This window comes from Mobula birostris, chromosome 7, assembly GCF_030028105.1.
Source record: "Mobula birostris isolate sMobBir1 chromosome 7, sMobBir1.hap1, whole genome shotgun sequence".
Lineage (NCBI taxonomy): Eukaryota > Metazoa > Chordata > Chondrichthyes > Myliobatiformes > Myliobatidae > Mobula > Mobula birostris.
In genome coordinates, this window is record NC_092376.1 from 133,014,421 (window position 1) to 133,126,500 (window position 112,080).

The 112,080-nt window shown below is 41.4% G+C and overlaps 1 protein-coding gene across 5 annotated transcripts; it reads left to right on the top strand.

Annotated features, from left to right (window-relative positions):
- Positions 1 to 26,078: 26,078 nt before the first annotated feature.
- On the top strand, positions 26,079 to 87,371 carry simc1 (SUMO interacting motifs containing 1). Of its 5 annotated transcripts, XM_072263762.1 has the most exons (12): positions 26,079 to 26,140; positions 36,865 to 36,941; positions 41,921 to 42,005; positions 66,730 to 67,737; positions 76,065 to 76,330; positions 78,671 to 78,740; positions 79,602 to 79,762; positions 81,177 to 81,296; positions 81,998 to 82,126; positions 82,247 to 82,403; positions 82,826 to 82,913; positions 84,212 to 87,371. In XM_072263762.1, the coding sequence occupies exons 3-12, from the start codon at positions 41,958 to 41,960 to the stop codon at positions 84,433 to 84,435; spliced, it is 2,271 nt and encodes a 756-aa protein (XP_072119863.1). In that variant the 5' UTR covers positions 26,079 to 26,140; positions 36,865 to 36,941; positions 41,921 to 41,957; the 3' UTR covers positions 84,436 to 87,371. The 5 variants fall into 5 exon arrangements, with proteins under 5 accessions (XP_072119863.1, XP_072119864.1, XP_072119861.1 ...); XM_072263763.1 differs by lacking the exons at positions 26,079 to 26,140; positions 36,865 to 36,941; positions 41,921 to 42,005 and adding an exon at positions 48,786 to 49,925; XM_072263760.1 differs by lacking the exons at positions 26,079 to 26,140; positions 36,865 to 36,941; positions 41,921 to 42,005 and adding an exon at positions 52,600 to 52,964 and having other exon boundaries at positions 84,272 to 87,371.
- The last annotated feature ends 24,709 nt before the right edge of the window (positions 87,372 to 112,080 follow it).

The following is a 112,080-nucleotide window of genomic DNA, read 5'->3' on the forward strand; positions in this document are numbered from 1 at the left end:
CTGTTGCATTCACCAGCAACTTTTATGTGTGTTGCTAGATTATACACAACATTGATATAGAGTATTCCAAACAGTACCGATACAGTTTTGCCATTTCAGGTAGGTCATGTACCTGTGATATCAGCTACATAAAAACAAGAGATACTGCCATTGCTAGAAATCCAAGGTTACACATAAAATGATGGAGAAATTTGGCAGGTCAGGCAACATCTTTGGAAAGGAATAAAGAGCCAAAGTTTGGGGCCGAGATCTTTCATCAGGACTGGAAAGGAAGGGAGAATAGCCAGAATAAGAAGGTGGGAGATTGGAAGGAGTACAAGTGAGTGACTGATGAAACAGGGTGAGCGGGAAGGTAGGTGGATGGGATATGAAATGAGAAGTTGGGGGTGATAGGTAGAAGGGGTGAAGAAGATGAAATCTATATTCCTCTCCATAAACTTGCTGTGTTCCTCCAGCATACTGTGTGTGTAATATCAAGCAACTTTTCCCTGTCCTCCAGCAAATCCTGACCTGGTGACTATTCCCTGCATTTCATTAGTTTTATGCTGTATTTTGTTTATTTTTCTCTTTCTTTCTCTAATTAACCACCTCAACTGGATGATCTCATCTCCAGCTTCTCTCCATGGTACCCTGGCCTCACCATTCCAGAGATGCTCCATTTGCAAATTCATATATTACCCCCCTCTCCCCCCCACCCCCCGTTACTTTGAGTATTTCCATTTTTTTCTGTTTTAGTTACTTCGGTGAGGCACCTGTTTGAGCAGAAGCCATCAACTAATTAACTTCTGCTTTAGCTTCACTCACTTTATCTAACTCAAATGTGTAACTGGCTTCTCGCTTTGGCAGTCTGAGGTACCCACCTGCTTCAAGCAGGCTTCAGTTATACAGGTGCCTAGGAAGAACATGGTAACCGGCTTCAATGACTGCCACCTGCCACAGTGATGAGAAGTTTGTAATAAAACATCTCCGCCTGACAACTGACTTGGATCCGCTCCAATTTCCCTACCAGCACAACAGGTCCACGGCAAATGTCATTTTATTGACTCTTCACTGAAGCCTGGAACAGCAAAGGTGCATACATTAGAATGCTCGTCATTCAATACTACCATCCCCTCAAAACTAATTTCTAGGCTTTGTAGGTCAGGTGGGTTTTTCCCTTTTTTCTTTTCTTATTTTTTATCCCCATTATGGAATTCCAGAGCGTAAGCAAATTATTATTTTTATTGTTGTTTATCTCCGCCATTCTCAACTAACTTATCCTGACATGCGTCTAACTACTTTCTTTAGATATAAAGTTTCATGATGATATTTAAACAGTTAAATGTTTTAAGTTGGAACGTCCGTGGTTGGAATCATCTTATTAAGCATCAGAAAACATTCAAAACTATTAACCGATTCCAACCTGATATAATTTTTGCACAAGAGCCGCATATGTGATAAGAATTGATTTTTTTAATTTTGGAAGGATCCTCAGTTTCATGAAAATTCTCAAAGTAAAATTGGAGGTGTTTCCATTTTTATTGATTCCAATGTTCCTTTTAACCAGGAGGATATTATATCTGATATCAATGGTAGATTTTTGATAGTTAAAGGAACAATTTACAACAGGAAAATGGTTTTGGTTAATATATATGGACCAAATGCTGATGATCCCTCATTCTGTAAAGATGTTTTTGCTCTATTACCTGATCTAAATAATTATATGTTATTAATGGGTGGTGATTTTAATACTTGTTTAAATCCTTTAATAGATAAGTCATCATCCAAACATCAACTCCCTAATCGCTCTGCATCACTTATTAATTCCTTTTTAATTGATTATGGCTTAATTGAAGTTTGGAGACACCCTAGTGATAGAGAATATTCCTTTTTTTCACGTGTTCATAATAAATATTCGAGAATCGACTATTTTATAGTCGACCCTCGACTTCTAACTAATGTTCAGAAATGTGAATGTGATGCAATTGTTATTTCTGATCACTCTCCCTTAAAGAAACAGACAAGAATGGAATTACATAAAATTTCTAAACACACTGAAGATTTAGATAACATCAATGCAACCTCTCCAAATGTTGATTTGTTTAAAAGAAGAGTGGAATTACAATCACAATATAATTTATTATTAACTTATCCTATTGAAGGATATTTGCTTAAATTGAAAAGTCAGTTTTATATTTTTGGGGATAAAAATAATAGGATCTTAGCTTCCCAATTAAGGGCAGCTAGAGCTAAAAGACAAATTTTAAAGATTCGTAAAGATAATGGAGATATAGTAAGTAATCATGAAGACATTAATAATATTTTTCAGGATTTTTATTCAGATCTTTATACATCTCAGTTTCCTGCAGATTCCTCCAAAATGAAGGCTTTTTTACATAAGATTAAATTTCCTCAAATTACTGTTGAAGATCAACTGATCCTTGATGCTCCAATTACTGAGCATGAAATTCAGAAAGCTATGTTGTCAATGCAATCAGGTGAAACTCCTGGACTTGATGGTTATTCGGTAGGATTTTACAAAAAATTTGAAAAGTTACTTTCTCCATATCCTTTGGAAATATTTCATGAATCCTTTGAGAAGGATAATTTACCTCCTTTTCATGAAGCTTCTGTTTCCTTAATCCTTAAGAAATAAAGATCCTACTGAATGTTCATCATATAGACCTATTTTGTTATTGATTGTGCACACGAAAATTCTTTCTAAGATAATGGCTAACGGTTTGGAAAATATTTTAACTAAAATCATCTCTATGGATCAAACAGGCTTTATTAAGGCCGTTACTCTTTTCCCAATATTCGGAGATTGATGAACATTATATACTCATCACTATCCAAGATATACCCCAATGTGTTATTTCTCTTTACGCAGAAAAGGCATTCGATAGAGTTGAATGGACATATCTGTTTAATGTATTAGAAAAATTTGGCTTTGATAATAATTTTAATAAGTGGATTCAAATGATCTATAAGAATCCTATTGCTACTGTTATTATTAATAATTTCAGGTCCCCTTTTTTCTCACTCTCACGAGGTACTAGATATTAAGTCCATTAAGTCCTTTATTATTTAATCTTGTACTGGAGCCTTTAGCTATAATACTCCGTGAAGCTAAAAACATTCATGGTATCTCTATAAATGGGACCATACATAAGATTTCTTGTTACGCAGATGATATTTTGGTTTATATCTCGAACCCTGAAGAATCTATTCCTAACCTTTTGGAAATATTAAATGATTTTGGAAAATTTTCAGGATATAAACTTAACTTAAATAAAAGGGAATTGTTCTTATTAAATGCTCCTGTTTTTATATATAACGATATTCCATTTAGAATTGTGAATTCTTTGAAATATTTAGGTATTATCATTACTAGAAAATATAAAGATCTTTATAAAGCTAATGTAGTTCCTTTAATGGACTCTGTGAAACAATTATTTTCTAGATGGAACCTACATACACTTTCTTTAGTAGGTCGTATTCATGCTGTGAAAATGATTTTACCTAGATTTTTATATATTTTTCAAAATATACCTATCTTTTTAACTAAAAATTTTTTTGATCAAATTGATTCTATTATTTCGTCCTTTATTTGGAATAATAAAAAACCAAGAATTGATAAATATCATTTACAAAAATCTAAAAAAGATGGTGGACTTGCACTACCTAATTTAAGATTGTATTATTGGGTTGTTAATATTCGGCAATTATGTTTTTGGCTATATTGGCTCGACAAAAGCCAAAAACCAGCTTGGATTGATTTGGAATTAAAAGCTATCAAACAATTTCATTTAACCTCATTATGAGGAGCTCCATTACCTTTACAACTTGCTAAAATTCCAAATTTAAATCTCTACCCTGTTATTAAACAGTCCTTACGGATTTGGTTTCAGTTTTGCAACTCTTTTAATTTTAAGAAATTTAAATTGTCTAGCTCTTTATATCGAATTTTTCTATTTAAACCTTCAATAACCAATCCCATTTTTCTCTTATGGAGAAATAAGGGGATCTGTTTTTTTGCAGATTTATTTTGTGATGGTCGATTGATGACTTTTGAAGAGTTAATTAGCAAATATACTCTCCCTCATACACAGTTCCTGCAATATCTTCAGGTTAGACATTTTTTACAAAAATACTTATCTAAGTTTCCGTATATGCAAGAATCTGATTTGTTGGATACAATTTTGAATATGAATCCTTTAGTGAGAGGTTCCATTGGTAGAATTTATAATTTATTTTTACTACAAAAAGATAACCCCTCACTCTTCTCTCCTATCAGATTCCTCCTTCTGCAGCCCTTTACCTCTTCTATATATCACCCACCAGCTTCTCACCACCTCCCCCCCACTCCCCCCACCCATGCGGACTTCCTCCAGGTGCTCCAGCTTTCTCCCATTTTCCAAAGACGTACAGGTTAGGATTGGTAAGTTGTGAGCAGGCTCAGAGGGTCATGAGAATGTGGAACGATCTGCCAGCACAAGTGGTGCATGCAAGCTCGATTCCAACATTTAATCAAAGTTTGGATAGGTACATGGATGGGAGTGATATGGAGGACTACGGCCCCGACGCAGGTCCATGAGACTAGCCAGTTTAAATGGTTCGGCATGGACTAGATGGGCTGAATAGCCTGTTTCTGCGCTGTAATTTTCTATGACTCTATGATTCTATAAAGATTAAACAAGATTGGGAGAGAGAACTTAATATGACCTTTGTTAATGAAGATTGGTTGCGAGTTCTGAAAATGGTCAATTCTTCTTCGATATGTGCCAATCACTGTTTAATTCAATTTAAAATTGTTTACCGTTATTATTTAACAAAGGAGAGACTATCCAAAATATTTCCTAACATAGATAACTATTATGATAGGTGTGGCCACTTTGTCACATACATTCTGGTCATGTTCTTCATTAAAACCTTTTTGGAAATCTTTATTTTCTACAATTTCTAAAGCTCTGAAAATTAATTTACAACCTAATACATTGACTGTTCTATTTGGAATAGTTCCACATCATATTCAGGGTATTTCATTTTCAGACCAACACGTAACTGCATTTGTTACATTGTTGGCAAGAAGGGCTATTTTATTGAAATGAAAAGATACCTCTGTCCCTACATTAATTCAATGGTTTTCCCAAGTAATGTTATGTCTTAGTTTGGAAAAAATTAGAAGTAGAACTTTTGATCCTCGATTTGATTTTGAGAGAAAATGGGGCTCTTTTGCGAAATATTATCATTTAATTGGAATTAATTTATATGGTTTCCTTCCAATCTTATTTTATATAATGTGAATTGGCAGTTGATGATTTTAGTCCTTTATATATATAGATGATTGTAAGACATAAAGCTCCGGGAGTTGGTTCCTAATGCTTTTTTCCTTTCTTTTTTCCTTTTTTCTTCTTTTTCTTTCTTTTGTAGTGTTTTTTTTTCTTTTAGTTAGTTGTTTTTTTTCCTTTTCTTTATAAATTTTTTTTTCATTATCATATATTCTTTTTTCTTCAGCTTTATTAACTATATATATATATATCAATTTGTTGAAGTCTTGTATCATTTTATAGCTGTAGAAGATTATGTATCAATAAAAAGATTTTTAAAATGAAAATGAAATTCATATATTACCCCTCTCCCCTCCCCCCCACCCCGGTTACTTTTAAGTATTTCCATCTCTTTCTGTTTTAGTTATTTCGGTGAGGCACCTGTTTGGGCAGAAGCCATCAACTAATTAACTTCTGCCTTAGCTTCACTCACTTTCTCTAACTCAAAAGTGTAACTCGCTTCTCACTTTGGCAGTCTGAGGTACCCACCTGCTTCAAGCAGGCTTCAGTTATACAGGTGCCTAGGAAGAACATGGTAACCGGCTTCAATGACTGCCACCTGCCACAGTGATGAGGGGTTTGTGATAAAACATCTCCGCCTGAAAAGTGACTTGGATCCGCTCCAATTTCCCTACCAGCACAACAGGTCCACGGCAAATGTCATTTTATTGACTCTTCACTCAACCCTGGAACAGCAAAGATGCATACGTTAGAATGCTCGTTATCAACTACAGCTCGTCATTCAATACTACCATCCCCTCAAAACTAATCAATAAGCTTCAAGATCTTGACCCTAATACCTCCTTGTGCAACTGGACCCTCAATTTCCTCACTTGCAGACCCCAGTCAGTTTGGACTGGCAACAACATCTCTTTCACAAACTCCATCAGCACAGGTGCAGCAAAGTTGTGTGCTTAGCCATTGCTCCACTCACTTTACAGCTATGACTGCGGCTAAGCATAGCTCCAATTCCACATTTAAGTTTACTGATGTTGCATGCTGAATCACAGGTAGTGGCAAATTAGTACATAGGAGGGAAATTGAAAATCTGGCTGAGTGGTGCCACAACAATAACCTCTTACTCAATATCAGCAAGGAACTGATTATTGACTTCAGGAGGAGGAAACCAGAGGTCCCTGAGCCAGTCCTCATCAGGAATCAGAGCTGGAGAGAGTAACAACTTTAAATTCCTTGGATGTTTCATTTCAGAGGATCTGTCCTGGGCCCAGCACCTAAGTGCAATTATGAAGAAAGCACAGCAGCGCCTCTGCTTACTTAGGAGTTTGTGAAAATTTGGCATGACATCTATTACTCTGACTAACTTCTATAGATGTGTAGTGGAGAGTATATTGAATTTGAATTTATTTAAATCTTACATCCGTCCCACAACACAAAGGTGTAAAAATCTTTTGTGTTATGACTCTGTTGCAATGTACAGATATTTGAATTTATAAGTCTAATGACTTGCAGAAAGAAACTGTCCCATAGCCTGTTGGTCCTGGCTTTAGCGCTGCGATCCCATTTGCCAGACGGAAGCAGCTGAAACAGTTCATGGTTGGGTTGGCTGGTGTCCCCAATGATCTTCCAGGTCTTCTTTGCATACCTGCTGCTGTAAATAATCTCCTCAATGGAGGGAAGTTCACATCCACAGATGTGCTGTGCTGTCTGTACCACTCTCTATGCCCAGCGAGTTCCCATACCAGGCAGTGATACAGCCAGTCAGGATGCTCTCAGTAGTGGCCCTGCAGAAGGTCTTGATGATTTGGGGGCTCATGCTGAACTTCTTCAGTCGGCTAAGGCGGAAGAGACACTGTTGTGCTTCTTCTGTGCCCCACAGCCGGCGTGTACAGTCCAGGTGAGATCTTCAGTGACATGTATTCCAAGGGACTTGAAACTACTCGCACTCTCAACTGCAGTCCCATTGACGTTGATCGGAGCGAGCCTGTCTCCATTCCTCCTGTAATCCACGATCAGCTCTTTGACTGGCTGCATCTTGGCCTGATACAGATATAGAAACACCAATGCTCTTCAATGGAAAATCCTGCAAAGTGTAGCGGATACAGCCCAGTTCATCATGGGTAAAGCCCTCCCCTCCATCGAGCATGTCTACAAAGAGCGCTGTCATAGGAAAGCAGCATCCATCATCCAGGACCCCCACCACCATCTCGGTGGAATGAGTCTCTGGCTGAATGTACTCCTGTGCCCACCCAGTACATTATGTAGTGGATGGGAGACATTGACCAAGATGGCATGCAATAAAATAAAATAATGCATGATCTATTTCCCAGCCATTGTGTAAAACTTCAGCTTGCAAAAATGTGTATGATTAAAAACATAAAATGCAGGTCAGTCTACATCTATGGAAGAGAAACATGAAGTGTCTTCAAAGGAGTTTTAGATTTCCAGCATTTGCATTTTAAAATATATATACAATATTGGTAAGGCTTAGGCCACTTATTATCTGCAATTTAATTTATTTGAATCTCTGATGGACTTTTAACAGGAAATTATTGCCCTTAATTATCTCAGAATAATGCCATTTACAGGGATCTGTAACCTTCGTGAACAAGGCAACAGCTGTTCAACTCATTTATCCTTCAATGAATAATTTGCCAACAGGAAGTGTCAGTGGGAATAGTGAATTCAGTGTCAAAATTTATTTCAGAGAGCATAATAAGAGACACGAAAAGACAAACTGAATTAAGTAAGGAATAAAATACAGGGAAAACGTAAAAAGCAATCTCATTTTTTAAACTGAAAATTATAATGATCCAAAAGAAATACATTCCACGGTCTAGAAATTAATTAATTTCTTTAAAAAAGTGTGTTAAACCAACATGTTGCTAAGGATTTATACCATTTATTACATTTCCCCATTTTCAAATCCCACCACAAATCTACAGCAGTATTCTTGCCAGGAAATTCATCGGCTGTGTTCTTGCAGTGTCAGATAACCCATCTGATGCACCTGCGTTAAATGGATACCTTTGAAAATGGTTAGACATGAGATGATTATCTTTGTGTTGCAAATGCATGTGTCTTTTCATTGCCAGAGAAATTTCCGTCTATAAGAAGCAGGAAGTACTTGCTCTTTGAATTTCAGCTGTTGACAATTAGCCTCACAGCAATTACGGCAGAGTTTCAACATTTAAAGTGAAACACTGTGGATGCTCAGTAACACTCAGAAGCCAACCCATCACTTCAAATACCATAAGTGTATTCAAATATTAAAAAATGCATTTTAAAAAACTTCTCCTTTCGTACTGCTTTTTTTTTACAGATTATTTTCTATTATATTTCCTTTTAAATCAGCTGGGTTTCAGTGTTCCTGCATCTGAGAGCTTTGAATTAATGTGTTCAAATTCTAAAAAGCAAATTGTAATCATAATCACGAGATTTGGATTGCAGTGAAGAATCTTCCTTGCGTTAATTGCGACCTATTGCTACTGCGGAAGCAAACAAAGCACCCGGACATCTGTACCATCGTGTGTCACAGAGCTTTGCAGGCAAAGATGCCTTTTGTATCTAGAAACATAGAAACATAGAAAATAGATGCAGGAGTAGGCCATTCAGCCCTTCGAGTCTGCACCGCCATTCAGTACGATCATGGCTGATCATCCAACTCAGAACCCTGTACTTGCTTTCTCTCCATGTCCCCTGATCGCTTTAGCCACAAGGGCCATATCTAAATCCCTCTTAAATATAGCCAATGGACTGATCTCAACTGTTTCCTGTGGCAGAGAATTCCACAGATTCACCACTCTCTGCATGAAGAAGTTTTTCCTCATCTCGGTCCTAAAAGGCTTCCCCTTTATCTTCAAACTGTGACCCCCCATTCTGGACTTCTCCAACATCAGGAACAATCTTCCTGCATCTAGCCTGTCCAATCCCTTTAGAATTTTATACGTTTCAATCAGATCCCCCCTCAATCTTCTAAATTCCAGAGAGTATAAGCCTAGTCAATCCAGTCTTTCAACATATGAAAGTCCTGCCATCCCAGGAATCAATCTGGTGAACCTTCTTTGTACTCCCTCTATGGCAAGAATGTCTTTCCTCAGATTAGGGGACCAAAACTGCACACAGTACTCCAGGTGTGGTCTCACCAAGGCCTTGTACAACTGCAGTAGTACCTCCCTGCTCCTGTACTCAAATCTCCTTGCTATAAATGCCAGCATACCATCCGCCTTTTTCACCGCCTGCTGTACCTGCATGCCCACTTTCAATGACTGGTGTATAATGACACCCAGGTCTCCTTGCACCTCCCCTTTTCCTAATCGGCCACCATTCAGATAATAATCTGTTTTCCTGTTTTTGCCACCAAAGTGGATAAGCTCACATTTATCCACATTAAATTGCATCTGCCATGAATTTGCCCACTCACCTAACCTATCCAAGTCACCCTGCATCCTCTTAGCATTCCTCCTCACAGCTAACACTGCCGCCCAGCTTCGTGTCATCCGCAAACTTGGAGATGCTGCATTTAATTCCCTCATCTAAGTCATTAATATATATCGTAAACAACTGGGGTCCCAGCACTGAGCCTTGCGGTACCCCACTAGTCACTGCCTGCCATTCTGAAAAGGTCCCGTTTATTCCCACTCTTTTCTTCCTGTCTGTCAACCAATTCTCTGTCCACATCAATGCCATACCCCCAATACCACGTGCTTTAAGTTTGCACACTAATCTCCTGTGTGGGACCTTGTCAAAAGTCTTTTGAAAATCCAAATACTGTATACCACATCCGCTGGTTCTCCCCTATCCACTCTACTAGTTACATCCTCAAAAAATTCTATGAGATTCGTCAGACATGATTTTCCTTTCACAAACCCTTGCTGACTTTGTCCGATGATTTCACCGCTTTCCAAATGTGCTGTTATCACATCCTTGATAACTGACTCTAGCATTTTCCCCACCACTGATGTCAGGCTTACCTGTCTATAATTCCCCCGTTTCTCTCTTCCTCCTTTTTTAAAAAGCGGGGTTACATTAGCCACCCTCCAATCCTCCAAGAATCTAAAGAGTTTTGAAAAATTATCACTAATGCATCCACTATTTCTTGGGCTACTTCCTTAAGCACGCTGGGATGCAGACCATCTGGCCCTGGGGATTTATCTGCCTTCAATCCCTTCAATTTACCTAACACCTATCTACTTATTCATGTATGCAGGCAAATTTTAATCATGGGCCAGAAGTTGCTGCCAGTTGAGTGTGGACTGAGCAGTTGGCAGTTGTCTGATTTTCAGTTAAGTATCTTCCTAATCCCAAATTTAAAACAAACTAGTTATTTTTAAATGATATTAGTGTTATCAGTTTCAAAAAGCACATAGCTCCTTTTGAGAGCCTTCTGAATTCTATGTTCATCAGTAAGCATTCAAACAGTTCATCATTCTCAATACAAAACTCTCAAAATAGTCAAGAATTAAGAGCGCAAACACGAGGAATTCTGCAGATGCTGGAAATTCAAGCAACACACATCAAAGTTGCTGGTGAACGCAGCAGGCCAGGCAGCATCTCTAGGAAGAGCTACAGCCGACGTTTCGGGTTGAAGGGTCTCAGCCCGAAACGTTGACTGTGCCTCTTCCTAGAGATGCTGCCTGGCCTGCTGCGTTCACCAGCAACTTTGATGTGTGTTGCAAGAATTAAGAGCATGGGATTTTACTTACTGCTGTCACAGCGGTATTCAATGATTTGTACAACTGATCACTTGTTTTTTTTTGCACCAAGGTGCCTGAATTACACAGTGATTGGTAAATATTTCTTTTTTCAATAAAGTAATAACCCCACGGTGGCATCATCTCATTAGAGGTGCCCCATGTGTTGCACAAGCAAGAATGTTGGTGAGCAGAATGTCCTTCTCTTTAAAAAAATGCTCAACAATCTGAAATATTAACTCCCCCTTTGTATCTGTTTCTAGTCCCCTTACAAATAACAACTCCTGACCCATGCTTCTATCTTTTTATGAAGTGAACATAACCAAAAAGCAAAGATTGGACACCAGGCAAAGTTGACTCATTCAACTTCAGAGCAAATTCTGTTGTCCTAATTATGTTACACATTGTGTTTTCCACATTTTCAGACATTTCATCTATTTGTATTTGAACAGAGTTGCTTTAATTATTTGGTTTGGTGACTTATGCAAAACTGTACTCAGAACCTCAGTTCATCTCCAAATATGGACCTTTTCAGATTTAGCAATGAGCAATGAAATGTATGAAGCACACAAACCATCACTGTTTTGTTGTGAAGTGCTGCCAGACATGTTTTTAAATGTTTTCTGTTTCTGAAAGTTTTCAGTGAAGTGACTGAAAATAATCCAAGTTCTTGTTTGCTTTATCATAAAACTTACACACAAAAGCAACAACTAGTTGCTTGCTACTGGAATAAATCCATATTTCAGATACTCCACATCATACTGTCTACACTTTTTCATTTGATCTGCTTCTGCCACTTTCATTATAGATTAATGGCACAGTCAATCACATAGTTTTAAGTCCAACCTCAAGCGGTGAGATCAAAAATGGGGAAAGTTATGATGTCATCATAGCTCAGGCTAAACCCGACTGCCTGAAGGTGCACTACATAAAGTGAGGCAGTGATATCTTGGTCAGGCTGTGGGCTAGAGAAATGTGGTCAAGACCATTTGAAAGGGCGGGTTCTGAACTTTATGGTGTTCAATGGGGTACTCTAATTTACAGGAATTACCTCACTGTGATTCAAATTTGGTAATCGTACCAGCTATCACTGTACTACTGTAGTGAAGGGCATTAATGTGTGGGCAGGATCCAGAAATAACTTTCAGTCCAGATTTCTCATGGTATACCAAGTGTCACTTTGTTTTTCAACAACTATCATGCACTTTGAGCAAAGTATAGGAGAACAATGGGTTAGGAAGAGATGAGGTGATTGCATGATCATTGTCATCAGTTATGAGGCACTGAGGATCAAATGCTAATAAGTAATTCATTTCTTAAATTAAGCCTGTAATCCCTCAACTGCCCTCCCTTACTACCCAACATCCACCACAACCTTCATCTTTATTGCCCTCTTAGAAACTCCCACTGTCACTCAAGTGGGATGACATCACCCAAACTGGAAACCACTGCCTACAAGATGAACGCCAGCATTTATTCTAACCCTAAATTTTGACTGTATCTACCCATGAGACAGTCAAGGGCAGCAAACATGGATAGATCCTACCACCTCCAAGTTTCACATTCTAGGATCAGCATCCTAGAATGTCCAGCCAAATGGAACTGTAGACGTAGCTTCATCATAAGGATTAGCAGTTCAGGGATCCAATTTACACCTTCTCGGGAAGAAATAGGGATAGGCACAAAGTACTGATTTTGGTCTGCACCCCACTGTTGAATGAAAAAATAAAATGCTTGCTAACAGACAAATCAAGAAAATATGAAAACCATAACCAGATGTTCTATGAAGCTACAGTGAAGTTTTTATGCCATTAATTCAGCTTCATAATTACTTAAATGAAGTGCATAAATCCATCTGCTATCTCCAATGTTAACTTCCATATCTTATTCACCAAGTTTCAAACAGACTTCAGTGAATTAAAGTAAATTTATTATCAAAGGACATATGTCACCATATTACCACTATGAGATTCATTTTCTTGTGGGTATTCACAGTACCAAGAAACACAACAGTGTCAATGGAAAACTATACAAAGACAACATATTGTACATATACAAAAAAAGAACAAAATAATAAATAAATAAGTATTGAGAACATGGGTTTTAGAGACATTGGAAGTCAGTCCATATGTTGTGGAATCAGTTGTCCACTCTAGTTCAGAAGACTGATAGTTGAGGGATAATAGCTGTTACTCAACCTGGTGGTGTAGGACCCAAGGCTCCTGTATCTCCTTCCTGATGACAGAAGCCAGAAGAAAGCATTGCCAGAATGGTGGGGGTCCTTGGTCATGGATCACACATAAAAGTTGCTGGTGAATGCAGCAGGCCAGGCAGCATCTATAGGAAGAGCTACAGTCATGAATGCTGCTTTCCTGTGACTGCGCTCCTAGTAGATATGCTCAACTGTGGAGAGGATATTACTCATTATTGACTGTATCCACTACTCTTTGCGGTCTTTTCTGTCCAAGGACAATGGTACTTCCATACAAGGCCCTGATAGCTTTTCCATTCAAGGACATTGGTATTTCCATACCAGACTGCGATGCAATCAGTATGTATATTCTCCACCATGCATCTTTAGAAGTTTGTCGAAGATTTATATGGCATGCAGAGAGACATCATTGCAGGGCAGGATACAGTTGAAAAGAACAAGTCTCTTCAGGAGTGAGTTTTATTTGAGCCAATAAGAAGATGGGAGGTGTACGCAGAGCAGCCATTGTTGGAGTGAGCCAGTGTTAGAGTGGGAGGCTGTGGCTCAACAGGCTTGACAAGCACAGGCAGACATTCTAAGTAAGTTTGCTTTCTCTCTCCTTTGTCTACAGGTACATAACGAGTGTGCTGAGAGTGGGTCCAGAGTTAGTGTTATGTTCTTTGTGTGAGCAGTGGGAACTCTGGGAGCCTCCAGTCTCCCTGATAACTACATCTGCATGAAGTGCATCAAACTGCAGCTGCTTAGAGACCATGTTAAGGAACAGGAGCTGCACCTCAATTTTTGGCTCATACAGGAGAATGAGAGAGGTGATAGACAGGAGCTATTGGGATACTAATGATTAAGTCACAAATCAGCATGGTTTCTGTAAAGGGAAATCTTACTTGACAAATCTGTCAGAGTTCTTCAATGAAGTAACAAGCAGGGTGGACAAAGGAGAGTCAATGGATGTCATTTACTTGGATTTTCAGAAGGCATTTGATAGGGTGCCACACATGAAGCTGCTTAACAAGATAAAATCCTATGGTGTTACAGGAAAGATACTGGAATGGATAGAGGAATGGATGACAGACAAGAGGCAGCAAGTGGGAATAAAGGGGGCCTTTTCTGGTTGGTTCCCAGTGACTAGTGGTGTTCTGAGGGTCAGTACTGGGACTGCTACTTTTCCCATTGTTTGTCAATGATTTAGATACTGGAATTGATGGTTTTATGATGAAGTTTGCAGATGCTACAAAGATGGGTGGAGGGGTAGCTGATGCTGAGGAATCAATGATATCACAGCAGGACTTAGACAAATTGGAAGAATGGACAAAAATGTGGCAGATGGAATAGAGTGTTTGGAAATGCATTCTGGTAAAAGGAACAATAGTGCGCACTATTGTTCCTGATGAGACGGTTCAAATAGAGGCGCAAAGGGACTGGAGTCCTCATGCAAGACTCCCAGAAGGTTAATTTACAGGTCAAGTCTGTGGTAAAGACAAATGCAGTGTCGGCATTTATTTCAAGGGGAATAGAATATAAAGGCAAGGAGATAATGCTGAGGCTTTATAAGACACTAGTCAAGATGCATTTAGAGTATTGTCAGCAGCTTTGAGCCCCATATCTCAGAAAAGATGTGTTGTCATTGGAGAGAGTCTAGAGGAGGTTCACAAGGACAATTCTGGGAATGAGGAGGTTAACATATGAGGAGAGTTTGGCAGTTTTGGGCCTGTACTCACTAAATTTAGGAAAATTTAGGGGTGGAGGGGGGTATCTCATTGAAACCTACTGAATATTGAAAGGACTAGACAAGGTGTATGCGGAGAGGATGCTTCCTATTGTGGGGGTATCCAGAACACAGCCTCAAAATTGAAGGGACAACCTTTAAGAACAGAGGTAAGGAGGAATTCTTTTAGCCAGAGAGTAGTGAATCTGTGGAAAGCTCTACCACAGACTGCATTGGTGGCCAAGTCCATTGGTGTATTTAAAGTGGAAATTGATAGTTTCCTGATTGGTCAGGACATTAAAGGATGTGGCAAAAAGACGGGTGTATGGGGTTGAGTGGGATCCAGGATCAGACATGATAGAATGGCAAAGCAGACTCCATAGGCTGAATAGCCTAATTCTGCTTCTATGTCTTATGGTCTTACAGGGAGGTAGACACCCCTAATTTACAGGAGGCAACTACTTGGGTGACTACCAGGAGAAGTAAAAGGAATAGGCAGCCAGTGCAGAGTACCCCCATGGTCGTTCTCCTTAATAATAAGTATACCGCTTTGGATACCATGGAGGAGGGGGGAACTACCTACTGGGGGAAGCCACAGCAACTGTGTCTCTGGAAAGGGGAAGAAGAAGAGAGCAGTAGTGACAGGGGATTCCATAGTCAGAGGAGCAGACAGGAGATTCTGTGAATGTGAAAGTCACCCAGGTGGTATGTTGACTTCCAGGTGCCAGAATCAAAAATGTCTCAGATTGGGTCCACAGCATTCTAAATGGGGAGGGCAAGTAGCCAGAAGTTGTGCATACTGATACCAACGACATAGGAAGGAAAAGGGAGGCGGTCCTGAAGAAAGAATATATGGTGTAGGCAGAAAGCTGAAAAGCAGGACCCACAGGGTAGTAATCTCCAGATTGCTGCCTGTTCCACTCACTGGTCAGAGTAAGAATAGGATAATTTGGCAGATAAATGTGTGGCTGAGGAGTTGGAATAGGGACAGGGTTTCTGATTTCTGGATCTTCGGGATCTCTTCTAGGAAAGGTATGACCTGTACAAAAAGGACAGGTTACACCTGATCCCAATGGGTAACAGTATCCTTGCGGGCAGGTTTGCTAGAGCTGTGGGGAGGAGGGGTGGAATTAATTTGTCGGGATGAGGGTGCTAGGCCTGAGGATGAGGCGTTGTGTAGTGAGGCCAAGGAAGGCAGACAGATGAAGGGGCAAAATTGCAGATGGAGGGAAGGGTTGAACTGTAACATGGGGACAAAATCTAAAAGGGTGATGAATACAGGACTGAGGGTATTATATTTGAATGCATACAGTATACAGAATAAGCTAGGTGGAAGCATAACTTGGGAACAGATGTTCTCAGGGAAATGTATAGCAGAAATGTGGCAAATGTTCAGGGGATATTTGCGTGGTGTCCTGCATAGGTACGTTCCAATGAGATAGGGTACAGGAACCGTGGTGTACAAAGGCTGTTGAAAATCTAGTCAAGAAGAAATGCTTGCAAAAGGTTCAAAAAAACTTGGTAATGATAGAGATCTAGAAGATTATAAGGCTAGCAGGAAGGAGCTTAAGAATGAAATTAGAGAGCCAGAAGTGGCCATGAAAAGGCCTTGGCAGACAGGTTTAAGGAAAATCCCAAGGCGGTCTACAAGTATGTGAAGAGCAAGAGGACAAGTCGTGAGAGAATAGGACCAATCAAGTGTGACAGTGGAAAAGTGTGTATGGAACCAGAGGAGATAGCGGAGGTACTTCACAAATACTTTGCTTCAGTATTCACTGTGGAAAAGGACCTTGGCGATTGTAGGGATGACTTACAGCAGATTGAAAAGCTTGAGTATATAGACATTAAGAAAGAGGATGTGCTGGAGCTATCGGAAAGCATCAAGCTGGGTAAGTCTCTAGGATCGGATGAGATATACCCCAGGCTACTGTGGGAGGTGAGGGAGGAAATTGCTGAGCCTCATCTTTGCATCATCAATGGGGACGGGGGAGATTCCGGAGGATTGGAGGGTTGCAGATGTTGTTCCCTTATTCAAGAAAGGGAGTAGAGATAGCCCAGGAAATTATAGACCAGTGAGTTCGTAAGTTGATGGAAAAGATCCTGAGAGGCTGGATTTATGAACATTTGGAGAGGTATAAAATGATTAGGAATAGTCCTGACGAAGGGTCTCGGCCTGAAACGTCGACTGCACCTCTTCCTAGAGATGCTGCCTGGCCTGCTGCGATCACCAGCAACTTTTATGTGTGTTGCTAGGAATAGTCAGCATGGCTTTGTCAAAGGTTGATTGTGCCTTTCGAGCCTGATTGAATTTTTTGAGGATGTGAGTAAACACATTGATGAAGGTAGAGCAGTAGACGTAGTGTATATGGATTTTAGCAAGACATTTGATAAGGTACCCCATGCACGGCTTATTGACAAAGTAAGGAGGCATGGAATCCAAGGGGACATTGCTTTGTGGATCCAGAATTGGCTTGCCCACAGAAGGCAAAGAGTGGTTGTAGACGGGTTATATTCTGCATGGAGGTTGGTCAACAGCAGTGTGCCTCAGGGATCTGTTCTGGAACTCCTTCTCTTTGTGATTTTTATAAAGGACCTGGATGAGGAAGTGGTGGGATGGGTTAGTAAATTTGCTGCTGACACAAAGGTTGGGGGTGTTGTGGATAGTGTGAAGGGTTGTCAGAGGTTACTGCAGGACATTGATAGGATGCGAAACTGGGCTGAGAAGTGGCAGATGGAGTTCAACCCAGATAAATGTGAGGTGGTTCATTTTGGTAGGTCAAATATGATGGCAGAATATAGTATTAATGGTAAGCCTGTTGGCAGTGTGGAGGATCAGAGGGATCTTAGGGTCCGAGTCCATAGGACACTCAAAGCTGCGGCACAGGTGACTGTGTTTAAGAAGGCATACGGTGCATTGGCCTTCATCAACCATGGGATTGAGTATAAGAGCCGAGAGGTAATGTTACAGTTCTATAGCACCCTGGTCAGACCCCACTTGGAGTACTGTGCTCAGTTCTGGTCACCTCACTATAGGAAGGATGTGGAAACTATAGAAAGGGTACATAGGAGATTTACAAGGATGTTGCCTGGATTGGGAAGCATGCCTTACGAGAATAGGTTGAGTGAACTTGGCCTTTTCTCCTTGGAGCGATGGAGGATGAGAGGTGTCCTAATAGAGGTGTATAAGATGATGACAGGCATTGATTGTGTGGATAGTCAGAGGCTTTTTCCCAGGGCCGAAATGGCTATCATAAGAGTGCACACTTTTAAGGTGCTTGGAAGTAGGTACAGGGGAGATGTCAGGGGTAAGTTTTTTTATAATATACACACACACACACACACATACTGTATACATATACGCAGAGAGTGGTGAGTGCGTGGAATGGGTTGCCGGCGACTGTGGTGGAGGTGGATACGATAGGGTCTTTTAAGAGTCTCTTGACTAGGTATATGGAGCATAGAAAAATAGAGGGCTATGGGTAACCCTAGGTAATTTCTAAAGTACATGTTTGGCACAGCATTATGGGCCGAAGGGCCTGTATAGTCCTGTAGGTTTTCTATGTTTCTATGATCTTCTAGCACAGTTAAAGATTGGCAAGTGCGGCATTGTGGACATCTCTGAGTCATGGCTGAAAGAAGATCATAGTTAGGAGCTTAACATCCAAGGATACACATTGTATTGGAAGGAGAGGCATGTAAGCAAAGGGGGTAGCATGACACTGTTGGTTAAAAAAATGAAATGAAATCCTTAGAAAGGTGACATAGGATCAGAAGATGTAGAATCCTGGGTAGAGTTAAGAAACTGCAAGGATAAAAGAGGCCCTGATAGGAGCTCTATCCAAGCCTACAAACAGTAGCCATGATATAGATCACAAATTACAATGTGAGATAGTAAGGGCATGTAAAAAAGGCAGTGTTAAGATAGTCACAGGAGATTTCATTATTCAGGTGGGTTGGTAAAAATCAGAGTGGTGCTGGATCCCAAGAGAGGTTTGTAAAAATAATTGGAAGACAGATATCAGTATGTACATATGATCAACTCAGATTCAAAGCTTTTGAGGGTAACTTGTGGGGTTCCACAAGGTTCAGTGCTTGGTCCATTGCTGTTCATTTTGTATATAAACGATATATGTATGGTCTCTCAGACATTGAAATGTATATTATTTGCTGATTATACAACTATATTGTGTAGTGGGGAACATCTGAAACAACTTTTGGATACAGTGGAGAAAGAACTAAAAGTTATAAAATAGTTTGATACTAACAAATTATCACTGAATCTAAGTGAAACTAAATTCATAATATTTGGAAATCGTGCACCACACTCATATGATAAGGTATTTGAAACAAAATTTTTAGGAGTGGTGATAGATAATAAAATAAGTTGGAAACTACATATAAATTATGTCAAAGCAAAAATATCAAAATCTATTGCAATAATGTACAAAGCGCAAGATTTCTTAAATCAGGAATTGTTGTATACATTACACTGTTCACTTACAGTCCCATACATGACTTATTGTGTAGAGGTGTGGGGAAACACATACAAAACAAATACAAACTCAATGTTTCTACTCCAAAAGAAAGTCATACAAATTGTAAATGAAACAAGTTATTATGAGCCAACCAATCCACTATATATTCAACTAAACACTTTAGAATTCAGAGATTTTGTAGATTTTAAAATAATACAGATCATGTATAAAGTAAAAAATGGACAGCTACCACAAAGTATCCAAAGGTTGTTTAAAATGAGATAAAGTCAACATGATTTGAGAGGAACATGTATATTCTAAAAACAAAGGATAAGAACAAATGTAAAAAAAATCATTGTATTTCAGTCAGAGGGGTGAATCTATGGAACAGTTGTAGTGAGAATTTTAAAACATGCACCACACTTAACAAGTTTAAAAACTTACTTAAAATAATTTAATCAACAAATATAAAATACATAATTTAAAATGAATGGGACTAATTTAAATAAATGATACTTGGAATTGGATTTTCTATTAAAAGATTATGAATTTTTTTGTTTTGATGTGATGATTGATGCCAAATATGTTGTTGTATAAGTAAGAGGGGTAGGCACAATAAGCTGTAGCTTCAGCCGACACCCTTTCGGTCTGTTTTAAAGAATATCTATTTTTTTTGTTGTAATTTTGTCCTATGAAATCATCGTTGAAAATGATGCTTTTTGTTATGTTTGTACTGACCGAAATAAATTTCATTCATTCATTCATTCAGATGTAAAACTTTACAGTGGCATGCAAAAATTTGGGCACCCCTGGTCAAAATTTCTGTTACTGTGAATTACTAAGCGAGTAAAAGATGAACTGATTTCCAAAAGGCATAAAGTTAAAGATGAACATTTCTTTAATATCTTAAGCAAGAAAACTTTTTATTTCCATCTTTTACAGTTTCAAAATAACAAAAAAGGAAAAGGGCCCGAAGCAAAAGCGGTACTTATTAACACCCCCTTTGGCAAGTATCACAGCTTGTAAGCGCTTTTTGTAGCCAGCTAAGAGTCTTTCAATTCTTGTTTGGGGGATTTTTGCCCATTCTTCCTTGCAAAAGGCGTCTAGTTCTGTAAGATTCTTGGGCTGTCTTGCATGCACTTTTGAGGTCAACTCTTTACCCTCATCCACCATGATGGCAAAATATCCAGCCTCCTTGATTTCTGCACTTATTTGACGTCTGACCATATCTGCCACAATACCCATAATTTCATTTTGGATATCGTGATGGGTGTTTTTTGCATTTCCAGGATTGTCCTCTATTTTTTTAGCTACAGTCTTATCAAACTTTCCAATTACACTGAGCAGCTCAACAAAGTTTCCCCTATAGCTAGATCCATCATCCTCCCGGTGTCCTCGCTGGGCAATGCCTTGGCACGCAGTATAGCGTAGAGACTCAACCACTGCTCTCACATACTCACGATTTTCTTGGACAATCTTTGCGTGTCCTTTATCAAGCATATTTCCCAATCTTGAACCGTCTTGTTTTCTCAATCTGAATTCAGCCCACGCCTCCATCGCAAACTTATGCGCTGCACTTACATGGTGGGTTTTGAAAGCTGCTGTAGCTTTCCACCAGTTGCGGTAACCGGTGACAGTGAAGGTAGACTCAGAATGGAACCCATGTTCTCCACACAGGAAATGCCTGCATGTGAAGCAGAATATAGCATTTGATTGAATATTCCAGCCAGTCAAACCAGCCACAAATAAAACTCCTTTGCTGATTGCCAAACTGTTGCGAAGGGTACTTTTTCAATGCTGGCTGACGGGGTCCTTCCTCAGGCTGCTGGCTAACATCACTAACAGTATTCCCACTAGCAAGAGCAGCTTCATCCACGTTCTCTTCTGAATCCCGCTCCATTTCTTGTTCCTCTACTTCGCCCTCCCACTCCTTCGATGAACTGCTGTCGTCCTCATCCCCACTTACTCCTTTCTGCATGTCACTTTCAATTAAGACAGGCTCAGGCTGAGACACCACTGATTCCTCTGGATGAGGTCATTTTCTGACTAAAAATCGATCCATTTTTCACGCCCGCCAAAATAATGCACGTGCCAGGCCCACGCTCGCTCGTAAAAGCAGAATGTGCGCGTGTGGCATCCGTTAGTCTTGCGAGACCACAGATCTGCACCTGGATGTGTACTATCAATCTCTCACGTGAGTGAGAGTGGGTGACGTCACCACCTTAAGTGATCTTAGATCAGCTTAACAGATCTGAGGACAGCAACAACAAGACATTGACAACAAACGAATAAGCAGAAGTGTAGGGTGGATCTGACAGAGTTTATAACTTTATTGCTGCGTGGGTGCTATGGTAATTGGGGGCGCTGTTTCACTAGATCAACTGGAGAAACAAGCTGTATTCAAAACTATACTGAGAAAGCAAAGCAGCTGCAGTTAATTTCTTGGTGGTGCTATGGTGGGGCTATTGCAATTTCTGCTGGCTATAGCCCCAGCTAGCACCACCTTAGCGCCGCCCCGATTTACTGGTAGAGGAAAGAATGAATTCAATTAAACACCAGCAAATTCTGGAAGCAAACATCACACCGTCTGTTAAAAAAAGCCAAAGATGAAAAGAGGATGGCTTCTACAACAGGATAATGAACTTAAACACACCTCAAAATCCAACAATAGACTACCTCAAGAGGTGCAAGCTGAAGGTTTTGCCATGGCCCTCACAGTCCCCTTACCTAAGCATCATCGAGAATCTGTGGATAGACCTCAAAAGAGCAGTGCATGCAAGACGGCCCAAGAATCTCACAGAACTAGAAGCCTTTTGCAAGGAAGAATGGGCGAAAATCCCTGAAACAAGAATTGAAAGACTCTTAGCTGGCTACAAAAAGTGTTTACAAGCTGTGATACTTGCCAAAGGGGGTGTTGCTAACTACTGCCATGCAGGGTGCCCAAACTTTTGCTTCGGGCCGTTTTCCATTTTTGTTATTTTGAAACTGTAAAAGATGGAAATAAAAAAGTTTTCTTGCTTAAAATATTAAAGAAAAGTGTCATCTTTAACTTTATGCCTTTTGGAAATCAGCTCATCTTTTACTCGCTTAGCTATTCACAGTAACAAAAATTTTGACCCAGGCTGCCCAAATGTTTGCATGCCACTGTATAATCATTGGTGGGGAGGGCTTTGCCTGTGATGGACTAGGTAGTATCCTCACTTTCTGTAGCCATTTCCATTCCTGGGCATTAATGTTTCTATATCAGGTCATGATTCGACTAATTAGGATACTTTCCGATGTGCATCTATAGAAGTTTAAACATTTGGTGACATGCCAAATCTACACAAGCTTCTAAGAAAGTAGAGGCACTACCTGCCGTAACTTTATGGTACAATACTTATGTGCTGGTCCCAGGGCAAATCCTCTAATCTTTTAACAACAATAAAAAAATAAATCCATTGACCCTCTCCGCTTCTGTTTCCTAAAGAGGACTGGAACAAGAACTTCTGGCTTCTTCCTCCTCCAGTTCAATGGCTTTGGCTTTGCTGACATTGAGTGAGAAGTTGTTTTTGGTGTTAAGTATTTGCTTGTCTATCTTGTCAAGGACTCGCTAAACAGAAATTATCCACGTAGTTTGTTGGGAAAGATTAAAATGCATTGCTTAAGATTTACTTATTTGGGAGTTAAAATTGCTAAGAGACATAAGGACTTATTCAAGCCCAATCTTTTACCGTTAATTAGTCAGGTTAAACAACTGATTACTAATTGGTCCCCATCGTCTCTATCACTGATTGGCTGAATTAATGCTATTAAAATGATTGTTCTACCTAAATTTTTATATCTACTCCAAGTGATACCAATTTTTATTCCTAAATCTTTTTTTGATACTATTGATTCTAAAATTTCCTCCTATATATGGCAGAATAAAATTCCCAGGTTAAGTAAAAAATATTTATAGAAGTCGAAGAAAGGTGGTGGTTTAGCATTGCCGAATCTAAGATTCTATTATTGGGCAATTAATATTCGATATTTAATATTTTGGACACAAGATTGGAATATAATTCCAAGTCCACAATGGGTAAACCTCGAAGGTTACTCTGTACAAGGGTTCTCTTTGGCTTCCATTTTAGGAACTTCACTTCCTTTTGTATTATCTACAAACGTTTCTAAATTGAATAAACAAATGGTTAATCCAATAATTAAACATACATTATGAATGTGGTTTCAATTTCGTAAATTTTTTGGTTTGAACAAATTTATATTATCAAGCCCTATTATATCTAATTTTTTTTCAGCCCTCAGTTGTGGATCAAAGCTTTTTGATATGGAAAATGAAAGGTATAACATGTTTCCGTGACTTATTTCTGAATAATTGTTTCATGCCTTTTGAACAGTTATCTAATAAATTTAATTTGCCCAGATCCCATTTTTTTAGATATCTACAAATAAGAAACTTTTTAAATACCACGCTGCCTACCTTCCCGATTTCACACCCTACTGATATCATCGATAAAATTTTAGATTTAAATCCCTTTCAGAAGGGATTAATAGCAACTATTTATGATATAATTATGAAATTACAGCCAGGTATATCTGATAAAATTAAAAATGAATGGGAAAGGAAACTTCAACTTTGCCTACCTATAGAGAAATGGGATAAATTTTTTCAATTAGTTAGTTCTTCCTCTATATGTGCCAAACATTCACTAATACAATTTAAAGTAGTGCATAGGGCCCATATGTCTAAAGATAAACTAGCTTGTTTTTATTCTCATATAAACCCTATCTGTGACAGATGTCACTCTGAGGTGGCTTCCTTGACATGTGTTTTGATCCTGCCCTCTCTTGGAAAAATTCTGGAAAGATATTTTTGATATTATTTCAACAGTTTTGCGTTTTGACTTACAAACCCATCCTATTATGGCAATTTTTGGTTTACTAATGATGGAACATAGATTTTTATCCTCTTCAGCCTGTCGTATGATCGCATTTGTTACTTTAATGGCCAGAAGATCCATTTTATTGAACTGGAAGGAGACCAACTCTCCTACCACATTTCAATGGTTTTCCCCAAACTATATCATGTTTAAATTTAGAAAAAATTAGAAGTGGTATTTTTGATCCTTCAGTTAAATTTGAAGAGACTTGGAAACCATTTCTTCAACATTTTCATATGATGTAATTTGACCTTTTCCAAATCCTTCTTATTAACTTAAAATATATGAATAGGGGAGCGGAGTTGATGACATTATCGAATGTATTCGATTTAAGATATTGGTCTAGCCTTGTTTTGTTCTGTTTGCTTTCTTTTTGGGTTTAGTATTTAGTTTTATTTTTGGAGGGGTTTTCTGGGTTTTTCTTTGCATTATTTTTTTTTCTTTTTATTTCTTTTTTCTCTATGATTAACTATATTAAGAGTTTGGAAGTCTATTACACCTGTATTATTTGAAGTCTTTTTTGTACATGTTTATCAACAATAAGATTATTCCAATCTCTTTTGTATCAATATTGTTATTCTGTTTATAATTTTGGAAAATTAATAAAAGGATTTAAAAAGAAAGAAAGAAAGATACTGGAGAAACTACAGTTCTGAAATCTCTAATGATGCAGATATTTAAAAACTATCAATCTGCCATGAAGCAAGTATCAAATAATTGCAGGTAAGTATTTCTAGCTTGAAATACCTGGCTATTGACACAAGGGCTTTGAGGACAAGTTTGGCTGCTTTGCTTCTCCCCAGGCATTATTTAGTAATGTTAGTGATAGAAACATCCAGTTAATTCTCAAACCAATTTTCTTTCTGTATCTGTTACAGAAACTGCCAGAAATATTACTGTGGAAAAATATTTAAGAAAAATCAGTTTTGTAGTATAATTAATGAAAAGCATTAGCTCACCAGCAAAATTATATGTTGTATATGGTAAGATCAGACAATGCAGAAATCACAAGCAGAATCCAAACTGAAGTGCTCATAATTTTAGTGGCAATGATAAAATGTAAAACTCATCTTTAAGAAGGATATTTTTCTCTTAAAAAACAGAATGAAACTTTTTTTAAAAATGAGTAGCTGGGCCTTTGGCAGGGTTAGATATAGAGTTCATGTTTCCCCTGGCTGGTAGTATGGAAAAAGTTTTTTCACCCAGTAGGTGATGAGATGCTACTCACATCTCAAAGGAGCTGTTGAGGAACAGCTTCTAAGTATATTCAAAACACAGATCAATAGTTTTGTTGATCAGTAGATAATGGAATTGGAGGAAGTGGAACTGAGATGATTGTGTTGTAGGTTTATTCCTGCTTTGAGTTGATATGTTTAGAGGAATTAGAAAGTGAAAATAAATATCTAGCGCTTTAATTGCATCATTTATAGCTGGTAAATCTGTATTCACAATTTTGATAAATTTGTGATTGCATGAAGTTAGCAATCACAAAGCATACCAACAGTGAATGATTCACTTGGTCTGTTCAATAAGACATATTGTCTGTGCCAAATCGACAGGTTCAATATTATTTTAATTTGAAGAAAAAATTCAATTACTTTGCTTGAGACTTAAGGAAAACAAATAATACATTTTTGAAAAGAAATTTCTGCATCATTGAAGTTCATTAAAGTAGGGGAAAAACAAAAATCCAAATGTTGTCAGTCATATGACATCATTACTTGTAGTGCTAAAGGAAAGAAATGATGTGTTTGTTACAGGAAGTGGTTGTGGTAGAGATCTCTGTAGTATTTCATGTAGCTGCAGATCAACATTGTGCTCGACCTGAAAGTCCTACCAGTGTAGTGTCAAGACCCATTTTACAGCATTAAGGTAATATATTATTTTGTTTATAAGTTTAAAATGACCAAGATTTCCTCAGTTTATTAAGAAACTGCTGCCTTGTTAACACATTGGATTGAGATTCCTGTAGAGGAGGCATTACTATGCTTTACTGAGTTGCATGTTTCAAGGACTGCGAGTATGTGTGAAATGTAAGTACTTATTAACATGATATTTGGAATCCAGTTCATCTGTTATAAGATCGTCAAAACAGATTAAGAAAACATTACTCACTTCTGCTCTCCTACTATCATTCAGCTTTGTTTAATTTTCATTAGATATTAGTTAGTCTAAATTATAGCCTCTACTTCCTGCATTAATTTATTTAAATTTATGGTTTAGCAATTTTATATTGGGTGGTAGAAAATTTCAAATGTGAATCTCACAAATAAATTGTACTGCAACAGTTTTAGTTATTGGGTAAACAATGATCACATTTCTTATTTGTTCAAACATATTAACTTAGTATAAAACTGAGAGATTAACAAGCTGGTTTGCAATCTGTCCTCATGTATTACAGCTGGGCCCCATTACAAGAACACAGTCCAATCAACAGTTGGCAGTAATGGAACTGTACAATTGTTTTTCTTAATAAATAGTTCCCTAATTTCCTCAATTTTACTTTGTATCATCTCTAAACTGAAATCAAATGCAAGAATAAAAGTTGCAAGAGAATTTTAGATACATCATGAAAATCAAGTTGATTTTCAATCAGATTGAATTTTTGATTCTTAAAGGGGTCACAGCTTATACTATTTAACTGGAAGAAGTAGGAACATTGCTGACAACAGGAATTCTGCAGATGCTGGAAATTCAAGCAACACACATCAAAGTTGCTGGTGAACGCAGCAGGCCAGGCAGCATCTGTAGGAAGAGGTGCAGTCGACGTTTCAGGCCGAGACCCTTCATCAGGAATATTGCTGATATGTGAATATTAATGGTATTAATATTACTATTAACAAATATTAATAGTAATATTAATCCCAATATTCAGATACAACAGCTTATTTTCTAGAGCGTAAATCAATTCACTAGTGTAATAGCCACAAAGTAACATGGTGAATGGTTTGGTGAATAGCATAATTAGTGGCTCAGAAATTCTATTTTTTCCACTAGCCTTACTTTGCCTCATGCAGATATACTGAAATAATGCATACTACACCAGCAAACAAAACTCACAAAGCATATTCAGATGACACAAATTCTTCTTCATAGGAGCTTCCCCTACAAAATTCTATCATATCTATTTAATTCTTTCATATTCCTTTCAAATACAAAAGGGGCATTCAATTTGTTGATGTACAATATGTTATTTCTTGAAGCAATCCTACCAATCCATTCTGCGTTGATTCCCCGTGACTGGATCTTTCATACATAGGAATCAATTCCTTGCTGATCAACCTGTCGACCTATAACCAAAGATAATTTACATTAGCTAATTAACCTGCTAATAGCACCTATTTGAGATGCTGTCAGGTCATGGTTAGGATCTGTTTGGTCCTAGTGTTTAATCATCATTTTCCTTGCAGTTCAACAATTAATTATCTGCTTGTATTTTATACAATCACTTATATACAGTACAAGTAACTGATTACTAGGATTCCAAGTGGCTATGGTGTACAAAATGGTTTAATATGCCTCCAATAGCTAAAGAAATTAACTCTGGAAGCTTTTTTGTTCTACATTGTGTTTTCGCATTGGTTAATTTTTACTGCAGTATAGACTAAGTGCTTTCTGACTGGTTATTTTGTTATCTATAGATTAGAATGGCATTTTTCTTATCTTTGAGTATAAAATAACTAAACACAGAGCAGCACCATCTTGAATCTTTTACCCCTGTTACTGTCTGGTAAGATTTCTTCTGGTCTGACAATTCTTCATAAACTGATTGTGAAGCAACAGCTTTTGTGCCTCCCTGCTGACTTCTAAAAGAACCTTGGATTAAATCACCAAAATCCATAAAATCGAATTATATCACTGAAGCTGTGTGAGAACAATTTCTGTACTGTGGCTGCTGACTGAGGACAAGCTGATAGATGGGCAGTGATGAAAACATTGATATATTTTGTGCACACCATCAATCTGAATGATTTCCACTTCTCCACTGCTTAATAGCAGAGTAACCCATCGTAGCCAGTGTTTATTTCACTAGATTAGTCAGCCTCTGGAACCGGAGGGTCCACATCAGTTGCATTCTTTACTTGTCTATCGTGAGCTACTTTCTCCAGTTGTAGAGAAGGGTGTGCTCTATTTTGCGTGCAGAAGGCTGGATGTTGAACTATGTGAGTGTGTATGCACACACACACACGTGCATACCTCTGTGCGTGTGTCTGGATGTGTGAGAGAGAGCTATGAGATGTGTGAGACCAGTTTACAAAAGCAACTGTGAAGGTTTCACTGTACCTTGTAAGTGACTCCACATTAACCCTGCTCAGACAAGTAAAATCATTATTTTTTTTTTGCTTTGCAACCAGGTACACGGAGAATCACTTCTAGTGGGGGTACTGTTCTCACGTCCTCCCATTGGCATGTTATCAATACATACACAAGTCTCCATGACGTGAAAATTCTCAACCTCTTCCATTAGTTCTCCACCTGTAAACCTGGAAATCCAGAATAAATATTCCCACTTCTCCCCTGAACTTTTCCTATTTATTCTGATGTAATTTATGTCTTCGCAGTTCCAATGGGAAGTAATAATTAGAGGAAGTAGATCATAGATTTTGAAAGAAGTCATGATTTTTTTTTAATCCAAAAGAACCATTTGGGGGAATTGAAATTTCAATTTCCTGCTGAAGTCTTTTTGTCCCTCGTGTTTGAAGTATCTATAAAGATGCATTTCTACATGTGCTCTATAGGGCAGAGGTAAACCCTACAGGAACCAGGCATGCAGCATTTCAGAACACTCATCATCATTTATTTCCTGAAAAGAAAAGTCCTGATGTTCTTTCTTCAGCAAATATTTCTTTAAAAACAAACAATTTGAAAGTCGATTAAGCTGCGAGGGATAGTTTTTACTGCTGGATGAGGATGTGTTTGGGAGGCAACAACTAAAGGAGACAGCCCATCATGAGCTCAAGACCAACTACAATGACTTCCACATTTAACCCAACTTCAGCAAGGTAGACAATTATATTTAAGAGTTAAAATTAATATTAATAGGATTTAGGGGATTTAACTTAATGTGCACAAGAGGGAATCACCACAGAGGTGCAATTCACAGGAAGCCATGTCTCCAAAAGAAAATGCAGACCTGGAGGTCCTTGAATACACAGCAGTTGGGTCTCCAGACTGGATTCATGTTGTGCTTCACACAAAATTGTAAGTGCTGATGCACATTCAGGGACAGAATACTGCCTTTAAAATGAGGAAGAGGGAAAAATAAAATTACTCTAGGCACACAATATAACAGGCATACATTACAGACTGGAATTCTCAGCATGTTCTCATTAATGCAAGATTTTATAGACAAAATTAGTTCACCCATCCAGAATCTAATTTCCAAACTGCTTTCCTTCTCACCTATCCTCACTCCACTTCCTCCAAAGTAAACCTGTGCACACTCCTCCATTGTTTGGCATCAGTTCACCTCTCATTAGTCCATGCAAGTTCAACAACTGCCAGACATAACAAAATGTCAAGATGAAAAGGTAGAGTCAGCATTCAATTTTTAAGGGAGTCCAAAGAACTGCTACTTAAATCTTTAAATATTGTGTGAATCTTTCATAAGCACATAACCAGAAAATTTACTCTTTTTGACGGGCTACGTTATGTTGGCTCAGTGGCATCGGCAGATCTGTACAGGTACTTAGACACACAAGATCCCTTTGGCTTCAGTCCTCCGTGACTTGGAGTCCTTTTGAGCCTTGCCATGGACTACACCACTTCCTTTCCAACAGGACACAGGTCATCATGTGGAGTTCTGACTGAGACAAAGATAGGAGTTGAGAAGAGGAAGTGCTTTGATAAACCAGGGTGCGATTAGGATGCCTGCCAGTACAACATAGATTTGATGCTGCTTCTCTGGCAGTTTCCTGCTCACAAAAGTTTGCAAGGTGCAGCATTTGTATCCAGCTGAGCAAAATTTGGATTGCCCTGAGATTCCGTTGTGGACTTTTCACTGCCCTGTCTCTGCTCTCTTATAATGTGTGAAACACCTAATTATTGGCTATTATTGCCTTTCAAACTACCAAAATTAGACAGGGCAATATTGACTGTAAAACATAGGAGCTGAATTAGGCTACTTGGACCTAATGGCTGATTTTCCCCTGTCAACTACGTTCTCCTGCCTTCTCCCTGTAATTTTTGATGGCCCTTATTAATCAAAAACTTATTAACCTCTGCCTCCACAACTGTCTGTGGAGTTGAATACCACAGATTCACACTCTGGCTAAAGAAATTCCTCCTCATCTGATGTAAAGGGAAGTCTTATATTCTGAAGCTATGCCTTCTGGTTCTGGACGCTCCCAAAATTGGAAACATCCTCTCCATATTCATTGTATATAGCTCTTTCAATGAAGTGTTACCCCCCCTCCCCCCCATTATTCTAAACTCCAGCAGGTACAGGAACAGAGCCATGAAACACTTCTGATAAATTAACCCTTTTTTCCAGGATCATGCTCATACAGTAAACTTCCTCTGAGTCCTCTCCAATACCAGCACATCCTTTCTTAGCTATGGGTCCCAAAACTGACCACAATATTCCGAATATCGATCTGACCAATACCTTATAAAGCTTCAGAATTACATATTTGCTTTGATATTCTAGTCCTCCCAAAATAAACAATAACATTGCATTTGCCTTCCTTAGTACTGACTCAACCTGCAAGTTTACCTTTAGGGATTCCCACACGGGGATGCTCAAGTCCCTTTGCACCTCCAATTTTCTGAATTTGCTCCCTGTTTACAAAACAGTCTCTTCATTCCTCTACCATATACACACTTCCCTACACTGTATTCCATTTGCTACTTCTTTGCCCCTTCTCTTAATATATTCATGCCCTTCTGCAGACTCCCTCATTCTTGAACTTTACTTCTTTCTCCGCCTATCTTTGTATCATCCACAAACTTGGCCACAAAGCCATCAATTCCACCACCCAGATCACTAACAGATAACTATTATACCGTATCGCCCCACTTCACTTATTTACGTAAATGTCTCTGATGCTACTTTTAGTCAAAAATACTGACAATGCATTTTGTCCAGATAATAAAGCTGTTTTTCTTTGATCCCTGGCAACACCCTGTCCATATGACCTGACTGAAAGCTTCCTGCCCCTTTAGTAGTACTGCATCAGTAATTAACTTCTAGGACATGGGCTCTGAAAAGTAGGATTTTTAGATGAAAATGTCAAAACATTATTTGTTCTTCTACCTGAACGCATTGACGTCTATACCACATGTTTTTATTTGTGTCATTGAATAAAACTTGAAAATTGGTCAAATAAGTCACTTATTATTTTTCACTTCTGAAGCCTGTAACTACTGAACCGAAGCTTGTGCAATCACTAAAGTAAAATGTTTACTTGAGCAGTGCAAAATTCAGTTGAACATGTGAGGACAGGAACACAAATAAATATGGGGGTGTCTCAGGAGGGAAAATGATCTGTTTATAAGAAATTTTTGGCTTGAAACCATTAGTGTAGAAACTGGATTGCTTTCAGCAAAAGTTAATCTAACAAAGTAGAACACTCCTGGGTGAAATTGTGTAACAGGACCAAGCACTTCTGCAAACAATCCACTTTTGCCTAAATTTTTCCAATATTAAGCATGCATCTAATGGACAGTCAACATCACAACTATGCCTCCAGTAAAGTGTACTGCCAGTATTTTCACGACTGATTTGCCTGCAGTCCATTTTTATCTACAAGGACATAAATAGGAGCAGGCAACTACTTTGCAGCCATGGTGAAAGAGTCTAGAAAAACTGGGAACTTACTGTAGTGCATTGCATTGTTGCATTGAACTGCTGCTGCTGCTAAGATAACAAATTTCACGTCACATGCCGGTGATAATAAACCTGATTCTGATAGTGGTTTGTTGCCTGAAGTTATTTTATAACTGTTCTGCTTATTAGTAGATTTAACAAAGCAACTGAAGAATCCATGGAAAACTGCTTATCCATCTTCCAAAATATACAGAATGTGCTAAAAACAAGTGTTTTCCCTGCTCCACTTAAGCATTTATTGCAGAGATAGCTTATTTGTGAAAATATGTTATTGGAGGCATAGATACAGACATTCAGTATGGGTTAGGAACCTCAGAATAGGAGACAGACATATCAATCATCAGAGTGATCTACTAGAAAAGAGCCCTTCAGAGGCAACTACTTTCCAATAAGCAACGTATCTTCAGGGTTAGGAAGTATCAGGAACATTAGAGTACATGTCCACAGATCCTTGAAGGTGGTATCACAGGAAATAATATGTTTAGGAAGGCAAGTGGAATACTGGACTTCATTGGTCAGGGTATCAGATACAGAATTTCAGAGTGTATGCTCCAATTTTATAAAACCTTGGTCAGACCTCACCTGGAGTAGAATTATCATCATGGAGTTGTACAAAATGGAATGTCCTTCAGCCCAACTCATCCAGAATGACCAGCAGGCACCATTCTATGATTAATCCCATCTCCTAGCACCCGATCCATAGTCTTCTGTGGGGGACACTGAACCATACTGTGACAATGTGGCAAGTGCACATGCAGCCCATTGATCGATCAGTGAATTGATTGGACCTCCTACATGCGGGCAGCACTCTTATTGCCCAGGCTTTCAAGTGTGCATGTTTTCTGTCATGGCAAGCTCAATTTGTCACTCCTGCACTGAAAGTTGCAGAGCATGTAACGTGGCTGACATGACAGTAAAAAAATTTTTAATCCTACAACTCAGTTGTTGTTCTTACTGTGTAACAGTTGACAATGAGCATGGGATTAGGCAGCTAACAATGGCTCCTCATCACACCGCATCAATTAGCCTGGCAGATTGAGCAGTGCAAATGGTGAAATGAGGCCTTTCCAAGTAAACCAAGGTGACGATTATGAAATTAATAATTTCCTTTTCCATTACCAGGTTAACCCAAACGAATTTCCAAGTGCATTGCCCATTGAATTAATGTTTAAACACACTTTACACAGCAGATTAGATCCCGTACAGCTGGCCATCCAGGACTGAATTTATGGCAGGCAAGAGGCCACGGAACACAAATACAATATGCACACAAGGCCGCGAATGTTTGATGCCAGAGGAAGTCTACAAGCACACCTCACAGGAAGAAAACTAGCTGCCGACTGTTAGACTATAAGACATAGGAGCAGATTTAGGTCATTCAGCCCATCGAGTCTGCTCCACCATTCCATCATGGCTGATCCCAGATCCCACTCAACCCCATACATCTTGCTTCTCACCATATCCTTTCATGCCCTGACCAATCAGGAAACAATCAACTTCCACCTTCAATATACCCATGGACTTGGCCTCCACTGCAGTCCGGGGCACAACATTCCACAGATTTACCACTCCCTGGCGAAAAGAGAGCCTGCATTGTCACAGTCAAGTAGCAGAACTTGAACTGACAGACAAATTGTCAGGCAATATTTTGATAATGCACACCAGCAAAATGATGGGATCCCAGGGAAGTTACAGAAGCATCCTTTGCTAATGAAACCAGTGTCCTAGCAGATAACCCAATGGAAGGTTGTTCAAGAGAAGGGGAGTTTCACAGCCCATGGCCCTCAGTCATCTAACCAGGAAGGCACAGAGAGAGAAACTGTCCCCTGCTGCTGCCCACGAGGGACTGCCGGCCAGTTGACCAGAAGCAAGCAGGATAGACATTTCTTAATTATACTCAGTTGACCTCACTGATTGCTCTATTTCCAGAGAACGGGAATTGCTTTTTAATCGTTGGTGAGATCACTCTGCTACATAGAAGGATATTTTCTGCATTTTGGATGTGGACTTTTTTTTCTCCAATCTTTTTTTGTATTCTGTGTTTTTCACCTGATCTTTCTGTGTGGGGGAGGAGTATTTGGAGATGGTGTGCCTGTTCCGTTTTTGTTCATTTTTGTGTGGAGAGGAGGGATTTTAGGGTTGATGATCATGGTGCCATTCTTTTCTTTCTTAGTTTTGTGGCTCTCTGGAGAAGAAGAATTTCAGAGTTGTATACATTGACATTAATGAACCTCTGAACTTACTGCTTTCCTTTGTGGTTCCTGTCTACAGAGAGGGGGTATGAACTGTATCAGACCGATTGCGAAAATGTGGCAAGCACGCATGCGACCTATTGATGACACGGTGAATCAATTGGGCCTCCTACACACTGGAGGCACTTTTTGTGCGCGCTCGGAGGTGCGCGTGTTTTCTGTCTCGGCGGTCCAGGTACAATGCTTTCAGTACATTGCCCAGTGTGTACCATGGCTAACACACAGTATGACCAAATAAAAACGTTTCATCTTACTACCCTGTTGTCATTCTTGCCCCATGGATACATAACAGACAATCTGGAATTTATGCTAAACTCAACTTCTTTTAATTAAACAAAAACAGGCACTTTTCTGGTGAGTCAATGCGTAGGTACAATTCTTTAATAAAATAACCAAAATAATTAAATTTAAGCTAACAGTTGATAATAATTATTAAATAATTTGGCATATTAAACAGTTAGTTTACTTCAAGTAACTGCTGTCATAGAGTTGATTTTCCAAGAGATATTTGCTGGTTAAAAAGAGACGACATCAGGTGCTTATTGGTTATCATTATAAGCTGCAAGGATTTGACTTGTTGTAACACTGAAACCAGATGCTAGTGACAGATGTAAACCTCTGGGGTGTACTTTGGTGTAGTTTTTAGTGAAAAGGCAGGCAAACAGTGTGGTAAACTGAAATAATGACATCTACTGCAGAATGTTCTCTCAGCCTCATTGGCTAATGCTACTGCCATTTGCAGGAGTATTTGTTCAGGCTGATACCTTGGCCTTCTCAACATTCTGGCTGCAGCTCCTATGGAGGTCAGTGGCATATTTACCACTGCACTCAAGGCTGAGTGTTTCAAGTTATGGTGGAAATTTCAGTTAGAATTTATGCTAACTGAATGACAAGTTAGCTTACGATACCACTTCCTCTTAAATCTAAAACTCTGAACAAGGTTAGAATTTAAGAATAGCAACCTTTAACACATCAAATAATGTATTTTCTACTCTTCATGGCATGCTCTATTTTTATATATCCTGAATATAACTATAAAGTTCATTTTCTACTGAATCATTTTAAAATAATTTCTATAATTTGAAAGAGTAATTAATTGTTATAAAAATACTCATCATAATCTCTTGTCATTAGTTTGTTCAACAGTTGCCAATAATATCAAAAGTATTTTGTTCATTTAAGGAGTTTGCATTCTGGCTGATTTGTTTTTATTTCTAAGAACTATCTAGAGGGAATAATGTCAGTCAAAGGTGCAATGCAAATTTAAGCCACCTCTTCATTACCATCAACCTTTCCTAGCGTAATTGACTTGTCCTGTACATGAAGAAATTCAGGCTCAAGTCTTATACAGTAGACAATGCAAAATGTTATCCTGCAAGCAAAAACCAAACCAACAAGTTATAGTATTTGACATTGGGTTCAACCCAAATTCTCTCAAATACATGCATTTCTAGAAAGCACTTCTTTCAGTTTTTTTTTTAGAAATATAACAAACTGGAATTGGGCTACTTTATCCTTCCATTCAATAAGATCACTGCTGATCTGTGACCTGCATACAGTAACTCCATGTACACATCTTTTCCCATACTTTTGTTTATCAATAATATACCACTTCTAGAATTTTAACCTGACTTGGTCATTCATGAAAGCCCTGGCTCTAAGTTCTTAGATTAATTTCACTATTCCAGAACTCATTGATTAGCAAAAATAGTTTTTCTCCATGTGCTGTTTTCACTCAGTTACCTTAATCTTAAAAACTTCAATCAAATTACACAATCGTCGAAATTTAAGGGAATATAATCCTAATCTATGTAATGTTTCCTTAGAAGTTATTCTTCAAATTCCAAATATCATTCTAACAAGTCAATACTGAATTCTTTCAGAACCAATATACTGTGTGTTTTAATAAGATGTCAGTCACAGTATTCTCTGTGTTTTAATTAGGACTTTACATACATGGACCACAATTTCCAATGAGAAACAAATTGCAGTTGATCATCTGAAGGAGGTGCATGAGAGAAATAAATCAGTGCTAGGGTAGCGCTGCTGGAAACCTGAAATAAAAACAGAAAATACTTGAAATACTCAGCAATTTAGGGAGCATCTATGGTGAGTGAATGTCTCAGCTGATTCAGACACAAACCGGGAGGATTGGTTGTCAGAAAATGATAAATTCAGTATTGAATGTTAGTTGTTATCTGCTTAGTCAGAAGATCAGCTGCTGAACGTTAAGTTTATGTTGGGCATAAAACAGTGCAAGTCAGAGAAATTAGAGTGAAAGTGGAATGTGGATTAAAGTGACAGCCCAGGTCACCTTATAGACTCTGAATCAAGATGTTCTGGAAAGCAGACTTCCAAGCTGCATTCATTTCTCCAACATTGCAAACACACTGAACACCGTATTTAGTGCTCTACATTGGCGGAAGTCCAAGTGAATGGCAGCTTTGCCGAAGAAAATTTGTATCCATTAAGGTGCAAAGGGAAGTAGTAAAAGGCCAACTGTTTTCATTCCCTAGGCAGGGGTTGCGTGAGCCGAAGTGTCAAGAATGGGAGTGCATACTGATGGAGATGACAGAGTGAACCAAGAAGTCAGGTAGGGAATGGTTCCTTTGGAATGCTGAAAAAAAAAGTTGTGTCTATTGGTAGCATCAAATAGAAGTAGGCAAGAAATAGAGGATGACATATTGGATGTAGAGGCTAATGGAGTGGAAGATGAAGAAAAAGGAAACTCTATTCTTGCTCAAGGTGGAAGGGTAGTTGGTGAGGATGAGAAGCCGAACAGAAGTGACTGAGAGTCATGTCAAGTATGGAAGAGGGGAAGCCACCATGAGAGTAAAAGACAACATAGGAATTCTGCTGTGGAAAATGTCATCAGAACACATACAAAGGCACAGTAACAGAGAGTGGGGTTCTTGCAGGAAGCAGAATGGGAGGAATTATAGTTAAGGTAGCTGAAAGAGTTCAAGGTCTGTCTGTGGATATTTGGCAGTGAACGGGAATTCAAGAGGGAGAGGGATAGAACTCACCATGGAAATTGGGAGCAAAGGTGATGAAATTTTACACATTCTGTACAGAGCAGGTAGTCATACTAATACAAATCAATGTACCAGAAAAAAAAGACAGTGGGAAGGGCCCAAGGTGGGAAGAGACAGTGGGAAGGATGGGAGCTGGTTCAATTTCATGTTCATTAACATTCAACCATGCACATGTATACAGCTAAATGAAACATTGGATCTCTGGAGCACAGTATAAAACTCAGTACACTGTATATAATCATATACACCATATATAATTACAATCCAGCACATAGAGTCAAAATACAAAATTAACACATGCTTGAGTGGCATGCCCTAAAGATTGACAGGTTGACGTAAAGTGCAAGGTTCATGTCTGTGAAAGACAATAGAATGTTAATGGCACTATTAGACCATAAGACAAGACAAAGGAGCAGAAGTCAGCCATTCGGCCCATCGAGTCTGCTCCGCCATTTTATCATGAGCTTTATTATAATAGAACAAGTCATAAATATGTGAAACAGGAGTAATTAAAGCTGGAAAGTGACCAGTACAGGATGAGAGTGTCTGTGAGTTGGGGAGTGGGTGGCCATTCAGACAGGGTGTAAGTGTGTGCTGGATGACAGCAGAGTTGGGCCCCTGCTTAAAAAGGAAATAAAATCTCCTGATAATCCGAATGGGAACAGGGGTGTGGAGGGACTGAGCATTAAAATCCCCACACCATGTGTGGTAACTTCTATTTTGAAAAAGGCACACTCGACAACTTCATGCCCAAAGAAACAACTTTATTTCGAATGTCAAACCCGTACGGCATGGCAGGAACACTATATACAAAGCACCCCGGAAGTAAAAAGAACAGAACTAACCCCCCCCACCATTATCCTAATTAGTATTACCTTACTTTTAATAATGCTCACATTACAACACTCCTCCCCCTTTAAAATCCAACATCCTCCAAATGTAAAAAACTAGCAAGTAAAAACAGTGGTGTTATTAACTTGCATACCCTGAAAACTTATACTAGTATCTCAGCAACAGTTTACCAATACAAAACATCTGGAAAACATGACAGATTCAACATTCAATCTAACAACAACAGAAAAAAACAACTGTCCCGTCAAAGATTCAGTCTGTCAGGAGGTTTACGAGTGCGCTGTGATCTGAGCACTGCTGGTGAGGGTGTTTTGGGTGGGTCTGGTGTTGGGGGCATGAGAGGGGTCTGTGAGAATGTCCATCCTCTACAGGAGACCCTGACCCCTCTGCCAGCATCTCTCCCTCTGGCAAAGTCACTGGTGGACATGCTCCCACTGTAGTCTGTCTCACAAATGGAAACTCCATGGAACTGTCTGCCTCTGAGCCGGTATCATGACACAGGTGCACATAGACCTGAGTTTCAGCTTTGACGGTCTAATGGGAGGCAGGTTGGACCCCCATGTCCTCCTGGAGGTCTCCTCACTAATGACTGATGCAGTAGCCCCTGAATCAATCTCAAACTTAATGTCCTTTCCCCTGACAGTGACTGTGGCATAATATGGTTCAAGTGGTTCCTCATTTGTTTCCACTCCAAACAGGTTGTAGGCACACGCTGCCTCTTCTTCTGGATGGTGTGTGGCTGCCTGAGCCTGTTGAGCTTTCCCCTGCCCAGGCTTAATCTTACCCTTTGAACTTCTGCACTTTTTAGCTAAGTGTCCCTTTTTACTACAAGCATGGCAGACAGAGTCTTTGAATTTGCAATCATTTGCATAGAGCGTCCCTCCACACTGAAAATATTCCACCTGCTTTGCCTGTTTACCAGTCTCCCTCCTGACTTGGTGCACTGCTGCTGACTGCGACCGCCCCCCCCATGTCTTTTCTAGATATCCTTGACATTATTAGCAGCCATCTCCATGCCTTGGGCAACCCCTAAGGATTTCTTGAAAGTCAACAGCAGGGTTTCCCCAAACAGGCGGCGTTGTGTGCCATCATTATTAATGCTGCATACCAATCTATCACGGAGCATGTCATTCAACACCGCTCCAAAATCACAATGCTCCGATAGCTGCCGAAGCTCGGCCACGAAATTGGCCGCAGACTGACCTGGCTTCCTGAAACGGCTGTGAAACTTACACCGTTGGACTATCACAGAAGGTTTCGGATTGTAGTGGTTCCCCATGAGCTTGACCAGTTCGTCATATGGATTGTCCCCTGGTTTCCGCAGTGAGGCTAAATTCCTTATTAGCTTGTAAGTCTTTGCCCCACACACACTCAGGAAAATAGAGTGCTTCTTAGCCTCCTCAGTAATTCCATTAGCACAGAAAAAGTGTCCCAACCTTTCCTCATACTTCGGCCAGTCCTCCGTTAACTCCACAAATTCACCGATAGTCCCAAACGTAGCCATCCAAACGCGAGTCTCCTTATCGGCGCAGCTGCTCCCATTTGAAACGTGCCGATACGTCCACAAAACCAGTTCACCTCGTCACCAAAAATATGTGGTCACTTTTACTTTGAAAAAGGCACACTCGACAACTTCATGCCCAAAGAGGCAACTTTATCTCAAACGTCAAAACCGTTATGTATATACAGAGGCTTTCACAACTCATACGGCATGGCAGGAACACTATATACAAAGCACACCGGAAGTAAAAAGAACGGAAGTCAACCCCCCCGCCCCCCCATTATCCTTATTAATATTAACTTACTTTTCGTAATGCTCACATTACAACACCATGTAACCTTATTTTTCCTCATTTCCACCCACGCTTTCCAATAGATAAGGAAATACCCTTTCACAGGGGTTATAAAATGTATTATCTGTAATTTACTATCCTTTCCCCAAATTCAACCATAATTGCCAAATGTCTATGTGTGACCACTCTTCCTCGTACCCATTTTCCGGCCACATCATATCAACATAACCTTGCATTAAAAACTTGGACAAGGTTTCAACTAGGTTTCCTGTACACATATAACATCAGGTTTACTTGGTAAATTCTTGACCATTAGCTAACAATTCTCAAGCATTCCATTGGAAGATCAGAAAAATCATTAATAACCCTCCTTTGAAGTCTGAATAATATTTGCTGCTCCATGTAAAGCATCATTAATAACTTCCAGACTTACAGACTTATCTCTAGGTGTTTTTCTGCTGCTTCTAATATTATTTTTTTTGTCCTACTTTTAGGTTGTGCTGTACAAGTTACTACCTCTATCATGAAAGTAACAGATTTTAGTTTATTGACAATCAACAAAAACAGACATGTACAATCAACAGATCAGGCACTTTACACACTAACCTTAATCTACCCATTTTCTGGATATTAATAGGTCCAATTAACACAGTATTCTGTACTTTCTGAAAAGCCTCTGCACATGATATGCCATTTTCCACCCAAAAACATTGCACTTCCCGAGTTCTCTTATGTACAGGACACCCTGCATAAGCAGAGATATATTTTGGCCTAATGCCTTCTCCACAATTACTATAGTCATGTTTTCCACCATATCTATCACACTGCTTTTTACCCCTACACACAGCTGCTACATGACTTAACTTCTGGCACTGAAAGCCTCTTAGAGGGGGCACATGGACTCAAACCATATAAATCATAACCTAAATTAACCCTGTCCAATAAATTCTTCCCATCAAATTTAATCAACACCAGTAAACTATCTGTTCTTTTCAGAAAACCCTATTAAATGATTAGTGTAAACAACTTCCCCAACTATTTCTTAACTTTGTCTATGAATACATCTAGAAACTCTCCTATGATTATTCCCCAAAGCCACTGCCATTCAATACAATTCCTTGGTGTTACTTCCTTCATCTCATAGCTTTCAACCCCACATTTTCACAAAACACTAAGAGCGCCCCATCTTTTGAACATCTTGCACCCACAATATAGCCTAATGTTTTTTTTCAAACCCTTAGTTAATCTAATCAGACTGGTATCAGAAACAAGCCCACACTCAAAACTCAGTAGTACCTTAAACTCTTCCTTCCTTCTTTTATTTATATATTGTGTCCTGCTATCTTCACTGGATGATAAATAACGACAATCCTCAAATCACCACCTTTTACTGTTTTCCAGAAGCCTGTCATTCACCTTCCTCCATACGTCCCCTATACTCAACACGATCTCCCATTCACAACTTTCATCTCTTTCATCACTTTCTCCCCCCTTTCCTACCCCAGCTCTGGCGCACCAACTCATGCTGCTCAACAATTGTTTTGCATGTCTCCCCTCACTACACATGAATGAATTGAACTTCTTGACCATGTCTGCATGCTTTTATGCTTTGAGTTGCTACCACATGATTGGCCGATTTGATATTTGCATTAACAATTGGATGATTGGCCGATTTGATATTTGCATTAACGAGCAGATGTACAATTGTTTCTAATAAAGTGGCCTCTGAGTGTACATGTGCCATTTTCAGTCTGATAGAGGGGTATTAGAAAATGAGTTTGCTTAAACTTTTCTTTAAGAGTTTTATTTGTCTCTTCTAAGTGAAGCACAATTTTCATTTTTGATTTAAATGCTTAGATAATACAGTTAACCTTGGTATGCTTTCTGTGCAGCTGCTGACAAGCTCACTTACTACAAAATAACCTGCAGATGCTGGGGTCAAAGCAACACTCACAACACGCTGGAGGAACTCAGCAGGTTAGGCAGCATCCGTGGAAAAGATCGGTCGACGTTTCGAGCCAGAACCCTTCGTCAGGACTGTAGGGAGAAGGGGCAGAGGCCCTATAAAGAAGGTGGAGGGAGGGTGGGAAGGAGCAGGCTGGTAGGTTCCAGGTGAAAAACCAGTAAGGGGAAAGATAAAGGGGTGGGGGAGGGGAGGCAGGGAGGTGATAGGCAGGAAAGGTGAAGAAAGAATACAGGAAAACACAATGGGTAGCAGAAGGAGGCAGAACCATGAGGGAGGTGGTAGGCAGCTGGGAGAGGGGGCAGAGTGACATAGGGATAGGGGAAGGGAGGGGGAGGGAATTACCGGAAGTTGGAGAATTCTATTTTCATACCAAGGGGCTGAAGACTACCTAGACGGTATATGAGGTGTTGCTGCTCCAACCTGAGTTTAGCCTCATCATGGCAGTAGAGGAGGCCATGTATGGACATATCTGAATGGGAGTGGGAAGCAGAGTTGATGTGGGTGGCTACAGGGAGATCCTGTCTGTTTTGGCGGACGGAGCAGAGGTGCTCGATGAAGCGGTCCCCCAATCTGCGTCAGGTTTCACCGATGTAGAGGAGGCTGCACCGGGAGCACTGGATGCAATAGATGACCCCAACAGACTCACAAGTGAAGTGTTGCCACACTTGGAAGTGCTGTTTGGGGCCCTGTTCTACACCTGTCCCTACACCTCCTCTCTTGCCACCATTCAGGGTAATCTTCCTGAGGTGCGGACTGATGGAGAACTTCTGTCTTCAAGCTGACTTCCAGTCTGAAGAGTTCAGCAGCCTCTGCGAAGCAGGATGTTGTACGCTGCAGGACTGTCTCTGTATGGGCAACAAGGGCAGCATCGTCTGCGAAGAGTAGCTCTCCAATGAGTTGCTTCAGTGTCTTGGTGTGAGATTGTGATCACCTCAGGTTGAACAGGCTGCCATCGGTGCGGTATCGGATGTAGACACCGTCCTCGTCATCAAGGTCTTCTGTGGCCCTTTCGAGCATCATGCTGAGGAAGATGATGAAGAGAGTCGGCTTGAGGACACAGCCTTGCTTTACTCCGTTGCCGATTGGGAAGGGTTCTGAGAGGTCGTTGTTGTGTCTGACTTGGCCACACTGATCTTCATGTAGCTGGATGACCATGCTGAGGAACTTTGGGGGACATCCCAGTCGTTCCATGATTTGCCACAGACCTTCCCTGCTCACGGTGTCGAACGCTTTGGTAAGGTTGACAAACGTCACGTATAATCCCTTGTTCTGTGCCCTACATTTCTCTTGGAGCTGTCTGAGAACAAATACCATGTCGGTGGTGTTCCTGTTGGCTCTGAAGCCACACTGGCTCTCTGGGAGGTGTTCTCCTGCAATGATGGGCACCAATCTGTTCAGGAGTACTCTTGCAAGGACCAGAGTTACCCCCCGGTAGCTGGAGCAGCCGGACTTTTCCCCCTTATTCTTATACAGGGCGATGATGACTGCATCATGGAGGTCCTGTGGTAGTTTACCTTGTTCCCAGCAGCAGACAAAGAACTCATGGAGTTTGGTGTGTAATGCTGGGCCCCCATGCTTCCAAATCTCAGGTGGGATTGCATCAACTCCCATTGCCTTGCCACTTTTCAGCTGCTCTATGGCCTTGACTGTCTCTTCTAGGGTTGGAATCTTGTCCAGTTCTGTTTTCTCTGGCTGTTATGGGATGCGATGAATTGTTGAGTCTTGGACCATACGGTTGGCACTGAAGAGATTCTGGAAATGTTCTGACCACCAGTTCAGGATGGATGCCTTGTCTGTGAAGAGCGCCTGACAGTCTGCACTGCGCAAGGGACTCTGGAGCTGGTGTGAAGGGCCACACACTGCTCTCAGGGCTTCACAAAACCCTCTATAGTCACCGGTGTATACGCAAAGCTGAGTTCTCTTTGCAAGGTTGGTCCACCACACGTTCTGAATCTCTCGAAACTCGTGCTGGAGGTTGCTGCATACAAGGAGGTAGGCTGCTTTCTTATCAGGACAAGACGGCTGAGCAAGGTGCACCTGGTGGGCGGATCTCTTCTTCGCCTGCAATTCTTGGATCTCCTGGTTATTTTCATCGAACCAGTCCTCCTTCTTCTTTGTGGAAAACCCTAGGACTTCTTCAGAGATTTGCAGGATGGTGGTTTTTAGGTAATTTCAAAGCACTTCTGGAGAGGAGACTGTGGGAAAACTGGGATCTGAGCCTGACGTCCTGCTCACCCAGGGAAAGTGTACGCGCAATACATCGCCTCTCCTTTCCCAGTGTAGTGATCGCCGCATGGTCACTGTCTGGCCTGCTAGGCAGGAGGCCACTGCAAATAGCCTCTCCTACATTACCGTGTCCGTAGCAACACCTTCTCGTCGGTGCCCCCCGTTTCCACCGAGCTTGATACGTCATGGCATGACCGAGTGTCCGGCGGTATAACTGGATGGGTAGGCTGGGCTCATTAGCCATGGTTGGCAGCCAGCCTAAGAGAAGGACAACTCTGAATCCAAACTCGGGCAGGTGGGGCTCATTGGCTTTGTCAGGCCTTCCATCTAGGAGAAGGTCACTCCGACATAAATCCTACGACCCAAGGACCTCGCTTGTCACCATCCCAGCTTGCTGGGCTATGGCAGATGAACCCCGTGTGTAAAGGGTGGGGTCAGTACCGCGCACACTGCACTCCACCTAAAATATCATTGCACAGGCTGAAGGACACGCCCACATCTACGACCGTCCTCCCCGACCATTCATCAAGCCCTGCAGCGATGGGAAAAGGGCGAAAACAGCAGGTGGAAGATGGCACTGGAAGCCGCAGTTCCGATCCTGCATGCAGGCGGTTCAGGTGTATGGGTCGTCTGATGTTGACCCCAGCGACAATGGTGTCATTCGGCAGCACCCTGAACGACCAAGCAGCCTTCTCTAGGGACAGCACTGCTTGCTCCACACGGAGAGGGGCTAGAAAAGGTGGCCTAACCAAAGCTCGTTTCCATTTCCCCCAGTTGGCTAGCCGCGGTCAACGGGGCATCCTCAAATGCGGTCAAACAACAACAAAAAAGAAAAGGTACACACCTGCCTCACAAGGAGTGCAAGGACTAAAGCTCGCATGCTGGAGCATCAAAACCATGCTCGATACAGCGGACAGTGGTCGCCCAGAACGACGATCCGCTCCCGTTACACATGAACTTTCAAGACTGAATGTCAACATCGCTGCTCCCAGTGAAGTCCGCTTCCCAGAGGAAGGCAACCTTCAAGAACATGGTGCCGGCTACCTCCTCTACTGGTCGGGCAAGCCAGAGACTGAGAGACGCCTTTCTGGCGTTGGCTTTATGGTCAGGAACTCCATTGCCTCCAAACTTGAAAAATTGCCAATGGGTCACTCCAACCGCATCATCTCCATGCGCCTCCCACTTCGAACCAAGCAGCAAGTCACACTCTTCAGTGTGTACGCCCCCACTCTTTAAGCGGATCCTGCAGAAAAGGACACGTTTTACACTGATCTGCGCAACCTCGTATGGTACGCCCCTGCAGACGACAAGGTCTTCATCCTTGGCGACTTCAATGCCAGAGTAAGTCAAGATTCAGAAGCCTGGAAAGGAGTACTTGGCAAACATGGTGTTGGAAACTGCAACGACAACGGGCGCCTTCTGTTAGAGTTTTGCGCGGAGCAGCAACTCGCCATCACTAACACCATTTTCCAGCAGAAAGACAGTCTGAAGACAACCTGGATGCATCCTCGGTCCAAGCATTGGCGCCTCATAGACTACATCTTGGTGTGCCAGAGAGACCTTCGGGATGTCTTACTCACCCGAGTGATGCTCAGAGCAGAGTGTCATATGGACCATCGTCTTGTCTGCTGCAAACTCAGCCTCCATTTCAAACCCAAGCCAAAGAGAGGAGGAGCTCCAGGGAAGAAGTTTCAGGTTGGCAACCTCCAGTCAGCTGAAGTGAAAGCTGACTTTCAGATGAATTTGTAACAAGGCATTTCCTGAAAGCTGTGAATACCAGAATCCCAGTCCATTTGTAATAATGCATTTCCTAAAAGCTGTGACTACCAGCCCAGACGCTGCTGGCACCAGTGGGATGGATGTAATCAGAAGATTTGAAGATTGTATGTAGCCTCAAAAGAAAGCATTGTCTATACTTTGTAAATATGCATTGTCCTTTTGTGTTTAGCAAATAAATATTGAGCCCCACACTGGGCCAGCAGACCTTTCCATCGAAAGTGTCTCGGTATGATGATGCCTGCTGTACCTTGTTTTGTTGAATAAAAAAGCTGCTTTTTATCTACCAGTAACTCTCTCTCCAGTGATTTCATTCACACAACAACATTTGGTGTCAGGAGTGGGATACCTTCGTGACCCATCATGTGGCCAGCGATCTCAACAGTCTAAGTTGGTGAGTATTTTCTAAAATAGCACTCACACTTGGATCTGTTCGGGTCGGTGGTACACGGGGACTCGAGGTATTGCGAATGCGGAGAGCGGAACTGGTAGATATAAAAGTAGTGTGTTTATGTAAGTGAGGAAACTGCGTGTTAACTTGGTGAGATGGAGCCACCAGTTGCGAAGGGTGGTTACTGATGGTTCGGGCCGCCAGAATGGGGCGTGAATACTCATTCGGGGAGCCGTATTTTAGTGTATACGTTTTGCAAGTGTGATGCAAAGGAATACAGCAGTTACTCATGACTTCAGGTGCTCAAAAGTGGCAGATTGTGGAGTATATATTTTGCAATTTAAAGTATGTGCTGTTTAACTGCTACCCGTCTTTTATATTCTGCGTAGTGTGGGAATTAGTGTGGAGATATCTCGAAGACAGGTTTTACCCAGATACATCTGCCAGGATAGCACCTATTGAGATCAGGCAATGTCAGATTGAGAACTCTGATGATCCAAGCCAGCCCTTGACAATGATTACAACCATTCATAAACCCTTCAGACCTGGGGAGAAATAGAGCATTTTGTCAGAGTTGCCCTCACTTAAAGTCACCTGTGGGAATTCAGAATTCTGGCGTAAGCTTGAGGAAATGGTTGAAATTCACCAGGGGCACCGTAAAGATATACACGTGTTGGTAAAAGTGAAATGCCCTAGGGATATGTGGGTCAGGATGGCCAAAGGGGTGCAGGATGGTACATGGGCAACTATCAGGAACGCCAGTAATGAAGAAAAATATCGCTTTTTTAAAGGGGAAGTGAGGCAGCGACTGGGGGGAGGTGAGAGCAACTGGGGAACAATAACGGCAGTGATTCAAAAAGCTGATGAGACAGCCATGAATTATGCAGAACGTAAATACCGAGCATATAAGGAATATTCAGGGTTGGATAATCCAGGGAGGGATGACATAGTCTTCCTGAAAATGCTGAAGGAAGGCCTGAGCTCAGCCCACCAGGAAGTTTTAGATTTAGGCATAACGGTGGGGTCAACCTGCTCTGCGATAGTCTTGTGGGCCAATAAGATAGACCAAAGAAAGTGCAAGAGAGAACGTAAAGTGGCTATAGTGGATGCAGCTGCTGTGATGTCCCAGAGGGTTTGTTTTGCTTGCCGGCAGCCAGGGCACGAAGCAAGGAATTGCTGGAATAGATGTGGGAGGGTAAAGCAGTTGATATGTTACAGGTGCGGCCAATTGGGACATGGTTGGAGGCAGTGTCCAAAACAGAGGAAAGAAAAACAGGTGAACGTCACAGTAGACACGCAATCTCTCACCCACCGGTGCCCAGTCTGACTGTCGATCAGATCATAGAGTGAGTAAAGACGGCTCCTAGGTCAGGAAAAGATGTGGCGGCAGGCCCCACTGTCAGTGCTGGTGACCCGCGGTTGTACACAACAGCAATGTTAGGGGGATGGCAATGCAGTATGTTGGTGGACACAGGGACATCGGTATCAATAACAGACCTATCCTTGCCAACAACAGAACAGGCCAGTTATATCAGGGGTGTAGAAGGGAAAACAATGAAAACAGAAAGCAGCGAGTCTCAAATACTAGAAATCGGGGGAGTGCAGCTTCCAGTGTATTTCTGGGTCTGTCCAAATATTGAGGGCACTATCCTTGGAATAGACATCCTAAGGGAAGCAGGAGCTGTTGTAGATTCGGGAAAGGGAGAAATAATATGGACAAGTCAGGGGCAGCGAACGCGCACAACCAACAGAATACACAACCTGGCTAGTATAGTCGCAGCTGCCCCGATCACCAGAGACTGGAACCAGGATAGTGTCTGTGGGTTACTTTGTCAGCAGTTCCCAGCAGTGTGGGCTACACACAAGCAAGATTGTGGTAGGGTAAAGATAAACTCAGTTAAAATAGAAGAGGGTCTGTATAAACCCCACAAGCAGTACTCTATAAAAACTGACGCACTGACCACTGTTCAGGGTATAGCGAAGGAACAAAAACACCAGGGGATAATCAGAGAGACTGTGGCCATTCCAGAACATAAAGTTTGTCCAGTCCCTCCGAGGGCAGACATTACTGTGAATAAGGCAGCAGAGGAACAAGAGGCAATTGAAATTGCAAGTGTGCAGGAGGAAACGACAGAAGCCAGCTTAGTAAAATTATATGAAGAGGTCGAGGCAGAAGAGAAGGAAAAATGGAGGAGAAAAGGAGCAAAGGAGGGACCAGATAGGTGCTGGACACATGGGGAGGAAAGAGTCACGGTGGCCCCACCCTGTATTAGACCGATATTACTAAAGTTATAGCAAGGGGCGATGCATCAGGGAAGGCAGAGCATGATCACAACCCTCCAGCAGGACTGGTGTGGCCAGGGATGGGTGGGGATGTTGAGAAATTCTGCCGCCGTTGTACCATTTGTGCCCAGCATAACCCTGGTAAGGGCAGAAAGCTACAGCTGGCAAATCAGCCTCGGCCGAGGGGACGCTGGGAAAACATCCAGATAGACTTCACAGGGCCCCTGCTAAAAAGCAGGGGAGAAAGCTACTGTTTAGTAATTATGGATCACTTCACCCAGTGGGTGGAGGCTTTCCCAACAAGGGACTGCACCGCCCCCACCGCTGCATGGATCCTAGTTCAGGAAATCCTCCCAAGGTGGGGAACCCCAGTTCAGGTGGATTCAGATCAGGGAGCACATTTCACGGGAAAAGTGATGAAGGAAATATGTCGACTGCGAGGGATTTGACAACGGTTCCACATACCCTACCACCCCCAGAGTTCAGGGATGATAGAAAGGATGAACCGAACAATCAAGAATGCGTTAGCCAAAGCTATAGCTGAGACAGGAAAGACATGGGTTGATGTATTACCAGGAATCCTGATGAGATTGCGCACAACCCCGAACCGCACGTTGGGTCTCAGCCCCTATGAATTATTGATGGGGCGAGCAATGCGACTCCCCTATGGGGTAATTAGGGGTTGCAGGGAGCCTGGGGCTTACAGGGATAGAATGACCCAATATGTGAAAGACCTTTGTAACCAACTTAAAGTGCTAAAGGACCAAGCGAAACAGCAGCAGCGAATCGCTGATCAGAGAGACCAGAGGGAAAGGGGATAGTTCTTCCACAGCCCGGCGACCAAGTCAGGGTGACGGTGCTGCCGGAAAGGCCGGGGTTTGCCCCCAGGTGGATAGGACCACAGACGGTACTCTTAACCAATGATACGTGTGTCTGTGTGCAGGCTCGGCAAGGCAGCCAGTGGAAACACTGGACTCAGGTTAAAGCATACAATTCACCCTCTTGTTGCTCCCACAGACAGAGTGGGGGAACCACGTGTACCCAGTAACCATGTAATTACAGAGAACCTAAGAGAGGAACACCAACCAGCCATGCCAGACCTGACCACAGCTGACGAAAACATACCCGGAGGAAACACAAAGGCAAAAAACGCTGAAAGCGTGGCAGAAGACACTGCGAGCGTGTTGGAAAACCATGAATAGCCTGCTAAAGTGTGATGATGATGGTACTCTGTAAAGAAGGCTGGTTGCTGAAGGTAGATGATTAGTTTAAATGCATAGAATAGAAAAATATTGGAAAAAAGATGGGAAGGATTTTTAAGTTAAAGCAGAGGCAGCAAGTTCCACCACTTCGATGGCATTTCAGACAGCACACGGCATCTGAAAGCAGTCACCCCCAGTCTGAGGAGCTGGGCCCTTTCAGTATTTGGGCCAGGGGTCGACCGGACAGTTCGGAAGGGGGTGCCCCCGGGGAGAGGTCCTTGCAGACATTTACGTAGAGGCCACCCCAACCCCTTCCTGTACATCGACGAGAGAGCCTGTGGGTGCTCCTGGGAAGAGTTTCAGCGACCAGAGAATGAAGGGCTGAAGACTAAGGAATGTGATTAAGCTGCAATCAGCCTGCAGGGAAACGCAGGGACAGGCACACGAAAGGAGCTGCATTTCTAAAGACTTGTTCAAATTTCTGGAACAGCCTCTCTGCTTAACATTTGGTAGGTCGAGGTTAGGGAATGCTAGGGTAGATATCGAGGCACACTATACGCAGCACTCGTAACAATAAAGACAAAAATCCCAATGTTTCCGTTACCACCTTTTCCAGTTGCATAGCCACATTCAGTGAACTATGGTCCTGGATCCCAAGATCCCTCTGTACATTAATACCATTAAGGGGTCTACCATTAATGCATAATTTCACCTTTCACCTCCCAAAGTGCAACACCTCACATTTGTCTGGATTAAACTCCATCTCCCACCTCTCTGCCCGTATCCGTAACTATCTACATCTTACAGTCCTTTATACTGTCTATAACTCCACCAGTCTTGGTGTTATCTACAAACCTGCTAATCCACCCTTCTCCATTTTCATAAAGTCATTGATACATATCACAAATGACAGAAACCCCAGAATCAATGCTCGCGGAACACTACTGATCGTAGACCTGCAGCCAGAATAACAACTTCCCACCCCTACGCCTTCTCTTCAATGGGCGCTTGCAATTCCAAATCCAAACTTGCAATTTACCATGGATTTATTCATTGAGATATAGCGTGGAGTCGACCCAGCAATCCCCCAATTTAATCCTAGCCTAATCAAGGGACAATTTGCAATGATTAATTAGCCTTTCCAACATCTTTAGACTGTGGGAGGTAATTAGAGCACCCGGAGGAAACCTATGTAGTCACAGGGAGAACATACAACTGCTTACAGGCAGCAGGGGGAATTGAACCAGGGTTACTGGTACTGTAAAGCATTCTGCTAACCACTACGTTACTATGCCTCCCTTATTTCATGCATCATTGTCTTCTGAATCAACTTACCATGAGGAACCTTATCAAATGCCTTACTAAGGTTCATGTAGACAATGTCCACTGTCTTACCCTCATTAAGCACCTTTACCACCTTCTCAAAAATCTGTCAAGTTTTTTAAGACATATTGCTGCCGTAGCAGATTCCAGCTTGCAGATCAACGCATTGGTCCCCTAATTTGCTTTCTTCCCTTATCCCACACACACATGTATAAACACATGCACACAGAAGGGAGCTGTACAATGAAAGATGCCTGTAGAATGATGTGTTATGTTAAAAATAAAGCAAGCCTACAGTTAGTAAGAAGGGGTTGGAACAGTGGATGGAAAGGTAAAGGAGAGGCTTTAAAATAATGAGGTGATTAAATTATCTTTGAAAGTGCAAGATACTTTGCTGAGGAAGAGGTAGAGTTAATGATAAAAACTTTAGTTTTTTTTACTCTGGATATTTTGGACTTTCAGGTTTCAGAATTTTTAAATACCAACGATTACTTAAATTAGCTTTTATTAAATTTGTCATTAAATTATATGTCACCAGGAAACAATTGTTAAGTCTGTAGATAGTTTCCTATACTGTGTCTTAATGAAACCATTATTTGTTAGTGACAAGATAAAATTACATAAACTTGGCCTTTGGTTTTAATTGATAAATCTTTTTTGGAAACAGCGGGAGCAAAGTCCCCGACTCCCCTTTACGTCAGGATTAAATCAACAAAAGCTAGAATGTTGAGCTGCCTGTCCTATCCCTGGTGCAAGCGGGTCTTTGTAATGGCAAATCAGGTGGACCTGAATTATATAATTGCTTGTGTAGTACTTCTTCAGAATTATGTCCAGGAAATTGGGTCATGTTGCCTTGAAGATACATCCCTGTACTTTGTGAATAACTGAAGCCAGAAACAAACATATGAGAGTTTGTGAACACATTTAAATTGTCAAGAAAGGTATAGAAAAAATAACCAATTCTAACGCGACACTATGCAGCAGACTGGAGTACAGGAGAGGAGAAAAAAATGTATAAAACTCTGGTTGGACCATATCTGGAGTATTATGAGCAGCTCCAGCTCAGGAATTAAATATTGGCCTTGCAGGGAGTGAATTTACCAGAATGATGCCTGAACTCCAAAAGATGAAATTCTGAGCAAAGATTACATAAACTACTTGGTAACTGTGGGCGCCAATTTAATATCCTATCTGAAAGATGATACTTCTGGTATTGCAGCAAGGTTCGGATTGTAGATTTTCCTGTCTAAAACTTGTGCACTTAATTCCCCAGAGTGGGGGTTGAACACGAGATGTTTCGGCTCCGAAGAGAACCAAGATTGAGAACACTGGGCTGTGTCCTTCCATTCAATAGTACCGTGCACAGGGTGGGGCACAGGCGCAGCACTGGGCTTGGCTGCAGGGGACGCTAGCGAGTAGGTGGTGACAGCTCTGCCAGTTTCAAGCATGGCGGCAGGCTTCTTGGTAGTCTACGGCCGAGTCACCGTTTCTCGTCCATTTCACAAGTATCTCTCGCTATCGGGGAAAAACCGCGCAGCCAAAGCTCCAACGGAACCTTGCCGACGGCACTTTTGAAGTGGCAGAACGGCGGAGTCATGGAGGACGTGATTGAGATCACCTCAGACTCGGACTCGGACGTGGAAATAGTCGGGGTGACAACCCCGGCCCAGGACTTGAAGACCGAAAGCTGCGAATTATGCCGCTCCCAGCATGACTGCTCGGAGGGAAGCCGCTATCAGGGGCTCCAGCAGCCAGGCTGCTCCTTCGAGGTGAGTGCGAGCCGGGTTTGGTGACTGATCCAGGGATTAAAAACAAAGCGGAAGTGGCTGTTTGTGTTTAGTAGCTGTGATGGGGAGTTTGACGCGATGTTGGATGCTGGCAACAGTTGTGCTGCGCTTGTGACGTCACAAAGTAGTACCCACCCGGCGAGGAAGCGGGGAAGAAGGTCAGACAATGGAGACCGGGCTTTGGAGGATTCCTAGCATTCCCCAGTTGTGGTATACAGTCACTGGTTTGTTTTGTGTTGCACTTATTAGTACAGAATTGCTCATATCTTTCTAACCCTTTGTTCTTAAATCTTTGAGACCCATCGCCAATCCTTTAGTTCAAAAAGTTGCGGACACCGGGAATCTTGAAATAAAAAGAAAAAATGCTGGAAACACAGCAGGTCAGGCAGAGTTCAAAGTAAATTTATTATCAAAGTGTCACCATATTCAATCCTGAGATTCATTTTCTTGTGGGTGTATTTTATAAATCCATTGAATGATAACCATAACGGAATTGAAAGACCACACCAAGTTGGATGTTCAACCAGTGTGGAAAAGACAAAAAACTGTGCAAATACAAAAATAGAGTAATAGTAACAAATAAGTAAGCAATAAGTATCAAGAACACGAGATGAATGTCCTGGATCATGGTCCCGAAAAACGTCTCATTTTTTATTGTGCGCTATACCAGCAGTTATGGTCGAAGTGACAATAAAAAAGTGACTTGACTTGAATGTCTTTGAAAGTGAGTCCATAGGTTGTGAGAACATTTCAATGATGAGGCTAATGAAGTAATCTCCTTTTGGCTCAAAAGCCTGGTAGTTGAGGGGTAATAACTGTTCCTGGACCTGTTGGTGTGAGTCCTGAAGCACCTGTACCTTGCTGATGACAGCAGCGAGAATAGAGCATATTCTGGCTGGTTGGGGTCCCTGATGACGGATGCTGCTTTCCTGAAATTCTGTTTCATGTAGATGTATTCAGTGGTAGGGAGAGCTTTACTCATGATGGACTGGGCCGTATCCACTAATTTTTGTAGGATGTTCCATTCAAGAGCATTAGTGTTTCCATACCAGGCTATGACACAGCCATACATATCTCTCCACTACACATGTATAGAAGTTTGTCAAAGTTTTAGATGTCACGCCAATCTAAGGAAGTAGAGGCACTGCCATGCTTTCTTTGTAAGTGCCGATCCCAAGATAGGTCCTCTGAAATAGTAACACAGAGGAATTTAATGTTCCCCACCTCTGATGAGGACTGGCTCATGGTTTTGTGGTTTCCTCCTCCTGAAGTCAGTAAACAGCCCCTTGGTCTTCCTGACATTGAGTGAGAAGGTGTTGTTGTGGCACCACTCATTCAGATTTTTAATCTCACTCCCATATGCCGATTCATCATCACCTTTGATTCAGCTAACAACAGTGGTGTCATCAGCAAACTTGAACATGGCCTTGGAGCTGTGCTTAGCCACACAGTCCTGGGTGTAAAGTGAGTAGAGCAGGGGGCTGAGAGCCTGAGAAAGAGAAATAATGTTACAGATTGAAGTCCCTTTGACAGGTCTCAGCATTCCTCTTCCCGTGTCCTATCATCTCTGTTGTTAGCTAATCAATTTTGTTTTTGCCTTAGACACAGCCTTTCTTTTATGTTCTTCACTCTCTGTTTTTCACTGTCACTGTACCTTCCTGAGCCCTGAAATAAACAGAACTGTTGTCATAAATGGACAAACCAAGTAGACCCGAGTTAAACGACCAGTTGTGGTTGTATAGTCAAGGTTCAAACTAAATTTATTATTACAGTTCATATACTACCTTGAGATAGTTTTCTGCGGGCATTTACAGGGGAAAATGAAATACAATAGAATTTTACAGGAAAAGTACAAAGACTGACAAACACCCAACGTGCAAGAGAAAACAACCTGTGCAAGAACAAATCATACTGCGAATATGGATGGTAAAGAGTCCTTGAAAGTGAGTCTATAGGTCATAGAATCAGTTCAGAGTAGAGCCAGTTCAGGAGGTGGTGACTCATCACCTGAGTGGGGCGTGGTAAAAGCAAAGTGCATAACCTGTGTTTTCATGCTTATTTCGCAGCAGTTTGTAGCTTGAGATAGCAGAGGTCATATCGTTGCTGACCATTGAGATAATGCTCAATAATACTTAATTGTATGTTCACTAGTTGCCAATGAAGGATCGAAGTAGAGACTTTGACTCTTTGAAGCAATTATTGGAGCTGTGGAAATGCCGCACAAGAATAACAACTCCGTTTGGGGTTGCAGGCTGGCCGCCATTGTTTTCTTTTGATTTTGGATAATTTTTTTTACCGCTACAGGAGACTTGTGGTTATAGGGCGCTAACTGTCCCTGAACCTGCAGGTGTGGTTGTAGAGAAATGACTGTCCATGAGCCTGCAGATGTGGTTGTAGGGCAATAACTGTCCGTGACCGTGTAGGTGTGGTTGTAGGGCAATAACTGCCCCTGAACCTGCAGGTGTGATTGTAGGGCAATAACTGCCCTGAACCAGCTGGCGTGATTGTAGGGCAATAACTGCCCTGAGCCTGTAGGTGTGGTTGTAGGGCAATAACTGTCCGTGACCCTGTAGGTGTGGTTGTAGGGCAATAACTGCCCCTGAACCTGCAGGTGTGATTGTAGGGCAATAACTGCCCTGAACCAGCTGGCATGATTGTAGGGCAATAACTGCCCTGAACCTGTAGGTGTGGTTGTAGGGCAATAACTGTCCCTGAACCTGCAGGTGTGGTTCTAAGGCTTCTGTATCTCGTACCCGATGGTAACGGAGAGAGAAAATGGTGGAGGTGTTTGATGGATAGTCATGTGGTTGATGGTCATAAAAGTTGACAGCAAAGAAACAAGCCTTTTGGCCAACCAAGTTTGCGCTGAATGTCAGTCACATATTTAAATTAATCCTATGTTAGTACCATTTGTTTTTATTCTCCATTCTCTCAGAACAACTCATGCATGATTCTGTCCTTCACCCAACACACTGTACGATTTACAGAGGTCAATTAACCTATCAAATTTAGGAAGTGGGAGGAAATTGGAGCATGTGATCACAGTGAAAACTCAAACTGAACATAGACAGCCCCAAGATAAGGACTGAACCAAGACTCTGGTACTATAAGGCAGTGGCTCTTTCAACTGCAGCACTGTGTTGCCCTAAAAGATAATTAAGCAGAAGAAAATCAAATATTATATTGATAAGTTCAATTAAATAACTTCAACTTATTTCCACAATTCTGCTTTCCAGCTTCCCACTGTACATTTCGCCTCCTACTTCTGCCTTAAAAATATTCAAAGACTTTTCCCACTGCCCTTTGAAGAAGAGTTTCAAAAAATCTGGAGATGAAATTGTCTTATCTGTATTGATTTGTTTTAATCAGTGAGTTCTAGAGTGAAAGTTGATACAATAGTATTCACATGCTGCTCTCCTATAAAGTGTTCAAATATACTCCAAAAACAGCAATTAAAACTTTGCAATTTGCCAGTTTACTGAATTATTCATACTCACTCTACTGTTGAGAACGCCATACGTTGTGTCCCCTTTTCAACTGGTACTCCAGGAATTTCTAGGAATACATTCCAAGTGTGATGTGAGGTAGCGTCAGCATCAGCTTTATTATGACTGATATATGTCATGAAATTTGTTGTTTTGCAACAGCGGTACAGTGTAATACACAAAAATTACTAACTGTTACGAAAGATCAATATTGCGAAAGAGAAATAGCAAGGTGGTGTTCATGGAGAGGCAATGGGGAAGAAGCTGTACCTAAAACGTTGAGAGTGGGTCTTCAAGCTCCTGTACCTCCACCATGACGGTGGTATCCAGAAGAGGGCATGTCCGAGATGGTGAGGGTCCTTTATGATGGATGCCGCCTTTTTGCAGTACTGCCTTTGGACAATATCAATGTAACTCATGATTAGAAAAGATTTAGGTTAGAAGCATTCCAGATAACTACAAGTCAAAGAAAGCTGTTGAAGAGGAACAGGAAAATTAAGTGACTGTTTTGAAAGAAAGTAGGGAAATTTAAATAACTAGGTTGATGTAGGTGCAAGATGGCATACAGAGATGAGTAAAAGATGTCAAGAGGTGATATGAATGGGATTTGTAGAAGAACCCTTCTGCAGGGTTCTCCCCAACCCCCAGTACCTGTCAAACGACTCTCTGAATCATTATGGTGTTCCCTTCATCGGAAGTCACAGTGGAAATTTTGTGCCCTTTCCAAAGAGCTGGATCAACCATCATACATGGCATGAACAGAAACGCAAGTTATTGCAAGTATTTAGTAGGTTAGGCACCATGCATAGAGAAACAGAATTAATGTTTTATTCCATGGTCTTTCATCAGAACTTGGAAATGCATTTATTTGTAGGGAACAGGAGGATGGGGAGAAATACAAGAGTATCATTGACCCATGAGAATCCCAAAGGCAAAGGTGGTTGTTGCTGTCGTGTGACAATGGGTGGTAAAGGCATGTTACTCATGTCTGAACTATTTGCGAAAAGATCATTAGAAGCTGATGAATGAGGCCAAGTGGTGGAACCAAAGAACGCATCCCATCATCAATCACCTCAGAAACAACTGAACTGAAGTGGAACCAAGTTGTTCTCAATTAACAGTAGTCGCCAGCTGATAAAGTATATCACTTGCTTTGATATTAACGAGCTCATTGTTGAACTTGGAAAGATGTGTTACTGAAGGATGACTTGCTCTTCTTTGAGTTTAATCCAGGTATGGTTGGGACAGAACTGAAATTATTGGTGACTAGGAGATTGGTTACCCTTGTGCCCTGAATGAAGGTTTTCAATAATACAGTGCTTAGCATCCCAAAACAGATGTTACTTTGCGCCCCAAAACACAGAATAGCAGGTTGAAAGAAATACAGAGAAATCACAATCCCCTGTAAAGGAATAACAAAAGTTAGGAAATAGCAGTATAGTTACCCTGGTGAGGAAAAAGGGAACTGGATACTGAAGTGGATGATCAGCCATGATCATATTAAATGATGTGCCACATCAGAAGGGCAGAATGGCCTATTTGTATTCCTAAATTGTGTGTTTCTATGCAAAAGCAAGGGAAATTGGAACAAAAGTTGGTGGTACTGTTTTTACCTAAAATGAGAACAGGATTCAGTACCTATGCAGATATCTGATCATTAACACGTTCCAGTTCTGATGAGAAGTCATTAACCTAAAACAATATTTCTTACATCACTGGTCAATATCAATGATATTTTCTGATCGATTTCCCTATTTTCAGTATCAACAATATTTTCTTATTACTCATGCAGATTGTATGAAGATCACATGAAAACATAGTTTTGTTTGTGCAAGCTTTCAGGGAAGTTGATTTTTATCTCTTCAAGTTGTTGAATATAAACAAAAAGTACTGGTTTTAAACTGTAAGCTATGACCTCACAAAAGCCAATTGTAATTTATATTTAGAATGAAATGGAGTTACAGTTCTTTGATTCCATTTGTAATTATAATAAGATTCCAGCGATACAGTGGCATGCAAAAGTTTGGGCACCCCTGGTCAAAATTTGTTACTGTGAATAGCTAATCGAGTAGAAGATGAACTATTTCCAAAAGGCCAAAGAGTTCTATTTTAACTTCATCAGTCCAGAGGACTTGTTTCCAAAATGCATCAGGCTTGTTTAGATGTTCCTTTGAACCTTCTGAATAGAACTTTTTGGTCGCAATCAGCAAAGCTATGTTTGGAGAAAAAAGGGTGCAGAATTTCATGAAAAGAATCCCTCTCCAACTGTTAAGCATGGAGGTGGATCGATCATGCTTTGGGCTTGTGTTGCAGCCAGTGGCACGGAGAACATTTACTGGTGGGGGGAAGAATGAATTCAATTAAATACCAGCAAATTCTGGAAGCAAACATCACACCGTCTATAAAAAAGCCGAAGATGAAAAGAGGATGGCTTCTACAACAGGATAATGATCCTAAACACACCTCAAAATCCACAATGGACTACCTCAAGAGGCGCAAGCTGAAGGTTTTGCCATGGCCCTCACAGTCCCCCGACCTATACATCATTGAGAATCTGTGGATAGACCTCAACAAAGCAGTGCATGCAAGACAGCCCAAGAATCTCACAGAACTAGAAGCCTTTTGCAAGAAAGAATGGGTGAAAATCCCCCAAACAAGAATTGAAATACTCTTAGCTGACTACAGAAAGTGTTTACAAGCTGTGTTACGTGCCAAAAGGGGTGTTACTAAGTACTGCCATCCAAGCTTTTGCTTCGGGTCCCTTTCCTTTTTTGTTATTTTGAAACTCTAAAAGATGGAAATAAAATAGAAATCTTGCTTAAACTATTAAAGAAATGTGTCATCTTTAACTTTATGCCTTTTGGAAATCAGTTTATCTTTTACTCGCTTAGCTATTCACAGTAACAGAAATTTTGACTAGGGGTGCCCAAACTTTTGCATGCCACTGTATATTGGCTAGGTATGTACTACAGAATACTCTCTGGATAAAATTAGAGGAAAATAGAGCAATTCTGGCTAAGAATAAAGCCTGATTTATACTTCTGCGTCAAATGTACGCCGTAGATACCACGTATCCTATGCTGTAGGGTGACGTGCACCTCCCAAAAAAGTAACTCACACGTCGTGGCGACGCAGACCGCAACAACTGTGATTGGTCCGCTTGGTAGCATTGCATTTCCTCCTACGCATTTCCAGTTGCTTTTCTCCTCCATGTCTGTACACTGATGCGAAATAAATGGTTGGAGACGATGAACCAAATCATCAAATCTACCTGCCGACATCCGAAAATATTTGAAGTACATTTCCTTGTCCATGTCTCTCACGAAGAAACTCAGAACAGTGGCATAGAAACCCCACCGCCAACTAGCATTTTGGCGGTGAATTGCAGATCGACACAGACACAACAATGCATGCTCACTATGGCATAGGGCTACGCAGAAGTATAAATCAGGCCTACAGTGTAGCCTGTACACACAAGTATAAATCAGGCTTAAGAGTGTCTCCACGGGCAGCCAAATACAGTGGATTTCCGTTAACTGCGACACATCAGAACCAGTATATTTTGGCCCAACTGAGCGGCTGCCTCAAATAGCTGAAGTTTGTTGGAAATAGTTAAGGTATAAGAAAGACAAATTATCATTTAACTGAGTAGCAATGTATGTATTTAAATGAAAACAGGACAAATTGCCTTTGCGGTACTATAAAACTATATTCAGCTGTGAGTCTGTTAAGAACATAAGAAATAGGAGAGGAGTAGACCACCTGGACTGTCGAGCCTGCTCTGCCATTCAATAAAATCATGGCTGATCTGGCCATGGACTCCTCTTCATCTCCCTGCCTTTCCCCATAACCCTTAATTCCCCTACTATGCAAAAATATGTCCAACCTTGTCTTAAATATATTTACTCAGGTAGCCTCCACTGCTTCATTGGGCAGAGAATTCCACAGATTTACCTCTCTTTGGGAAAAGCAGTTCCTCCTCATCTCTGTCCTAAATTTAACTCCCCCCTCCCCCTGAATTTTGAGGCTATGTCCCCTAGTTCTAGTCTCACCTACCAGTGCAAACAACTTTCCTGTCTCTATCTTATCTATCTCTTTCTTAATTTTATATGTTTCAATAATATTAGTGTTGTGTAATAACCATATAACAATTACAGCACGGAAACAGGCCATCTTGACCCTTCTAGTCCGTGCCGAACTCTTACTCTCACCTAGTCCCACTGACCTGCACTCAGCCCATAATCCTCCATTCCTTTCCTGTCCTGTCCATATAGCTATCCGATTTATATTGCAATGAACCAGAGTTGATAAGGGAACTCGAGGTAAAGGAGCCATTAGGAGGTAGTGACCATAATATGATAAGTTTTAATCTACAATTTGAGAGGGAGAAGGGAAGATCGGAAGTGTCAGTATTATAGTTGAACAAAGGGGACTATGGACCCATGAGGGAGGAGCTGGCCAAAGTTGACTGGAAAGATACCTTAGCAGGGATGACAGTGGAACAACAATGGCAGGTATTTCTGGGGATAATACAGTAGGTGCAAGATCAGTTCATTCCAAAGAGCAGAAAGATTCTAAGGGGAGTAAGGGGCGACCGTGGATGCCAAAGGAAATCAAGGACAGTATAAAAATTAAAAAGAGGAAGTATAACATAGCAAGGTTGAGCGGAAAGCCAGAGGATTGGGAGACTTTTAAGGAGCAACAGAAGATAACTAAAAAGGCAATACAGGGGGAAAAGATGAGGTACGAAGGTAAGCTAGCCAAAAATATAAAGCTTCTTTACATATGTGAAGAGGAAAAAATTAGTTAGGCCAAAGTTGGGCCCTTGAAGACAGAAACGGGTGAAATTATTATGGGGAACAGGAAATGGCAGACGAGCTGAACAGGTACTTTGGATCTGTCATCACTAGGGAAGACACAAACGATCTCCCAGATGTAATAGTGGCCAGAGGACCTAGGGTAACAGAGGAACTGAAGGAAATTCGCATCAGGCAGAAAATGGTGTTGGGTAAACTGATGGGACTGAAGGCTGATAAATCCCCAGGGCCTGACGGTCTGCATCCCAGGGTACTTAAGGAGGTGGCTCTAGAAATCGTGGACGCATTGGTAATCATTTTCCAATGTTCTATAGATTCAGGATCAGTTCCTGCGGATTGGAGGGTAGCTAATGTTATTCTACTTTTTAAGAAAGGAGGGAGGGGGAAAACAGGTAATTATAGACCAGTTAGTCTGACATCAGTGGTGGGGAAGATGCTGGAATCAATTATAAAAGATGAAATAGCGACATATTTGGATAGCAGTAGCAGGATAGGTCCGAGTCAGCATGGATTTATGAAGGGGAAATCATGCTTAACTAATCTTCTGGAATTTTTTGAGAATGTAACTATGAAAATGGACAAGGGAGAGCCGGTGGATGTAGTGTACCTGGACTTTCAGAAAGCCTTTGATAAGGTCCCGCATAGGAGGTTAGTGGGCTAAATTAGAGCAAATGATATTGAGGGTAGGGTACTGACATGGATAGAAAATTGATTGACAGGCAGGAAACAAAGAGTAGAGATTAATTGGTCCTTTTCAGAATGGCAGGCAGTGACTAGTGGGGTACCGCAAGGCTTGGTGCTGGGACTGCAGCTATTTACAATATACATTAATGATTTAGATGAAGGGACTAAAAGTAACATTAACAAATTTGCAGATGACACAAAGCTGGGTGGCAGTGTGAAATGTGAGGAGGATGTTACAAGAATGCAGGGTGACTTGGACAGGTTGGGTGAGTGGGCAGATGCATGGCAGATGCAGTTTAATGTGGATAAATGTGAGGTTATCCACTTTGGTGGGAAGAACAGGAAGGCAGATTACTATCTGAATGGTGTCAAGTTACGAAAAGGGGAAGTGCAACGAGACCTAGGTGTCCTTGTTCATCGGTCACTGAAAGTAAGCATACAGGTACTGCAGACAGTGAAGAAAGCTAATGGCATGTTGGCCTTCATAACAAGGGGAGTTGAGTATAGGAGCAAAGAGGTCCTTCTGCAATTGTACAGGGCCCTGGTGTGACTACACCTGGAGTATTGTGTACAGTTTTGGTCTCCAAATTTGAGGAAGGACATTCTAACTATTGAGGGAGTGCAGCGTAGGTTCACGAGGTTAATTCCTGGGATGGCGGGACTGTCATATGTCGAAAGATTGGAGCAAATGGGCTTGTATACACTGGAATTTAGAAGGATGAGAGGGAATCTGATTGAAACATATAAGATTATTAAGAGATTGGACATGCTAGGGGCAGGAAACATGTTCCCGATGTTGGGGGAGTCCAGAACCAGAGGCCACAGTTTAAGAATAAGGGGTAGACCATTTAGAACCGAGTTGAGGAAAAACTTTTTCACACAGAGGGTTGTGGTTCTGTGGAATGCTCTGCCTCAGAAGGCAGTGGAGGCCAATTCTCTGGATTCTTTCAAGAAAGAGTTAGATAGAGCTCTTAAAGATAGCGGAGTCAAGGGATATGGGGAGAAGGCAGGAAAAGGGTACTAATTGTGGATGATCAGCCATGATCATAGTGAATGGCTGTGCTGGCTTGAAGGGCTGAATGACCTATTCCTTCACCTATTGTCTATAATATCTCCTTTCATTCCTCTGGATTTCAGTGACTACAGTTCCAGGTGACTCTCTCTTCATAGTCTAACCCCCTCATCTTTAGAATCAACCTGGTGAACCTCCTCTGCATCGCCTCCAAAGTTAGTATATCCTTGCTCAAGTAAGGAGACCAGAGCTGCATGCAGTACTCCAGGCGTGGCCTCACCAGTACCCTGTACAGTTGCAGCATAACCTCCCTGCTCTTAAGTTAATCCCTCTAGCAATGAAGGCCAACATTCCTTTTGCCTTCTTGATAGCCAGCTGCACCTGCAAACCAACCTCATGTGAATCATGCACAAGCATTCCCAAGTCCCTCTGCACAGCAGTATGCTGCAATTTTTAATCCCTTAAATAATAATCTGATCTTCCATTTTTCCTTCCAAAGTAGATGACCTCGCATTTATCAACATTTTATTCCATCTGTCGGGCCCTTGTTCATTCACTTAACTTATCTATATCTCTCTGCAGACTCTCTGTATCATCTGCACAATTTTCTTTTCTATTCCATTTAGTGTCATCAGCAAACTTAGATACACTGCACTTCCAGATCGTTAATGTATATCGTGAACAGTTGCGGGCCCAGCACTGACCCCTGTGGCAAACCGCTCACTACTGATTGCCAACCAGAGAAACACCCATGTATCCCAACTCTCTGCTTTGTATTGGTTAACCAATCCTCTATCCATGCCAATACATCACTCCCAATTCTATGCATCCTTATCCTGTGGATAAGTCTTTTATATGGCACCTTATGGAACATCTTCTGGAAATCCAGTAAATAATGTCCATCTGTTCTCCTGCATCCACTGCGCTTGTTATATCCTCGAAGAACTCCAGTAATTTTGTCAACAGGACCTGCCTTTGCTGAATCCATGCTGCATCTGCCTGATGGATCCATTTCTTTCCAGATGCCTCGCTGTTTCTTCTTTAATGATAGCATCAAGCATTTTCCCTACGACAGATGTTAAACTAAATGGTCTATAGCTACCTGCCTTTTGTCTGCATCCTTTTTTGAACAGTGGTGTAACATTTGCCTTCTTCCAATCCACCAGGATCTGCCCAGAGTCCAGGGAATTTTGGTAAATTATCACCAAAGTCTCAACTATAACCTCTGCCATTTCTTTCAGTACCCTGTCAGGACCAGGGGACTTGTCTATCGTTAGGCCCACAAGTTTGCTCAGCCCTACTTCTTTAGTGATAGCTATTGTATTGATGTCCTCATCTCTCATTGCATGCATGTCATCTCTCTTCGTCGTGTTCTGTATCTAGTGCTCCTGGTGTGGCTTCCTGTATATCAGTGGAACCCGATATTGATTGGGAGATCGTGTCTCCAAGCACCTACACTCCAACTGCCAAAAAAAAAAGTGGGATCTCCTGGTGGCCACCTATTTTAATTCCACTTTCTATTCTGACATGTCAGTCCGTGGCTTCCTCTATTGCTGCAATCAGGCCACACTCAGGTTGGAGGAGCAACACCTTGTGTTCCATCTGGGTAGCTTTCCAACTTGATGGCATGAAAATCGATTTCTCAAACTTCCGGTAATCCCCTACACTTCACCATTCCCCATTTCCCTCTCTCACCTTATCTTCTCACCTGCCCATCACCTCCTCTAGTGTTCCTCCCCCTTCCCTTTCTTCCATGGCCTTCTGTCCTCTCCTGTCAGATTCCCCCTTCTCCAGCCCTTACTCTTTTCCATAGATGCTGCCTGGCCTGCTGAGTTCCTCTAGCATTATGAGTGTGTTGCTTGTATTAGTTCCAAATAGTTATTGATGAATTCATCCTGTGTACATTGTCATGTTCTTTCGTTTGACTGTAAATGAACAAAATCAGCACAGACACCTAAGCAGTGGACAGTCTTCATACAATGCTTTCAACAATTGCATCCTCCGTTTCTTCATTTCATTGTAACGTTCATGGTAATCATCGGTGTCTTCAAATCCTTCATGCTGAAGTAATGAAATAATTTGATTTCCACTCCTGGCTGTTTCTGGCATCTCCGAGCTTCAGTGCTTGAAACTGCAGAGAACAAAGCAGTTCGGATTGTCTTACTGCTTATTTCTCACCAACTATCTGTGACAAAAATACTGATTTTTAGAACACAAACACATGCATCTGACAGGATTAGTTTATGGGTCATGTTAGAGTGAATAATCAGTTGAACAGAAGTATTACGAGACAACCCGGTGACCCGTTGGGGCACCCTCTGAGAGAAAGCTAGTGTGGTCTGATGTGATGAGCTTTGGAAATTAAAGAAGAAAAACTCAGTTTATTAAAGAAGAAAGACACGTAGCAAGACAAATATAGCTCCTCCTCGTTTAATGAAGGACACTTTTGATGGCAACATTTCTGGTTGATCTGCCACCCTTCAAGAATACTCTAACGTTTTCATTTCTTTTTCCCCAGCTTAAAGCCATATACGGTTGACCGTGCTGGAATAGTGGTCTCTCCAAATAAAGCAACACATTCTCCATGGTTTGGCCTTGCGAGGGTATGGAACTGACGGGGGTGTATCTGGGATGCCAGGTAGCACCGTTGAGCCCTCTGGAGACGTCGTGGGCTTATCAACGAAACGTTAAAGAAGAAGGGTGCCCACCTGATGACCCCAATGACGTACCTACCCTCCCTTCTTGTCACCACTCCAAGCCCACTGCCAACATCGAGAGTGCCAACTTACCATAGGGGTTGAAATATCAAGTCCTAGTAGCTGTACTATAGTCATAGCAAAGCGCCTCCAGGATGCTGATTTTTCTTGATGCTGTGGTTGGTGCTCTCCTAGATGGATGTGATAGATAGCCCTGCCCTTTTGCTGCGGTTGGTGTCGCTGCTGAGGCTGGCAGTGCACGTGCGTCCTGTCGAGTCACGGTTTGTGTGAAAGGTGGAATCGTCTCTGTGAGCATCGTGAGGCCCTGCTGAGGCTGGCTGTGTGCATGTGTCGTGGTGTCGCGTCGCGGTTTCCGTTAAAGCTGGGATCAGCTCGGGTTGTGAAAAGCGGAGCCTGTTGATTGAGGGATGAGCAATTTTATACGAATATATAACCTTGAACTTTGCATGCATTCTGTAAGTTTGCGCATTTTAAGTCAATTTAGTCAAAAAAAAGTGCCGCTGTACTGCACCGTTTGGGCTAATTGGAGGTCACAAACAGAGCACAAGAATTTTAGTAGTATATAGATAGCAAGTGTATGCTGAATGGTATGATATGGCTTATTGAAAATGGACTTTCCTAACTTGCTGAGAAAATAGCAGACAGATAATTCTAAGGAATAACCCTTGGGTAACCTGGGATTGCCTGTACTTCTTTTTATTCCTAATCATTTATAACAAATACTATCACCAAAAATGCTGTGTTAATGTTATTCTGAGGAATTAGCATCTAGATTCTTTGCATGTTCATTCAAAGTCACTTCTTCTCTTCAATTCAGAATGACACAGTGGGCGCAGTAAGCCATGTCTTATTGGACTTGTGATGCCTCACATCACTGAGTAATTGATTCAAAGAATTTTATCTGATGTTCACAGTGCAAAAAATTTCCAGACTATATGGAAATATTGTTTTGAGGATAATCTTGCTTCAAAGAATAGATTTCTAAAATTCAAAGTAAAATAATTGGACATTTCTTGTTTTTTCTGCTTTCAGGAAAATATCGATTTGACAGGGGATGAGAATGAAGTGCAGAATCAGGTGAACAGCACTAAAGATATGGGGAGTATTTGGGTCGATTCAACTAACTATTACCAAGCAGAGCAAAGCCTACAGATCCCTGTTTCCAACAACTTGAATCATTTTATGCTGGATTCTGATGAAGATCTGATGAATGGTAATGGAGGACACCTGTCCCCTGGGTTACAGACTGATTCGATAAAGGACAGGGAAAAACTTGACCTCAAAGTTCCTCCCCTTCTAACAGCTGAATTCACAACTGAAGAGAATTCATCGTTACCTATTTCCAGTAAGCTTTCTAATGAAGACCCTTTGCCAGAACTAGACCTCATTGGTGTTGATGAAATCTGGGATTCTCACATCACTGAAAAAGATGGAGACTTCTGTAGAACTTCAAGTCAATTGAGTAGCAGCTCTGTTTGCAGTGTAGATTCAGCTACAGACACCAGTATAAATAGTGATGTAGAATCTCTGGAAACATTTTTCCCTGATGTAGTCGTTCCATATTCATCACCAAGTAGTAATGGAGGTCTTTTGGAAGATCTTAACAGCAGCCCTCAGGAAACTGATCTCACAGTTGATGAACTTGAAGCAAGCTTAAGTGTTGAAGATGTACCACCATTGATACCTCAGAACACTGAGGATCTTAAAGTGAATACTTACCATTTTGCTTCCAATCTAAATATGCCAGCAATGAAATCTTGGCAGCAGTCTCCAAGTGAGGATCAAAAAAGTGAAAGTGATTTATGTTCTTTACCAATTGAAAACAAAGCACATGACAGTGCCTTGGCTTTGGATCAGTGTGATGATCAGGATCTATCACCAAATAAATCTGAAAGCCATTTACTGACTTCAAATGAAGCTAAGGAAGCAAGTCCAAATTGCTCTGTGGACAAGGAATTGTTGAAAAAATTTCACTATTTCATGGGAGTACCAGTTCAGCACTTGTTTGTTAAGCATCTTAGAAATGAAAAATGGCACAAGGTGAGACCTGTATGATAAAATATGACCACTAAGGATAAAACAAAGTATAACGTGTATGAATCTATACATTTATGGCATTGTTTTAGAAGCAAGCACAGATTCAAAAGGAGGTTTGTAAGTCAAGCCTTTTGATTATGACTATCTGATTACTTGAGCCACTAACCCCATTACACTATTTATTTATTTAGAGATACAATGTGGAATAGATCCTTCCAGCCTTTCAAGCTGCACTGCCCAGCACCCCCAACGACTCAAATTTAATCCTAATTTAATCACGGGGCACTTTACAATGACCAGTTTATATACCCGGCATATCTTTACGAAAGATAGAGTGACATCTCTCCTAACATACCTGGTTTAATTTTGCTAAGTGGATCATGATGAGATCTGTCAAAGTATTGTCATTTCAATAAGTTTAATCTTCTTTACTTATACCACCAAGCTGTTGGACCCATTCAGTCAGGCAGTAAATTATATTGGTGATGGTTTTTGACTGGGGTTTGGCCTGGAATTTAGGTTACGTTTGAACTCTCTTGTGAATCTGTGTACGCATCAAATCAGTAGTTCAGATGTGAATATTGCTGTAACTCCAAATCATCTCCGTACTACCCTTTAACCTCTGATTAGGTCTTGGGCTTTTGAGGACCTCTAGTTTTGAATAGCGAGCAAGACATGCATGTAATAGTTAAGTTGGATAACAACAACATGCATGATTGTTTACTTGAGCTGAGGCCAAGCTGGAATTAGGTGATTACGCAAGTGCCTTCTCAGTTCTCAGAATCAAAATCAGTCTCACACTCAGAAACATTGCTTCATAATCTGCCATACAATGGATATGCCACTTTGCAGCTCACTCCTGCGTTGCGGAAGAACCAAAACATTTCAACAGTAAAGTAGGGATCACTCCACAAATGTAGCTTTTGCACTTACGCCTGGAATGAACGATTAACTGCATCATATGGCTCCAAAACAGTGCAGACATTCATATCGAATACTCATGCTCTTGTAGACACCTCTCCTATCCACTGTCCTGCACAAGAAACCCACCTCAACACTCATCAGATCCTCCCAAGTCCCCAAGAAACCTTCAGATGCACTTATTTATCACAGGTAAATTGAGATGTTCAGTGAAGTACGTTGTTTGCATTAACAACCAGCACAACCTAAGGACGTGGATCAGGGACATCTCAGATTGAGTCCACAGCATCCATTCTTAAGTGGGAGGGTGAAGGTCCACATTGATTCCAATGACATGGGTAGGCAGGATGATGAGGTCCTCAATTGAGTTGAGGGAGTTAAATGCTAAATTAAAGGACAGGACATACCAGGGTTGTGTTCTCAGGATTGCTTCCCATGCCACATGCTAGTGAGGCCAGAAGTAAGAAGATCATTCATCTAACACGTGGCTAAGGAGATGGAGCAGGGGAAAGAGCTTCATCTTTCTGGATTATTGGTCTCTCTTCCAGAGAAGGTAGGATCCATACGGAAGGGGCAGTTTGCACCCGAATTGGAGGGGGACTAATGTCCTACTGGGGAAGTTTGCTAGTGCTGCTGGGATGGGGGGGGGGGGGGGAGGGCGTTTAAACTAGAATTGAGCGGAGAATGGGAACCAGAGCACCAGAACAGATTGTGGAGAAACATGCTGTGAAATTACGTATATGTCAGCAATCAAAAGTTTGAACGTGGTTAGACTAATTTTCTGAGCTGCGTTTATTTCAATGCAAAGAATATTGTAGGAAAGGTGGATAAGCTTAGGGCATGAATCAGCATGTGGAATTATGATATTGTAGCTATTTGTGAGACTTGGTTGCAGGAGGGACAGGATTGGTAGCATAATGTTCCAGGGTTCCATTGTTTTAGATATGATAGAGCGGGTTGCGTGATATTACTAGTTAGGGAAAATGTCATGGCATTGCTCAGTCTGGACAGACTAGAGCACTTGTCTGGTGAGGCTTTATGGGTAGAATTGGGATGTAAGAAAGGTATGGCCACATTAATGGAATTATATTATAGATCACCTCCAACAGTCCGTGGGATTTAGGGGAGCAAATTTGTAGAGAGATTATAGACTATTACAAGAAGTATAAGTTTGTGATAGTAGGTGATTTTAACTTTCCACATATTGACTGGGACTCCCAAGCTGTAATAGGATGAGATAGAAAAGAGTTTGTCAAATGTGTTCAGGAAGTTTCCTCGATCAGTACTTAGAAGTTCTAACTGGAGAGAGCATGGCACTATATCTTCTATTAGGAAATGAGACAGGGCAAGTGACAGAAGTTTGTGTAGAGGAACACTTTGTATCTAGTAATAACTAATAACTAATCTACAATGCCATTAGTTCCAAGGTAGTTATGAAAAAGGATCGGTCTAGGACTTGGGTTGAGATTTGAAAATGGAGAAAGGCTCATTCTGAAGTATCGGAAAGGATCTAGCAAGTGTGGATTGGGACAGGGTTGTTTTCTGACAAAGGTGTACTTGGTAAGTAGGGAGTCTTTCAAAATGAAATTTTGAGAGTACAGTTTATATGTTCCTATCAGAAGAAAAGCAAGGATAATAGGTTTAAAGAACCTTCTGAGAGATAATTGAGGCCCTGGTTAAGAAAAAAAGGAGGCGCATAACAGGTGTAACACACACAAATGCTAAAGGAACTCAGCAGGCCAGGTAGCATCTATGGAGAAAAGTACAGTCGACGTTTCAGGCCAAAATCCATCAGTAGGACTGGAGGAAAAAAAGCTCAGGAGTAGATTTGAAAGGTGAGGGGAGGGGAAAGAGAAAAACACCAGAGGATAGGTGAAACTTGGAGGGGGAAAGATGAATTAAAGAGCTAGGAAGTTGATTGGTCAAAGAGGCAGAAGACCATGGAAGAAATAAAAAATGGGGGCGGGGGGAGGACCCCGCTTGTTCTGGCAGATGGAGCGTAGATGCTTGGCGAAGCAGTCTCAGAATCTACATCAGGTCTCACCGATGTACAAGAGCCCACACCGAGAGCACCGAATGCAATATATGACCTCAACAGACTCACAAGTGAAGTGTCGCCTCACCTGGAAGGACTGTTCAGGGTCTTGAACGGTAGTGAGAGAGGAGGTGTAGGGACAGGTGTAGCACTTGTTCCGTTTGCAAGGATAAGTACCAGGAGGGAGATCAGTGGGGAGGGACAAATGGACAAGGGAGTCACGTCGGGAGCGATCCCTGCGGACACTCCACCTGTGAGTCTTTTGGGATCATATACTGTGTTCAGTGCTCCCTGTGTAGCCTCTTGTATATCAGTGAGGCCCAATGTAGATTGGGAGACTGCTTCACCAAGCATCTATGCTCCATCCGCCAGAACAATTGGGATCTCCCAATGGCCTCCCATTTTAATTCCACTTCCCATTCCCATTCTGATATGTTCATCCATGGCCGCCTCCACTGTCGGGTTGAGGCCACACTTAGGCTGGAGGAACAACACCTTATATTCTATTTGGGTAGCTTCCAACCTGATGGCATGAGCTTCAATTTTTCGAACTTCCAGTAATGCCTCCCCCGCTTCACTATTTCCTATCCCCTTGTCCCTCTCTCATGTTATCTCCTTGCCTACCCATGTTGCTCCCCCCCCACACCTTTTATTCTTTCTTCCACGGCCTTCTGTCTCTTTCACCAATCAACTTCCTAGCTCTTTGCTTCATCCCTTCCCCTCCAAGTTTCACCTATCACCTGGTGTTTCTCTCCCCCCCCCCCACCTTACAAGTCTACTCCTCAGCCCTTTTTTTTCTCCAGTCCTGCCAGAGTTTTGGCCCAAAATGTCGACTGTACTTTTTTCCATAGATGCTGCCTGACCTGCTGAATTCCTCCTGCATTTTGTGTGTGTTGCTCAGATTTCCAGCATCTGCAGATTTTCTCTTGTTTGCATTGCAGGTGTGGGCAGGTAGGAACAAATTAGGGACTTGAACAGTATAAGAAATGCAAGAGAACACTTAGGAAGGAAATCAGGAAGGCTGAAAGGAGGAATAGGGTTGCTCTATCAGACAAGGTGAAGGAGAATACTAGGGGTTTTTACAGATATGTTAAGAGCCAAAGGATTGCATGGAACAGAATTGGTACTCTGGAAGATCAGAATAGTAATATATGCATGTAGCTGAAAGAGATGGGGAGATCATAAATGGATTTTTTTGCATCTGTGTTTACTGGGGAGACAGACACAGAGTGTATAGAAAGGAAGCAAAGCAGCAGCAAAGTAATGAACCCTATACATATTTCAGAGGAGAAGGTTTGCTGTCCTGAGGCAAATTTGGGTGGATAAATGCCCAGGACCAGACAAGGTGTTCCCTTGGACCCTGTGGGAGGCTGGTGCAGAAACTGCACGGACAGTAGCAGAAGGATTTGAATCATCGGCTGCAGTGCTGTGGAATTGTAGGACGGGCTCCAAGATTAAGCCAGGAAATTATAGGCCGGTGAGCCTGACATCAGTAGTGGGTAAGTTATTGGAAGGTATTATAAGGGACTGGATATAAAAGTATTTGGATAGACAGGATCTGTTTAGGGCTTTGTGCATGGACTGTGTCCAACCAATCTTATAGTTAGTTGAGGAAGTTACCAGGAAAGTTGATGAAGGTAAGACAGTGGATGTTGTCTGCATAGACTTTAGCAAAGCTTTCGACGAGGTCCTGCATGGGGTTTGGTCAGGGAGGTTCAGTTGCTTGGTATTCAAGATGAGGTAGTAAATTGGATTAAACATAGGCTTTGTGAGAGAAACCAGAAAGCTGAAGTTGTAGTTCACTACAACTGGAAACCTGTGACTAGTGGAGTGCCGCAGGAATTGGTGCTGAGTCTGTCTTTGTTTATCATCTATATCAGCAATCTGGATGATAGTCTGGTAAACTGGGTCAGCAAATTTATGGGTGACACCAAGATTTAGGGGTGTAGTGGACAGTGAGGAAAACTATCAAAGGTTGCACTGGACCAGCCTGAAAAATGGCAGATGGAATTTAATGCAGACAAGTGTGAAACGTTGAAATTTGGGAGTACAAACCAGGGTAAGACTTGCACAGTGAGCAGTAGGGCACTGAGGAGTGTGGTAGAACCAAAGGCTCTGGGAATACTGATCCATAATTCCTTGAAATTGGCGTCACAGGTAGCTGGGGTCATAAGGAAAGCTTTTGACACAGTGGTCATAAATCAATGCACAGAGTGTAGGAGTTAGGATGTTATGTTGAAATTGTTTAAGATGTTGGTGATGCCTAATTTGGAGTATTTGTGCAACACACATCAAAGTTGCTGGTGAATGCAGCAGGCCAGGCAGCATCTCTAGGAAGAGGTACAGTCGATGTTTCGGGCCGAGACCAGTGAACTGTACCTCTTTCTAGAGATGCTGCCTGGCCTGCTGCGTTCACCAGCAACTTTGATGTGCGTTGCTTGAATTTCCAGCATCTGCAGAATTCCTCATGTTGGAGTATTTGTGTGCAGTCTTAGTCAACTACCTATGGGAAAACTGTAAATAAGATTGAAGGAGTGCAGAGAAAATTCACAAGGATGTTGGAAAAACCTGAGGTATAGGAAAGGTGAAATAGATTAGAACTTTTTTCCCTAGAACTTGGAAGATTGAGGGGAGATTTGATAGAGCTATACAAAATTATAAGGATATAGATAGGGAAAATGCAAGTAGGTTTTTTACACTGAGGCTGGGTGAGACTACAGCTAGAGGTCATGGGTTAAGGGTGTAAGTTGAAATGTTTAAGGGGAACATGAAGGGGAGCTTCTGCACTCAAAGGGTGATGAGTTTGGAACAAGTGCCAGTGGAAGTGGTGGGTGCAGGGTCAATTTCAAGATGTAAGAGAAATTTGGATGGGGACATGGAGAAGCAGGGTGTAGAGGGCTATGGTCCAGGTGCAGGTCAATGGGACCAGGCAGATTAATGTTGCAGCATAGACTAGATGGAGCAAAGGGCCTGCTTCAGTGCTGCAGTATTCTATGACTCGACGTGCTGGAGGCAGCCCACATGTGTCAGCACACATTCCAGCACCACATCTTGGTGCCAAAGCTCTTCAATTATTGTATTGAAGCTCAAACTCATTCCTTGTCAACACTCCCTAGGGGTTGTTTGTTTTGTGCTATATTTCTTTTAAAAACTACAGTGGTCAGCGCTCTTGAGGAAAGCTGGAAAAAGTATCTAGTCCCACTTTTTTGTCAAGCGACTTTCCAGTTTCTCCCCTCATTCCTGATCTAACGAGCATGCCACCACAACTCCTTTTTGCAGTACTTCTTCAGGCATTTTTGTTCAGTTAATTTTGAGGTGAAACCTGTCAAAACCTCCTGGGGGTGACTAGAATTCTAGTCTGGTTCATTCTACTTGAGATAAGACTTGCACAACAATCTGCCTATAACTGTGGGAGAGGGGTGTATGTCTCTTTTAATACTGTTCTGTCTGAGCGTGAGTCTGCCTCTGCACGAACAGCACCAGTCACACGGTTGAAAATGTCACTGGATGTGAATGTTGGACACTATCATTTAAATCACTTGGGTAAGTTGAGCAGCAGAGAAATGGCACTGGGTGCAGGAAAATCTCACATCAAGAATACCATTTGATGTGAATGATCGATGTTAGCTCTCTCAGAAGCATAGGTGAAATTGGATGTGCAATTTTCATTATTGGTTTTCCTGCAGTTGTACAGATGAATTTCTGGGTCTATATATTTTAAGTAAGAGCTCTGTCATTTATTTTTGAGGTATGATGTATTGGTACTTTTCAACATAGGTGGTCCACAAGGCCAGAGGACACAGGAGCAGAATTAGGCCAATCAGTCTGTCAAATCTGCTCCACCAGTCCATCATGGCTAATTTATTATCCCTCTCCTGTCTTCTGCCCATAACCTTTGATGCCTTTACTAATCAAAAACCTATCAACTTCCACTTTAAATATACCCAGTGACATGGCTTCCTCAGCTGTCTGTGGCAATGCATTGCACAGATCTGCCACCCTGCATTCACCTCCTGACAAGGTATTAGTTGTGCTCTTGGAGAGTACTTGAGATACAACCTAAATTATTTTTTTCTTCATTATTTTAGATTATCATGGAGTGTGATATTGCCATTGCAGATCAATGAATACTAAGCAAAATGTCTTTAAAGATTTGCTACATTTTTAAATTGTAGTGTTCTTTGCAAAACCAGAGCATTGTAATGTATATTGTAATGCATACATGAAAGTTTTGCACTTATATATCAAAGCTTGAGACAGTTAGAATTGCTGACTGACTATTGACTTAAGATCAACTTCTCTGTTCACACAATATAACACATACTGAGTTCCCATTCTGTTCAGGGTTGCCTTTAGCAGACATTGTATGCTCTTGGGTTTGTAGCAGAAGAAATATTAATACAGAAAATCAATATGTAGCTGACCAGCCTCTAAACAACTAAACTGGTCACAGAGTTGACAGAGATTTAGGAGTAATTTCTGGCCCATGTAGCCTAAGTAATGTAAAGAGAAGAAGATAATGAGAAGAGGTACAAGTATTTATACAGAAAAATGCTAGTAATCCACTACATAACTGTTAGAAAATTCCATTGGTTTGGCGTTTGGCTCACCAGGCTGTTTCCTATGCTCCCTCTAAATTCACTGGGGTCCCATTTTGTTTGCTTTCTTTAAACTTACCAGGCTCTCCAGAGCATTTTTTGTACATATAATAGTAAAAGTGTGACGAGGTATAATTGGAGTAGTATCCAATAGTCTAGAAAATCTGCTTCTCCATCACCACCAAAGTCTTGAGGATACTAGATTATCAATCTTCGCTATAATTAACACTGAATTTTCTAGTGTAAATGGCAATTTGCAGAATTTTTTCTTAATTTTAATATTTCAAAATTTTTCTTACTAGTTTAGGCTGTTCCTGAAAGCACTGATGCCTGGCTTGGGTTATCCTTCCATCCTGACACAATCTGGTACTTTCCCCCTACGTCCACCACTCATATATAAACCTTAATTATAGGCCAGCTTCTGTTTGAAAATTCAGGCCTCCAAGCCAAACCCCTTTTTTCTCCTCGCCTCAGTGTCAAAAAGGCAGCCTAGAGGATAAATGAACTCTGGCTGATTTGCTTGCCTAACTTGTGGTCTATCAGAGCACTCCTAGTGAGATCAGCTAACTCATTACCAACTGTGATATGTAGTCTTTATGTTTTGCATAGACTTTGTGGCCTTTTTGACCTTCCTAGTCAGTATCACCGCCCTAATCAGCACAATGCAGCAATACCACAAACCAGAAGGTCGGTGCTTCAAATAGTTCAAATTAACTTGGCAACTACCATGCTTTTCTTGATGAATTAGTTCAATGTTTGTTTTTCCTCTACACCAGGTAAATCAAAATTCTCATTCATCGACAGCTTGTCTAAATAAATCAAAGGAACCAGAGTTGATCTCTCAGAGACAGTGCAGTATGATAAGCAGCACCATTGATGAAAACTTTTCCCAAGGGACCCTTCAGTTTCTGATGGATTTTGTATCCCCTCACCATTATCCGCCTCATAAAGTTGTGCAGTATACAATCAAGAAGATACTACTGAGCAATGAATCCTCCAGCACTATTATGTCTGCTTATATGACCTTAATGAAGATCCAACAGTATGTACTAATTTGTTTTTTTTAGATCAAAGTTTATGTAGTTGAACTTGGTGTCATCAATCCATTTAATGTTCACTTGCAGGAAGTATCATTCTGTTGTTTTTGAACAGATGTCCAGCATTGTTTACACATTGGCACTGGTTGATTCACTAATAATGTAGTGTTTTCTGACCAAGTTGGAAGTTACCAAAAAAAGGTACCAGTATTAAAGCATATTTTTTATTCTGTATTCTCTGGAGTTCAGAAAAATGATAGAAGAACTCACTGAAAATTAGAAAATTCGTACAGGCTCCTGCCTGATGTGTCTACAACTAGGGCCATCATTTTATAATGAGAGTTTTGTTCACCACACTAAGAGAAGGATCACTAGAATATTACCTTAAGTAAATTGTATTAGCTGTAACAAAAGGTTGGACAAACTTGGCTGAAACACCGGAATGAGAACCCCCACCGCCCCACCCAGCATCTTGTTGGCAAATGTGTAGTCACTAGAGAACAAAATTGAGGACCTGAGTGCAAGATTGATGTATCAAAGGGAAATGAGAACTTGCTGTGCTCTGTGTTTTACCAAGATATGGCTTACTGCCAGCTTGCCAGATATGACAATCATCGGCTGCTCAATACACAGGTTGGGCCGAACTACTGATTCTTTAAGGGCAAAAGGTGGAGGTGTGTATTTCATGATAAACACTCTGTGGTGCTCTGATGTGGCAGTTTTGTGACACTCATGGTCCCCTGACCTTGAACACCTAATGATAAAATGCAGTCCATTCTATTTACCAAGGGAGTTCTCATCTGCGATCTTGACTGCAGTTTACATACCACCAACGGCCGATCATATTCAAGTGTCTGAGATACTGCATGATAACGACACCAAACAAAAAACAGTCCATCCCCTCTCATTTCAACATAGACGACAACAGGGCTTCGCTTCCAGATAAACTCAATGCCTTCCATGGCAAAGAGTAAACAGTCGATGTTTCAGGCAAGACCCTTCATCAGGACTGGAAAGGAAGAGAAGTCTGAGTAAGAAGGTGGGGGGAGAGGAGGAAGAAGTGCAAGATGATACGATATAGGTGAGTCAGAGGGCAGCAGAGATCACAGGGGGAGCAGTGAGAGAGGGTTTCACTGAACCCTTCCTTCTCTTCCCCCCCCCCCCCGAAGGAAAGATTTGAACTTCTTCATGGTAGGCATCCCTCAAAGAAACTCCACAGTATCAGTGGTAATATCACAAACACAAAGTCTGCAAGTCAGGCAGCATCTGTGGAAAGGAGTAAACGGTCAACGTTTTGGGCCGAGACTCTTCTCTGTGGAAATGAGTAAACTGTCAACATTTCGGATACTTGGAACACAGCGCCTGGGGAGGTGGTAGAAACTGATAAGACAGCAACACGCAGGAGGAATTTAGACAGGTATATGAACAGACAGGGATAGATGGATCTTGACCACGTGCAGGATTAGTTTAATTTGGCACTGTGGTCTTTGCAGGCATACTGGATCAAAGAGCCTATTCCTGTGCTGTACTCTTTTTATGTTTGAATGATACTAAAGGAATGAAGGAGATGGAGAGTGCCCTGAAAATACAATTGAGGCAAATTATAACTCTTGATCTTGATGAATGGCAGAACAGCCTAAAGGGACCTTTTCTTAGTTATTTTGCTGCATCTGTTTCCAAGTTTGCTGATGATGTGAAAATAGATTGAAGGACATGTTGCGAAAACATTGTGATTTTATTTTTACAGCAGGAGATAGATAGATTAAATGGTTGGGGAAAAACTTGGCAAATGGAGTTTACCTGTGGGCAAGTGTGGCATCATACAATTCATTAAGAGGAATGAAGAGATAGATTGTTACCTACATGAGAAAGATTGAAAATGAGTGAAGTTCAGAGAGATCTAGGTATTCTTGTGCAGGATTCAAAAAAGTTAGCAGACAAGTCCAAAAAGTGGTTAAGAAGGCAAGCAGTCTCCTGACCCTCATTACAAAGACAGTTTTTGAACAGGAGATTGTCTTGTGCTCTTCTGACTTCAGCCATAATGTCGCTTTCCATCAAACATCATTGGGATGTCAATAATGAGCAGAATTCCTTTTCTTACACAAAGATTATAAGGTAGAATGCAAAACCGTGCCTGGTCTTCAGCTTCCCAAAATCAGCTAGCTAAATTCAGCAAAAATATTGAAACTATTCTTTCCTCAGCGTCTGAGGGGGAAAAAAAATCAATTGACTGCTGTGAGCTTACTGCATGAGCTGTTGCAAGTTACAAAGTATGTGTTTAGTGATTGACCAATTGACTGTTTAATAAAATGAGATCTGATAAATGCTTCATTATATTTAAATAGACTACATCCTGCAAATATTTCCACAGTGCAGTGGGATTGGGAACTACTGGCTTATCATGTGGAGAATAAGGTAATTTAGATAGCTTTTTTAAAAATGACAATTATTATTGTTAAAATGTTAGAAAGAAGCAGAGTTTAGCAATTTTTAAATTTATTTTACATTTTTTGTACACTTCATACCTCCTTCATTTTTATCACCTCTGGATGTTACATAGATGAGATGCTGAATTGCTGCTAAGATTGAAGTGAAGATGTATCTTTCTTCAGTAAGAGTAAAATCTCTGCCATTGTAAGTGGGGAAAGGGTACACAAAGGGGACAATGTATGTGGAATAAGCTGCCAGAAAAATTAGATGAGGGAAATACAATAACAACTTTTAAAAGATGTTTGGACAGGTATGTGGACTGGAAAGGTTTCGGTTGTAGGTCGAAAGCTGAAAAATGGCGTTAGCTTGAACGGGGCCTTGTGGTCTACATGGACCTCACATGGGGTGTTTGATGTTTTCTCTGAATGGGTTCCATGGTGTTTCTTTGTTCCGTGGCAGTCTGCAGAATGACAGATTTCATGGTTGTATACTACATACATATTTTGATAATAAATGTACTTTGAATCTTTGGAATTCTGACTTACTAAAAAGAATTCCTCAAAAATATACCCATTTGCAATCAACTATATTAGTGACTTCGTTATTCTGGTTTTCAAATTAAAGTTACCTGCTGGGTGGTATCATGAGAATGGAAGGGCCACTGTTCACAGAAATCTCTATATTCTATAATAGAGGGAGCTACAATTTGATTTATCAAGGTTGATAGCATTCTTTAGTTTGAAGACAAAAGTAAAAATAAGTACAATGTACTATTTTTGAGCCAATGAACAAAAATAAATGCATTTAACTTTGTCCTTATCTAATCCTGTGTCTGTGCATTTCAAGGGCCATCACAAGAATGATTCACTGGCCAGAAGTAATCAACTGTTGTTTCTGCAGTATGTCGTTCAAACTCTTGAAGATGATTTTCAACTGAAACATGACATGCCCCAAAAATCCATAGCCAAGTCTGTTCTATCCTGTGATGATAAATTTTCGAATGTAAGGTATTTGCCCTTAGCCTCTTCAAATCTACAGTTATTCATTTTATTACCAAGAAAACAGTAATTTGTTGACAGACTCATATTTTTAAGTACATTGGTAGATCCATCAGCAAGTGTTAAATGCATGGCATAATAGCATCTGCACATCATATTCATTTCTGAAGTTTGGATGTATTGATGTCAATTAACTCTCAAAATGAACTACAGCATCCTGAAGATGTAGAAGAATGATCTATTTAAGTTAGTCCTTAGTTTGGCTGGCTGGTGGCGTAGTGGCATCAGCGCTGGACTTTGGGGTGGAAGGTCCCGAGTTCGAATCCAGCTGGCTTCCGTGCACACTTTCCATCCATGCTGGGTTGAGCATCAAGCTAGCAACTCGACCTTGTAAAAAAGAAATTGCCTGCTACAGAAACATCAACAGCAAAAAGTTGATGGCCTATGCTCTCTCGTGAGTTTAAAGGCAAATTTTCATAGTTTGAAAAACAAAAATGTACTAGAAGTCTGGACAAAAAAAAGTAATAAATGTTGAAAATATACAGCAGCATCTACAGAGAAAGAAATTGAGTCAATATTTTGAATAATGATCTTTCAGTAGAACTAGCCTTTGTAATACGCTAAGAAACTCATTTTACTTTACCGAATACCAACCTGTCTTTTCAGATTTTCACCTTAAGTCTTTCCTTTCAAGTACAAAAGGTTAGCGTCAAACCTAAACATCCATGTCAGGTTGCAGTAACATAGTCGATATTAATTCAGAGACCTGAACTAATAATCAGGAAAATGTGCATTCATTATCACACTGATAATTTGAATGCTTAAATTGAGTTTAGAATAAAATAGTTTACTCAAACTATTTTAAAACATATATGATTGTCATTAAAATCCAACTACTCCTGTTGTTTACAAAAGGAAATCTGTATATGTAACTCCAACTCACACATCCTTACTATCCATTAAAACAAAGTTCTTAGTTGTATCGAAACATCTCAGTGTAACCACCGATGGACAGTAAATCCTAAAAATGAGTTTTAAAAAATCCCTGTTGTTGCAGTAGTTGTAGATCTGTGATTACAACTGTACTGCTCATTAAAATATATCAAACATGGCCATCAACATAAAATGTGATGTCATCCATAAAACTTCTTAGGAAGGTACAGCAGAATAACTCTATATCTTATCTAAATGGTTCCTTTCCATTTCCTCAGGAAATCTAAGCTAGGCAGTTAAAAATAAAAGGAAATTAGAACCCTGCCTTTAAAAATGGGAGTTTATGATTACTTTACTTGAGAAAGAGAATTAATTACTTAAAACATTCTGCATCTAATCTCAGTCAGGATTCCTAACAAGTTAATGTTCTGTTTTTCATATTCAGCAAGTGAATAACGATAAATTAAAATATTGTTGTTTTCTATGGCAGGAGTGTCATTAAATGGCTTATTGATACTATCTCCAAGGACTCTGAAGAAATTCAAGAGGAAAATAGCCCCACATCATCAGCATCTAATAACCATCCGGTGGTGGACACTAGGAATCCAAAGTAAATTTCAGTAAAATGTCTCAATATGTTGTTACCCATATTAATGAGCTTGTAGGTTTGTGATGGACATAAAATAGAAAATTTTAGACATTATAGTAACTTAAGCCGCTGGTGAGATATGGACCAAAATGATGGAAAAAAATTGAAATAAGTGGCATCTGAAGGAAGTCTGAAATCACATCTTCACTAAATTATGTTATGGTTGATGGAAGAGAGGGGTCGGTTTGAATGGTTCCTAATTCTGGTACTTCTCAGTGCAGGCACTTATCTGATTCCAATTATTTGAAGGAGCAGTAACTATGCCCAATTACTAGCATGTCTTCTATTCATATGTAATTTGGAACTCTCTTTGTATAGCTGACATTACTTGAGTCATTTAATAATCATCTTTCATTTGATGTGCCTTGAATGTAAATGTGTGGGAATCAGCAGCACTTTTAATTTTGTGCTGCAGCTGATGTGTGCATGGTCCATTTAATAAAGTGATATGTTAAGAATTCAAATTGCATATTTACATAGAATGTGTACTAAAATCTCAGAATTTTGCTAGCACATTGAAAGATGTGTTTATTATATGAGGGCTTCAGTACTGAAATATCAATGTAATTAATGAGAAATTTTAAGGACACAAATTGTGACGTGGCGCTGTACCTTATCTGAATCTAATCAGTGCTTGTCACTTGTACTGCTTGAATCTCCAGAGTTATTTGTCTTCTTCAGAAGATGCTTACTTTGGCTGTAGAAGTAGACAGGTCACCAACCTGCAGCTCAAATAAAATTGCAGAAGCAATATTTCAACACTTCATTTATATTTCTGAAAGATCACACAGGTAAACAAAGAAACTTATTTATATTAATTAACAATTTGAAAATGATACAAACAGTTAGCATTATAGGCTGTATCTGTTGACTGTTTAAATGTAACTTGTATTTTTCCCTACACCTTGAAGATTAACGTTGTTAACAAGTATGGAGAGCCAACTCCTACGCTGCAAGTTGCTAGAATTTCTCTTCGACCATTGCACTAAAAAACAAAATGCTCTGCCAATGTCACTGGGAAAAGTGCTACATTTTCTTAAATATGCAAAATTTCCCTTGGACACTGATGTAAGTACACTTTTTTCCTCAGTTTTTTTTTTATTTTGTTTCAGTTTTTTTAAACAACATCTAATATTTGGCAGCCCAATTTACAAGGAGTGGTTGCATAAACTAGAATTTTATTCACTGGAAAATAGGGGATTGAGGTATGTAAAATCATGAGGGGCATAGACAGGGTGAAAACAGTCTTTTTCCCAGTGAGAGAGTGCTAGAAACAAAAGGGCAAAGGTTTAGGACCAGAGATGAGAGATTTTAAAAAAGCACAAGGGGTACCTTGGGCCACATGGGCAAATGCAGCCAGATGGGACTAGTTTACTGGGCAACACAGTTGGTGTGGATGAGTTGGGCTGGAAGACCTGTTTGTATGCTGTGTGGCTATGGTTTTATAAGCAATGTAACAGCAATCTATGTATTAATGCAAATTTTCTCAGGACCATCATTCAAGCAAATGGCAATATTGGGATGAATTTGTCCACCTTCTTTGTTTATTGCTTCTAAGCTATCAAGAGGTGACAAAACGTAAGTAGTTTTGTTTCTTACAGTTTCAATTTATTGTGTAGCTGACACTTATGTAAACACTAAACCCTTGGCGTCTTGGGGCAGTGGCACAGAGGTAGTGCTTCACAGGTTTGGGTAACCAGGTTCAATCTTGACCTTGAATGCTTTCTCTGTGGAGTTTACACTTTCCCCTCAAGGTCCGTTTTAATTTCCTTCCTAATTCCAGTGAGATGTTAATTTAGTTAGCAACTATAAATTACCCCTTAGTGTAACTAAATGGCAAAAATACTCAAAAGGGATGAGAATATGTGAGAGAGAATAATATGTGAGTGTAGGGGAAATAAGTTGAATGCTTCCAGTAGCTAACATGGACCTGATGGGCCAAAGGGCCTCTATTGTTATACATATTGGTAGAATAAGACAAAGACGCAAAATCTCTGCACCTGTGTAGGCTGGAAAATACTTCTAGAATTTAGATTAGTTTTTATAAGAACAATTTTATGATGGTGTAACAAGTAGTAGCTTAACAAATTTGTATTTAAATTCAATAGGTCAGAACTAGAATTTAGGCTCTTTTTTTGAATGTGTAAAACAAATATTTTGCTTTCTGTGTAAAAGTATAAAGGAAGTGCAGAGTCCAGTAACATCCATGTCTCATTTTCAGATTCCCTCACTGAATTTGGAGGCAGTCAGCCAAGACTGGGATAATGTAATTGGGGATAATATTTTACTTCCAGAGAAAATGAGAACTATTGTTAAAAAGTATAAGATACTTATAATCCAATAATTCAGAAGAAGTTTCTTTAAACCAAGAGTATATTTCTTATCTATGTAACTACCTAGCTTCCTCAACTACACCGTGAAGTAGTAGGTTCTTTATCCAGTACTCGCTTAGATTATTTTGCATGGTGCCTATTTAGAAAACAACAAACGGGTGCTTCCTTCATCTATAAGCCTCGCATCTTTTATTTGATTCATTGAACTTTAAGTGTTGGAGGCAGCAAAGGAAACTGAGAGGTTTAGTTAATATTTTCCTATTGACCTTTTGGATGATATCCAACAATTAATCAATGGGAAATGTTGATTGTGCCTTGAATAATTTGAGATGGCAATCATGATGTATTGGTATGTTATATATGATTCTTCCCAGTCATTCTAAATTCATTTCAATTCTTTGTGGACGTGGTTCAATTTTGAAAGGGTGGTGAGTAGCCAGAAAAAGTTAGTATTTGATACTTGTATTTATTCTCCATTATTGTTTGTCTTGAGTATTGTTCTGCTGAAGTATTTCTGTAATATATCTTGAATGTGTTCCTTAGGTCACCTGAGAATTTCAATCACAGAGCGGTTGAAATATGTTCTATCTGATATTCCTCCAGTGCTCACAACACATGATGTAATCACTGAGAAAGAAGTTTTGAAAGATATGGAGGAATTCTACAGCCGAGTATTCAGTGATGTGGGAAGACCATTGAAACCTCAGTTAGAAGAACAGATCGGTCTACTGAGGGGTCTGCTGCTTTGTGCGGCAAATAGAACATAATTTTTTAACATTTATTTTGAAAAGACTTTTTTATACAATAGAAACTGTGATCTCCTTTAACCAGCTATCATTTCCTGCACAACATGATGCACTGAAATTTTGGATCTCCATTTTTTAATTTATTTTCAAAACATGTCATTAAGGTTTCTCCCAATGAGACACATACCTATTTGTTAAATATATTATAAAAATGTCTACTGTGGCTTTATTTTCCTTACTTTATTCAGAATCAAAAGACTGGGATTACCTCCAAAGTTGACTTGCCTTACTGATTTTACCCTTGTGTATTTTAAAATCCAGGTGACATACAGAATTGTCAGTTATTTTCAGGTTTCTTCAATAAATTAAAACGGAATTTATATGTGCAATGTCATAGTGAGAGGGGATCTTTTGTGTTTGCGTGATCTGAAACTCAAATTCAGGGTTGATTTGTTCAAACAGTGGTTATTACATATCATGTATCATATGATGCTTGGATTTATGGTTTTCTGTTTGACTCTGATTATTTCTGTAGCTCAATGAGTTTCTCTACTTTTTTAAAGGAAGAATTTTATTGGAAGTTTGATGCAGTTAAAATTGTATACCTACTGTGTTTATATTGTCTAATTTTTATGAATGCAAAAGTGATTTATTGATATTCCACCATGTCTCTTTTAAAAATTGATAACTGTGAGATAATTGTACAAGTTTAAACTAGTTTGGCAGGAGGTGCAAACCACAGGTAGGTCAGAGGATGGGGCAGTTGGTACACAGGTAGATGCAGCATGTAGAGAGGCTGTGCGAAAGATAGTTGACAGGTCAAAATTGCAGTCAGTGGGATGTTTTGAAAGTGTGGCCTAGCTGCAGAAAGGGAGGACATCATGACAGATTGTCTACTGAGATAGCGTGGGTGCAAGTCAGGAACAGGAGGGGAAAAATCACTCTGTAGGAGCAAACAACCTAAGTTTGCCCAAACTCTCCCTATAGCACATGCCTTTTAATCCAGGCAGCTTCCGAGTAAACCTTTCTCTGCAATCTCCCCAAAACGACCACATCTTTCCTATGATGGGGCAACAACAGCTGTCTGCAATAACCCACGTGCAGTCTACTAGAATTTTATAAAGCTTCATCATAACTTCCCAATGCTTGAACTGAATTTCTCAGCAAGTAAAAGCAAGCATGCCATTGTGCCTTCTTTATCACCCTAAAATCGACATGTGTAGCTGCCTTCAGGGACAATAGACAATAGGTGCAGGAGTAGGCCATTTGGCCCTTCGAGCCAGCGCTGCCATTCACTGTGATCATGGCTGATCATCTGCAATCAGTATCCAGTTCCTGCCTTATCCCCATAACCTTTGATTCCGCTATCTTTAAGAGCTCTATCCATCTCTTTCTTGAAAGCATCCACAGACTTGGCCTCCACAGCCTTCTGGGGGACAGCATTCCATATATCCACCACTCGCTGGGTGAAAAAGTTTTTCCTCTGCTCCGTTCTAAATGGCCGACCCCTTATTCTTAAACTATGGCCTCTGGTTCTGAACTTACCCATCAGTGGGAACATGCTTCCTGCCTCCAGCATGTCCAATCCCTTAATAATCTTATATGTTTCAATAAGATCCCCTCTCAGCCTTCTAAATTGCACAGTATACAAGCCCAGTCACTCCAATCTTTCAACAAAGGACAGACCCGCCATCCCGGGAATTAAACTTGTGAACCTACGCTGCACTCCCTCAATAGCAAGAATGTCCTTCCTCAAATTTGGAGACCAAAACTGCACACAGTACTCCAGGTGTGGTCTCACCAGGGCCCTGTACAACTGCAGAAGGACCTCTTTGCTCTTGTACTCAATTCCCCTTGTTATGAAGGCCAGCATGCCATTAGCTTTCTTCACTGCCTGCTGTACTTGCATGCTTGCTTTCAGTGACTGATGTACAAGAACACCTGGATCTCGTTGTGCTTCCCCTTTTCCTAACTTGACTCCATTTAGATAATAATCTGCCTTCCTGTTCTTACCACCAAAGTGGATAACTTTACATTTATCCACATTAAACTGCATCTGCCATGCATCTGCCCACTCACCCAGCTACGCACTTGGGCACAAAATCCCTTAACAGTGTACTGTCTCTTCACATATAAATTTCTCAAAGTGCAACACCTCGCATTTGGCCAGGTTTAACTCCCATCTTCCTTTTTTCCAGCTATATTTGCAACTGATCTATATCCCATTGTGTCCTTCATCCGGTCTTCTGTGCTATCCACCACACTATTATTGGCATACTTACTTTCATCCAGATAATTTATTTATATTTTAAGGGTTCTTTTCATAATCATCAACAAGTTCGAAATATTACTTGTATTCAAGCCAGTGTACATGAATATTAATGTCCGTAAGAGTCAAATATTCATTATTCATCCACTAGTTTCCATTGTATGATGGGGTAGGTGGAACCCCTGCAATGGCAAATGATGAAGATTCTACTGTAAGATAATATTGCACTACAATATTTTAAAGTTAGCTGAACATGTATGGATTAAGAGCTTCTTTGTTATTCATTGAATACAAAACTTCTGAATAAAAGTATTTCTCATACTTTTTATATGTAATGCCCTGGTTAGAATGCTGTAAGGTATTTTTATTTTAGCAGCTTTCTACAAAAGCAGTGTGTCCCATTAGTAAGAGTGTTTTGGCTTTGGGTAAAGATAATAGCCATTTTGTACAATTTAGGATTGTAGTGTCAGTCAATCAGGATTGTCTTGTATGTGTTGTAACTTTCCTTGCAGTGGGATACGAGGGAAGTTTTGGGAGAGCTGGGTGGGATCAGATTTCCAGAGGACAGTAGTCTGGTTTGGGGTCTTCTGTCAGGAGCTGCAGACCGGGGCACAAGGGAAGTTACCTGCAGAATGCTGCTCGAAGGAGAGGCCCTGTTGTAAGAAGTGGATTGTGAAGATGAATGGTTCCAAGGAAGAAGTGCCTACATTCCTGAGTTAGCCAGTTCATTCAAGATGGTCCTTGAGGGAAGTTTGAACTCTTGGCTATTGTCCTTCATGCAGAGCGTGAGGTCGGCGCCTGAGTACAGCGATACACCCAACTATTTCAGAAATGAGCTCTAACATTTATGTACACATTGGACTGGTTTAACTGTAATTTATCTTTTTTCTTTTCCTGTTAACTGATGAAGTTGAAAAAATTGTAAATAATTTCCTTTATAATTTTATGCCAGCGTATGATCTGACATTTCTTGGCAACCGATAGTTGTGTATGTTGCAGTATTTACACTGCATTTGCTACAGTCAGTGTTCCTTAATTGGAATATCCTAACTTTCCTGTTTGCTTACACCCATATGATACCGACCCTAAATGTGTGTTACTTATCGACAATGTCCTCACCACTGAGTCATGTGGTTGTTAGAGCTAACTAACCAGCCAAGTTTGTGTACGAAACCCAGTGAGTGGATTGCATTTGTGGGGGCTCCCCTGGTCTTGAATGCTGTATAAGAATTGATTAAGCAGTTTATTTGTGTGTTTAAGCCAATGCTTAAACTAGTGTTTGTGGAAAGTGTGGTCCATAATTAAGGTACTTTATTATGGCTGCTGCAGGGATTAAGGTCTGGTGAGATACAAAGAGGGTATCCACAGGTAATGCTTATGTTCTGATGTCCGAATTCTCGAAGAACACCATTTTTGCCTATCAGCTGGTACAGATGTTGTGTTGGTCCAGACTACCAGTGATGTGACTGAAGTCATGCTGCCCGATAGGATAAGGGCACCTGGAGAGGGAGAGCTATGGCCTGTCCACATCTATAGAGAAGGGGGAAACATAGCTGAGGGTGAAGACTTTAAGGACTTGTTGTTCTCATTTCTGCAAAGTGTAGAAAAGAGTTGTCTGCTGTGAGAAGTCTAATAAGTCCTTCAGCTGTTGATTTAAGTTCTGAGCTGGTTTTGGCTATTACTGATTGATAAAAGCAGAGAGCCAAAGTTATCATAGGCTGAGAATATTCTTTGGAGTCAAGCCCACACTGAATGGGGAAGAAGAATACGAGTCTTCGGCTGAGCAGACACCTCAGTTACTGGATGAATGACAGTACTCAGATAATATAAACAAACAGACTGGTAGAGAGTTTCGAGGGTCCAGCAACTGATATAGTGAGGTTCCTCACGGCAGAAAACCCATTGAATAGATAGATACTTTATTGATCCCAAAGGAAATTACTGTGTCACAGTAGCATTTAAAGTGCACAGATATATAAATATACAAATATTAGAAGAGAAGTAAGAAGAAATTTTTAAACACAAAGTTACCTCAAACAGTCTAACAGGAAAGGGGTCATCGCATCCTCTGCCAGGTATGATGTTATGGCCATCACTGAATCGTGGCTGAATGACAGTTGTAGTTGGGAGCTGAATGTCCAAGGCTACACATTATATTGGAGGGATAAATGGTAGACAGAGGGGGGTGGTATGGCTCTACTGGTAGAGAATGGCATCAATTCATTAGAAAGATGTGACACAGGATTGGAAGATGTTGAATCTTTGTGAGTTGAATTAAGAAACTGCAAGGCTAAAAGGATGTTGATAGGAGTTATATACAGGCCTCCCAACAGTGGCTGGGAGGTGGACCACAGATTACGACAGGAAATAGAAAAGGCAAGTCAAAAGGGCAATGCTATGGTAGTCAAGGGAGATTTTAACATGCAGGTCTATTGGGATCTCAAGAGTGATTATGTTGAATGCCCAAGAGATGGCTTTTTAGAGCAGTTGTCATTGAGCCTACTAGGGAATCAGTTATACTGGATTGGGTGTTATGTAATAGAAACATAGAAAATAGGTGCAGGATTAGGCCATTCGGCCCTTCGAGCCTGCACCGCCATTTATTATGATCATGGCTGATCATCCAACTCAGAACCCCGCCCCAGCCTTCCCTCCATACCCCCTGATCCCCGTAGCCACAAGGGCCATATCTAACTCCCTCTTAAATATAGCCAATGTACTGGCCTCAACTGCTTCCTGTGGCAGAGAATTCCACAGATTCACCACTCTCTGAGTGAAGAAGTTTTTCCTAATCTCGGTCCTAAAAGGCTTCCCCTTTATCCTCAAACTGTGACCCCTTGTTCTGGACTTCCCCAACATCGGGAACAATCTTCCTGCATCTAGCCTGTCCAATCCCTTTAGGATTTTATACGTTTCAATCAGATCCCCCCTCAATCTTCTAAATTCCAACAAGTACAAGCCCAGTTCATCCAGTCTTTCTTCATATGAAAGTCCTGCCATCCCAGGAATCAATCTGGTGAACCTTCTTTGTACTCCCTCTATGGCAAGGATGTCGTTCCTCAGATTAGGGGACCAAAACTGCACACAATACTCCAGGTGTGGTCTCACCAAGGCCTTGTACAACTGCAGTAGTACCTCCCTGCTCCTGTACTCAAATCCTCTTGCTATAAATGCCAGCATACCATTCGCCTTTTTCACCGCCTGCTGTACCTGCATGCCCACTTTCAATGACTGGTGTATAATGACACCCAGGTCTCCTTGCACCTCCCCTTTTCCTAATCGGTCACCATTCAGATAATAATCTGTTTTCCTATTTTTGCTACCAAAGTGGATAACTTCACATTTATCCACATTAAATTGCATCTGCCATGAATTTGCCCACTCACCCAACCTATCCAAGTCACCCTGCATCCTCTTAGCATCCTCCTCACAGCTAACACTGCCACCCAGCTTCGTGTCATCCGCAAACTTGGAGATGCTGCATTTAATTCCCTCATCCAAGTCATTAATATATATTGTAATCAACTGGGGTCCCAGCACTGAGCCTTGCGGTACCCCACTAGTCACCGCCTGCCATTCTGAAAAGGTCCCGTTTATTCCCACTCTTTGCTTCCTGTCTGCTAACCAATTCTCCATCCACATCAATACCTTACCCCCAATACCATGTGCTTTAAGTTTGCACACTAATCTCCTGTGTGGGACCTTGTCAAAAGCCTTCTGAAAATCCAAATATACCACATCCACTGGTTCTCCCCTATCCACTCTACCAGTTACATCCTCAAAAAATTCAATGAGATTCGTCAGACATGATTTTCCCTTCACAAATCCATGCTGACTTTGTCCGATGATTTCACTGCTTTCCAAATGTGCTGTTATCACATCTTTGATAACTGACTCCAGCAGTTTCCCCACCACCGACGTTAGGCTAACTGGTCTATAATTCCCCGGTTTCTCTCTCCCTCCTTTTTTAAAAAGTGGGGTTACATTAGCCACCCTCCAATCCTCAGGAACTAGTCCAGAATCTAACGAGTTTTGAAAAATTATCACTAATGCATCCACTATTTCTTGGGCTACTTCCTTAAGCACTCTAGGATGCAGACCATCTGGCCCTGGGGATTTATCTGCCTTCAATCCCTTCAATTTACCTAACACCACTTCCCTACTAACAAGTATTTCGCTCAGTTCCTCCATCTCACTGGACCCTCTGTCCCCTACTATTTCTGGAAGATTATTTATGTCCTCCTTAGTGAAGACAGAACCAAAGTAATTATTCAATTGGTCTGCCATGTCCTTGCTCCCCATAATCAATTCACCTGTTTCTGTCTGTAGGGGACCTACATTTGTCTTTACCAGTCTTTTCCTTTTTACATACCTATAAAAGCTTTTACAGTCAGTTTTTATGTTCCCTGCCAGTTTTCTCTCATAATCTTTTTTCCCCTTCTTAATTAAGCCCTTTGTCCTCCTCTGCTGAACTCTGAATTTCTCCCAGTCCTCAGGTGAGCCACCTTCTCTGGCTAATTTGTATGCTGCTTCTTTGGAATTGATACTATCCCTAATTTCTCTTGTCAGCCACGGGTGCACTACCTTCCTTGATTTATTCTTTTGCCAAACTGGGATGAACAATTGTTGTAGTTCATCCATGCAACCTTTAAATGCTTGCCATTGCATATCCGCCGTCAATCCTTTAAGTGTCATTTGCCAGTCTATCTTAGCTAACTCACATCTCATACCTTCAAAGTTACCCCTCTTTAAGTTCAGAACCTTTGTTTCTGAATTAACTATGTCATTCTCCATCTTAATGAAGAATTCCACCATATTATGGTCACTCTTACCCAAGGGGCCTCTCACGACAAGATTGCTAATTAACCCTTCCTCATTGCTCAAAACCCAGTCCAGAATAGCCTGCTCTCTAGTTGGTTCCTCGACATGTTGGTTCAAAAAACCATCCCGCATACATTCCAAGAAATCCTCTTCCTCAGCACCTTTACCAATTTGGTTCACCCAATCTACATGTAGATTGAAGTCACCCATTATAACTGCTGTTCCTTTATTGCACACATTTCTAATTTCCTGTTTAATACCATCTCCGACCTCACTACTACTGTTAGGTGGCCTGTACACAACTCCCACCAGCGTCTTCTGCCCCTTAGTGTTACGCAGCTCTACCCATATCGATTCCACATCTTCCCGGCTTATGTCCTTCCTTTCTATTGCGTTAGTCTCTTCTTTAACCAGCAACGCCACCCCACCTCCCCTCCCTTCATGTCTATCCCTCCTGAATATTGAATATCCCTGAACGTTGAGCTCCCATCCTTGGTCACCCTGGAGCCATGTCTCTGTGATCCCAACTGTATCATAATCATTAATAACAATCTGCACTTTCAATTCATCCACCTTATTACGAATGCTCCTTGCATTGACACACAAAGCCATCAGGCGCTCTTTTACAACTCTCTTAGCCCTTATACAATTATGTTGAAAAGTGGCCCTTTTTAATGCTTGCCCTGGATTTGTCAGCCTGACACTTTTACTCTTCTCCTTAGTACTTTTTGCTTCTACCCTCACTTTACACCCCCCTGTCTCTCTGCACTGGTTCCCATCCCCCTGTTGTGAATTAACCTCCTCACGCCTAGCCTCTTTAATTTGATTCCCACCCCCCAGCCATTCTAGTTTAAAGTCACCTCAGTAGCCCTCGCTAATCTCCCTGCCAGGATATTCGTCCCCCTAGGATTCAAGTGTAACCCGCCCTTTTTGTACAGGTCACGCCTGCGCCAAAAGAGGTCCCAATGATCCAAAAACTTGAATCCCTGCCTCCTGCTCCAATCCCTCAGCCACGCATTTATCCTCCACCTCATCGCATTCCTACTCTCACTGTCGCGTGGCACAGGCAGTAATCCCGAGATTACTACCTTTGCGGTCCTTTTTCTCAACTCCCTTCCTAATGAACCAGAGGCAATTAGGGAGCTTAAGGTAAAAGAAACATTAGGAACCAGTAATCACAATATGATTGAGTTCAACTTGAAATTTGATAAGGAGAAAGTAAAGTCTGATGTAGCAGTATTTCAGTAGAGTAAGGGAAAAAATTACAGTGGTATGAGAGAGGAGTTGGCCAAAGTAATTTGAAAGGAGCTGCTGGCAGAGATGTCAGCAGAGCAGCAATGGTGTGCATTTCTGGGATAAATGAAGGTGCAGGAAATATGTATTCCAAAAATGAAGAAATACTCAAATAGTAAAATAGTACAACCATGGTTGACAAGGGAAGGAAAGCAAAAGAGAGGACATACAACAAAGCAAAAATTAGTGGGAAAACCTACAGAGAGCAACTAAAAAAAATCATTAGAAGGGAAAAAATGAAATATGAAAGCAGGCTAGCAAATATATCAAAGTGGATAGTTTTTTTTCAAGTATGTTAAAAATAAAAGAGAAATGAGAGTGAACAAAGGACCGCTAGAAAATGAGGCAGAAGAAATAATAACAGGCTGATGGCAAGGAGATGGCTGATGAACTGAATGAGTATTTTGCATCAGTCTTCACTGTGGAAGATACTAGCAGTATGCCTGATGATGTAGTGTGTGAGGGAAGAGAAGTGAGTGCAGTTACTATTACAAGAGAGAAGGTGCTCAAAAAGCTGAAAGACCTGACCAGATGAGCTTCACCCTAGGGTTCTGAAAGAGGTAGCATTAGAGATGATCTTTCAAAAATCATTGGACTCTGGCATGGTTCCAGAGGACTGGAAAATTGCAAATGTCACTCCACTCTTTAAGAAAGGAGGAAGTTAGCAGAAAGGAAATTATAAACCAGTTAGTCTCTCCTCAGTGGTTGGGAAGATGTTGGAGTCAATTGCTAAGGATGAGGTGATGGAGTACTTGGTGACATAGGACAAAGTCAGCGTGGTTTCCTTCAGGGAAAATCCTGGCCTGACAAACCTGTTGGAATTCTTTGAGATTATTACAATTAGGATAGATAAAGGGGATGCAGTGGATGTTGTATATTTGGATTTTCGGAAGGCATTTGACAAGGTGCCACACATGAGGCTGCTTACTAAGTTAAAAGCCCATGGTATTACAGGAAAGTTACTAACATGATTAGGGCATTGGCTGATTGGTAGGAGGCAGCAAGTGGGAATAAAAGGATCTTTTTCTGGTTGGCTGCCAGTGACTAGTTGTGTTCCGCAGGGGTCTGTATTGGGACCACTTCTTTTTATGCTGTATATAAATTATTTAGACGATGGAATAGATGGCTTTGTTGCCAAGTTTGCAGATGATATGGAGATTGGTGGAGAGGCAGGTAGTGTTGAGGAAACAGGTAGGATGCAGGAGGACTTAGACAGATTAGGAGAATGGCCAAGAAAGTGGCAAATGAAACACAATGTTGGAAAATGCATAGTCATGCACATTGGTACTAGAAATAAATGTGCGGACTATTTTCTAAGCGAGGAGAAAATCCAAAAATCTGAGATGCAGAGGTACTTGGGAGTCCTTGTGCAGAACACCCTAAAGGTTAACTTGTAGTTTGAGTTGGTGGTGAGGAAGGCAAATGCCAAGTTAGCATTCATTTCAAGAGGTCTAGAATACAAGAGCAGGGATATGATGCTGAGGCTTTGTAAGGCACTGGTGAGACCTCACCTTGAGTATTGTGAACAGTTTTGGGCCCCTCATCTTAGAAAAGATGTGCTGGCATTGGAGAGGATCCAGGGGAGATTCACAAGGATGATTCCAGGAATGAAAGGGTTATCATATGAGGAACATTTGATGGCTCTGGGTCTATACTCACTGGAATTCAGAAGGATAAGGGAGGATCTCATTGAAATCTTTCGAATGTTGAAAGGCCTAGACAGAGTAGATGTGAAAAGGAAGTTTCCCATTGTGGAAGAGTCTAGGACAAGAGGACACAGCTCAGGATAGAGGGGCACCCTTTCAAAACAGATGCAGAAAATTTTTCTAGCCAAAGGATGGTGAATTTGTGGAATTTGTTGCCACATGCAGCTGCGGAGGCCAGGTCATTGGGTCTATTTAAGACAGATTGATAGGTTCTTGATTGGACATGGCATCAAAGGTTACGGGGAGAAGGCTGGGAACTGGAGTTGAGAAGGAGAGAGAAAAAAGGATCATCCATGATTGGTGGAGCAGACTCGATGGGCCAGATGGCCTAATTCTGCTCCTATGTCTTATGATCCTCCTGGCTATAGGTTGACTCATTATAGAGCCTAATGGCCAAAGGTAAGAATGATCTCATATAGTGCTCTTTGAAGCAGTGCAGTTGTCATAGTCTATTGCTAAAAATGCTCCTCTGTTCAACCAAGGTAGCAGCAGAAGGTGAGAAACATTGTCCAGAATTGCCAGGATTTTCCATAGGGTCCTTTGCTCTACCACCACCTCCAGTATGTCCAGTTTGACTCCTATAACAGTGCCAGCCTTTCTAATCAGCTTATTGAGCCTGTTTGCACCACCTGTGTTGGTGCCATTATCCCAGCACACCACCGCATAGAAGACTGTACTGGTGACCACAGACTGGTAGAACATATGAAGGAGAGGCCTGCATACTCCAAAGGACCTCAGTCTCCTCAAGAAATAGAAGCAGCTCTGGCCCTTCTTGTACACGGACTTTGAGTTTGTGCTCTGCTCAAGTCTGCTATCTAGGTTCTCCACCAGGTACTTGTAGATCCTCACCACATTCACATCTTCACCATCAACAGTAGAAGGAAGCAATGCAGGCTTATTTATCCTAAAGTCCATCACCATCTCCTTTGTCTTACTGATGTTGAGCTGCAGATGATTCTGCTTGCACCATTCAACAAAATCCTCCACCAGGGCACTATGTTCTTCCTCATGTTTTCCCTTTATACACCCAGCTATTGCTGAGAGAATTTCTGCAGATGACATGGCTCAATGTTGTATCGAAAGTCTGAGGTATACAGGGTAAGCAGGAAGAGAGCCAATACGGCCCCAGTGCTGCTTATAGCCATGTCTGACACACAGCTGTGGAGCAACACAAACTGTGGTCTGCCAGTCAGGTAGTCCATTATCCAGGACAGTCCATGTCAGCTAACTACATGCGAGCTCTGGAAGATGCTTTTGTCACTACTGAAAGTTCAGCCGATCTTGTGATGAAGTTTAGGCGCACATTTCAGGAGGAAGGAGAGAAGATTCCGTCTACCTTTTCAGGTTGGAGAAACTGCTACAAAGGGGGCCATCAACTGAAATTGCATGAGGATGGAGCAGGTTGTGAAGGTTGTGCTATCACGTGACATCATTGGTCTACATATTCAAATAACGCGCAGGATGCATCTTCCTCCATCTTTTACAGAGTTACTCAGAGAAGTTAGGAGGAAAACATGATTGGGAAGTGGAACATTTCCAAATGCCTAGTTAATGTCTTAGTGGTACCCTTCGTTGCTAAAGTGACACCTGATGCCACAGAGATAGAGCTTTTGAGGAATGAGGTGAAAAGCCTTCTAGCTGAGCTGACTCGATGGATGCTAAATATAAACACTTACACTGAGAAATCCAACCCACCTGTAGGACTTACTAAGCAGAGGAATGCTGCTGAAATGGGTCTTGTGTCTGGAGAGGCGACTGGTATTTTCTGTTACAACTGTGGAGAAGATGGACATTTCAAGTGAGACTGTGAGGGACAGGAAAATCTTTAAAGAGTAACTCAGCCATTAATAAAACAGAGAGAAAATAAGCAAAACAATGAAGAGACCCAGTAAAGGAATAGGCTGGCATCTCAGAGAATATATTCCAATCAGTGTATCAAGGGAAACACAAAAGTGCAAAACACTATTCCCAAAGGTTTAGTGGGAATACATCACCAAGCTCTGATGTAGCCATATGGATCTAAGGTGTTTGTGCTTCAGCCATACTTGACACAGGTCTCAAGTTACTTAATAGATCCTTTAACAAACATTATTTGACACATTTACCATTGACACCACTCAGCGCCCCTGAGATTTGGGGGCTTAGTACTGCTGATTACTCATGCGATGGTTGCTTGCCATTTAAAGTGAAGATTTCAGAAGCAGATGTTGGAGTAACTGAGACCATTGATACACTAGTTCTGGTTTGCCCGGATCTGGTTGAAAAGGGTGAAACTTCCATCCTTGTGGGAACAAGTACTCCCATTGTAAGAAGGCTCATGGGAGCATGCAAGAGGAGAAATGGAGAAAAACTTGTCCATTCACCGGGGGTTCAGAGCTGCTTTTGAGAAGGTGTTGAGTTCTTCCTAAGCAGAATGATAAGCATAAATGAGGAACTGTATGGTACACCCAGTCTAAACCTGTCACATTACATCCTGGAGGAGCAAGGAGAGTAACAGAGGACACTGCTTTCCAAGAGAGGTCTTGCCGGTTAGCACCCATGGAGGATGAAGATGTTCGGCTGCTTAAACTGAAGGAAGCTAAGTTCAGTCATGGGGCAAGGGGGACTGAGTCGCCAGAAGGTATGAATGAAACACTGGGAGGCATCGCCAAGAAAACAGAAATAATCACAAGGAGTGCCTGACCCTAAAGATAAGATAAGGTGTCAGGGAGTCAGGATATCCCCTGATAGGCAGGCATATGTTGCACTGGGGAAACAGTGTTACGTCCATCCCAATAGTGAGATATGTTACTTCCATTTACAAATGGATTGGGGCTCCTGAAATCACAAGATTAATTTGAATACTGTGTTATTAATAATGCTTTTAATAAGTTCTAAATTCATGAGGACATCAGAATTTTTGGTTGGGAGAGAATGTAATGCCCTGGTTAAAATTTCCACTGCTATGCTGTGAGGTATTTTTATTTTAGCAGTTTTCTGCAGTTTCCTGTTTGTTTTGACTTCAGCTAAAGATAGAGAGCCATTTTGTCCAACTCAGGAATATTGTGTCAGCCAATCAGAATTGTTTTGGTATGTGTTGTAACTTTCTTCCCAGTGGGTTGTGATGGAAGATTCGGGAGAGCTGGGTGGGATCAGAAAATATCCTGAGAGGCAGGATTTATGAACAATTGGAGAAGCATAATATGATTAGGAATAGTCAGCATGGCTTTGTGAAAGGCAGGTCATCCTTATGAACCTGATTGAATTTTTTGAGGATATGACTAAACACATTGATGATGGTAGAGCAATAGACGTAGTAGATTTCAGCAAGGCATTTGACAAGGTACCCCATGCAAGACTTATTGAGAAAGTAAGGAGGCATGGGATCCAAGGGGAAATTGCTTTGTGGGTCCAGAACTGGCTTGCCCACAGAAGGCAAAGAGTGGTTGTAGACGGGTCATATTCTGCATGGAAGTCGGTGACCAGTTGTGTGCCTCGGGGATCTATTCTGGGACCTCTACCCTTTGTGATTTTTACAAATGACCTGGATGAAGAAGTGGAGGGATGAGTTAGTAAATTTGCTGCTGACACAAAGGTTGGAGGTGTTGTTGATAGTGTGGAGGGTTGTCAGAGGTTACAGCGGGTCATTGATAGGATGCAAAAATGGGCTGAGAAGTGGCAGAGTTCAACTCAGGTAAGTGTCAGGTGATTTATTTTGGTAGGTCAAATATGATGGCAGAATATAGTATTAATGGTAAAACTCTTGGCAGTGTGTAGGGATCTTGGGGTCCAAGTCCATAGGACACTCAAGGCTGCTGCACAGGTTGACTGTCTGGTTAAGAAGGCACTGGCCTTCATCAATCATGGGATTGACTTGAGAAGCCGAGAGATAATGTTGCAGCTATATAGGACCTTGGTCAGATTCCACTTGGAGTACTGTGCTCAGTTCTGGTCACCTCACTATAGGAAGGATGTTGAAACCATAGAAAAGGTGCAGAGGAGATTTACAAGGATATTGCCTGGATTGGGGAGCATGCCTTCTGAGAATAGGTTGAGTGAACTTGGTTTTTTTTCCTTGGAGTGACAGAGGATGAGAGGTGACCTGATAGAGGTGTATAAGATGAGGAGGGGCATTGATCGTGTTGATAGTCAAAGGCTTTTTCCCAGGGCTGAAATGGCTAGCACGAGAGGGCACAGTCTTAAGGTGCTTGGAAGCGGGTACAGAGGAGATATCAGGGGCAAGTTTTTTTATGCAGAGGGTGGTGAGTGCGTGGAATGGGCTGCCGGTGATGGTGGTGGAGGCAGATACGATAGGGTCTTTTAAGAGACTCCTGGACAGGTATATGGAGCTCAGAAAAATAGAGGGCTATGGGTAACCCAAGGTAGTTTCTCAGGTAAGGACATGTTCGGCACAGCTTTGTGGGCCGAAGGGCCTGTATTGTGCTGCAGGTTTTTCTATTTTTCTGGAGGACAGTAGTCTGGTTTGGGGTCTCTTGGCAGGGACTGCAGAGCAGGGCACAAGGGAAGGTACTCGTAGAATGCTGCTCAAAGGAGAGAACCTGTGGTAAGAAGTACTTTGTGCAGATGAATGGTTCCAAGGAGGAAGTGCCTACACTCCTGAGTTAGCCAGTTCGTTGGAGATGGTCTTCAAGAGAAGTTCGAACTGTGGCCAGTGTCCTTCACACAGAATGTGGGTTCAGCACATGAGTACAGCAATACACTTGACTACTTCAGAAATGAGCTCCAACATTAATGTGCACATTGGACTGTTTTAACTGTAATGGGCCTTCTTTTATCTTTCTTTTCCTGTTAACTGTTTGATAAAGTTGTAAAATCGGTAAATACACTTTATAATTTTATCCCAGTGTACGATTTGTCATTTTCTGGCCACCAATAGTTATGTACGGAGCAGTACTGAAATACTGAAATGCTGCTGATAATAATCCAAATGTTGGATATAAAATCAGCTTGTTAGCAGAGTGATAATTGAATTGAACCATTGGGTCTGCTTGTTGGCGATACTCCAGTCAAAATGTTGCTGAGCTATGGTCTTTGTTGAGGTTGTGCTATTTTTTAGGTTCATTCTGGGGACAGAGAGAGTTAGGGTTTATGTACCACTCCATGTCCCATGTTCAAAAGCCAGTGATGTGGATGTGCAACAAAAGACATCTGTGGACAGATGTCAGCCCCCAGGTGCCATGGACAATGACCAGAGAGGACAAGGCTTGGTAACCCTCCCCCCCAGGCTGTTGGTTCCTGAGATCAGAGGTCAGTGTGGGCAGTAGGCACAAGGACCGGTGACCCCTTAGGTCACGTGTCCAGAGTTTGAGGCCTTGAGTTCAAGGTCCTATCATTGGCAAGTCCAGGGGTTGATACCAAAGGTTGGAGGCAGAAGGTCGAAGACAGAAGTCAGTGAGTCTTTAAGTCAATGCCCGATGGCTGAATCTATGGGTCTGTGTGATTATTGAGGAATTTGGAGACAGGGTGTCTTTGAAACCATTGGAGGCCTGGAGGTGGCCTGTTCTGGGGTTAGACGATTGTCTGAGTTTGGGGATGGAAGGGAGGAAAGGAGATTATTTTGCTGTTAGTGTTTTGTTGCTGTTATTCAATGTTGTTACTTGTTCATCTGCTGAATAGTGTGGCTCTGCTATGTTGACACCAGAATGTGCTCTTTGACTGTCCCCAGCACAACCTTAGGTTATGTTGGTTGTTATTGCAAACAATCAATATTACTATGTTTTGATGTACACGTGATTAATAATTGAATAGAAATTAATTGTCATTGGGCACAACTGGAGAAAACATGTTGATTGAGGGACTGATCTGGCTACCATTGGAGCACTAGGAAAAGGTCGACTGATTACTGAGAACTTTTATCGAAACTGTAGACAATCACTTTTCTAAATTTTCTATTTTGCAGAGATCCAAAGATAATTGTCACAGCCCAGTCTAGGTCCACAGTTGGCAGTTTGGTCAGATCTGTTGCACCGGATCCTACTGTTAATCAGCAGTAATTTTTGTTGTCTTTAGATTTAATGAAAGTAACACTAAAAATAAACTTTAGTAAAGAAAGCAGAGAACAGCCATCCAGGGACATCTGGAGAGAATAAATTAGGGCCAACGTACTGTTGACTGTGCTAAGACTAAACACTAAGTTTCAGCAGATAATGTAGAAGGAAGCTAATTGAATAATTGTTTCAAAGGGAAGTAGATTAGATCACCCCATGTTCTTTGATTAATTCATTTTGCATTTTGCAAACAATAGATAAACATATTCATGACGTTTTCAGAACTAAAATTATAAACAGAACTCTGAGGGATATATATAACCACCATGTTGACAAAACCTCTTTAACAAGGTAATTAAATTACAAAGCCAAAGTTTATTTGTTTCATAATTGTTAAAGCAATGATACAAATAATTTATTTGCAGTAGCACCCCACCAATATCCCAAAAGCTAATTACACAAGTTTATCATGGTGTTCCTTCAACTCCCTGTCAAGTTGATGGACAAGCAAATGCTGGAAAAAAAGAAAATACTGAACAGAATAAAAACACTTGGGATTGTAAACTATTGTGTTAAAATAGGTTTTGCAGGGGCAGGCAGCCCTTCCCAGTATGATACAAGGGTGCGAGGATACAATGTTCAACCTCGCAAAATGCCCAATCCGTTGTTTGTGAAGTTCGTAGAATGAGCCTTGCTTGAATAATGGCTCACAAAATCACCCCTTGTACCTGAGAATCTTATTTACCTGGGTAGATTTTATGCAGAAAATCTAAGGCTTTGCTATAAAAAGGAAGACATGAAGAAAGCAAATCTCTATAGAACTAAACTACCCTGTATAGTTAAATGTAAGTGGAATCCAATGATTAATAAGTGATAATTTATAATTTTCCTGGAATGAATTGTGCATTAACAGTACATTAAAATTCTCATAGACCTAAATTGCTTACATCTCTAGGGCCTACGGTGTTAGATTTTTTCATTTGGTGTACAGAGTAGTTTGTTTTCAGGCCAATTGATAACAGTATTCATCTGACAAATCATTGGATATCCTTCATCAGAGATCCAGGTTTGTGATTTCAAAACTATTCAGTTTATGCTCGTTAGAAGTAGACTGAAGGCTATTTCTTAGTTATAGATTAACTATACCTTCTTCTGTCTGGTAGTGAACAAAGCAAGAGAACAGTATATCACTGCTGTTCTGAGGTCAGCTTCCTCACTATGGATTCAACAAACTTGATCCAATTTCCACAGAGGTTCTGTGTTGTTTTCTTATTTGTTTGCTTGCTTCATGTTTGTGCACCATCCCATAAACTGTAAAGTCTGCGTATTCTTTAAATAATAATCTTCCAGAGATTCCATATAGTTTACTTTAGCCATTGCATTTAAGAGTCTGAAGTTCATCTGAGGCCAAATATAAATACCAATTTGAACTCAGGGAATAGGTGAATAGATGAAAAAAGTAGAAAAGAGACTTGCACATTTGAAGATCATTTGTTGAAGATGGCAGTGGCTCGTATGCACCATTGGAGATCAGGGTTTGTCAAAAGTAGTGTATTTTTAGGATTTTATACATACATCAACGATATATTGAGACTTCCTGAACATAATGTGGTGGCTATAATGTAATGCTCCTTAGGATAGTCAATGCAAACCAGTCTTCAATGAATATAACATTGACCATCCTTCTACATCCACTAGTTCTTGGGTTATTTTTTTGTTCCTGATTATAGCATCTGCAGTCTTTTCTGTTTTCAATGATAAAAGAATTACTAATGAGTGAGCTTCAAGGGGAAAAATAAAATCACACCAATCGTACACACTGCAGACATTGAGGAACTTTCCAGTTTCATTTTGACAGCTTTTTAGGTCAGAGTTATGTTAATGAAACAAGAGCAGCACATACTCTGCTTAAATTAACTATTGTGCAGATACAACAGTCTTTTCAATGTTTATACTGATAACAAGTAGAAAATGGCATTATTTCCAGATGCTTGTCTGCTCTCCACATAATCAGAACATTAGATTCATGCCCTCAGTGATATTTACCAATTTCAGCTCCAATTGAATTTTAGGCAAAAGATATTGTTGGTCAGATATTATTATCAATAAAACAGGAAGAATCATTGCTGTAATAGTTCAATATAATTTACCATAAGTAAGTGATTAAAACACTTCCAAACTGAGTAAACATTCCCATTTTCTAGGATATTAAAATGTCATTTGCTCTCCTTGCTTTGTCCAACTGGCTACAAAAGAAACATTACATTGATGAAAGGAGGGTGCAACAGCTAGAAGGTACAGTATGTGTTAACTTTCCAGTAAGGTATCAGGTAGGTCATCTCTGTCAGTATTGTAAGGAGTTTTAATTTGAATAACCCCTTGCTTGAAGTTGCTGAACCATTCTTACAGAAATACTATTTCATTCCAGTTGCAAAAATGCTTAATTATCTGGATAGACAGGGTCTGATTAGGAACAGTCAACATAGATTTGTGCGTGGAAGGTCATGTTCAACAAATCTTATTGAATTTTTTGATGAGGTTACTAGAAAAATTGACAAGGGTAAAGCGGTGGATGTTGTCTATATGGACTTCAGTAAGGCCTTTGACAAGGTTCCACATGGAAGGTTAGTTAGGAAGGTTCAATCGTTAGGCATTAATATTGAAATAGTAAAATGGATTCAGCAGTGGCTAGATGGGAGATGCCAGAGAGTAGTGGTGGATAACCGTGTGTCAGATTGGAGGACGGTGTCTAGTGGTGTGCCTCAGGGATCTGTACTAGGTCCAATGTTGTTTGTCATATATGTTAATGATCTGGATGATGGGGTGGTAAATTGGATTAGTAAGTATGCAGATGATACTAAGATAGGTGGATTTGTGGATAATGAAGTAGGTTTCCAAAGCTTGCAGAGAAATTTAGACCACTTAGAAGAGTGGACTGAAAGATGGCAGATGGAGTTTAATGCCGATAAATGTGAGGTGCTACATTTTGGCAGGACTAATCCAAATAGGACATACGTGGTAAATGGTAGGGCATTGAACAGAGGGATCTAGGAATAATGGTGCATAGTTCCCTGAAGGTGGAATTTCATGTGGATAGGGTGGTGAAGAAAGTTTTTGGTATGCTGGCCTTTATAAATCAGAGCATTGAGTCTAGCAGTTGGGATGCAATGTTGAAATTGTATAAGGCATTGGTAAAGTCAAATTAGGAGTATTGTGTACAGTTCTGGTCACCGAATCATATGAAAGATGTTAATAAAATTGAGAGCATACAGAGGAGATTTACTAGAATGTTGCCTGTGTTTCATCTCCTAAGTTACAGAGAAAGGTTGAACAAGTTAGGTCTTCATTCTTTGGAGCATAGAAGGTTGAGGGGGGACTTGATTGAGGTATTTAAAATTATGAGGGGGATTGATAGAGTTGACGTGGATAGGCTTTTTCCATTGAGAGTGGTGGAGATTCAAACAAGAGGACATGAGTTGAGAGTTAAAGGGCAAAAGTTTAGGGGTAACATGAGGGGGAACTTCTTTACTCAGAGAGTGGTAGCTGTGTGGAATGAGCTTCCAGCAGAAGTGGTTGAGGCAGGTTCGATGTTGTCATTTAAAGTTAAATTGGATAGCTATATGGACAGGAAAGGAATGGAGGGTTATGGGCTGAGTGCAGGTCGGTGGGACTAGGTGAGAGTAAGATTTCGGCACGGACCAGAAGGGCCGAGATGGCCTGTTCCCATGCTGTAATTGTTATATGGTTATATGGTTAATACTGAGAATCTAGATTTTATTAAAATCAGAAAATATTTGAAATACTCAGCAGGTATGGCAGCACCCAGGAAGAGAGAGTTAATGTTTCAGGTTGATGGCCTTTCAATGGAGCTAAGAAGAATTAGAATTTTAGCATTTTTAAGCTAAAAGAACAAAGTGTACTTTAGATATAGAATAGAGATCATTACCCAGACTAAACAGTAAATTCTCAGTGGTGCCAATTGAGAGGGTGAGATTGGTTAATTGCTGCCAATCTGGAGATGGAGATAAGAAATGAATGAGGACAGAGTAATTAAATAAGTAATGCCAATAGGACAAGTAAAGGCTGGACTGAGACACAGATGATTACAGCAGAATAGTAAAGGTGGAAAGGAAGCATTGAAAATCTGGCTATAAGCTGGCTCTCACATTTCAGGAATGCAACAATGTGCAGGTGAACTTAAATCAGTAGCGGAATCCAATTCAGTCATACCTCCTCTATTCAGAGAAATGTAATGCTTCATTATTAGTAACTGCAGTTTACCTGCGAGAGACATTGGAACTGAGCCCTAGAGGAAGAACCCCTCAACATTGGAGTCACAGAACACAGAACATTAAAGCACAATACAGCCTCTTTGACCCATGATGTTGTGTTGACCTTATAACCTACTCTAAAGTCAATCTAACCCTTCCCTCCTACATAGTACTCCAATTTTCTATCATCTAGAATCTCTGGAATCCCTAATGTATCTACCACCCAGCAGCATATTCCACATGCCACCATTCTGAGTGGAAAAAACTACCTCTGACAACCCCCCGCCCCCACACACACACTTTGCTCCAATCACCTTATAATTATGCCCCATTGTATTAGCCATTTCCACCCTGGGAAAAATAGCTTTGGCTATCCACTCAATATAAACCTTGTCATCTTGTAGAGCTCTATCAAGTTGCCTCTCATCCTCTTTTGCTCCAAAGAGAAAAACACTAGCTTGCCCAACCTTTCCGAATAGGCCATGCTTTCCAGTCCTGGAAAGCACCTTACTAAAGTCCATATACACATCCACTGCTCTACCTTAAATATTTTTTGTCACATCCTCAAATTCAATAAGGCTTGTGAGGCATGACCTGCTCTGCACAAAGTTATGCAGACTACCCCCAGTGTTCTTAAATCCTGTTCCTAATAACCTTTTCCAATCATTTGCCCTCAACTGAAGCAAGTCTCTCTGGTCTATAATTCCCAGGGTTATCACTACTCCCTTTCTTGAACATAGGAATGAAATTTGCCACTCTCCAATCATTTGGTACTACTCCAGTGGCCAGCGAGGATGTAAAGATCATCACCAAAGACATAGCAATCACTTCCCTTGCTTGCCTTAATAACCTGTGGCAAATCCTGTTCAGCCCAGTGGACTTATCTACTCTAATGTTTTTCCAGAAGTTCAAGTATATCCACTTTCTTAACATCAGCATGTTCCAGCATATCAGCCTGTTTTATACTGTTCTCTCAAACATCAAGATCCCCCTCACCGATGAATATAGAAGTTAAGTATTCATTAGGGATTTCCCCTACCTCCTCCAAATCCAGGCACATTTCTACTATCCCTGATCAGTCCTACCCTCGCTTTAGTCATTCTCCTGTTCTCTACATAAATATGAAACACCCTGGGGGGTTTTCTGAAATCCTCCTGACCAAGGCCTTCTCATGCCTCCTTCCAGCTTTCCTCAGCACATTCTTAAGCTCCCTCCTGGCTACATTGTAACTTTCTACTGCCCTATCTGATCCTTGCTTCCTAAACCTTAAGTAAGCTTCTTTCTTCCTCTTGAGTAAATATTCCACAACTAAATAATCTTGTCACCTTACCATCCTTTCCCTACCTCAATGGGACAAACCTATCCAGAGCCCCATGCAGATACTCACTAAACAATCTGTACATTTCCACTGTGCATTTCCATCTGTTCTCAATTTACAAAGTTTCTGCCTAATAGCGTCATGATTCTCCCTTCCCCAATTAAATACTTTCCTATACCGTCTCCTGCTATCCCTCTCCAGGGCTGTCGTAAAGGTCCGAGAGTTGTAGTCACTGTCTCTGAAATGCTCACCCACTGACAGATCTGGCATTTTACTAGGTTCATTCCCTAGTACCAGGTCCAGTATGGCCTCTCGTCTAGTCAGTTTGTCTACATATTGCATCAGGAATCCTTCCTGGATGCCCTTATAATCTGAACCTTTTGCACTAAGGAGGTACCAATCAATATTACAGAACTTGAAATCACCCATGACAACAATACTATAATGTTTGTATCTTTCTAAAATCTGCCTCCCAATCTGTTCCTCAGTGCCTTTGTTGTTTTTTGGGGATTTAGAGAATACTCCCAAGAGTGATTGCTCCCTTTTTCTGACTACACCCACACTAACTCTCCAGGATGTCCTCCCTTTCTGCAGCTGTGATACTATCCCTGATTTGCAATGCCACTCTTCCTCCCTCCCTGTTCCTTTTGAAACATCTAAACCCCAGAACATACAGCAGCTAGTCTTGCCCTCCTAGCAGCTAGTCTTGCCCTCATAGCAGCTAAGTTCTGTAATAGCCACAAGGTCGTAATTCCATGTACTGACCTATGCTCCAAATTCATTATCCTTGTTCCTGATACTTCCTGCATTAAAATAGACACACTTCAACCCATCCAACTGATGCAGTTTTGTCCTGTCCTTCCTCACTCTCAACACACTGGATCTATCTGTACATCAACTGCCCTAACCTCTGACCTATCACTGAGGTTCCCATCCCCCTGTTAAACTAGCCTAAACTCTGCCCCCAACATCTCTAGTAAACCTGCCCACAAGGATATTGGTCCTCCTGAAGTTCGGGTGTAATCCGTCCTTTTTGTGCAGGATATACCTTCCCCAGAAAAGTTCACAAATGCTGCCTAATGATATCATACCATGGTAACAAGTGGCAGGATCCATGTTGTCCAAAGGCTATGCATTAGTTGGTGCTTACCTTTGCTGAAGATGAGAATGATGGCTAGCACTATTGAAATACATTTACTATTGTAACTAAATATTTCCATCTATTGGAATCTGTTGTCCTGTCTGGGAGATGTAATAGACCACTGAACACAAACTCCTCCTGACTAAAAACTTCACTGATAAAGAAGCAAGAATGAAATCAATGGAATACCAGCAGAACTGAAACCATTTGCTCCAACTTATGCACATTAGACTGTTCTATTAAAATGAGCCCTTTTCTTTTTGTTTTACTTTACTAATTCTTTGGTCAAATTAAGAATTATAAAGCTAAATTGTTTAATTGCATATGGTGTACTATCTGTTATTTTGTGATAATGATTTGTAACAGGGTGACACATTACGCAATATCCACACAAACAGGTTTTGCACCTCAATCTCATACGTTTGGTAGGGCCAGAAATTGTCTTCCCCAGACTTACACAGCCGACCGAACCTGAGGGTTACAATTGTGGGGGTATTGTTCAGGAATGATTTCATTGGATGCTGTGTGATTGCCCTGTGCATTGAACCAGTGGGTTGTGTGCTAAACTATTGTCTGGTAAAGTGATTACAATATGTGGGTATGGATGCTACCAGGGTTGAGTGGTGGTGTGCATCCATGGGGTTACCGGTAACGAATGCATGGGTGTTGAGTGGGGTAGATATTTGTACTCCTGATGAATTGTTAATTCGACTTTTAAGTACTGTTAAACCTGTAGGCAAAGTTTCTACTGTGAGGCACAGATTTGATAAAATGGCAGGCACAGACTTTGTTTTAGTGCAGACTAGCGCTGACATAACGGCAGTGGAACTGCCTGGTACTACTGGGGCACCAGGAGAGGGGGGGCCACGGACTGTCCACACTTTCTGCGAGGAGGAGAGTGTAGATGAGCGGGCTGAATCACAAGTCAAGTCTCCCGTAGCTGGAAGCGGAGACTTCAAAGACAGGGTTCTCTTGTTTCTGCTTAACGAGGGGAAGGAGTGTTCAGATCTGGAATGTCTAATTAGTCCACATCCCCCAGTGAAGAGTGAGAATTCTGAGTTAGTATCCGCCCTTACCTTTCTGGCGAATAAATGGAAAACTGCCCAGGTCCAAAGTCTCAGCTATCATAGTCTCCACCTGTTCTCAGGAACAAAGCCCACCCCTAAAGGGGAGGAGGAGTATGAGACTTGGGTGGAGCAGACCTCTCAGTTGTTAGATGAGTGGCAGTGCTCTGATGACGTAAAATGACAGCAATTGGTTGAAAGTTTGAGTGGGCAGGCTGCTGACGTAGTGAGAGCCATAAAGGGGCAGAACCCCCTTGCCACTTCTGCGGCCTACATGCAAGCACTAGAAAAGGCGTTTGGCACGATGGAAAGCTCAATTGAGCTCACAATGGGGTTTCCGAACATGTGTCAGGAGAAGGGGGAGAAGCTTTCTGCTTTTATTTTTCGGCTAGAGACGCAGCTACATTGCTTGCAGCGCAAAGGGGTCATTCAGGCTGCTGAGGTGGATCAGTTAAGAATGGACCAGATAGCCAAGGGCGCCCAGTCCCGTGATCTGATTGCTTGGGGTCTCCGACAGTCTCGTAAGACGTGCCCCCCTCCCTCGTTTGTTGAGCTGATCAGAGAGGTACGAGAGGAGAAGAATGCATCTGAGGCGTAGGAGGCCTCTGTCAGCAGGGTACAGTTCTCAGTAGTGGTCCCCTGCAGTGAAGTGACCACAGATAGCCTTCCCTGGGGACTGGTAGAGGAGACTGTAGCAGAGTTGAGAATTGAGATGTCCCAGTTGTTATCAGCAGGTGTGCCCCCCCCCATATGATGGAGCTAAAGGGAGGCAGATCCTCTAAGGGGACGGACTATGCAGAGGGCTGCTAGCAGCCAGGGTCCCGCAAGAAGGGCAGTGGCCGATATTGTCTGTTATAACAGTGGTGAAGAAGAACACTTCAGGCGGGAGTGTGAGTGACGGGAAACCCCTCGGAGAGGGAGTCCCCAGGTACCTAAGCAGATACTGTCATCGGAAAAACTTAAAAGAGACCCAGTAGGGCAATGGCCTGGCGTATCTGGGGGGGGGGGGTACACATTCCCAACAATATATCAAGAAACACCCTAAAGCAAAAAAACATATTCCTGAAGGCCTAGTGGGGCCAAGCTCCAGTGTATGGCTACGGATAGAGGGTACTTATGCTAGAGCCATACTTGACACAGGGTCACAGGTCACTTTGCTGTACTATTCATTTTACAACCAGTGCTTGACGCATTTACCATTGACACCATTCAGTGCACTAGAGATCTGCGGTCTTAGTGTGGATGATTATCCATATGATGGTTATTTGTCAGCGAAGCTGGAGTTTTATGGAGTTTAATGTCCTTGGTGGTCTGTCCAGACCCCATTGAGAAGGGCAGCATTTCAATTCTTGTGGGGACCAACACTCCTATCGTGAGGAGGCTCATGGGAGCCTGCAAGGAGAAAGCTTCCTGAGAACATTGTCCGTTCACTCGGAGTTTTGGGCTGCTTTTGAGGAAGTTTATGGCTGCACTGGGCCGGGTAATGAGTTTAGACAAGGGACTGTGTGGGTGAGACCCTCTTGGAGGATGCTCCAGAAGACCACGAAGAGAAGTCGGGAGAGCCTGCTGGGGTACTGGCGAGACCCGAACTGCGGAAGCCCTCAGTTGTACAGGCGAACAGAATGGAGTGATTGTCAGAAACACTACGAAAAGGGAGGTCACCTTCAAGCAGTGATGGTAACGTCTAGTGTCCCTGTGAGACACACCGGGGAGAGACTATCTGAAAAAGTGGGAAAGTTGACCGCTGAGCCATTCAATTTTGCGGACTCACTGGTACCTGGAGGTTGGAAGAGGAGGTTGGTAGAGAAGATGTTGAAACTGGAAGGTGTCTCTTCCACTGACGAGTTTGATGTGGGTTGTTCCAAGAGCAGTCATCACAGTATCTGAGTGACCAAGGACACCCCATTCCGAGAGAGGTCACAGTGACTGGCCCCTGCAGAGGTAGAAGACGTTTGGCAGCATTTGTGTAAGTTGAAGGAAGCTGGGATCATCACCAAGTCCCAAAGCCCCTATGCATCCCAAGTAGTAGTAGTCAGGAAGAAGAATGGGAAGGTATGGATGTGGGTAGACTATAGCACTCTGAACAGGCATACCATCCCTGACCAGTATACGGTCCCAAGGATCAAAGACACGCTAGCCTGTCTGAGTGGTGCAAAGTGGTTCAGTGTGTTGCTCTTGAGGAGTGGATATTACCAATTCCCCATGGGTGAGGCTGACAAAGAGAAGACGGCATTTATATGTCCACTGGGATTCTCCCAGTTCAAAAGGATGCCCCAGGGCATATCGGGAGCTCCTGCAACCCTCCAGCGTGTCACGGAGAAAATGGTGGGGGATATGAACTTGCTTGAGGTATTGGTGTAATTGGATGACCTCATGGTGTTTGGGTCCACCTTGGAGGAACATAAAGCAAGGCTGCTGAAGGTGTTGGGCCGCCTGAAAGCTGAAGAGTTTAAACTTTCCCTGGACAAGTGCCAGTTCTGCAAGACGTCTATCATCTACGATGAGCACATAGTCTCATGGAATGGAGTAGATCCAACTAAGATAGAGACAGTCACCACATGGCCAAGGCCCCAGACTGTGAGCGCTTTGCGCTCATTCTTTGGGTTCTGTTGTTACTATCGGAGGGTCGTGAGGGGCTACGCAAAAATGAGCCCCTTTAAATCAGTTTCTGTGTGGTTACCCTTCCTTGGGGAAGAAAGGGAGGATGACAAAAGGAGACAAGGGTAAAGAGTATCTCAGTTCTTTGGAGCCTTTTGGACTAAGATGGGATGCAAAATGCGGAGGCCTTTCAGTCGCTGTAGGAGATGCTGACCCAGACACCTGTGCTGGCTTTTGCAGACCCCTGATTGTCATATGTATTGCATATGGATGCCAGCAGAGAGGGCTTAGGGGGTGTCCTGTATCAGGATCAGGGCACCGGGTTGAGACCTGTTGCGTTTGTCAGCCGGTGTCTGTCACCCTCTGAAAAAGACTATCACACACACAAGTTGGAGTTTCTGGTGTTGAAATGGGCTGTGGTGGATAAGCTGAGTGACTACCTCTATGGTGCCAAGTTTGAGGTGAGGATGGACAATTCCCTAGCTTATATCCTGACCTCGGCAAAATTGGATGGCACAGGCCATCGGTGGTTGGCAGCATTGTCTGCCTATGATTTCAACCTGAAGTACTGACTGGGAAGAAAGAACATTGATGCTGATGCTTTGTCCCAACGTACACATGAAAGGCTGGACAGGGATGAAGAGTGGGAGAGCGTTCCTGCCCCGGGGGTGAAAGCCATGTGCCAGTTTGCCATCCCGGTGAAGGCAGACAGAAGGTAAGAGCAGGATTGAGCAGTAGATTGATTGGGAGCTTCTGATGGTGTCATGCCACAAGTTTACTGCAACCTGATGGCTCTGAAGACAAACCAGTTACTGGAATTGAGTCCTGGGGAAGTGGCAGCTGCTCAGCAACTTGACCTGGGCATCGGTACCATTTGGTCAGTGGTCGAAAAGGGAGACATGGCCCAAGCGGAGAAGACAAAACATGCTGCAGCGCCTCCATTACTGACAGAATGGCCCAGATTGGAGTTGAGGAACCAGATCCTATACCAGGTCACGTTGCCTCCGGACCATCCTTGGCATTTCCAGCTGGTTCTGCCTGAGAAGTATCGGAGGATTGCGTTGAAGTCACTTCATGATGACTCTGGACATTTGTGGTTGAAAAGTCCTATGGATTGCTCAGAGATCAGTTTTGCTGACCCCGAATGAAGCCAGAGGTTCTAGAATACTGCAAGTCGTGCGTTCGATGCATGCAGAGG

Coding starts and splice junctions, on each gene's coding strand:
- simc1 (XM_072263759.1), top strand. CDS start 52,791: ATGGAGGACGTGATTGAGATCACCTCAGACTCGGACTCGGACGTGGAA. Junction 82,404..82,825: donor AATTTCCCTTGGACACTGAT/GTAAGTACACTT, acceptor AAATTTTCTCAG/GACCATCATTCAAGCAAATG. Junction 82,914..84,211: donor CTATCAAGAGGTGACAAAAC/GTAAGTAGTTTT, acceptor TGTGTTCCTTAG/GTCACCTGAGAATTTCAATC.